At 36.2% G+C, this 122,836-nt stretch overlaps 3 protein-coding genes and 1 non-coding gene across 10 annotated transcripts; 2 read left to right on the top strand and 2 right to left on the bottom strand.

Annotated features, from left to right (window-relative positions):
* The first annotated feature begins 5,191 nt into the window (after positions 1–5,191).
* Positions 5,192–48,586, top strand: KLHDC1 (kelch domain containing 1). Of its 3 annotated transcripts, none has more exons than XM_045567743.1 (13): positions 5,192–5,548; positions 19,839–19,909; positions 20,390–20,507; positions 20,946–21,064; positions 24,835–24,913; positions 26,330–26,413; positions 29,116–29,199; positions 29,675–29,733; positions 32,370–32,482; positions 33,970–34,042; positions 38,767–38,851; positions 40,589–40,641; positions 47,021–48,586. In XM_045567743.1, the coding sequence occupies exons 1-13, from the start codon at positions 5,453–5,455 to the stop codon at positions 47,205–47,207; spliced, it is 1,221 nt and encodes a 406-aa protein (XP_045423699.1). In that variant the 5' UTR covers positions 5,192–5,452; the 3' UTR covers positions 47,208–48,586. The 3 variants fall into 3 exon arrangements, with proteins under 3 accessions (XP_045423699.1, XP_045423698.1, XP_045423700.1); XM_045567742.1 differs by having other exon boundaries at positions 20,390–20,543; XM_045567744.1 differs by lacking the exons at positions 40,589–40,641; positions 47,021–48,586 and adding an exon at positions 39,616–40,023 and having other exon boundaries at positions 20,390–20,543.
* LOC123630934 lies at positions 9,258–9,361 on the bottom strand. The gene has a single exon (XR_006732864.1). It is a non-coding gene; the product is annotated as a small nucleolar RNA U13 (small nucleolar RNA).
* Positions 48,587–55,556: 6,970 nt separating the features above from the next.
* Positions 55,557–67,672, top strand: KLHDC2 (kelch domain containing 2). 3 transcript variants are annotated; one of them, XM_045567741.1, is made up of 14 exons: positions 55,969–56,037; positions 57,920–57,986; positions 58,536–58,615; positions 60,291–60,408; positions 62,330–62,445; positions 63,029–63,110; positions 63,264–63,347; positions 64,129–64,209; positions 64,283–64,341; positions 64,725–64,834; positions 65,240–65,312; positions 66,969–67,056; positions 67,136–67,188; positions 67,372–67,672. In XM_045567741.1, the coding sequence occupies exons 3-14, from the start codon at positions 58,599–58,601 to the stop codon at positions 67,493–67,495; spliced, it is 1,005 nt and encodes a 334-aa protein (XP_045423697.1). In that variant the 5' UTR covers positions 55,969–56,037; positions 57,920–57,986; positions 58,536–58,598; the 3' UTR covers positions 67,496–67,672. The 3 variants fall into 3 exon arrangements, with proteins under 3 accessions (XP_045423688.1, XP_045423697.1, XP_045423696.1); XM_045567732.1 differs by lacking the exon at positions 57,920–57,986 and having other exon boundaries at positions 55,557–56,037; XM_045567740.1 differs by lacking the exon at positions 55,969–56,037 and having other exon boundaries at positions 56,106–57,986.
* An 873-nt stretch (positions 67,673–68,545) lies between these two features.
* Positions 68,546–120,689, bottom strand: NEMF (nuclear export mediator factor). Of its 3 annotated transcripts, XM_045567711.1 has the most exons (33): positions 120,347–120,478; positions 119,425–119,493; positions 119,182–119,284; positions 115,958–116,083; positions 106,080–106,228; positions 104,725–104,792; positions 102,065–102,151; positions 100,799–100,872; positions 100,290–100,360; positions 100,134–100,209; positions 99,494–99,556; positions 97,259–97,336; positions 96,961–97,169; positions 96,508–96,699; positions 96,182–96,245; positions 94,085–94,173; positions 91,054–91,157; positions 90,613–90,675; positions 84,360–84,472; positions 83,446–83,503; positions 82,932–82,990; positions 82,710–82,830; positions 81,316–81,580; positions 80,498–80,540; positions 80,278–80,327; positions 77,087–77,240; positions 72,607–72,684; positions 72,270–72,467; positions 70,669–70,701; positions 69,459–69,559; positions 69,315–69,358; positions 69,158–69,237; positions 68,546–68,928 (listed from the first exon to the last, which is right to left on the bottom strand). In XM_045567711.1, exons 1-33 carry the CDS (start codon positions 120,403–120,405, stop codon positions 68,851–68,853), a joined length of 3,219 nt encoding a protein of 1,072 aa, XP_045423667.1. In that variant the 5' UTR covers positions 120,406–120,478; the 3' UTR covers positions 68,546–68,850. The 3 variants fall into 3 exon arrangements, with proteins under 3 accessions (XP_045423667.1, XP_045423659.1, XP_045423676.1); XM_045567703.1 differs by having other exon boundaries at positions 68,852–69,237; positions 120,347–120,689; XM_045567720.1 differs by lacking the exons at positions 68,546–68,928; positions 69,158–69,237; positions 69,315–69,358; ... (2 more) ...; positions 72,270–72,467; positions 72,607–72,684 and adding an exon at positions 75,845–75,943.
* Positions 120,690–122,836: the final 2,147 nt, after the last annotated feature.

Here is a 122,836-nt window from a genome sequence, read left to right as displayed (position 1 = left end):
GCCCTACGGCACACAGGCTCTGGAAATACTGCGTCACTTGGTATTCCTCCACATTTACTGAAAGCTGTTACAAATCTCCATCACTCCTACCCACCCCGCTTTTTATTTAAGTTGAGGGCTTCCTATGCGCCATGCAGTGTCATCAGCGCTTTAAACGTATGAATTGACGTGTTGCTCACAACAGGCGAATGAGCTGTGACCTATTTTTTCCACAACAGCTTCATTTTACAGATGAGAAAACAGACATAAAGATGGTAAAGGACTCACTCAAAATGAAGCGACTAAACAGTGGGTGGAGCTAGGACTTTGAACTTGGATATTCTGATTCCAGTTAAGTGGACTGTCAGTCTGCTACACTTCAAAATCTTTGCTCCAATATGTTGACTAAACCGTGGAGTGGTGTAGTGAACATGCAGCTTATAAAACAGAAGGATGATTTCTAAGTACTCATAGACAGTTGAAAGGACAGTGGGTCTTTTGAGTGAAATAAATCAGCTCTGCTCCCTCTCCAGCTAGCTAACAGGTGCCCTGTGGAGTTCTGAACATCTCAAAGGAGCCTAACAGACAACAAGAAATGTAGATTTTTTTTTTTTTACAGTACTAGACTTATTGACTAAAACTGCCTTTTAGCATCTGTTTCTACAGCCTGGAGTAGTTCCTAAGAAGTTCCTGGATGACAGCATGGGGGACAATCTCCAGACATGGAACCCAGCCCTAAATCATATCTTAAGGGCAAGGTCACTTTATCCCTAAAGCAAAGGGAACAGATGGATGCAGCAGTTTCACACAGCAGATTCCATTATCTGCTTGTAGTTAAGAAGAAAAGGAGTGGATACGGCAAGTCACAACAATTAACTATTTTTCTCTTCATCCCCATAAAAGTAGCAAGCCGCTTGGCTTAGCTGCTGGCATCTCCCTTCTCGTTCTTTAGGATGCCACACCATCTCCCTGCTCTCTTTACCTCCCCTCCCTTTCTCTCTCTCTCTCTCATTCTCTCTGTCCTTCTAAAGGCTAAAATAAATTTTACTTTTATATCTTAATCTCTGTGTGAGAAATCTTTCTCCACCCATGCCATGAACACCTACCAGGTTTTCCACCCTAACACAGTGACTTCCAGGATATGTGGTTGAGCTTAAAAAAAATTTAAAAAGGAGACAGGAGTGGTGCTCTGCCTGTAGTCCCAGCTACTTGGGAGGCCGAGGCAGGTAGGTCGCTTGAGCCCAGGGCCCAGGAGTTTGCCTGGGTGACAGAGCAAGACCTCATCTCTTAAAAAAAAAAAAAAAGCAAAGTTTAGCAAAGGAGGAAAGAACAAAAATATATGTACATTTTTATTTGTTTTTGCATTGAAAAAGCCTCTAGATGGTTAAACTAGACACTACAAAAATGATTACCTGTAAGAGGATGAAAGCGAAATCTTTCTTTATAGTGAGATTTTGACCCATGTATATGTTTTACATATTCACAAACATAGAAAAGAAAAAGTAAACAAAATTGAAAGCATACTAAAACTATTACACCTAATTATATATTAAATTGGTAACATTATGTCACAGAAAAAAGTGATTTTTGAACACAGTTCTGTTTTGGAGGGGGTTGTTCACTAACCTGGCAAAGGGCCCCACCCACCTTCCACCCAGTGACCCAGCTAGTAAACTAGGGCATCCTCCCCCATAAACCAGTTAGCCACCAATTCCCTGTGGTTCTACCTTTTAGTTTCTCTCAAATCTGTTCACGTCTATCTTCATGGCCAGGCCCCTCACTTAGGACACTAGCATCTCTGGCCAGCAGTGACTGACCTGCTAACTGGTTTCTTTGCCTCCAATCTTGCCATTAGAATAAACCTTCTAAAACATAATTCTTACCATGTCACTTCCCTACTTAAAGTGCTTCAAAATCTCTCCATATTAAAGTTCACAGGTCATCTCTTCCTCTCCAGTTCCTTCTGCCAGGAACACTTCACTCTCTCTTCCATTCCATTTGCCTGAACAATTCCACTCATCTTTCAATTCTTAGCTTAAACTTTACTTTCTCTCAGGAACCTTCCCTGTCTCCCCCAAATCTAGGTTAAAGGCCCTACTCTGTAGCCCTAAGGTGCCCTGAACTTTTGCTACCTTCACACATACTGCACAGTGTTGTAACTGTCTGTTCTCTGGTCTATAGACCCCACTACACTCCAGGAGGACAAGTGCTCCATTTCAAAAATACAATACCAATATTACTAGTAACAATAAAGTGATCAAGTGAGGACTTTAAAAATACGTATATTATTGAGGCATAGTTTACATTAAGTAAAATGCACATACCTCTATGCAGTTTAATGCATTTTGATAAACATATACACCCAAGTAACCACCACCCCAGTCAAGATATAGAACATTTCCATCCCTCCAGAACATTCCCTTGTACTCCTTTCCATCAATCCCCTCTCCCTACCCCACTCTCCTTTTATTTATTTTTTCTTCTCTTTTTTTTTTTTTTTTTTTTTTTGAGACAGAGTCTCATTTTGTCACCCAGGCTGGAGTGCAGTGTAGTGATCATGGCTCACTGCAGCCTCCTGGGCTCAAGCAATCCTCCTGCCTCAGCCTCTTGAGTAGCTGGGACTGTAGGTGTGCACTACCACACCTAGCTAATTTTTTTATTTTTTGTAGAGATGAGGTCTCACTATGTTGCCCAGGCTGGTCTCTAACTCCTGGACTCAAGTGACCCCAAAGCGTTGGGATTACAGGTGTGAGCCACCATGCTCAGCCTGTCATTATGGTTTCATCAATGACCTTTTTAATTGCCACATCCAATGGTAACTTTTCAGCCCTCATCCTTACTTGATTTCTCCAAGGTCTCTGACCCTGTTGACCATTACTAAAACAATTTCTTTTCTTGCTTCCATGGTACTACAGTTTCCTGGTCGTCTCTTGCTCTGGTTGATCCTTCTTATCTTCCTTTCTTTTTTCTTCTACTGAAATGTTCATATTCCCAAGGTCTTCTAGTCTTCTTACTCCACATACTCTCTTTGAGAAATCTTATCCATGCCCAGGCCTCCCACAAACTTGTCTGTATAATGATGACTCCAATATCTTTATCTCTAAACTAAACAGGTAATGAACTCCAGACTACTCTAGCTACTTCCTGGAAATCTCCATATGTATGTTCCACAGACACTTTCTAATCAACAAGTCAAAACTAAAGTCAGTGTTTTATATATGCTGAGAATAGCACTACTATCTTACCAGAGCCCAAGTTAAAAAATTGAAGTCACCTTGACTTCATCTATTCTCTTGCTCCACAAGACAAATCTGATAAAAGCTACAGATCTTCTCCTCTTTGAAAACTAGATAAGAGCTATGTGCCTTTTCTCCTAGGAAAAAAGAAAGAGCACACACACATATTTTATTTACAGGTTCTAAATCCTCCATGGCATTTAGGAATCCATATATCCCAGGGTAAGAGCTGCTGTTCTGTACCTTGTTGATTCTGTCTCTTTAACATTCTTATATGCATCTATCATTTTCATCTCTAGAATTATATAGCCTTTGGTTCAGAATTTCATCTCTCTGGTAAACTGGAATATATTTAGTCTAAGGAACTTAGTAAGTACCTAATAACAAGCAGGAACTGTAATTGATACTACGGATATATCACTGAACAAGAAACACAGTATCTCTGCTCTCAATGGAGCTTATAATACATCAGGGAATATAAAAATTTAACTACAGGTACCAGAAGTGTGTTATGAAGTTTAGGGTGCTATGAGGGCATATAACAAGTAGACCTAATCTAGACAGTGAACTTCTCTAGAGACAATGTGTAAACTGAGAGCTGAAGAATGAATAGGAAGTATCTAGGTGAAGTGAGTATGATATGTATATTACAAATAAAAAAGAGAGAACTTGATAGTTAGACTTCTATAGCAATATGGCAGACTAGATATCCTGAACAATCCTCACTTTAAAAAATACTAAAAATTTTGATCAAATATAAAAGCCAATGTTAAAAATATATCAACAAGCTAGCAAAAAAGTAAAGAATACCCAGAAGGAAAAAAAGAAGCAGGAACAAATATCTTTTTAAAAATGGGAAATCAGAAGGTAAGCAAAGGACAAAATTTGGCTTTCCAGTTGAGGTCATTTACTCAAACACTGAGACTCACTTATTTTCACCACCTCAAAGAGTTCAGGTGATAGGAGATAAAGCATAGAGGTTACCCAAGGTATGAAGTCTAATAGAAAACCCCTTGCATAAAGCTAACATTCCAAAGGACTTCACCGAGACACTATTTCAAACGTTTTGGATTAGCCCCCAAAAGTTTAACAACATATTCTGTTAAGCAGTCACTGTCGTACATTGCTGGTGTTGACAAAACTTCTATTGAGAGAAATTCAGCTACACCTAGCAAAATTACATACGCATTTATCCTCTGATCCAGCAATTCCACTTCTAGAACTCTACCCCCAACCCATACTTGTAGAAATACAAAATAACATATGCATAACGTTATTTATTGTAGCACTATTTGTGATAGCAAAAAACTGGAAATAACCATTATGTCCATCAATAAGGACCTGATTGAATAAACTATAACACATCCACTCAATGGAGTGCTGTGAAGCCATAGAAAGGACTGAGGAAGATCAATATACACTGACATGGAATGACAGATACATTGTTAAGTGAAAAGAGCAAGTAAGTTATAGACAGTGCATATAATATGCTTCTTTTTTCGTAAGGAGGAAACGTGTGTTTACTTACACTGTCAAAAAGAAATAGTTCACTAAAGTGCACCAGACTTAAATGCCTTCTAAGATGGTGTAATATGAAGCATTCTTGAACGAAGCTGAACCAGAATCTAATAAAGCCTTTAGATACAGCTTCTAGTCTAAAATAAATATGGGAGAAGGGTGCACAAGTTAATGAAAAAGCACACTGAGGAAGCAATCAAACAAACCCAGAAGGTGGATGGCCATAGGAAAATAAGGAAACTAACCCATTTAACAAATCAATGGCATAAGAGAGAAAGTATTCTAGATTAACAAAGACATAAAAAAAAGTCTTGCGAGGCATAACAGCCAAATACAATGCAATGCTGGCCAAACCAACTGTAGAAAGTCATTTTGAGAGAACCAAGGAATTTGATAACAGACTACTGAATGAGGTTGTATTGCCAAAACAACACAATTCCGAGCGAGAGGAAGTCTGAGCACAGCAGGCCTCATGGAAGTCAAGGCCCCTTCTTCCTGCCGGGAGCCAAGACACCCCTCCCGGCCACGCCGCCCTTGGCGCGGCTTCCCGAGCGAGGGAGCGAGCGAGCTGCGAGGCGGCGCAGACGCACTGGATCCGCCTTCCCACCAATCTCGACCCTCGCCGCGTTCCGTTCGTGCGTGGACGAGTCGGGACGGGAGGAGAGGCCGCTCGCGGGGCAGGGGCTGCGGCGCGCCGAGAGGGGGCCCGCGCCGCACGGATGGCGGACTCGCAGCTGTTCTGCGTGGCGGAGGAGCGCAGCGGCCACTGCGCCGTGGTGGACGGAAACTTCCTCTACGTGTGGGGGGGCTACGTGGTAAGGGGAAGAGGCGGGACGGGGCGGACGCGCGCCGGGAGCCCGCCGGCCCCTCGGTCCGAGCGGACGCAGAGCGCCCGCCCACTCCCGCTCCCGAGGCGGCGGCCCGGGCCCGGCGCGCCCCTCCGCCGGCGGCGCCCCCCAGCCGCGCCTGGGCTGCCCGCCGTCCCGCCGTCGCTTCGGCCGGGGAACCTTCGCGCCCCCCTCCAGGCCTCTTCCCGCGCCCCGTCTCCCCTCCCCCAGCCGTCCAGCAACCCCCGGTCCGCCCAATACAAAGTCAGTTACCGCGCGATTAATTCTCTCTCCGCACTGGCGCAGGCTTAAAAGGACCCGAGGACGCCGTGCTGTATTATTGTGTTTATATTTCTTTATTCCCACGGCGCGATTTGAAATAAAATATCGAAATCACTGAAGCATTTAAATATTTCTAAGCTATTTTTAGTGGTGTTTCTTTACTAATGAATATGAATTTTTTTCTCTAGTCTCGAAGTAGATTCGTATTAGCAATAATATACTAAAGAGTATTACAGTGAAGGGTTTAATTATGTGTGTTTGTTTTGCTTCCATAATCATAGGGTTATAGCAGCAAGAATCGTAAAGCTGGAAAACAATTCAGGAATACTATATGTCAACTCCTTAGTTTTCAGATTTAAAAAAAAAAGCCATCTGGAAGTCCTAGTGAAAGTAGAACCTTCCTCTTCTGACTGTCTCCATACTGTTAATACTATGTGACAGACCTGTCACCTGACTGAATCACACTGAAATGAAGTACATACAGGCGTACCTCGGAGATATTGCGGGTTTGGTCCCAGACTACCGGAATAAAGCGCGTCTTGGCTTCCTAGTGCATATAAAGTTACGTTTATGCTGTGCGTACGGTTAAGTTCGCATTAGCATTATGTCTGAAAAACAATGTACATACTTGATTCTGAAAACCTCACTGCTTAAAAAATGCTACAATCATCTGAGCCTTCAGTGAGTCCTAATCTTTTTGCTAGTGGAGAGGAGAGTCTTGCCTTCATGTTGACGACTGCTGACTGATCAGGGTGGTGATTGCTGAAGGGTGGGATGGCTGTGGAAATTTCTTAAAATAAGGCTACAGTGCAGCTTGCCACATCAATTGACTCTTCCTTTCCTGAGTTTTCTCTGTAGCATGTGATGATGCTGCTTGATAACATTTTACCCACAGTAAAACTTCCTTCAAAATTAGTGTCAATGCTCTGAAACTGCTGATGCTTTATCAACTAAGTTTATGTAATATTCTAAATCCTTTGTTGTTGTTTCAACAATGTTCATAGCACTTTCACCAAGAGTAGATTCCATCTCAAGAAACCACTTTCTCATCTGTAAGAAAGCAACTCCTCATCCATTCAAGTTTGATAGATTGCAGCAATTCAGTCACATCTTCAGGCTCCACTTCTAAGTCTAGTTCTCTTGCCCTTTCCACCACATCTGCAGTTACTTCATCCACTGAAGTCTTGAACATCTCAAAGTCATCCATGAGGGCTGGAATCAGCTTCTTCCAAACTCCTGCTAATGTTGGTATTTTGACCTCCTCCCATTAATCACCAATGTTCTTAATGCCATGTAGAATGGTAAATCTTTCCCAGAAGGTTTTCAGTTTACTTTGCCTAGATCCATCGGAGGAATCACTATCTCTGGCAGCTATTGTCTTACAAAAATCTATTTCTTAAATAATAAGACTCAAAAGTCAAAAGTACTCCTTGATCCATGAGCTGCAGAATGATGGATGTTGTGTTAGCAGGCATGAAAACAACACTAATCTCAGATTTGTCTTCATCGGAGCTCTTGAGTGACCAGGTGCATTGTCAATGAGCAGTAATATTTTGAAAGGAACCTTTTTGTCTGAGCATTAGGTCTCAACAGTGGGCTTGAATTATTCAATAAACCGTGTTGGGACCAGATGTGTGGTCATCCAGGCTTTGTTGTTCACTCTACTGCACAGGCAGAGTAGATTTAGCATAATTCTTAAGGGCCCTAGGATTTTCAGAATTGCAAGTGAGCATTTGGTTTAAGTCACTTGCTGCAATAGCTCCAAACGAGTCGGCCTGTCCTTTGAAGCTTTGAAGCCAGGCATTGTCTTCTCCTCTCTAGATATGAAAGTCCTAAATGGCATCTTCTTCCAATCTAAGGCTGTTTCATCCACATTGAAAATCTGTTGTTTAGGGTAGCTACCTTCCTCAATAACCTTTGGCTATAGTAGATCTTCTGGATAACTTGCAGTTTCTGCATCAGCCCTTGCTTCACCTTGCACTTTTATGTTATGGAGACAGCTTCTTAAACCTCATAAACCAACATTTGCTAGCTTCAAACTTTTCTTCTCCAGCTTCCTCACCTCTCTCAGCCTTCATAGAACGGAAGAGAGTTAGGGCCTTGTTCTGGCTTTGGCTTTGGCTTAAAGGAATGTTGTGGCTGGTTTGATCCTCTATCTAGACCACTGAAACTTTCTCCATATTAGCAATAAGGCTGTTTTGCTTTCATATTATTCTTATGTTCACTAGAATAGCACTTTTAATTGCCTTCAAGAACTTTTCGTTTGCATTCACCACATGGCTAACTGGCACAAGAGGCCTAGCTTTTGACATGCCTTCCTCAGTAAGCTTAATTACTTCTAGCTTTTAAGGTGAGAGATGTGCAACTTTTCCTTTCATTTGAGCACTAAGGCCATTTTAGGGTCATTAATTGGCCTAATTTCATTATTGTTGTGTCTCAGGGAATAGGGAGGCCTGAGGAGAGGGAGAAAGACAGGGAAACGCTTGGTCAGCAGAGCACACAGAACACATATAACATTTATTGATTAAGTTCGCTGTCTTCTATGAGCATGGTTCAGGGCTTCCCAAAACAATTACAATAGTACATCAAAAGATCACTGATCACAGATCACCATAACAGATACAATAGTAATGATGGAAAAGTTTGAAATATTTTGAAAATTGCCACAATGTGACACACAGACACAACGTGAGCACATGCTATTGGAAAAATGGTGCCAATAGATTTATTCAACACAAGGTTGCCACAAACCTTCAATTTATAAAAAACATAATACCTATGAAGCACAATAAAGCAAAGCGCAATAAACGAGGTATGCCTGTACTCTGTGTGTTAACTAATTCTCAGATCCAAGTTGGTATTTTTTGTTGTTGTTTTGTGTGTTCTTAATTTAGTGCAGTATCAATATGGGAAAATTAGAACTAACCTTTGAGTGCCTACTATATTTGGCATATGCTAGGAACTCTCATATCCCTAATCTTACATATTCTTACTATAACTCTGTAAAGTAGGTAAGATCCCCATTTTATAAATAAGGACAATGAGTCAATGAGAGCAAGTAAATTTAATGGCCATTTGACCTCCAGATCTGGCAAGAGATACCAACCTAGATATATGGGATTTGCAACGGTAATTTTTTAATGATAAACTAAATAAACTAGGTGATTATGCTTTCTTAATGTCTAACATTTCCACCATTTATTCTTGATGAGAAAAATAGTCTGGTTATAATGATGGTTGTATGCATAAGAAATATTTTGATTGTTTTTGAGCTCTGCCCCTTGAAGATATAGAGGTGTCAAACTTCAGATGCTATATTGATTCTTATATTGTAAAAGTCAAGTGAAAAGATTCACTTAAAATAATAATCTGTAATATCTCACATCTATATAGATTAAAACATTTTTTTCTCTCACATCAGACAGATAATGTGCTGACATGGTAACAAGGTTTGAGGGAGGCACATCTCACACATGAGCACAAAAACTCAATCATCATACTTACGAACTACAGAAGGATCTGTATAGATTGCTTCTGGGCCCATAAATGAAATGTCTTCATTTTTTACATATCATTTTGATACTGAAAATTGTACAATTGATAAAATTTCAATTCTTCAGGTGGCTTTTATTGAAATACTTCTCTTACTACTATACATTAATCCAATCAGAGATGCCATAAAGAGCACCCTGAAAAATAGAACACAGCTTTAGATCCTGAATCTACTACTTTTTTAAATTCCACGAATTATCGGCAGTTAAATAATGTCTAAGGCATAAGTGGAAGGAAAGGGAGAGTAGAAGGCAAAAAGAAAGGCACGATATATCATGAGAAAAAGTAGTATCCTTCCAACAATTGTTTGAGTCAGATCTGTCTGAACAGAGGGTACCTAAAAGGCCCTGGAATCCGGAGGTATTCCAGTAGTCAGTAGTTAAGAATAATGATCAGATGATTCCAGGTTATATATTCCAGTCACAATTTTCCTCCTCAGCACAAACAATATGTGTTAAAATTGACAAACATGTATTCTAAATCTCACTGATATCTGTCTAAATTACTTATTGCTCTATTGTCGAACATACTCTAAAGGACATTATATCTGAAGATAGCCCCATCTGTAGAGGTAAGAATGGTAATGTCTAAAAAAAGTGGTTGATTCTAATCAATGCCAGAATATTCTTTTGCTCTTAGTTCTTCTATATCTTTTCCACATTACTGGAATTCATACAGACTTTAGTGCTCCTACTAGGAACATTAAAAATTGTGAGTAGTTTTCCCAAATTTTGGAGGAAAAACTCAATGTCTTGGCATGTTTGCAGATGACATGCTTTTCTCTATGGCCTGAATCATTTGAACAGTTTTATTTCTGTATTACAACTGATACTAATACATTTTGCTCTGAACTTTTTCTTATAGAAAATATCTGTATAAATATGCTTAACTACATATTTCTGTTATGGATATGGACTTAAAGGGAAGGAAGATCAATTTAGAAAATGAAAAGAATGAAGATGGGAGGCTTATGGTGTCAGATGTTAAAACATGTCACAGTACTATAATAATTAAACCAATGGTCCTGATGCAAGTAGAGATAGCATGATGGAATGGGAGAGAACTTAGTAACAGCCAACCATATAAGACTCTTTTGTATTTAAAAGATAGCATTTCAAATCTGGAAAAACAATCACTTATGCAATAAATGGTCCTAGGACAGCTAAAGCAAAATAATATTGGAGACTTGAGATTGAAGAGTTATAAAAAAACTGAGCTATACAATACTGGAAGAAAATATATGACTTGTAAAATCTTGAGTTGGGGAAAAGACTACAAAGGAAAAGATTGGCAGATCAAACTTTTAAAAAATTAAAAACATTTTTAAACATCAGAAAATGAGAAGGCAATGATAAATGGAAAAATATTTGCACCCCATATGAAAAACAAAAGTCCTATAAAAATAAAGGTGTCAGTATCCCCATTGAAAAATGAGGGATAAGCGCAATTTACAAATAAGAAATACAAATATAATATGAATCAAATCCATTAGCCAGGTGTGTTGGTGCATGCCTATAGTCCCAGGTACCTGAGGGGCTGAAGCAGGAGGATTGCTTGAGCCCAGGAGTTTGGGGCTGCACTGTACTCCAGCCGGGGTGACAGAGTGAGATCCTGTCTCTTAAAAAAAACACGAAAACTCAAAACAAACAAACAAACAAAAAAAAAGCCAGCTGAAAATAATTTGCAAAGATTCTCTCCAATTTGGAAAGATTAAAAAGAATTTGGGGGAACAGCATGGGGAAATGATTTACCAATACACTGGTAATGGGAGTACAAATTTGCATAACATTTTTGAGGAGGAATTTAGCAATGTGTACAAAAGCCTTGAGTGTATATTCTCTTTAACCTAATATTTCCACTGTATACATTCATAAATGGTAACATAGGCCATCTATGTCAGATAGAAGACATTTATCATTCTTTTTAGCTGCCCCAAATCTGAACCTCCTTTCTGTATTTGTGGTATTCCCCCAATGAGTGAGTCTTGTCAGGTATTTATTTTAGTTGTCTAACTAACTCCTACCTATCCCCATAAAATGTAAGTTCTATAAAGATAGGTAGTTTGTTCCCTATTGTTTCCCCAGTGTCTAGAACTGGTTATAGCTCATGGTAAATACTCAATAAAAAGAACTTAAAAGCCAGGTACTAACTTTTCCAGCCTCATTTGTAGCTGGGTTGTGAGCAAGTGGCTTGGACTTGGTTAGATGAATCTGTGCTCGATTTGGACTTGGGAATAAAAATGTAAAAAACCAGGACCTGTAGAAGATTCTTACCCTGCAACAGAGTTTAGGAAGATGAAGGTCCCTGGCATAAAAGGCAGTGCCACAAGCTGCAGTGTGGTGCTCAGCAGTGATTTCAGACCTGTTCTACTGGCACACTTTACGTAAATCTGAGGCTGGTTCTCCAGCCTCCCTGATGATTCTGTGATCATAATGTTCATTTCTTAAAATTTTATTTACTTAATTTTTAAATTGAAATATATGCATTTTGTACAAAAGAATGTATGAAATAAGTATTGTTTAAAGGTAAGCATCTGTTTACCCTCCAGATTTAAGAAATAGACTACAACATGTACCTTAGAAGCTTTCTGTTTATCCTTCATTGATTGCATTGCTGCCTTCACCCCCACTCCCATGGGTTACCACTATCTTAAACTTAACTAATCACTCTTTTCTCTATAATTTTCCCATACATGTATCACTAAACAATATATTATTTGGTTTTGGAATCATAGCATATATTTTCTTTCATGACTTAATTCTTTTAGTTTTTAGATTCATACATTGCTTATATTCAGCTAGTGTGCACTTGTGTGGCTGCACCTATTATTATAATACTCAGTGTCCATTATGACTGGTCAGTGCCTGTGGTGCCCGTTGTTAAATCATCCCTAGATTTACTCATTTAATGTGTATCCTGTATAACATTCTATTGTGTGAATTTACTGTGATTTATTTATTTATCCATTTATCCATTCCACTATTGGTGAATATTTGAATGTTTCTAATTTTTTGCTATCATAAGCAATGCTGCAATGAGCCTTCTTATAACATGCCTTCTATTATACATGCATAAGATCACGTACATAGGGCATATACCAAGGAATGAAATGCTGGGTCACTTGGTATGCACATGTCCAAATTTACCTGGAAATGTCAGACTGTTGCCAAAATATTTGTATCAACTAAGACTCCCACCAGCCACTTCCTTGCTCCACATCCTTGACAACATTTGGAACCATCTGGCCTTAAATTATTTGCCAATCCAGTGAGTGTGACATCATATTTCAATGTGGTTTTTGTTTTCATTTCCTTGATTACTGATAAAATTGAGTGTCTTTTCATAACTTATTCATAACTTATTCACGTTTCTATAAAAATGCTGGTTCATGTCTTTTGCTCATTTTTCTATTGGGTTGTCTTTTTTTCCTGATTTGTATGAATTCTTTAAATATATAGTTATATAAGTTGAATGTATCTTTTCAGTTTGTAGCTTGTCTTTGTATTTCTTGATAATTAATTTGTTGAACAGAAGTTATTAATTTTAATGCAATTTCAATCTTTTTGATAATGCTTTGTGTTTTTAAGACATCTTTTCCTACGTGGAGGCCATAAGTCTCCAATATTGTCTTTTAAACATTTTTCAGTTTTGTCTTCCATGTTTAAACCTTTTCGTAACCTAGATTTTTTGTTTAGTTGGTTGGTTGAAGGTAGGGATCCAGTTTCATTATATTTTCCATGTGGATAACCACTTGTCCTAGTGTTATATATCCCCTCCTTTTCCTACTAACCTGCAAACACAATCTGTCATACATTAAATTTTCATGGATGTGTGATCTGTTTCTAGGTTCTTTATGCTGTTCACTTAGTCTATTTGTTTATTCTTGTGACAGAAGCATGCATTCTAAATTATAATACCTTTATTAGAAGTCTAAATGCTGGGTAGTGAAAACCCCATCCCCACTCTATCTTCTTCTTCAGGAGAATTTTGGTTATTTGGGCCTTTTGTTCTTTTGCATAATTTTTAAATATTTATTATAGTAAAATATATAAAACATAAAATTTGCCATTTTAACTATATTTAAGTGTATAATTTGGTGGCATTAATTGCATTCACAATGTTATAAAACCATCATCACTATCTAGTTCCAAAATTTTTCATTACTCGAAACAGGCACTCTGTACCCATCATGTAATACATTCCCATTCTCTCTCCCCTTAGTCCCTGGTAATCTTGGATCTACTTTCTGTGTCTGAATTTGCCTTTTTTCTAGATATTTCATAAGAATGGAATCATATAATATTTGTCTTTTTGTGTCTGGCTTATTTTACTGAGCATGTTTTCAAGGTTTATCCATGTTGTGGTATGTATCAGAACTTCATTCCTTTTTGCAGCTGAATAATATTACATTGTATGTATGTACCACATTGTGTTTAGCCATTCATCTGTTGATGGACGCTTAAGTTGTTTCCACCTTTTGTCTATTGTGGAAAATGCTGTTTTGAACATTGTGTACTAGTAACTGAGTCTCCATTTTCAGTCTTTTGGGTACTTAGGAGTGGAATCTGGATCATATGGTTATTCTACATTTATCTTTTCAAGAAACCACCAAATCGTTTTCCACAGCACTATACCATTTGTATATACTTTTGAACAAGATTGTCAAACTCCACAGAATCCCCAGTTTGGATTTTATTCATTACTGTATTCAATCTTTAGATCATTTGGGGGAGATTGACATGTTATGGAATTGAGTTTTCTAATCCAATTATATAGTATATCTGTCCATTTATTAGAACTTTTTGATGTCTTTCAATAAAGTTTGATAGTTGTTTTTAAAAGGATCTTGTATATCGTAGGTTTATTCTTAGCCTCTATGTTTTTTATTTGTATTATGAATTTTATAAAATTAAATTTCCTGATTGTTGCTGGTGTTTTGAAATATAATGGACTTTTGAATTATTGTTATTCTGGCAAGCTTTCTCAACTTTCATTAATTCTCATAATTCATCTGTTAATTTTCTTTTTAATTCCTGTGTAGATAGTCATAATCTGCAAATGGTGACAGTTTTGGTTCTTCCATTCTAATCTTTATTTTTTTTAATTTCCTTTTCTTCATTGTACTGGTGGACCTAAAGTACAATGTTAAATAGAAGCTATTTTTTTCTTGGTTTTAATCTCAAAAAATTGCTTCAACATTTAACCATTAGGTTTGATGTTTGCTTTAGGGTTTAAACGGCCGAGAAGTATTTGGAAAAATGTTTAACATCATTAATCATCAGGGAAATGCAAATAAATGCAAATCAAAACCACAATGAGGTATCACCTCACCCAAGCTAGAATGACTGTTATCAAAAAGACAAAAAAATAACAAATACTGGTGAGGATGTAGAGAAAAGGGAACTCTTACACACTGTTGGTGGGAATGTAAATTAGTACAGCCATTATGAAAAACCATATGGAGGTTCCTCAAAAAATTAAAAATAGAACTATCATATGATCCAGCAATTCCAGTACTGGATAGATATCCAAAGAAAATTAAATCATTATATAAAAGAGATATCTACACTCATATGTTTATTGCAACACCAGTCATGATAACCAAGATACAGAGTCAATCTAGGTGTCCAACATCAGATGAATGGATTAAAGAAAATGTGGTGTGTGTGTACACACAATAGCATACTATTCAGCCGTAAAAAGAAATGAAATCCTGTTATTTGTGGAAATACAGATGAACCTGTTTGATTTTTTTGTAGACAGTTTTTATCAAATTAAGGAAGTTCCCTTCTATCTGATTTTCAATGAGTGATGTTGAATTTTAGAGAGTTCTGGAGAATTTTAGAGAGTATCTTTTTTATGTATTACTGGATCCTACTTATTAATTATTTTTTAGGATTTTTGTGGCTATGTTTATAACTGAATTGGATAGTGTTCCTTTTATATTCTGGAATAATTTTTGTAAGATTGGATTATTTGTTCTTCGAATGTTTGGTAGAACTCATCTGTAAAGCTATCTGAGCCTAGTACTTACTTTGTGGAGGAGGTTTTAAATCTCTGATTCAATTTATTTAAAGATACAGGATTGTTCAGATTTTCCATTTTTTCTTGAGTCAGTCTTGATACAATTCTTCCCCACTCCATACCCCTTCCAGTCTATCTGTTTCATTTAGATTTTCAAATATATTGGCACAAACGTAAGTTGTTCATAATGCCCTCTATTTAATTTTTGTAGTAACTATAGGTATGTCCCCTTTTTCATTCCTAAAATTGCTTATTGGTGACTTCCTTTTTTTTTTTTACCCCTCCAATAACCCTGTCACAGGTTTATTAGCCTTCTGAAACACCAACTTTTGGTTTACTTGATCCTCTCTTTGTATTTTTTCTATTTTATTAATATCTGCTCTTTGTATTTTCTCCTAATTTCTTTCTGTACGTTTATTATTTTTATTTCTTGAACTTCTGAAGTTAGATGCTTAACTCATTCTTTTTGAGACTTTTTGATTTTTAATGTAAGTATTTAAGAATATACATTTTCTTCTAATTACCTCTTTAACTGCATCCCTCAAGTTTTGATAAATGGCATTTCATCATTTTATAGTTCTAAATATTTTATGCTTTCCATTATGATTTCTTATTTGGCCCATAAGTTGTTTAGGAAAATATTTTAAATTCTAAACAATGGCATTCTTATAGTTAGCTTTCTGTTATTCATTTCTAACCTAATTGTGTTGTACTCAGGAAATGTGGTCTGTATCTATCTGATACCAGTCCTTCCAAATATGTTTAGGTTTCTGTAAGGACTAACATGGGGTCAATTTTCATAAATATACTATTCATTCTTATGAAGAATATATATTCTAATTATTGGATGATGTAGTTTATGTCCATTTTATCAGCTTTACTAATTGTATTGTTCAAGTCTCCTATATACTTATTATTTTATCTCCTGTTTTATTACTTACTGTAACAGGTATTAAAATCTCTAACTCTGTTGACTTGTTAGTTTCTCCCTGTGGCCCTCTCAGTTTTTGCTTTATATGTATTTGTGGGCTACCTTCTTGAGTATATGTGAATTTAGAATTGTTATATCTTTCTGGCCAATACTTTATTACTTTGTAATGACCTTCTTTATCTGTAGTAATATTATTTTCCTTAAAATCTGTTTTGCTAAGATTAATACAGCTATACCAGCTTTCTTTTAGTTAATATTTTGCATGGCATTTCTTTTTCCACCCTCTGATAGGAACTGTGTATCTTTATATTTTATATGCATGTTCTACAAACTGCATAGCTGGATCTTATTTTTATCCAATCTGATATTACTTGTGTTTTATCTGGAGAGTTTTGCCTATTTTCATTTAATATAATTCTAACACACTTTTTCCATCAGATGTGTTTTATATTTGCCTCTCTTTGTCTCTTCTCCTCCTTCTTCCCTTTCTCATCTTGTTTTGAGGATTATGTGACTAGTTTTTGTTCTCTTTCCATTTTTCTCTCTTTGCCTATGTAGAAATGATATGATTTATTTGTAGTCATCTGATACCTAACCTATTTATTTCAACATGAATACTTCACAAAGTTAAAAATTTTCCTTCTTCCCATACAATTCAAGTGCCTTAGAAAGTTTAAAGTCTCCTTTCCTTAGTTAGTACTGTTCCTTTCCTTGCCTGTTCTCTAATTAGGTATCAAAAAAGTTTATCCCTTTGTTTAATGTTTAAATTTACCCACACATTTTCTGATATAATACCATTCCTTCTTGCCTTTAAGATTTCTAAGGCCGGGCGTGGTGGCTCACGCCTGTAATCCTAGCCCTCTGGAAGGCCGAGGCGGGTGGATCGCTCGAGGTCAGGAGTTCGAGACCAGCCTGAGCAAGAGCAAGACCCCTATCTCTACTAAAAATAGAAATAAAAATTATCGGGACAACTAAAAATATATATAGAAAAAATTAGCCGGGCATGGTGGCGCATGCCTGTAGTCCCAGCTACTCGGGAGGCTGAGGCAGTAGGATTGCTTAAGCCCAGGAGTTTGAGGTTGCTGTGAGCTAGGCTGACGCCACGGCACTCACTCTAGCCCGGGCAACACAGTGAGACTCTGTCTCAAAAAAAAAAAAAAAAAAAGATTTCTAATTTGTTATTATTTTCCTTTTTCCTAAAGTAGTACATCCATTAGAATCTCTCTAAATGATGGTCTCTTATTGGCCAACTGTCTCAGTGTTTGTCTGAAAATTTCTTTATTTCACCTATCTTAAAAGATACTTTCACTGGGTATAGAGTTCTAGATCGACAGCTGTTTTTAAGAATATTCCTTTTCTTTAGTGTTCTGCAGTTTTATTATGATGTGCCTAGGTATGGATTTCTATTTATTTATCCTGCTTGGAATTTTTTAAGACCTCCTAGATCTCAGAATTAATGACTTTCAACAATTTTGCAAAACTCAGTTTTTGTCTCTTCAATATTGAGTCATCTCCATTCTTTCCATTATGTCCTAATATAGTTTTGATTAGATTGAGTTCTTCCCTCTCATTCTCCTTGTTGCTGCACTTCTTTAAAAAATGTGTGTGTATGTGTGTGTGTGTGTGTGTATTTTTCATCTCTCTGGACTACATTCCTGGATAAATCAGTTCACTAATTCTCTTTATGGGCTGACCTTGACAAGAGCAGTTTCAGTTGAATGATGTGTTCAGAAGCCAGTCTAGCCTGGGTTGATAAGAGAATGAGAGGTGAAATAATGGAGACAGAAGTTTAGTTGTGAAGGGAACAGAGAAATGGCAAGAGAAAGAGTCAAGGGAGAGTTTTTTTTGTTTTTTTTTTTTAAAGATGAGATGTGGCATGTTTGGATATCGGTAGGTATGATCCGGTAGAGAAGGAAAACTTGATGATGTAGAAAAGAAGGGATAATGTAGGAGTGAAGTCCCTGAGAAAGTGAGAAGGCACTAGGTCCAAACTTTTTAATTCTGTGCATCATTTGTATTGAAAGATTACTGAAAGGGGCTTCAAAAAATATGATGAGGCTGAAGTGAGCATCCAGTCAGCTTAACAGGTATTATTCACTTACCCATTTACTCTTTTAATCAAGAAGAGAGAACAGAATAGATGAATAGCCCTGTTGCCTCAGGGAACTTGGAGAGGTTTAGGAACTGAAAGAAGATGTAATGAGTGAAAGGCAAATTGAGGTTTGGAGGGATAGCAGGTACCATATGGTGCAGAATCACAGGAATTTTAGACTATCTTAAGAGCAGTAGGGAGCCACTGAAGGGACTTAAGCAGAATAATGCCAGAATTCGTTTTCATAATTTTTTTTTTGTAAAGGTGTACTCATGAGGCTATTGGAGCCTGATGCCATTAAACTTAAAATTATACAATTAACTCTCCTTCTTATAATTATTTGTTTACTTAGCCATCCAATATGGTTTCCTCAGTCAGACATGGGTGGAAGTTTCCTTGGAATTAATAGAGTGGTTTTCTGTTTTGTATATGTGTGTGCGTGCGCGCGCGTGTGTGTGTGTGTGTGTGTGTGTGTGTGGATGTGTGTGTATGAGAGAGAGAGACACGCAGACAGACACAGACCAACCTGGTAGTCAAGATACTATTTTTAAAGTTTAAGTAACATAACAATGAGAAACAGCTAAATCTACTTAGTATGTTAATAATTTGTGCATAATACAGTTTTAGAAATTCTTAAACTGCTATATTAAAACTCTAGCTATTTTTGAATTATTTTATGGATTCTAAGAAATCAAGACAGATTTGTATAAGGATTTATTTTAATCCCTAAGTTTTTTAACTTAAATAGGATTGTTATGCTATTCTTATTTCTCTTTTCATCAAAGATATCAGAATGTACTATTCTATTTATGTTATTAGTTTCTTTAGAGATTATTCAAATTCAGAGTTGTCATTTTGACTAGTTAAATTTATCATGATCCTTATATTCTAGATTTAATGAACACCTAACACTATGCCTTAGATATAGTAGGCACTCAAAAAATATGTTCAGTGAATCAAGGTATCCAATACAGTGCTCTTAATTATATCTTTAAAAAATTTCCTTCCTGAATTACTTCCCTTCACCCAAAATGTATTGACCTTTTTTGATATTTCTTTTCTTCCTGGCTTTACAGTCTTTAATATTCCGCTCTAAATCTTACTGTTTTGCTATTTTCTCTTATTCAGAATCCTAAAAAGAGGTTTAATGCCCTGAGTCTTTTTCTTGAGATGCATATACTTGCTATTTTGTATTCTAAACCTTTATTGTTTTTCTACTCTCTTAGAAAATCTTTCTTTCTTTCCCTTTTGATCTATTTTATTTTATATTGAAAAAAATCTTTGAGACCGATTTTGTGTTTTGTAGTATTTTGACTGCAGTTTTTCTCATCCTGAGGAACTATTTAACTGTTACTATGTAATTGATAAACATAATGTTATGTATTCTGTATTTTTAGTCTATTGAAGACAATGAAGTATATTTGCCTAATGATGAAATCTGGACCTATGATATTGATAGTGGGTTATGGTAAGTAATTTTAAATTGCAGAATGTCCGATCTTAATATCTGTTATAAATGTTTTCATAGTCTGCAGGGAATTTGAGACCAGACTTAGAACATACTACAACATTTATAAAGTTTCGCTTCCCTTTTTTTCGTTGCTTTATTCTCTGTGGCTCCTTCTTTCCACTCCTGCCTTCCCTTTTCCATTCTTTGTCCTTTATCATTCATTTCAAGACCACTACTGTCTCTGAAGACTTTATTTTATTCTACTAATTCCCAGTTCTGGTGACATGTGTGAAAATTTTGTGATTGTTTTTTTTTCCCCAGCAGGTTGAAAAGTCTTTACCCTGGATCTTCTTAGAGTTTTTACTGTATTGGCTACCATTACATTGTAATTATAATTGGCAGTAACAATTTTCACTGAAAAAAGTACTCATGGAGTTAAAAGGGAATTTTATTTGCCTTTCTGGAAAGTTATGGGATTCCATGTTATTCTTGCTGCAGGAGAATGCACCTAATGGAAGGAGAACTCCCTACCTCCATGTCAGGAAGCTGTGGTGCTTGCATTAATGGAAAGCTGTACATTTTTGGAGGATATGATGACAAAGGATACAGCAATCGAGTAATACTTTCTTTTGATTCAGGAGTGCAGCAAAATGTAATATTTAATGTATCATTTCATCTCACAAGTTACAAATATTTTAAAAAGAAGATACATGTAGAAAATCTTAAGTCTGTAATTATAAAGTTTTAAAGATGGATTGAAAATACAACAGTCTTCTCTTCTCCCATGTCTTTCTACTTCAGAATTAACTACATATTTAATTGGCATACATAAGGCAAAAGCAGGATGGGAAAAACCCTCTTCAGTATGCTTTGTATTTAATTTTTGCTTCTAAAACACTGCCTCATTTTTATTCTATAATTTTTAATATTTAATAGGTAAAAAACCTTACCTCTTTAAAAAGAAAAAAGTAATAGTGTTCATATTTGGATCACAAATTCCTCTGCTATAGATTTAATTGTCCTGTTTGCTAATAGTGTTCTCATCTTTTAAAAGCTTTATTTTGTTAATTTGCGAACAAGAGATGGAACCTACATTTGGGAAAAAATCACCAACTTTGAAGGATCACCACCCACACCACGTGATAAACTTTCCTGCTGGGTATACAAAGACAGGTAATGTAGCAACTGCACTTAATGCATTAACCGCACTTAAGTAACGATAATAGCTTTTGGCCAAAATAGAGAAAACTTTCAAGTATTCTATTTGCACATACATAAAAAAATTTTTTAGGAGTAATTGATAACTTTGTCGATTCGTTTCTTGATTAGGCCTTAATTTTTTGCCATTTGGGTTTGAAAGAAGCATTATAGGGGCAAGAGGTAAACAAACATAGGACTGAACTCTTATCTCTGAGCTTTGTGTAGTCTTGCATAAAGGGAATATCTCCATGAACACTTACAGCAATGATATCTATTCCTGTAAGCCACTTCGGTTTTCTGCTTTTGTTTTTCCAGGGCTTTATCTACCCTGCAAAGTGTTAATATTTTTGGTCCTTTAAAGTTTTCCTTGTTAGTATGTAAAGGAAACTAGTAACAGTGGTTGCTCCAGGCGGGAGTTGAGTGACTGAGAGTAGGAGGGAGACTCACTTTGTATTATATCTTTTTTAAAGGTTGTGGTAAAATTTATAAAACATAAAATTTTCTATTTAAACCATATTTAAGTATAAAATTCAGTGGATTAATTACATTTACAATGTTTTACAACCATCACCATTATCTAGTTCCAAACTTTTTCATTACTCCAAACAGAAACTATACCCATTGAGCAATATCTCCCTATTCTCCCTTCTTCCCAAACCCTGGTGACCTCTAATCTTCTTTCTGTCTATGTGAATTTGCTTATTATAGGTATTTCATATAAGTTGAATCATAAAATATTTGTTCTTTTGTGTTTGGTTTATTTCACTTAACATAATGTTTTCAAGGATCATTAGGCTATAGCATGTATCATTCCTTTTTATGACTGAGTAATATTCCATTGTATGTATATACTATATTTTGTTTATCCATTTGTCTGTTGATGGACATTTTGGTTGTTTCCACCCTTTGGCTATTGTGGATAATATGACTGTGAACATTGGCATACAAGTATTGTTTGAGTCCCTGTTTTCAATTATTTTGGATATCTACCTAAGAGTAGAACTGCTGGGTCATATAGTAATTCTGTGTTTAAGTTTCTGAGGAAACACCAAACTGTTTTCCACAGTGACTATACCATTTTACATTCCCAACAGCAATGTACAGGCGTTCCAAGTTCTTGACATCCTCGCCTATGTTTCTTATTTTTTATAATTGCCATCCTAGTAGGGATGAAGTGGTACCTCATTGTGGTTTTGATTTGTATTTCTCTAATGACTAATGATGTTGACTGTCTTTTCATGTGCTTATTGGACATTTGTATGTCTTCTTTGGAGAAATGTCTCTTCAAATCCTTTGCCCATTTAAAAAATTGGGTTGTCTGGATTTTGTTGTTGATTTATAGAAGTTCTTTATATATTCTGGATATTAATTCTTTACCAGGTATATGTAGTGTTCTCCTCCTGTAGAATCTTTGTCTGGTTTTCACATTAATGTGATAGTAGCCTTATAGACTAAGTTAGGAAATATTACCTCCTCTTTAATTTTTTTGGAAGAGTTTGAGAAGAATTGGTGTTAATTCTTTTTTAAATGTTTGGTAGAATTTACCAGTGAAGCCATCTAGTCCTGGGCTTTTATTTTTGGGAGGATTTTGACTACTGATTCAATCTCCTTACTTGTTTTTGTTTTTGTTTTTGATTTTTGAGACAGAGTGCCATGGTGTCAGCCTAGTTCACAGCAACCTCAAACTCCTGGGCTCAAGCGATCCTCCTGCCTCAGCCTCCTGAGTAGCTGGGACTACAGGCATTAGCCACTCCGCCCAGCTAATTTTTTGTTTCTATTTTTAGTTGACTGGCTAATTTTTTCTATTTTTGGTAGAGACACGGTCTCACTCTTGCTCAGGCTGGCATCAAACTCCTGACCTCAAGCCATCATCCCACCTCAGCCTCCCAGAGTGCTAGGATTATAGGCGTGAGCCACCGAGCCCAGCCAGATTTTATTACATTGTTTTTTGGCTTCCTTTTTTGTGTGTGACAAATTCCCTGTAATTTGTGTTTTTGTTCCTCTGTATATATATCTTATTTTTTCTTTATCTGTTCTTTATTTTTGCTCTTTTCTTCAATAATTTGATTAAATATACCTAGGTGTAGTTTCCTTTTATGTTTATCTTACTTAGAGTGTGCTGAGCTTCTTGGGTTGGTAGGTTGATATCTTCCATCAGTTTTAGGAAGTTCTTAGTAATTATCGAATATTTCTTCTATACAATTTCTCCTTCTGGGACTCCTATTAAATGCATGTTAGACCTTTTATTATTGTTCCACAGAGCTTGGACTCCCTGTTTTTTCCTCCATTCTTTTTTTTATGTTTTATTTATTTTTTTATCCTAACCACCATACCACCAGGGATTTTCTTTGTGTTTTAATTTGGATGTTTTTTATTGATCTATTGACTTGTCTTCAATTTTACTGATCTTTTCCATTCCTGTATTATTTGCTATTAAGCCTATGTCAGAAATTCTTTATTCTGACATCTTATTTTCCATTTTTAGCATTTCCATTTAGTTCATTTTTATGGTTCCATATCTCTACTAAAATTACCCATTTCTTCTGCATGTTGTCCACATTTTTTTTATTAGGTGTATATGCAGTTTTATCATAGTTACTCTAAAGGCCCTTTCTGGTAATCCCAATATCTGGGCCATCTCTGAGTCTGCTTATATTGACTCTTTCCTTTCTGGATCACAGGCTACTTTTTTTTTCCTTTTCATGTATTTTGTAATTTTTTATTATATGCCAGACCTTCTGTCTGAAGGAACAGTAAAGATTGGAATAAATTGTATTTACCTCCAGAAAGGGACATGTCCTTTCTTCTTTTTTTAGGCTGCTAGAGAGGGAGTTGAGGCAGTCTAATCTGTAGTTGATTTGTATTTGGGCTTTGTTGTAGTGTTAGTTTGATTCAGTTTTACCACTGGTTTCAAATGTTTTGAGACAATACTTTCCTTTGCCAGGACTCCATATTTGAGCACTGGAGATTTTCTAGAGATTTTCAGTTGTGCTTCACAGCTGAGTTCCCACCTCTCAGAACTGTGGGAAATCTCTCCGTGTTTTATAGCCCAATTGATAGGTCCTTGGTCCATAGGGAGTTCTCTTTGCTCTCCAATCCCATTTCATGTTTTCTGCACCTTGGGAGATCTCTTTCAGCCTTGTATTGCCTCCCCTGGCCTTTGAAGGGCTGCTACCCTATAGGGTATAAAGACATAAAGCTTTGGCTTACCTCTGAGGTGTTTCTTTAAGATTTCCTGTCCTGATCCTAAACTCTAGTAGTCGAAAGCTCAGGTTTCTTTGAGGGAGGTTGCTCAGCTCTCCTCTGCTTCCAGCTGTTAGGTACTGAGCCTGAGCCTTCCTTGAAGAGTATGTGAAAGTGTTATGGAGTGGATTCAAGCTCCGTCTATGGTTGGGTTTCTTAAGATTGTAACTTGCCATGACAACATAGATGTGGCTGTTGAAAACTCGAATGGTTTCTCTTTACAAACCCTGTAGGTGCTGGATTCTTCCTCCTTCTGCTGTTACACCAGGGATGAAAGTAGCCCTGGGTCTCTTCTCTCCCAGTTAGAACTTATCACTGTCTGGAATTGATTCATTTAGGTGTCCTTGTTCCCTCAGCTCTTTGATTTTTTTAAATTGTGATTTTTTAGTTTATTTGGATTATTTGGGCTGTTAGGATGAGGAAAAGGATCTTTTTCAATTTTCTGTGAACAAACTGGAAATAGAACTCCTGAAGTATGTCCTTTGTATTTTTTTTTTCAGGTTAATATATTTTGGTGGTTATGGGTGTAGGAGACACAATGAACTCCAAGACTGTTTTGATGTTCATGATGCGTCTTGGGTAAGAGAGTAATCACTGTTTACATTTTCCTCTAATTTAGTATAATGCTAAAGTCTTAGAAATGAGGAGCCCAGTTTTTCTCATTTTAGGAGCTACCAATTTGCCATAATTGACACTATGAAAAAAATGTGTTTTCTTTCTTTTAGATTTGAATCCAGCTGGTGAAGGGTCTCTCATCTCATCTAGTAGTATTAGCCTTCATGGCTATTAGCAGAGTAATTTCTTTTCTTACATTGTTAATCGTGTATACCTGCTTCTGTTGGACAAGTAGAGGCTTTAGCACAACTTGGAAAAATTTTGTTCCTATTTTCATATTTAACCATAGTGGCTGTTGTTGCCATATACCTATTTTTCGACACATCCGCCAGAATTATTCATAAGAGCAAGTTGGTAGTAATTTTAATTTTCCTACTTATTCTTACTGATTAGAGAATAAATCATTATTAATGAAGTCATGAATTATAAAAATGAAATCTTTTAGAAGATAATTTTTAAAACCATTAATCCTACCACCACGATGCACAATCTTTTCAGCTTTACTTTCTACTAGCAGATATTAGTATTGTACATTATTAATGTAAATGTATATATACATTCGTGTATATCGCTTTGTATATGGGTGTTTATTATTTTTACTCATCAGTGAAATCACTTGTTTTCTTTCTCCCCTACTATAGTTAAGCTAATGAACATGTCCTGAAGTTTCTGGACAAGTAGAGTTTTTTTCATTTAGATTCGAAACTAACTAAATCATTTAGTTTATTTGACTTGCTCAACAAGTCCTGACAAAAATAAATGATGTATTTCTGACATAGAATGTAAAACTGGCACAGAAGGTAAGCTGGAGTAGTGATAGAGGATTTAACAGCTTGGAAGATGCTAAATATAGTAGAACTGCTAAATCTTTGCCTTGCTGACAAAGAATTTTGTCTCTTAGAAGATAAAGAAGAGAGTGGGCACAAGCTTGACCTATAAGAACCTAATTGCTTGGTGAAGTAGAAGCAATCGGAAATTTTTGGAAAAAGGAACCATGGCCCTCTAAAGTTTATTATAGCAAAGATTAGGAGTTGTGATCATTTGCTTTAGGAAAACAGATTTCAAAATATAAACATCATTCTGTCCTCTGCAATTTTAAAAGAGATAATCCTTTGAGAGAATTGAAAGATTGTTAATAAGTAAAATTATGATTCGCTGCAAGCAATACTAGGAGAAGAAAAGTTGCCAGGTGGTGCTGCTACTGGTCTGGGGACCACGCTTTGTGAGGCACTGTGCATGCGTCAGCTTTATGGCTAGGGTAGCACTTAATTCTGTTTTCGTAAAGGTGTCTATTATTTTACCAGTAAATATGTGACCAAACTGTAACAATGATGTAAACATTATAGAAGCTTTTGGATATTTTAAAAATTTCTGTTTTAGGAAGAGCAGATATTCTGGGGATGGCATAATGATGTCCATGTATTTGACACAAAGACACAGACTTGGTTTCAACCAGAAATTAAAGTAAGTGTTGTAAATCATTATCTTTATATTCATACATTTATTGATACTTTTAAAACCAGCTTTTTACTAAGTTATTTTGATTTTAGTAATTGGGGTTTATAATCCCATACAAAGTAGTTCTCTTGAGCACTGTCATAAATACCATTAAAAATAAATCAGAGCCAAGTGCAGTGGTGCATGCCTATAGTCCCAGCTACTCTGCAGGCTGAGGCTGGAGGATCGCTTAAGCTCAGGAGTTCTGGGCTGTAGTGCACTATGATCAGAGTCTATGACTAGTCACTGTTCTCTACTGCACTCCAGCCTGGGCAACATAGCAAGACCCCATCTCTAAAAAAAAAAAAGAAAAGAAAAGAAAAAGTCACACATTTTTCTCCAGATCAGCTAAGGTTTTCTAGAAAAAAAAAATCTTTTAAAGAGGTACCATCATCATTTTTTGCTCACAAGTGCCATGCCCTGATTTAATGAAGTTTTTTTAAAAAAGCCCTTTTATAACAAAGTCAATTTTAAAAAGCCCATGTTCTATAAACCCTTGAATTCAGAGCTATGTACAGTTTTGTCATGAGAAAAATACAGTATCAATACTCTTTCATTTGCTAGTGATCAAACACAAATCCCAATTGGTTTAAGCAATAATGAATTCTCTCAGAGCTGGAAAGCAAATTGGAATGGCTCACACAGTGGCAAGAAGAGCTGCAGGGACCAGAGCCTCAGGAACTGAAGCAAGTTACTCAACACCATTACGACACTTTCTATCTCTTTGTCTGCTTTCCCTGCTTCTCATTGTGCGCTTACTTCTTTCTGCTAAGGCAGGCTGGCTGACTCATTTAGGAGGGAATATGGCCCTGGCTACACAAGCAGTTCTTTCTCTTGTATTCTCTCAATGTCTATATGTTAGTCTTAGAAAAATCCTAGATCTCTTTCAGGCTTCTTAACCCTCTACTTCCTTAGAGAATAAGCAAAGATCTGCAGCAACTAAAGGCATATTTTTAGAATGTGCTCCTGCCAAGAAGGAGCTGAGGTAGTTGATAATCAGTTCTCTGACTTCACGTCTTTCCCTGACTCCTTACCTTAATCCACATTCCACCCTGCCTTCTGCTCCAGTCATCTCACATGCATATGAGGATATTTTAGTGAGTACTTAATAACATATTCACTGTTATTTCCCTGATAGTGTCTTCAAATAAATTCTTACATTGCTTATATAATATCTGAAAGTTTTTCTGACATCATTGTAGCTGGAATCTATTCTTTTTATTTTTTAGAGATATTCTTAAATTACTTCGTTATTCCCAAAGATCTGCAACAAAAGGCAAGGCAGTATGGTAGAGTATCGGTGTTGAAGTTGAAAACTGGGTTTGCATTCTAATTGTCATAAAAGAGCTGTGTACTTCAGATAAGCCATTCAGTGTTTCATCTGTAAAATGGGAGGGCTGGCAGTGTTTTTGTACATGGGATTTTTGTCCCTAAAAGAGTAATATAGTAGTAATAGAAATCTTTGAGTTATTTTCAGTATTTCAAACAACCAAATAAGCATTGTACATTACTTATACAGTAAAGCACACAGACTAATACAGATGCCATGTCTTTGTTTTTGCTTGAATTATATAAATTCAGTTTCCTCAGAAGCTGTGGTTGACTATTAATTGTATTTGATAAATAAGAAAAGAAAAGCTAGCTATTTAATAATAAATGTATATATAGTAGAATAATTCTTCCAAAATTTCAGATGAGGCATAGAGTAATAAAAATTTTATTTTGCTAGAAGGTCTAGGAAGCAAAATTCTTAAATGGTTCTGATTTATTTAAGGGTTATGTAGGTAATATCTGAATTATTTCTTACCATGTTGACCTCAACAAAGTTATTCAGGCAAGCCTGAAAAGTTTAGGAAGTTATGATACTGGATGTAGAACTTAAATCTCCTATGCCCACATTCAGTAACCAATGAGCTGAAATATGGGGGTTCTTTCAGAACTTGAAATGAAATGTATAAATAAAGGCACCAACCATTAAAACATGGAAATTATGCAGAAGATTCTTCCTTCAGATCTTATTCATTCATCTACCCTTGTATGATCTCTTTTCCCACCAATTAAAAACTTCTCTAAAGAAAAAATCTGCTTTATTTATTCAAAATAAAGTATAGAGAAGTGTTATCAGTTAATGTTAACCATTTAATAAGAGATAAAGCACTTTTTGGCTTAAGCCAAAAGTGAAGTTATTATTGTGAATTTGAGGTACCAATAGTTTTGGGACCATATTTAATTTTATAGAGTTTCTGAGATCATTACATTGTGCACTGCTTACTCCTAATATTGAGTGTGTGTGTGTGTGTGTGTGTGTGTGTGCGTGTGAGTGTGAGAGAGAAAGAGAATGAGAGTATATTTTTTAAATTAAATTTTTAAAATTCTTGTACAGTATTTCAAGCAGAAATTTATATGAAATTTTGTCTTGCTAAGTAGTGTCAGATATTTAAGAAAAACATTTACAAAAGTAAAGATCAGAGAGAATAAATTTTATTCTGAAGAGTAGTATTTGTCTATAATTATTACTATTTAGAATGAACTTTTACGTTAGGGTTTTTAATTGAATTGCATAGGTAATGGTAACTTAATGGTTAAGTATTTCTCATATTGAGCATAGGAATGCGACTCTATTACAGATGTTTCAAGTCTTTGCAATCTGTTCTGATCTCTGCTTGCAGGGTGGAGTTCCACCACAGCCACGAGCCGCGCATACGTGTGCAGTTCTTGGAAATAAAGGTTATGTCTTTGGCGGACGTGTTTTGGTTAGTGTTTTTAATGGAAATGGCATTTTTATGTGTAATGCTTCTTATAAAAATTTATCCTTTGATTTTGTGGAATAATTAAATATTCAAAGAATCTAGAGATTAAAATGACATTCAATAATAACTTTTATTATCCTCTATTTCCAAAACGAACCATACACGAGCAATCACAGATGATTATAAGCCATATTTTAATGTGGAGAATTGTTCACTTCAATGCAGTATCAGAAAAGTTTAATTTCTCACAATCTAAATCCTGTTAGTTTAAACCCATTTCTTCCTTTCCCCTTTGACATATTGATTTGGGAGCTTTATATTAATTTTATTAATGCTTAGCATTATTTTCCAATATTTAAACTTCAGATGTTAAATAAAATAAAGATAGTCTACTTTTAATCTGAATGTATTTTAAAACCAAAATTTTAGCCCATAAAAGATATAAAACACTGACCAATTTAACACATTTTTGTTTTAGCAAACTAGGATGAATGATTTGCACTATCTAAACTTAGATACCTGGACTTGGTCTGGAAGGTAAGTTTCAAGTCTAAGTATGTTTTACTCTATAGGGGTGTATATGTGTGTGTGTGTGTGTGTGTGTGTGTGTGTGTGTGTGTATTCATAATCCAAATTTTGGTCCATGAAACTGAACTGGTATTTTTTTTCCCCTCAGATTGTATGTCTAAGCAAGGAATATACAAATTTAAATAGAGTTTTTTCTTTAACCAAGCTATATAAAATATAAAAATACTAATGGTTGTAAATTGATTATGTAAAAGTACTGGTTTTATACCAAGTATTCTTGGAGGACTGATCAGTAGAAGAAATGAGGGAGTGGTTGAATGGGATCATCTTAAGTGAACAAATAATGGAGTACATAAAAGTCAGATTTTACTTATGACTAATAATATATATTTAATAATAGAATAAATATATTTAGCTATCAACTCAGCCATTCATGTAATGAGATGGAATCAGAGCTATATATTATTCTAAAGTATAAATGCCAGTAAAAATAAAACCATGAAAGTACCAGAAGAAAACATAGCAGATGATTTTTAAAATCTTGACATGGTAAAAGCCTTTATAAAGATGATATAAACCCAAAATTCATAAATGAAAAGACTGATTGATAAGACCACTTAAAAATTAAATATTTCTCTGTAAAAAAGCGTACCACAAAAAGTTAAAAGGTAAATTGTAAAGTACAAAAAAAAAACAAACTAGAAGTAATATTTGCAATATTTTTTAACAGAGAGAGGTCAGGGCAAAGATCTACAAGAACTCAGAAAACCAGTAAGAAAAAGACAGTAACACAATAGAAAAGTAGACAAAGAACATGAAAGAGCAACTCACGGAAGAAATAAAAAATTATTTTAGTATTAATATTTAACTTGATTAGTATGAATGTATACATATATTAATATATACTATAAATAATTAGTATTAATATTTAATTTAATTTAATATTTAATTAAAATTATTTTTAAAAGCTATCCAAACTCATAGATTATCAAAGAAATAGGAACAAAAGTAAGTTTTCACTTATCAGATAAAAACAATTATAATGACCAATGTGTGCTAGGATGTAACAACATAATGGGTAGGAGTATAAATTGCTACAATTTTTCTGGAAGGCAATCTGACAATATGCTTAAAATAGAAAATGGAATTTCTACTTTGATTCAGAATTTCTCTGAAGATAATAATTGAACAAGTATATGTTTATTGAAACATTATTTATAAAAGCCAAAACTTGAGATTAATTCTGATTTCCACCAGTAGGGATTGTTTAAATCATGGTACATTTGCCCAGTGGGCTGCCATGCGTCCATTATCACAGGAAACCAGACTTCATGGAAACACTCTCCGACATATTGGTTGAGTGAAAAAAAGTTGTAGAGCAGAATATATGATCCCATTTATATATTTTTAGCAAATACATTTATATATGTATTAAAGTCTGAAAAGATATATGCCAAATTATTATTATTTCTTATTGCTGGGGGACAAGATTATAAAAGAGCTTCCCTTTTTTAAAAAAATTTTTGGGGGCTCAGTGCAGGGTCTCACGCCTGTAGTCCTAGCACTCTGGGAGGCAGAGGCGGAAGGATGACTCGAGGTCAGGAGTTCGAAACCAGCCTGAGCAAGAGCAAGACCCCATCTCTACTAAAAATAGAAAGAAATTAGCTGGACAAATAAAAATATATAGAGAAAAAATTAGCCGGTCATGGTGGCGCATGCCTGTAGTCCCAGCTACTTGGGAGGCTGAGGCAGGAGGATCGCTTGAGCCCAGGAGTTTGAGGTTGCTGTGAGCTAGGCTGATGCCACAGTACTCTAGCCTGGGCAACAGAGGGAGACTCTGTCTCCAAAAAAAATCAATCAATTAATTAATTTTTTGAGGTTTTTGAATGTTTTGTAACCAAAGTGTTTCTTATGATCAATAAAAACCATAAAAATATTTACATTATCAAAAAAATAAGTTATATCTCCCAAAAATATTCCATGTTATTCTGGAGCATTCCAGACTGCTGAAGAATGGTGTCTTCTCAGCTCCTGAATTAAACTTTTTTGCTTCTAACATGTGCTTATGTTTTTATTTTTTAAGAACAGGATAGTATTTGTTTAAAATCTTTAGAGGTTTATCCTGGATCTGACATGGCTTGTTTGCTTTTATTGTGAAGTTAGAATAGCTAGCATTTTCAGGGGAAGATAATGCTTTGGGAAATTGTATAACAAGTAGACCAAAGTAAAAACAACAATAACAGAACCCATAATATCCTTGGGGAAATTGGCTAAAAACACAAAATTAACCATGAAGCAACACTAAAAAGTTATAGACATGAAAATAATTGTGTTGAAAAACTGAGGAAGGATGTTGAATAACCAGCAGGAATGATGCAGAGTATGCATTGTGAATTAGATGGGAAATGAATTTTATTTTCACTCTGTGGCCAGGTGGAGTGGACATTAAGCAGAAAGAAATTGTTTAAATTCATCTATGAATTTAAGAATTTTTTTTAAACATTCATGTAGGTGGAACTAGTAAAATCAACTATTTCTTTTGGAATAGGGAGGGCAGTTTTTTCTTTTAAGATCCGAGATGATTAAAAACCTTTTATTTTGACTAACACAGTACCTAGATTTTAATTTTTTCCCCCTTGCCACAGGATTCCTATTAATGGAGAAAGCCCAAAGCATCGGTCATGGCATACTTTAACACCAATAGCTGATGATAAGCTTTTCCTATTTGGTGGACTAAGTGCAGATAATATTCCATTAAGTAAGTTGATAAAAATTTAGCCTACAATTATTATCTCAGTCTTTTTTCCTAATTGTATTTCGTACTCATGGTGAAGTAAATCTTCCTTTTTTTCTGTTTTATTGTTTTACCTTTATTCCTAACTATATGTTTGCATTAAGAATTAGAAAAAAAACCTCTTTGCTTTTGTACCCTTGGCTCTCCATGTTCTGTTTCCTAGGAATAGCGAAGAGGAAAGGTGGTTGAACCTAGATTAAATAAAGCCCCTTTCCACTACTCTATTCTGTGATTCTGTGTCCTCACTTTTGATCCAGATGCTTATACTGTAGGCGAAGACGGTGATTAGAAGAGCAGCCTTTCCTAGAAGGCTCTGGAAATATAAGGTGGGAAGCCCATTTGCTTCTCTTTTTGTTCCAGAACTATACAGGGAAGTTCTTGGCTAGATTTTGTAAACTCCTGTCACTGCTGGTCCCAACAGCTCTGGGTTTTAGAATGCAGCTTTTCTTTCAGCCGTAAAATTGTGGTATCAGGATAGACAAATGACCAAGAATATCCTCGTCTTAGTTTATCATTAGTTTAGTCTTAGTTTGTCTTCTTAATTGTTTTATATTTTTTTTAACTAATAAGTTTTCTATGGCTAGACATGTTTTCATTAAGAAACCTTATACACCATTAAAACCATTTATATAATTGTGTATAGGATCTGGAAGCAACTGTTTATTTTTCAACAAAAGTGTATTGAGTATCAACTGTGTATTTGACAGTCTGCTGGCCACCCAACAAAAAAACTCCAGAGGCTGGTTGGAGAAACAGCAGTTCCTAGTAGGGGGATGTTAGTTATTCTTGCAGATTATTGTTATACTTCTTCAATTTGTGAGAGTTTTAATTAAAAGAGGTTCAGAATATAATAAAAAACTAACATCTGTACATTTCACTAGGAATTGTTTAATATCATATCTTCATAAATCTCATGTTTTTAATCCCTATTTGCTGTTTTTGGTCATTGACTTATGGGAAATTAAATGTGGTAACTCTTAGTTAAGTTAGTTTTCTCTCCTTATAGATTCAGTTGAAGATTTGGTCATATGGGTATTAGATGATCCCAAGAAATTATTTTTAGTTTTGTTGACTATGATAATGGCATTGTGGTTGTATGATAATGGCATTGTGGTTATGTGGAAAATGTCCATTTTTTTTAGTAATGCATACTGAAGTATGTATGGGGAAAATGATAGGAGATCTAGGATTTGATTTTTAAAAGCTTCAGAAATAAGAATAACAAAAAGATAAATGGAGCACATATGGCAAAATCATGATAGTTGAATCTGGGAAATGTGGAGGTTCATTGTCATGGTCACTCTACTTTCGTACATGATTGAAATATTGTAATAAAATGTTCACCCACAGAAAAAATAGTCATTTAAATGTAGCATGATAAATTTGGGAAAAAACGTAAAATTATATCCCAAAGACCTAATCTTAATTTCTGAACTGTCATAATATTGCAGGTGATGGTTGGATTCACAATGTCATGACAAATTGTTGGAAACAGCTTACACATTTGCCTAAAACAAGACCTAGGTAAGTCTAAAAGCTGACAAATAGTAAAACAGTTAAGAATTTTTAAAGTACTAAAATATAATACTGAATTTGTAATGTTTGACATTGAAGCCATAAACCCTCAGGAAGGCTACCATTTAAATGACCTTGATGTTACCTAAATAATTTAATTATCATTTTAATTATATCTGTTAGAAATTATCTATGCAGTTTTCACTCACATTTGCATATTTGAAAATGTTACTCTTTTAGCTAAATGCATAAGCTTGCCTGATAACTATGAAGACTAAGATAATTTAAAGCATCATATAATGTTAATTTTTTAAAGGTGTTAATATTTTTATTAAGTAGATGAGAATAAGGTTGTCTTCAATAGTAGTTATTTGTTTTTGGAAGAGGTTTAAAGTTATTTAATGAGAAAATTTGCTTTCATGTTGATCCAGTAGATGGGAACTTATTATTTTTCTTTATTAATTATATGATGTGACCAGGCACAGTGGCTCACGCCTGTAATCCTAGCACTTTGGGGGGCTGAGGTTGAAGGATTGCTTGAGGCCTGGAGTTCGAGACCAGCCTGAGCAACAGTGAGCCCCTGTCTGTACAAAAAATACAAAAATTAGCTGGGCATGGTAACACATGCCTGTTGTCCCAGCTACTTGGGAGGCTGAGGCAGGAGGATTGCTTAAGACCAGGAGTTTGAGTTTGCGGTGAGCTATGACGCCACTACACTCTAGCCAAGGCAACAGAGGAAGACTCTGTTTAAAAAAAAAAATTGTATGATGTATTCATTAATGTGAATTTTTAAAAAACGAAAATGTGTTAGTTTTTATGGTATAATATAGCATAAAAATTGTAGAAATAATATACTATTATTAGACTACAAAGAAAACCATATTAGTACTACAATTCTTATTTTTTCTAATTTGATTGAATAGTATGATAAAAATATCTTCATAGGAAATTCATATTCTTCACATTATAATCATTATAGTCAGTAATAGATTTCATTCTTTTTTATGCCATGTATTTTGGGTTTTTTTACTGTAGATTATTTATGCTATAGTATAAATATGATATGTATTTTTGTTACTTAATAAATGACAAGTAACTTGAGAAAAAGGCCTAAATATATATATATATTAATATTCAAATATAGAGTTTGTTATAAGTACATGTGTGATTCTTATATCTTCATGTATAAAAATTCATTGGAATTTATTATTTTAACAATTCTGGCTCTTTTGAAATTTTTTCTTTAATTTAAAGAATTTTATATTAAGATATGGGAGCCCAAAGTTCTAGTTCTTGCTCAGCTACTACTTAGCTTTTTGGCTTTGAAAAGTCACTTAAAGAAACTGAGCATTAATTTCTTCATCTGTGAAATGAGAGAGTTGGACTAGAGAATCTCTTAATTTCTTCCAATTGTTTGATTGTATAAATGCATTAATTATAGACCAAGTGGTAGTAAAAATATGTTTGATTTTTAAATTGCTTGTATTTTGTATTCCAACCCTTAATGAGTAATTAGAACAATACAACTATTATCAATAAGATACTAGTTAGAACTAGAGCTATGTAAAGAGATTTCTTTTAACTCAGCTAATGTGTCATGTAAATACTATGCTTTATTAGAATGTTTAGGTGATAAGTTTAGAGCAGCTGTGAAAGGACATAAACTATCAGTCTGTAGAAAAAACATCAGGTTGCAAGCTAGATGTCACCAAAATCAAGGCAGGAAAGGCTTTCCAGTGTTCTTCGATGATGAAATCCAGGCCAGAGTTTCCCTAAGGCAGATAAGACAGAGGCAGATCTATCTTCAGGTATGAGGTGAGGAGGAGAACAGGTGGGATACAGTTGAGTGTAAGGAGAACATATATATGTGTATATGTATACTAATTTTTATGAAAGTGACAGTTTAACACCTATAATTATTTTGTGTAAACTTTTCCAAATTATATTTTGAAATGTAAGCTGCCCAATTCTCCTCTTAAAACCCTACAGCACAGTTTCTCAACCTCGACACTGTTAACATTTTGGACCAAATAATTCTTTGTCATTAGAGTGTCCTGTGCGTTGTAGACTGCATCGTAGCATCCCTGGCCTTTACTTGACAGATGCCAGTAGTACTACCTTCTCTTTCCCCAAGCTGTGACAACCAAAAATATCTCCATATACTGTCAAATGTCTCCTTGGGGGACAGATTTCCCCTGGTTGAGAACCATTGTTCTACAGTATATCACTCTCCTTCTCCAGGTATCACCTTAGATAAAACTATGCTTGGTTGAAAAGCCATCTATCTACCCATAGCTGATAACCTGTATAGGTGGCTATCAGCAAAGACTCTTTATTATGTGTCTGTAAAAGATACTGGATACAATGTTGACACGTAGAGCCTTTAGTACTACTGGAGCCCATGAATATTGCCAAGGTTACACATAGTCCTCTCTTCAGGAAATTATTCCTTCCCATAGATGAGGGCATTCATTGTATTCTATCTCCTTTACCTAGAACCTCTTCCAGTCCCCATTCCCAACCCCACAACATAATCTGGGTTCTTGCTAAAGATTTATATCAACTTATGTCTTAACATATGAGTTGGAGAATTGGGCAGAGTATTTCCCAAATAACATCTCTGAATGACTCAGTTCTACCCTGGGTCACAAGTGCATTTGTTGTTGAATGTGTGCATGATTGGGGGAAAGTATTTGGTTTAAAAAATTGTGCATAATCCCACTGCTTGTGCTTGTGGAACTTAAGTAAAAGGGATAAATGTACTAAAAATAAGATATGTGGTAATAATATAAGTGAAAATGTGTGATTGTTTAGACATCTATTGCTTTACCAATTTGGTGTATTAAGAAAAGTAATCAGCCGGGCGCGGTGGCTCACACCTGTAATCCTAGCCCTCTGGGAGGCTGAGGCGGGTGGATCGCTCGAGGTCAGGAGTTCAAGACCAGCCTGAGCAAGACCCCGTCACTACTAAAAATAGAAATAAAAATTATCTGGACAATTAAAAATATATATAGAAAAAATTAGCCGGGCATGGTGGCACGTGCCTGTAGTCCCAGCTACTTGGGAGGCTGAAGCAGTAGGATCGCTTAAGCCCAGGAGTTTGAGGTTGCTGTGAGCTAGGCTGATGCCACGGCACTCACTGTAGCCCGGGCAACAAAGTGAGACTCTGTCTCAAAAAAAAAAAAAAAAAAGAAAAGTAATCAAAGTACTCTCAGAGTCAAAGCAATGACTTTGTAAAATTCTTAATTTATCCTCTAAAATTGAGAAATTTACATGAACTTTTTTTGAGAGTTAGAACCTCTGGAAATATTGAACTTAATAAAACCATAAAATTATTCTTTGTAAATAATGTGAAATTAGAGGTAGAGATGAGCTATCAGACCATTTCCAAAAGAACATTAGATGTTCTATTCCTTTATAAAATAATTTGTATATTTAATCACTGAATAAATTACGTTGGTATTTTGTGTTTGCTTTTGTTAATCAAAAGTTTTTGAGCATCTGCTGGGTGTAGAACACCATATTAGACATTTTTAAGAAGAAGCATAAAATTAGATCCCCCAAGGTCTGGTGGTGTGCTGGTAAACGGTTAGCAGTCACTCTCGAAAGGGAAAAAGAAAGTTTTAATTTGTAGCATATGATGATCTCCAAGTTGTAAATACTCCCATCATGGCCAATTTCAAGCTACCAACATGATGTCACTGAACACGAAGTTGGATGGAAATACGTATAATCAGCTTCAAGTAGGCAGTGAGCCGGTTCCAGCACACCGCTGTGGCAACTTCTGACCTCAAGGACCTCATCGTCTTCTTAGGTAGCTAGAAGACACATCAAACAGTTACAGTACTATACAGAACAGTTTATCTTCAAATGTAAGTTAGGAGAGTATAAAATAAGCACATAAATATTGAAAGGTGCTGAACAGAGATAGTAACAGAACCAGTTTGGGTGGATATTTGGGGGGTTTGAGCCTGTTTTTAAGGCCCTAAGAGAAAGACTTACTGTTCTAAGCATAAGAGGGAAACTAAAGCCTAGAGGTAGATACAAGCCTTTCTCTTGGGGGAAACAAGGAAATGAACTTGGGTTTACTAGAGGGCTTATTTTAAAGACAGCTATTGGTAGCACAGAGGCCAATCAGGAAGTTTCCATGATTGTTTTTAATAATATTTGGAACATATTAGTTGTTAGCTATATGTAGTTGGGGGAGATTAGCGACAGAAAGACTAAGAACATATTTATGGTATTCTCTACCCAAACTGATGAGTAATGTGACAATGGAAATGTGAAGGGAGTGCCAAATTGGATTTGTCAGGTGACAGAGAACAGAGAGCAGGAAAGACAGGCAAAAATGATGGGAACAGTAACATGGCAGATATTAATAGTAATAAGAAAACTGGGAAAGGTACCTGTTTCAGCAACAAGGTGATCAGTTGCTTTTTAATTTATTTTATTTCAGAGATAATATGTATGAGATAAAGGGGTTAAAAAAGTTTGGGGGACAGTAATAGAAGGAATTAGTAATAGTCATCTCCTTAGTTGAAATGGTATGATGTAATTAATTCTAGAGGGATCTTTAAAATCTAACCCCTTTAAGGATATGCCAAAGGTTCAAGTTCAATCATGCCTCTTTAGAAATAGATTAAATTTTAATGGGCAATTTAGGATTGATTTATATGTAATATAAAGTTTCTTCCTTGACAGTATTTCACTCTGTTTATAATTTTCAATTATAGGTTATGGCATACAGCCTGTTTGGGAAAAGAAAATGAAATAATGGTATTTGGTGGGAGCAAAGATGATTTACTTTCCTTGGATACAGTAAGAAAACCTTATATCTAAACCTTTCCTCTGACTAATTCTGTTATTCAAACTAAATGGCTGTTCAACAAGTATGTTGATATTCTAACATTGCAAAATATGGAAGGGCATGAAATGTTACTCTGTGGTATGATTAATCTTCATAATGAGTGGCTTTTATGAAGCATATCAGGATACTATGGATTTACAAATTAATATAGGTCTATTAATTTCATTAGCCCAATTAATAAGAAGAGCTTTTAAAGGATAACTCTTACTTTTCTTTTCTTTTTGAGCTATACCATAATGTGGGTGTCTATAATTTTACTGAATGAAAATATTTATATATAACATTTGATACATAAAAGAATATTTATAATATAGATGCCAAGCATAATAAATGCTCATGAAATTTGCTAGCTAATTTAAGAACTAGAACATCATCAATACTATTGAAGCTACCCATTTATTCCTTCTGAATCTGACCTGCTAGCTTCTTTCCTCAAGAGGAAACTTCTTTGTTGAAATGTTTAAAGTGTATTTTCTTTCTATTTTTTGCATCTTTTGCCACTGCTTCACCCAACTGTTTTACATTTGAGTTTAAAGCATTTCAGTTTTTAAAAACTGATTAAGGTCAAAGGAATAAATGAGTAGCATTAGGAGAGTATTGTTCTTTCACTCCTAGCACCCTGGGAGATTCAGAGTAGGGTAGCCACATTCAAACACTGTACATGATGGGCTAGGAGCTCAGGAATGATTGCCCTGTTTTATATACGACCCTCAAGAATGGCAGGACACTGAGCCATCAGGGATGGGGTGCGGTGAGCCAGAGGCCCACCAAGAAGACCAGCTTCCTTTCATCTCTTCAGGAACAGTTGTCTCCAGAGCTGTTCTTCTAGAGCAGCCGCCCTATCTCCAGGGAGTCTGGAGAGGCCTCCAACTTAAATCTTATGGATATTGAACATTTTAGAGCTTTCTCTGGCTGAGAATTCAGTGCTTCATTAAAAGATTAAAACTACAACTTTGCATTTATTTAAAAATTTTGTGATTTGTCTTTTCTTACTTGGTACTGAAAACCTTTATTTAGGATACAAAGTTTATCATTAAAATAAGAATTTTGATTAAAATTATGATCAGAATTTATGAAATTCTAAAGACCTATTTGAGAGGATTAGAGAAATCTTCTGTGACTCTTCTACCACATTAACTTTTAGATGAGATGCATTATTCAAAAAAACTTCCAGATCTTGATTTTCAAATTAAGAATTCACAGGGAATTCTGGGACCACTTGGAAAAGGGATACAGAATAGAGAGGAAATTTTCAAATAAAAATTATTTGAAAGAAAAAGTTATGCTTCAAAAACCAAAAAATTTGAAAGCCACTAGTGTTATAATTTTTTTTTAAGCCAAGACTTTTAAAGGCATACTGTTATCATTTTTAAATCATAGTTCTCAGAGAAGAACATGTTTCTGATTTTTAAATTTGGAATTATGTAGGCTATTGATTGAGTAAAAATTTGGTCACTGAAAATTGGTAACTACATACCCAATGTTTGTGGATAGCAGATATATGTATGTATGTGTATGTTTGTGTGTGCGCATAATGTGCATGTGTGTGTGCATTTATGTGTGTGTCAACAGCTAGAGAGATTTATTTGTTGCTTTATACAATTTCTTTTACATTTATAAAATAAAACATTAGATTATTAATATTATTTGTATTAAAAATTCTGATAAGACCTTTTTATGTTGATTAGGGTCACTGTAATGATTTATTGATCTTTCAAACACAGCCTTATTCACTACTCAGGTAAGCAAATTTGGTATATTTACATATATATGCTATGAATGAATAATCATTTCTTTCTCCTTTTTGGGAATAATTATAATATTTTCAGGAAGTTTATGACATGAATTTGAGAAAATGTTTGCATCTTCCTAAGAGTATAATCAAATTTATAATGGTGAACCATTCACCAATGTGATTTTTAAAATTAAAATAGGCAGTACCTTCACATTTTTGTTTTGTTCATAAAATTGCACTTAGTTCATATGGTAATATTAAACCTACTATATTTCCTTAACTCTAAGCCTGACTTTTTTTACATTTTTAACTTTTTGGAAATCAGAATGTGTCTGGTAATGTATAATATATATAATATATATGTTGAATACAGTCATCCCTCAGTATTTGTGGGGTATTGGTTTCAGGATTCACCTTCCCCCCACAGATAACAAAATCTGTGGATGCTCAAGTCCTTGATATGAAATGGCGTGGCATTTGCATATAACCTGTGCACATCATCCTGTATGCACACCCTCCTGTATACTATAAATCATCCCTAGATTACTCATAATAACTAATACAATTTAAATGCTATGTAAATAGTTGTTATAGTGTATCATTTAGGGAATAATTATAAGGAAAAAAGTCTGTACATGCTCACTACAGATGCTACCATCATAGGCCTGACTACATTTTCAATCTGCGGTTGGTGGAATCCATAGAGGAGGAGCCCACAGTTATGGAGGACGGACCACATGTACACACTTAACATGCACACACACCTAACATGCACATATACACACTTAACATGCACACACACCTAACATGCACATACACATGCTTAACATGCACACACACCTAACATGCACATACACACACTTAACATGCACACACACCTAACATGCACATACACATGCTTAACATGCACACACACCTAACACACATGCTTAACATGCACATACCTAACATGCACATATATGCTTAACATGCACATACATACCTAACATGCACATACCCACCTAACATGTACTACACACACTTAACATGCATAAATACACACTTAACATGCACATACACACCTACTATGTACATACATATACCTAACATGCACATACACACATTTAATATAGAAGAATTTCTTTTTTAACCCCAAAGCTGTTATTAAATTGGTGGTGTGACTTATCATGTCTTAGCTCATACACTCTTGCTCTAAAAGGAATCTATACAAAGTTTAGTGGGAAGATTATGGAAAAAGCCCCCGCTATTTCTCCCTGTGAGAGTTGGCAGGAAGGATTTGAGAGATGTACAAGTTGCCAGTGAACAAGTGTGAATTTTATGCAGTGGGAATAACATGGGTAAAGGCAGATGAGAGACAGAGAGAGAGAGAGAGGCCGCGTTGTATTTCAAGGAGTATACCATAACTTCCAGATGTTCTACACGTTGAACCATTTGAAAACCACTGGACTAGCTCAAACTGGACCTTCCTGAAGTCTTTCTTATCTGCTCCTTTACTTAGCACGGTAGTTCCCAAACTTGTCTGCATGTTAGATTCTCATGGGAAGCTTCAAAAAATATTAATGCCTGTGTTCTGCTCCCATAGATTACATTTTAATTAGTCTGGAGTGTGGCCTGAATATTGGAATTTTTTAAAGATGCCTAGGTAACCCTTATGTACAGACAAGTTGGGAAACTTCTGCTGTAATGACTTATAATGCCTTGTATTGTTACTTAACTTTTCTTGTGAACATAAATTACTCTTCCTAACTAGATGCAAATTCCTCATATGCAGGAATCAAGAAATATTTGAGTGCCTGCAGGGGAAGGCACTGTGCTATGAAATGAAAAGGCATGACCTTTCGTTTAAATTACTAGTAATATAGAAGGTGGACTTTCAAACTTTCAGACCTTTTCTGTAATAGAAAAAGAAAACTTCGGGCCGGGCGCGGTGGCTCACGCCTGTAATCCTAGCACTCTGGGAGGCCGAGGCGGGCGGATCGCTTGAGGTCAGGAGTTCGAGACCAGCCTGAGCAAGAGCGAGACCTCGTCTCTACTAAAAATACAAAGAAATTATCCGGCCAACTAAAATATATATAGAAAAAATTAGCCGGGCATGGTGGCGCATGCCTGTAGTCCCAGCTACTCGGGAGGCTGAAGCAGTAGGATCACTTAAGCCCAGGAGTTTGAGGTTGCTGTGAGCTAGGCTGATGCCACGGCACTCACTCTAGCCCAGGCAACAAAGTGAGACTCTGTCTCAAAAAAAAAAAAAAAAAAAGAAAACTTCTTTAAGAGAAACATACATAAATTTCGTGAGAATACTGGAGAAGAAGGCCCTCTGTCCACATGGTCAAGATGGCAAAGGTTAGGGAAGTCTTTGCAGAAAAAGGGTTGGAGCTAAGAATTTGCCATGTATAAGCAGTGCAATTGTGTAAGTATAAAGATACATATAAGAGCACAACATGTTCTGGAAACCGAATTCTTGAGTATTCCTGTAACATATGTGCGAGGTGGAGAGTTGTAAGAAATGAGGCTAGACAAGAAATCAGAAACCATGTATCGTCCAGGGCCTCTGTTTCTCTTGCAGAGGAGTTTACAGTATCTTGCAGAGATCAGGAACCATGGCCACACCTGCAGGTGAAATTATAGCAGCCTGGGAGCAGTGGTGAGGAGCGAGGAGACTATTAGCATTGGCTCCTGGACTGTGAAAATGGAGATGAGGGGAAATGTATGCTCTTTCTCAAGAAGGCTGCACACAAAGCAAAATTTTCTTAGATTTCAGAAAGTCAGAGGAAGCAGGGATGTTTGTAGAACATTCAACAGGGGTTCCAAAATGCACAAAAGGAAGGTTTGGGAGGAAAGATAAGCAATGATGGGGAATTCCTCAGAGTGAATGGGACTGAAAAAAAAAACAAGAAAAAAAATAATAAAATATAAAAAATTTTTTGAAAAATAAAAACTAAAGCAGTCCTGGGGAAGATAAACCAGTATAGAAATGAGACAAAGTAAAATGACAGACAGTTGGACAGGCTTTTGTTTGAGGTTGGGACTCAGGGTGGCCACCAGTCTTAGGCTTCTTTGTATCACCCCTGGTGCTGAGTACTCTGCTCTCTGGGAATCGGTACATGCCCTTTTGATGCTGAGTATATTTTGATACGTCAAAACTTGAATATAGCAAGACTTTAGTAGTATTTATTGTGTGAGGCCTGTTCACCACAACCAGTTGTCCACAGTACAGTCAGCACTTAGCACTTACTCTGCTGAGACACTGGGAGAAAACAAAAGTGAATAGTTCCTTTTCTCACCTGGCGTGGCTCACGCCTGTAATCCTGGCACTCTGGGAGGCCGAGGTGGGAGGATCACTTGAGCTCAGGAGACCAGCTAGAGCAAGAGCCAAACCCCATCTCTACTAAAAATAGAAAAAGTCACACCGTAATACTTTGAAATTAAAAAAATTTTTTTTTTAATTTTTTAAAAAAGAAAAAATTAGCCAGGTGTGGTGATGCACACCTGTAGTCCCAGCTACTCAGGAGGCCGAGGCAGGAGGATCGCTTGAGCTCAGGAGTTTGAAGTTGAATTATGATGATGCCACTGTTCTCTAGCAGGAGCAATAGAGAGAGACTGTGTCCCCCCCCCTTCCGCCCCCCGCCAAAAAAAAAAAGAAAAGAAAAGAAAATTCCTCTTCTCAGGGAGCTTATATGATCTAATAGACTTGTGGGATCATGCCCACCATACCTTTGGATACATTTTTTTTTAAAAGAAATAGCTCTATTATTTATTTTAATTTAAAAATAAGATGTATTTATTAAGAGAATTCATACAACATGAAAAGTATATGGTAAAAAAATAATTACCTATGAACCATCACCCACAATAATCATCATTAAGGGTTTGGTATGTATTCTCCCAGACTTTAAAATGATTTTATTAAATGGTTAGAGTGGATTTAACCTCTCTAAGAGGTGTTAGAAACCTCAGTGAGAGCAGTACACATGTCCATATATGTGTGTGTATAAAGGATCAACTTGTGCTTGCTGTTTTATAATATCTTTCATGTAAATATATAATCATTCAGTGTAATAGATCTATATTTGTGTTAGTAAGGGCCATATAGTGTTCTAGCTCATGGAAGTACAATTTATTTACTAGTCTATTGATAGATATTTAGGATACCTGCAATTTTGGTCTATTATAAAAATTAAGCATGAAATATTCTCATATATTCCTTTGGAAAACATGTATGTCTTCTCAGGTGAAATTCCTAGAGGGGATATTGATGGATCGAAGCATATGATTCTGTGGGACCCTAGACTAACTGCAGATACCTTAACGTAGTACTCAGGGCCTCCATTTCTCTCTCTATCCCACTTCTTGCCATGCCCACTCTTACACTCTGCCCTCCAGCTGTATTTAAACCACTGAATTGCAGTCTCTACAATCTTATTTCTCAGGTCTAGGGCTTTGCAGCTGTGGTTCCTCTATCTGGGATACCCCTGTTTAATTTGTTGAGGCCCTGAAGGGTCTCAGCCTCAACATCTGGAAGGTTTCCCCTGACTTGTTAAGGTGTCTTCATTATTCTTACCTGATTCCCACAGAACCCTGTACCTGTCATGGGAATTTCATTTTATCCCAGTCACAGCATTTATAACACTTCATTGTTATTTATGTTCTTTACTAGATCATAATTTCCTTGAAAGTTCAAATAAAGATGTAAAGGTCATAGGAAATCCAGAGGGGGGTAAGGTGGGAGGGAGGAGGGAAGGGGTAAAAACCTACCTATTGGATACAACAAACACTATTCCGGTGATTGGCACACTAAAAGCCCCAACTTAAGCATTATAAAAAATATATTCATGTAGCAAAAACATTTATGCCCCTTAATATTTTGAAAAGTTTTTAAAAAGTTCAAATAGGGTCTTTCTGTGTTGGATTTCCTACTCTTAAGACAGTACTTAGTATATAGTGCACACTAATAATTACTTGTTAAATCAGTGACTGAATGGTAATGACAGAGGCCATCTCCTCATGTGACTCTTCCTTTCCCTCATCATGGAAAGGGCACAGGAGCTGTTGTGTCACCATAGGAGCAGAGTTAAATTTGCCTCAGGTGTAAGATTCATATCATTTTCTTGTACTTCTGCATCTATGTGGAACATTTTAACTCTTCTATTTAGAGTTGTCACAGAGTGGAGAGAAAAGTCTTCATAAAAGTGTAGAAGAACATATAAATACCTAGAGTGTAAATGCTTGTAAAAACGACATCAAAGTTAATCACAGCAGAATCAAATGAGTCTACTTAAAAAACTTTTAAAACATATTTATTTTTTTGAATTAAAGTTTGTCAATTGAAATAGATACTTTTTTTTTTTTTTTTTGAGACAGAGTTTCACTCTGTTGCCTGGTCTAGAGTGAGTGCCGGGGCATCAGCCTAGCTCACAGCAACCTCAGACTCCTGGGCTTAAGCGATCCTTCTGCCTCAGCCTCCCAAGTAGCTGGGACTACAGGCATGCGCCACCATGCCCAGCTAATTTTTTCTGTATATATTTTAGTTGGCCAGCTAATTTCTTTGTATTTTCAGTAGAGATGGGGTCTTGCTCTTGCTGAGGCTGGTCTCGAACTCCTGACCTTGAGCGATCCACCCGCCTCAGCCTCCCAGAGTGCTAGGATTACAGGCATGAGCCACCACGTCTGGCCAATAGATACTTTTTTGATAGTTTTTATCTTTAGTTTCTTTTGGTTTGAAATACAAAACCGTCTTCAATGTAGCCTAAGACAAAAAGGATTGTATTTGGGAGGATACTGCCCTCTAGTGGAATGGAATCAAAGGGGGGAAAAGTGAACACCCAGGCCCCAGAAGAGTAGAAACCCAACTGGTCTCTTGGTGCTTTTTGTCTTGTGGCTCCATTCCTCTCTTCCAGCCTGTTCTCTCTGGGTCAACTTAAGTCACATGTACAACCCCAGTGCAGTCATTTATAGGGGGAATATGGGGCAGACTGGTCACATAAAAATGGATGTCAGATGGTTCATCTTAAGGTGATAGAAGCAGAAGACAGTTCTCAGAGTAGGGTAAATGGTTATCGAGCTAACTGGAAAACGTGAAAAACGAACTGCTATCAATTAATCTGGTTTAAATTTAAGTCTGAATCTTTTTTACTTAAAGAACTTTATGCATGGTAAGTTTTTTTTTATGTTTTCGTTGAATTTTGGTTAGAAATAGTCTCTATACTATAAAGATATACAATTACTATGGTGCTCTAGAAAAAAATCCTATCATGTTCCAAACAATACAAAGGAAGTACACTGTCATGTAAAAATTTTTAAATGATTTTTATTTTTAGGAATTCTTAACTATAAGTATCTTTATAATTTTGGATTCAAAACTAATAATTCTGTTATGCTTTATTTACAGGTCATGTCTTGACTGCATCGGTAAAAATGCTATTATTTTAGAAAGTCAGATATCTTTATTACCTCCTAAACTTCTGCAACAAGTACTCAAAAAAATAACATTTTGGACTGCAGCTAATCACCGAGGAGAACAAAGAGTCCAAAAAGAAGAAACAGAAAATAAATATCAGTGGATCAGTAGCAATTAAATTGTTATATGCTCTATATATTTAATGTTTAACATTTCAATCAGACTATACATTTACACTCCCAAATTGCAGATTTGAAAGGATAAAATTTGAAACCAAAATGCTCTGTTTAAGTGATTATATGCTATGGGATATATGGAAAAAAGATGTTAATGCAGATTAATTTATATTTATATTGGTAAACAAATTTCCTTATAAGCTGCAGAACAAATATTCTTTCTGAAAGTAAGTACAGTTATAACAGATTTTAACTCAATGTGTACTCTTTACTGGAAAGGTTATACAAATTTGAGAATAAGAAATTACCCCTAAGGACTCAGAAATCTCCAATCCAAACACTGCATATCAACTTTCAGAAAGAATAAATTTTCTCAAGTCATTTTAAAATTACCTAAGCTTCTCCTTAAATAACTCAGTTATTAAATAACTTCTTCTTAAATAACTAATGTATCTGGCCAAAAATTATAAAATAGGCAAATACTTATATGGTATTAAATATTGAACTCCTCCCCTTTTAGCACTTACTTAGTAAAGTATTCTTAGGCATCATTGTAACTTTTCCTCACTTTTATTTGAGTAGGGAATAAATGTCTTCAGTTGTCTCTCCATTATCTCTAAGTTATTAGTTTGTCCAGTTTATATATATAGAGAGAGACCATGTTTTAAAATATATACAGTGGAGGTTTATTTATCATACAGGCTTTAAATATTGAGAAGCACTATATTTATTAACTTTTGAGACATGTTAAAATACATCTTGCCTTGGAAGAGTGCTTCTAAAGGAATTTTTGTAAGTAATGAAATGGGATGGTAATCTAGTAATTTGACTTTATAGAAATGCTTCATTTTGGCCCACGTCATTCTACAGAGTTGATGCTTAAGACACAAAGATGTTGAAAATCTGGTATCTTCCCTTTTATTTTTAGCATTACTGTCTACACAGAAATGGAACACTGTATCTGTGTATTCCTCAAAATGGTACTTTTGCCATAATCAAGACATTTGTCTTCATATTATCACAATCATGTCCTTTCATTTAATTATTAATTATAATTAATTACTAAAAAACTTGGTATATTAAATTATTCTCCATAATATCACCATGCAAGTAATCTCTGAAATTTAAAATGTTGGAAAAAGTATATTTCTATATTGAAATATATATATATAATTTGTAATGAAAATTTAGTAGTTCATAGTATTTCATTAAATTTTAGAGATATATTTCATATATATGTACTGTATTTTGGATGTGTAAAGCTTCTATTTATGTATTGAAATATTTTTTATATTTTATTTATTGTACAAAGTATATAGAATTACTGTTTTCGTTTTTGTCAATGTGAACCAGTCATTAGAGTTCATTGTGTACAAAATATTTCAGTGTAAGTTTTCATTTTTTCTTACTGTTTGTAGGCTGCATAAGAGATTTTAAAAATGAATCTCACAAGTAATATACATCTTAAAAGTAATTATTTTATTAGAATGAACTTCAATATGAGCCTTTTACATTTAAGGCAAAAATACACCAAAACCTAATTATATAGTGATAGATGATATTGAGTGGAATGAAAATGTTTTAAAGTGGCTTCTGGATTATGTGAATGCCTTCTCCAGACTCTCAGAGGAGCACCTGTTTTTAAATGGTTTCTTTGGAACATTAGACGTTAGATTAGCCCCCGCAAAATACTCTCATTTGGGCTTTAAGAGAATGAAAATCTATATATTAAGTATAGCAAACAAAATGGGTACTATTCTTATTTGACTTAATATGCTGTGCTACTTCAATAGGTTCTGTATCTTGAGGTAGCCCTGTAGTAGGAATGCCAGGGAATTCCAATCTTTTCCTTCAATTTCCAAAATTCAGCTTAAAGCAGGGCTTCCCTGCTATTAGGAAATATAGAAATTTTAGAAGCTAGCAAATCCAGTTTTGAAATTCCATAGGCTAAGTGGTATTCATTCCTCCCTTCTAACCAGCTAGTGGTTTATCATCAACTTTTGTGCTGTTGACTTCTGCAGTGTATGGGAGCCTAGACAAAGACAGGCCTGTAACTTTACCCCTAAACTCTCCCTTACTTACTCTGTGTTTAGAAGATGATTCTAGAATGGTTGATGGTTTTGTTCCTGTAGTTCACAAAATGGGTGTGCAGTCTGCTTCTCAAGGAAAAAGAATTTCAGGATATACTTACAGTTGTCAGGAAGGAATCTTTTAAGATATTATCATTTTTAATAGGATATAATAGCACATGAAAATTAGTGTATGTTTTTTCCAAATAGTATCTTCACAAAAACATCTTTTTAAAAACATTATTAGGCTCTTGCATCTAGAAGCTTAAAAATATTCTTTTGAATATTTAGAACTTTGTACATACTGTCAGCTCATACTCACAGTGATGTTTTCACCAATGTATTATATATATAGGTATATGAGAGAAATAATATAAAATAAACTCAATAAGATAGAATAATTTTCAGAGTAGGGCATGATGTTGACAAAATTTAGATTTCAGAACATTTGGAGGATAAGAAGCAATTTTTAAGTAACAGATAACCCCCCTGCCTACCGTTTTTGATGCATATTTTTCCACTGTATTAATGTAATTCTATTGGAATTTACAGTTTGATAAAGTTGCCATACAGTCCAGCATGTGGGAACAGCAAGAACTTTTTTTTAAAGTCACTCATATCCATAGTTTAGAGTTCATTCATGGTGTTATACATTCAATAGGTTTTTCACATGTATAATGGCATGTGTCCACCATTGTAGTATCAGTCAAGATAGTTTCACTGCCCTGAAAAACCTCTGTGCTCTGCTTCTTCATTCCTCCCTGCACTGTAACTCCTAGCAACCACTGATCTTTTTACTGTTTCCATAGTCTTGCCTTCTCCAGAATGTCATATAGTTGCAGTCATACACGTTCTTGCATGTGGATATTCAGTTGTTCCAGCACCTTTTCAGATTGGCTTCTTTGCTTAGTGGTATGCATTTAAGTTTCCTCCATGTCTCTTCATGGCTTGACAGCTCATTTGTTTTTAGCTCTACATAATATTCCATCGTCTGGATATGCCACAGTTTATTTATCCATTCACCTACTGAAGAACATCTTGGTTGCTTTCAAGTCTTTGCAATTATGAATAAAGCTGCTATAAATACCCATGTGCAGGTTTTTGTATGGACATAAGTTTTCAGTTCATTTGGATGAATACCAAGGAGCAAAATTGTTGGATCATATGGTAAGAGTACATTTAGTTTTGTAAGAAACCACCAGACTGTTTTCCAAAGTGGCTGTAAGTTTTTCCATCCCCATGAGCAATGAATGAGAGTTCCTATTGCTTCACATCCTTGCCAGAATTTGGTGTCATTAGTGTTTTGGATTTTGGCCATTCTACTAGATGTATAGTGATATCTCGTTGTTTTAATTGGTGATGCCCTCATGACATATGATGTCGAACATCTTTTCATATGCTCACTTGCTATCTGTATATCTTCTTTGGTGGGCTGTCTATTCAGGTCTTTCGCTTATTTTTCAATCAGGTTGTTCATTTTCTTATTGTTGAATTTTAGGAATTCTTTGTATATTGTAGATAACAGTTTTTTATATGATGTGACTTTTGCAAATATATTCTCCCAGTTTGTGGCTTGTCTTCTTATTCTCTTGACATTGTCTTTCAAGAGCAGAAGTTTTAAATTTTAATGAAGTTCATCTTATCTATTATTTATTTAATGGGCTGTGCTTTGGTGTTGTATCTAAAAAGTCATCACCAACCCAAGGTTATTCAGGTTTTCTCCTCTGTTATCTTCTAAAAATATTATAGTTTTGTGTTTTACATTTAGGTCTATGATCCATTTTGAGTTAATTTTTGGGAAGGATGTAAGGTCTTTGTCTAGATTCATGTTCTCGCATGTGGATGTTCAGTTGTTCCAGCACCATTTGTTAAAAAGACTGTCTTTGCTTAATTAATATTGCCTTTGTTCCTCTGTCAAAGATCAGTTAACTATATGCATGTGGGTCTATTTCTGGGCTCTCTATTCTGCTCCATTTGTCTGCTTTTTTGCCAATAGCGCATTGTCTTGATTACTGTCACTTTATAGCAAGTCTTGAAGTTGGGTAGTAGCAGTCCTCTGACTTTGTTCTCATATTGAGTTAGCTATTCTGGGTCTTTTGCCTTTCCGTGTAAGTTTGTTGATATGTACAAAATGAATTGCTGGACTTTTGAGTGGGATTGCATTGAATCTGTAGGATAAGGAAGAACTCATATCTTGACAATAATGAGTCTTCCTATGAATGAACATGGAATATCTATTTAGTTGCTCTTTGAAATCTTTCATTGGAATTTTGTAGCTTTCCTCATCTAGATCTTATACATATTTTGTCAGACTTATACCTAAGTATTTCATTTTACATGGTGTTAATGTAAATAGTAATGTGTTTTTACTTTCAAATTCCACTTGTTCAGTGCTGGTATATAGGAAAGTGATTAACTTTTATATGTTAACTTTGTATCCTCTAAACTTGCTGTAATTGCTTATTAATTCTAGGATGTTCCCCCCCCCCGCCTTTGGAGATTTTTTTTTTTTAAATGTAGATAAATTTTTCAGCAAGATATCTTTGTGCAGACACTCTGTGGTAGAAAACTTTGTAGCATTATCAGCCATTGAATTTCAAATGACTCAGTGAATTTAAAAAATTTTTTATCTTCATGAAGAGAATCTTATTCTTTTCAGAATCTTATTCTTAAACTAACTCTAATTGTCTTCTCTATTTTTATTTGATAAGGTAAATAACTTATAAGCAGCAATTGAAAGTTTGGGGTCTTTTTGTTAAGCTAATTGAGGGATATTGAGTGAGGGAAGTATAAATGTATGAGTATCAATATTGATATACATTCAAAGTAGGATAAATAATATACTCCAAGAATAAAAAATGCATTGAAATTTTTGGATTCTATACTATTTAAGTCAAAACTAGAAGATTTTTCTCAAAAGAAAGTAATCAATCTCAAAACAATGTAGTTTTGGTTTTGTTTTTAAATTAAGTTGCTGATTATATCCCAGCCATTGTCAGAGATGACTTTTAGTTTGAGAACTATTTAGTCTCAGGACCCCTTTATACTCTTAAGAATTTTTGAGTCTCTCTGTTGCCTTACCTCTGCACCTGTTTCCCCTTCCTCCTGGTCCCTACCTAACACCTCTAAGAGCTTTTGTTTATGTGGATTTTATCTATTGATATCTGCCATATTCTAAATTAACACTAATTTTAATTTAGTTTTAAATTAACCTAGTTTAATTTTTAAAATTTTTATTTATTAAAAAATGACAATAAGCCCATTATGTTAACAAAACATTTTCAATGAAAAATAACTATTTTTTAAACCAAAGAAATTTCAAAAAGAGTGACATTGTTAGGCCGGGCGCGGTGGCTCACGCCTGTAATCCTAGCACTCTGGGAGGCCGAGGCGGGTGGATCGCTTGAGGTCAGGAGTTCGAGACCAGCCTGAGCAAGAGTGAGACCCCGTCTCTACTAAAAAAATAGAAGGAAATTATCTGGCCAACTAAAAAAATATATATACAAAAAAAAATTAGCCGGGCATGGTGGCACATGCCTGTAGTCCCAGCTACTGGGGAGGCTGAGGCAGTAGGATCGCTTAAGCCCAGGAGTGTGAGGTTGCTGTGAGCTAGGCTGACGCCACGGCACTCACTCTAGCCCGGTCAACAGAGCGAGACTCTGTCTCAAAAAAAAAAGAGTGACATTGTTTTGCATTTTTACAAATACGTTTAAGAGAAGACAACTAGATTCTCATACTTGCTTCTGCATTCAATTTGTTGCCATATGTTGTTTTGATTGACTTCTGTGAAGAAAATCTGGCCTCACACAGATACATAGTTACAAAGAGAGTTCTTGAGAAACCCCTGAAAAGCTCTCTGAGTATCCATGGGGCCTGGGATCACACTTTCATATTTTGAGAAACTCTGCTTATTTATACTTAATGTGTTTCACAGAATCTTTTTGTTATTGTTCTCATAAGTAGGATAAAAGTATGGTTTGATATATGAATAATAAGTAACTAAAAGTGACTACTATAGTATTTTATTAAATAGCATGTATATATGAAATACATATATATATTCAGTATATGTATGTGACCCTAGGTAAATATGTATTCATGCATTCAGAAATGTTTATGGTACCAGATTCAGTGCCCTAGAAGCTGATGGCCCCTTAGGGTTCTAAGACTAGAATGTGGTGAGCAGAAACTTAGGAAATCTTAGTGATCATTATTAATAATGTCACAGGAGTCAAGCAATGGCCTGGTTCAAAGTGGGACTCTTTCATAAGGATTTTATAAGTACAATATTAGAAGCCATTCCTCAGTCTGTTCCTGACTCTCATGGTAATCTTTGTCATTACCATAGCAACCCAATCATACCTCTGACAAATATATTCTGAGTGTCACTATTGGGGAAATAGAACTGAATACAAAATCTTCTCCCAATCCAGAAAACCTCTCCACAAATGCAGTAGAGAAAGAAGTTTTGTTTGTTAAGTAATCATTAAACCAGAATGTGATGTTGTCCATCACAGGCAGTCTGTTAAAGAGATTGCAAAGAAATCTCCCCTTTTTGTATAGCCAAGCAGACACAGCCCATTACATACATGTTCTCAAAAGATAAACAATAACTGGTCCTCAAGTAAGAGGACTTGACAGCACCATTCGTCATACATAGTTATCTGAGAATCACCTCATAACTGACGCAACTGTGTTAGCTAATTGGCTTTATCCAGAGGAAAAATAATATCTTTGACAGGAGGTAGTCTTGCAACTTGGGTCAAGCCACCACTGAAGTTAGGCTCCTACATCAAATTTACCATCTAGCAGGGAAACTAACAATAGATAAGTAATTACATTACGGTTTTAATAAAGTGCAATGGAGAAGTACTGAGGATGCTAACAGTGTCTGCGAACCTAAAAGTGGCCTGGGGGGTCTGGAAAGGTTTCCCTGAGGAAGTGCCAGACTTCTAGGCAGTCTAACAGCAAGTGTGAAGGCCGTGGTGCTAAAAAGTGCTAGATGTGTTTGAAGAACGGAGAGAATGCTAACATAGCTGGAAGGCGCAAGAGAACGCCAAGAATTGAAGCTGGAAGGGTAAGCTGGGGCCGGGCCATGCTGGGTCTTGTACAGCACTATAAGAATTTTGGACTCTTCCAAGATTTTTAAGTAGAGTGACCCGATCAGATTTACATAGCTGGTTCACAATGAACTTGGGTAACTCCAAGTTCTACTGAGCATAAATCCATTACACCAGGAGGGCACAGTGCTGCAACAAATCCCGGTGAGTCAGACAGGCTCGGGGTGCCAAGCAGGGTGGATAGCAAATAAAGTCTCAACAGCTACCAGGTGACTTGTTTCCTTGTTAGAGGCATAAATTAGTCCTCTTAAGTAACTCTTTTCTCTGAGTTCAAGTAAACACACCGGAAGCAGCTAGGGAAGGAGTTTCAAGCTATGAAACTTTTGGTGAAAAAAGACTTTGTTGTTCGAAGTATTCCTCTTCTATGTAGTGGTCCCAGCATGCAGATGAGGAAAGGAGAGAATGATGAACACCCCTCCCACCAGACACAGCAAATTGTAGAGGCACCATGAGAGCAGGCGTTTAAGGTGTACGGTAGTCCAATCCTATTTTATAGGTGAGGAGTCAAGTTTAGATTACAGTAATTCGTAATTTTCTTTTGGCCTAATTGAAATGCATCGTATAAAAGATAAGAGGAAGAGTGTGAGGAGGGGCTTCGCCTTCCTCTCTGGAGGGCTGGGCAGTCACTAACGGTTTCTGACGCGCTTAACCCAATGCTCCAAACCGGCGGGCTGCGGCAGTAAGGCAGACCTCGGCCAGCGGAGTGGCAGGAGGGGCTCGGTGGGACGGGGTCCTCTCCAGGGGAAGCCGCGGTGGCCCGGCTGGACCTCGCGGGAGACCCGAGGCGCCATCCCTCGTGCCCAGGGGACAGCAGGGCATTTACTCCGTCTCTGAGAAGTCGAGGCTAGAAACTTACTAGTTGAGCAATTTCGGTGCCCCCCTGTCCAGGCTGGGGACCCCGTTGAGAACATGCCTGTAACAAGGAGAAATTTTCGGGAGGAAAAAAAGTCTTGCGAGCATCTGGCTAAAATTCGGCAGTCTCCAGGGAGCGATTCAGGGCACCGGCCCTGCAGCTGCCGCAGTGAAAGGCGGCCGGGCCGTGCCTGCAGCTCGCGCGGCGCACGGAGCTCCGGGGCGGGGGCCGGGGCCGCGGGGGGCAGCGGCGGGAGGACCGGGCGCTGGGGGCGCTGAGCCGCGGCCGCGCTTCCGGAGCCGGCGGGCAGCGTCAGCGGAGCGGGCGGCTTCCGGCCGCGGCGTAAACATCGGCCGAGAGCGGCTGGAGGCGGGGCGCGCGGGCTGCGAGAGGGGCCGGCCTGAGGCGGTCTCCGTCCCCGGCGTGCTCCGGTCCTGGCCCCGCTGCCCGCAGGCGCGTCCCCGGCCGAGGAGGGCCGAGAAGCGCGAGCGCGGGCGGCAGGGAGGCCTCGGCGCCGTCCCTCTCGCCGCTGCCGCCTGCTCCTTGCCGCGCGCCGCCGTGCATTTCTTTCCTTCTTTGTCTCCTTCTCCCCTCGCGGGTGTGGGCATTCTTGGTGAACCAAAGTGCAGCCTCAAAGATGGCTGATGGCAACGAGGATCTGCGGGCAGACGACGTGCCGGGGCCGGCCTTCGAGAGCTATGAGTCCATGGAGCTCGCCTGCCCCGCCGAGCGCAGCGGCCACGTAGCCGTCGGCGACGGGCGCCACATGTTCGTCTGGGGCGGCTACAAGGTCAGTGGCCGGCCGGGCCGCGGCGGTCGCCACGCGGCTGTACCCGGGGCCGGGGCGCGGGCAGGCGGAGAGGTCAGAGGGGCCCCTGAGGGCGCTCGGACTCTGCCCGTTGGTTCGTTTGCTCTCGGGTGGAAGTCTCGAGCCCCCCCCCCCCGGGTCCAGGCTGCGGGGCTGTTGCCACATCGACCTTGTGCTTCAAAGCTCACCCCCGCGACCCCGTTGCTGCCTCTGGAGCGCTGTTCTGGGGAAGGCCCTGGTGAGGTTGGTGGGGCGGTGCAGGACGACGAACCCGGTGTTATTTGAAACGGTTGGGACTAAGAGAGGTGACGGTGTGTGGTATCGCTCAGACCATTTATCGGAACTACCTAGGAGGACTTTGCTATCTGGAGCGGGGTCCGACTGGCCCACGAGACTGTTCCCCGCTTATGGGGTGGCCGAGGTGTAGGAGAAACCCCTGGAATTCCGGGAGGCCTCAGGAATCACCTTATTCACCATTACCGCCTGTGCAGACGTTCATCACACTATTGTTTGAACATTTCAGGGCTATTTTCCTTATGGTTTCAGCTGAGAAAGAGTTGGAAGTTTTTCAGAAGAAACGCCTATGTAAAAAATAACAGAAAAGTTCCACTAGTAACCAAAAATCCCCAGCAACAAATGTAACTACAGAGTACAACTCTTCCCCGCCACACCACCAGTCGTAAACAAAGTGATTAGTTACCAGTTCACAGCCAGTTACATTTCTTCTCTGTAATCCTAGCTGGAGATCCACCCCAGGTGTCTTATTTAAAACCTTGCTCATTAGTGCTCCTACCCTTTTGCTTTCAGAACTTCCCAATAACACTCTACATTCTAGAATTGTCTTTTTCCATTTGATGGGGTGGCTCCGATCCATTCCTACCACAAAATGCTTGCTTTATTCCCCTTTGGTCTTAAAAATGTTCTCCCCCTTCCTTGCTTGAAATTTAGTTCACTATCCCGGTGCCTTGGATGACTTGCTTCGTGACTCTGATAACCGGTTTTAGCTTATGGTACAGTTGACCTGATCGTAGTTGACCGTGTTTGAGATCGCTCTCAAAGACAGCTGTCCTGATTCCTTCTATCTGCAGTGTCTTCCCCAGCCTCCAATGAATAGGTGTTTGGAGAGTACTTGGTAGGGATATGGAACTGCAAGGAGGGAGCGGACAGGTATGTAGGGACCCGTATTAAAATGTGAATAATTGCCCTAGGGAAAAGCAACCCTGTTGGTCATACTTCAGTCTAAACTACTTTATTCATAATTCTATTTGTAAAAATCAGCAACATTTGGGGAATGGGACTTTTCTTTCGGGGTGGGGAGAGTTGCCAGGGTGACGATTTCCGATGGTGGGTTTATAAGGCCCTGCGGCCGCGTGGCAGGTAGGAGCAGCAGATCACTGAATTGGGTGGCTCCCAAACAGGCTATTCTCCCCATTTATGTCTGGAAGCCTGAGAGTGGGCACAGAAGCCGCTGGAGATTGTTTCAAAGGCAATAAACCTTGGCTTCCTACGTAGTAGTCAGTTTTCTCCCACCCAGGCTTGGCTGGTCGCCGTGTCAGCTCACCGTCTCGCTTCCAACTTTCCCTTTATCAGTGGTGGAGAGGAAAGAGAAATGTTTACATGGCCGACTGCTTTATTTCTGTATGTTTAATGCTCAAGCTTATTGGACTCTTGACACCCATTTTCAGTGAACTGCAGTTGTTTACTACGTGTTGAAATTGTTCAGAAAGTGGCCAGGGAGGATCCAAGACTGGAAATGCCTGGCACTTGGCAAAGTTCAGGGAAAGGATGGAATCCTGGCTCTACATTACTTGCTAAGTAACTGTGGCAAATAACTTAACCTAAGAAACCCATTTTCTCGTGATAGCAACGACTTTTTATGGTGGTTGTGAGGATTAAACAAAGCAATCCATGGACAGCAGCACTCAGCTCTGGTAAGCTCAGTCTATTTGTTAGGAATTAATACCTGAAGGGAAATGGAGCAGAACATGGAACTTAAAATTTTGCATAAGGACTTAATACTTGCAAATTTGCAGTTCTGCCCTCTCTCCAGCTTCTTAGAGAAGGAGAATGAGTGAAAGGAAAGCTTGGTTAGAAAGCCATACATCATATGTTAGTGTGGGTCAGACACTTTCAGTAGTCTGCTGACCACAGCACGGGCAATCTCTCCTGAAGTCATGCAACTAAAATTTGGTACATGGTCTGTTCCGGACAAAGTAGAGATTTCCTGGAGACCTCATAACTTATTGCACTATTGCAACTACTGTATCAAAAATTTTAATTCAGAGCTATGTTAAGCTTTACGTTGAGCATGTGGCATGGGTCAGGGAGGATCATGCGTTTAATATAATTGTAAGACCTATTTAACTTTTCATAACTAGCAATTTCCTAATTAATATCTCAAATAAGACAGGAAAAATACAATAGCGCCTCTTTAAAATATCAATTATTTTTAATGTTTATAATTTTATTCTTCTTCTTAGAGTAATCAAGTCAGAGGATTATATGACTTTTATCTGCCTAGAGAAGAACTATGGATCTACAACATGGAGACTGGAAGATGGTAACTGGATATTATCACGGGGACTAAAAAATTCAAATAAGGTTGCAAAAAAAATGTTGTAAAACCCATTCTGATGAATAAAAATATTTTAAGGATGCTAAGCTACTTATATATTATAAAAATATTCTAGTTTATCTCAGCTGTTATACTTAGATATTTTAGTATCTCTTTAGAAGTAGTTCTGTAATTACTACTTTTATGACCTTGGAATAAATTTCTATTCAGGGCTGTATAACTAAATTATCATAGTAATATTAAAAGGTGCTAGTTTGAGATCCTGGAAAGATAATAAAAGTTACATATATAGTTTTAAGACATTATAAGTCTTGTCATATGGTATCTTGAATAAGAAAAGGATTTTAGGACATTAGACTTGTTGGATTTTAGGTTTAGAAATTTTAGCTGCTAAAAATAAAGGTGGTATTCTATTTTAATAAGCTCTATAATTAAATCCCTTTAAAATAGTATGTTCTGTTTAAAAACCAATACGAACTTAAATGTGCCCTCTATATAAATTGGGGATAATTTGAAAGGATCTTTTGCTGGTCTCATAGCAGTGGTAGTCAAGAATACGTGCTTGGTAGAATTAATGTGTTTCTCTAAATGCTGGTTATAGCCATGTTTGGGGATTTACAAAGTAGTTTTCCCCAACGTTTGCTCTGTGAGAACTTTATGATTTAAATATTTTACTTATTGTAGATCTCAGAACTAGAATAATAGTCCCACTTGATTTAAGAGTTAAACTAAGTCAGGATTATTTCTGTATATAGCAAATCAGTTTTTAACATGAGCTATTAATCTTTTTCTGGAAAATTGGAAATTTATAATTGTATCCCCTTAAAAGGGGAATCTACGTATGTATTTTATTTAAAAAAAAAAAAAAATAACGCCAGACGTGGTGACTCATGCCTGTAATCCTAGCACTTTGGGAGGCCAAGGCAGGAGGATCACTTCAGGTCAGGAGTTTAAGACCAGCCTGAGCAACACAGAACCCTGTCTCTAAAGAAAAATTAAAAAATAAAAAAATTTTTAAATAAGCCTTCCAAAACTTCAAGCTTAACAAAAATAAAGTAATATTGTATCTGATAGTGTGAGCAGAAGACCTTAAGTGTACTATTAATATTCTGAATCTTAGAATTTCTTAGATTAAAATTTTTAGGTTCAGAATGAATACATACACTCAAAGGAATGCCTGGCACGTAGTTAGCACTACCTGTTTGTAGTGTTACACAAAGGACTGTATCAGATTCATTTGAATGGCTAAAAGGTAACTGATTTAATCTGTCTGAACTAGCAATGTTGAGGTTCCTGGCCCCGCTCAAAAAAGAAAACAAACAAAAATGAAAACGACAAACCACTTATGGCCATGTACATAAAAAGCAAACAATTTAGTTTGAGAAAAATAAAATGGCATGTTCCTAGAATAAAAAAAATGTGAAACTTAGGCTTTCAGACCTTTCATTATGCCTATATACGTAGGACCAGCTGGCATTGCCTGTGGAATGGGTAAAGAGGGAAAAATGTATTCCTTGAATTAAATTTTACAGCTAGACACTATCTAGTCAGCCCTCTCATTTTTTCCTTTATTGTGGGGATAAGCATAAGAAAAATTAATAGATTTTTGCATTTCTTCCTTTTGGTAAACTTACTTATATTCAGTTTTTAACCCCCTCAGGAAAAAAATTAACACTGAAGGGGATGTTCCTCCTTCTATGTCAGGAAGCTGTGCTGTGTGTGTAGATAGAGTGCTGTACTTGTTTGGAGGACACCATTCAAGAGGCAATACAAATAAGGTTAGTATTTCCAAGGATTATGGTTCAAGTAAATTTTATTCTTTTTCAAACCTCAGATTTCTAAGGTTAGCCCTATACTTATTTCTGTCCCAGTTAATATATTATTGTATGAATGTTGATGTTACTATTGTGTCTACCAGTCTGTATTTACCTAGGCCTTTTGTAAAATCAAGTTGGGTGGGAAAGTTGTGTAATTTCCTAGGTTGTTCTTATTTGTGCTCTTTATAGCTTGTTGTTGTCTTAGAACCCCTAAGTGTTAGATAAATTAACACCGACAGACAAAATTTTACAGATTGACATTCCAATAATATGGTGCCCTAAGACACTGCTGTTTGGACTTGGTCCATATTTGTTTCCAAATAGGAAAAGTTGTCACTTATTCTCTTTCAGGTCAGTAAGAGACAGATGCAGTCAGTCAGAAAGGTGCATATGATATATAGGTAGATGCTTATCAATTCATTTATTTGGCAACTTAGTAAGCACCTTATATGCTAAGCACTTGGTCAGATACTGGAGACACAGAGATGAGCAAACTGTAATAGTCTCTGCCTCTAGGAGCTCACGTTCTGGAAGGGACATATATAATAAGTAAACCATGCAATAGCATCTGAGACACAGCCTGGCACATAGGACTTAACTCAGTTAATATCACTGAATTTGCAAGAGTCCTTGGGACATTGTGTTTGGTAGGATCACTAAGAGGTGATGTTTGAATGTGGAAGGGGTAGCCAAGATGCAGAGGTATTAGCAAAATATGTCTTGTTTATAATGCCAAGTGATTTATAGGTTTTATACATATGGCTAAGATGGTTTCAACTTATGCTCCTAGAAACTCTAAGGATTTGAGATGCCTTGGGGCACTTGTGGGAAGAGCAGATGGTATTAGGTGGGCTCCGGGCTGCCCTTCCCTCCTCCATTTTAACATTTGTAGCTCCAGTTTTGTTTTTACATATTGGGCTTTTGATTAATATTTTGCTTGAAGAAAGGGTTCTTTGCCTAAAATATTCTGTTAGGCACATCTCATCTACAGGCTGTAGCTGAGCTATATATTTTTCAAAGCCAAGGGGGGAAAAATAACTTTGCAACTTGAGGAAGGTTGGGAAGGAGAGAAGCTGAGGTTTTAGGGAGTAGTCACAGAAATCATAGTAGGTTAGTATACTGGTCAAATGGGGTTAAGTGTTTTAAATTTGACAGAAAGGAAAGTAGAGAAATAAAAACTATTTATATATATATAAAATGGCAGATATATTCATCCTTTGAAGGATAAACCAGTTTTTAATCTTTCAAGTATTGATCCTTAGCTCCTAGAATTAAATAGGCACTGAAGATTATCTGTTAAATTGAATTTGAAGGTAAAATTGCTAACCTTGACATTTTTGGTAAAACCATCTTAATTAACCATAAATTAGACCAGTACAACTCAGAGTGCCTACCTAAGGCAAGATAAAAAGCTTGTACAATGTAAATGAATGCACTGTGATTCCTTCATCAAACAGGTGTGGCTAGGTTTGCCATACTTACTTTAGCTATTCCCAATCCCTATTTTTTGCCATATCATGAAAAATTTCAAACATATAGTGTTATGACTAATATTCTAAGTATACTTTTGTGTATATTTGAATATTTTCATAATTAATTGCTCTATAGACATGCAATAAATGATCTAGATTAAAAAGTGTGGCTGTGGAGAAAAGAAACTAGCTGAACCAACAGTGTGCTTAGTGACTTAGGAAATTTATATTCTGTCACAGGTTCCTCATCTAGACACAGACCAGTCTGGCAGCCACTCTGCAGTAACAATTTCAGTAGCATTAGATGAATTAGACAGCCTTCTTATTCTTACGTATCACAGTAAAATTAAATGCTAAAGTTGAATTTCTTTCACATTACCAAATCTAACTGAAATCATTGCTTCTGACAGTTCTACATGCTGGATTCAAGGTCTACAGACAGAGTGTTACAGTGGGAAAGAATCGATTGCCAAGGAATTCCTCCATCGTCAAAGGACAAACTTGGTGTCTGGGTATATAAAAACAAGTAAGTTGGTAGAACTATAGGTTTGGGTTATTTATGTGGAAAGTGTTTACCATTCAGGTGTCCTCCAGCCAATAAGCATAGAACATACCTCATAGGCCCATATGAAGATTAAGTGAATTAATACATGAAAGCATTTAACATAGTACCTAAGACATAGTTAAGTGTTAGCCATTTTTATTTGAATAAGTATTTTCATATACTCAAGTGTACCTTCCTAATTCATACATAACACATTGATTGCCACACTTAGGAAAAAAAAGTTTTCCCTTGGGGCCATGGTGTTTTATTATGAAAACAGAATAAAAACTTCAAAAACAAAACGATCCTTTCTTAATTGAATGAAAATTTTTATTTTTTATTGTTTTCTGGGCATGAGTTATATGCAACTTGAAAAATAGTTCACACGGCTCCCAAAGTAAACAGATGTGTGAGTTACATACACTTTACTAGGCCCCGGGCTCAAAACTAGCATGAGTTAAATATAACTCACATGGCAGTTAATGTGATAAGACAAAAAGAAAAATCCCTGGTATCCTATCCTTTGGATGTTTGAATTTTTAGTGTCTTGTTTTTTATCAAACAGGTTAATATTTTTTGGAGGATATGGATATTTACCTGAAGATAAAGTATTGGGAACTTTTGAATTTGATGAAACATCTTTTTGGGTAAGTAAAGTTTTCATATTTGCATATGGCCTATGTTGAAATACACTTTACATTTGCAAGTAGTTTTGTTCATTTGTCCTTGTTAATAAATCAGGGGCTATATAATTTTACAAACATCACTTGTAAAATAATTCAGATTCTTATTTTCTGTAGAATTCAAGTCATCCAAGAGGATGGAATGACCATGTACATATTTTAGACACTGAAACATTCATCTGGAGCCAGCCTATAACTACTGTGAGTTACTGAAGAACAATGAATTATTAAAGCAAGACCACTTAGAGGAGGAGGGGGATACACGAGAGTTGGGAGGTGTTATACATTTGACAGCTTATTCTTGTTTTCTGGAAAGGGAAGATCCATAGCTTTCATTGTTCTCCAAAGAATCTGGAAATCAGAAAAGTTTAAGGAATATATGAAGGGACTAACCCATCATCTATTATCTAATAGATGTTAAGTGGTAGCTGCTATTGTTCATACGGGTTATGAGTATCCCTTATCCGAAATGCTTGGGATTAGAAGTGTTTCGGATTTTGGAATATTTGCATTATGTACTTACCAGCTGACCATCCTTAATCCAAAGATCTGAAATACAAAATGCTCCAACAAGCATTTCCTTTGAGTGTCATGTTGGTGCTCAAAAAGTTTCAGACTGAAAAGTGGGGATACTCAACCGGTAATTAACCTAGTGCTACACTGGAATATATATTACTTAAATATTAGATTTTTTTTTCCCAGATACTATAAAATGTCCTGGTCTTTATTTTAAAAGATTAAAAAATAAAGCAATCTTCGTTATATTAATGAGGCTATTTAGTAACACATCTCAAAAATATAAAATTACATCCCCAGTCTGGTAGTCAGCTTTCAGTACTGCTGACTTAAAGTCTGCACTTCAGCTTTTAGAAGCTCAAGTATCTTGCATATTCTTAACCCATATCCAGAGAAGACTGATATCTTCCCTCCATTTATAAAAAGCTTACTCCTTTACTAAGTTGCTTGTGTAACTTTTTAATAGGGTAAAGCACCTTCACCTCGTGCTGCCCATGCCTGTGCAACTGTTGGAAACAAAGGTTTTGTGTTTGGAGGCAGATATCGAGTGAGTACATAAACAGTTTCAATGACTTGCTTTTGAATTCTTCAAAATAATGATTCAATTATCCCTTTTTTAGGATGCTAGAATGAATGATCTTCACTATCTTAATCTGGATACATGGGAGTGGAATGAATTGTAGGTATCACTTTAGGTTATTTAGAAAAGTTTTCCCAATTTTTACCCTTTTCCCTATTATCAGTATATAATATACTTGGCTTAACATTTCTGTAACTATGAATATAAATAAGCATGATTACTAGGTCCTTAAGGAATTTTGTTTTCAGTTCCCTTAACTGTGTCCCTGGCACATGGCATATGCTCAATGTTTGTTGCAAAAAGGTCTAAAGTTGACTGTGCTTTCAAAGAAAACAGTTCTGTATAAAGAACACAGTTAAAGTTTTTAAAGTCTTTTTTCGCAATAATTCCATATAAATTTTAAAAGAAAACTTCAATTTTTCTGTATTACATACAGTAGCTGAATTTAATCACAGATATTGTAACTTAGCTATTATTTTCAGAATTCCACAAGGCATATGCCCAGTTGGCCGATCTTGGCACTCACTAACACCAGTTTCTTCAGATCATCTTTTTCTCTTTGGAGGATTTACCACTGATAAACAGCCTCTAAGTAAGTCCCTTAAAAATACAATAATGAAATCATTATATATTATCCATATAGAACAAATAGCTGAAAATCAGTCTATTATAGATATATGAGAGGGCTTATGGGGTTGGTTGGAAGGTTTGATATTAATCTTGATCGTATAACATACTTATAATTATACATACTATGCCATACTTCCATTATGCTCAGTAAAGAAATGACCTGCAGTCCTTAAAAAAAACTAAAGGGCTGTAACATGCAAAGGCCTTACTTGTTTAACTGCAGAGGAAAAAAAAAAAAGGAAATATACTTTTTGTATGTACTCATGATCTGATGTATTATTTTACTTGTTAAGGCTGTTCCCTTTAAGTGTCAGTGTCATATTAACAGAATAACGTACTTCATAGCTTTTTTCTTTGTTTCAATCAGGTGATGCCTGGACTTACTGCATCAGTAAAAATGAATGGATACAGTTTAATCATCCCTATTCTGAAAAACCAAGGTATGAACTATTTAAAACGTAATTCTAATACTGAATATGTATAAGACTGGTGAGAACTGAAGTTCTGGCTGCATTATATCCACCATTCTTATTTATAAAAATCCCAGCATTTGCTAAGGTTTGACATCATAATTCTCAAGGAAAAGAAAATCAATGTTATCCTAGTACCAAATGCTTTCTTTTTTTTTTTTTTTTTTGAGACAGAGTCTCACTTTGTTGCCCAGGCTAGAGTGAGTGCCGTGGCGTCAGCCTAGCTCACAGCAACCTCACACTCCTGGGCTCAAGCGATCCTACTGCCTCAGCCTCCCGAGTAGCTGGGACTACAGGCATGTGCCACCATGCCCGGCTGATTTTTTTTTGCTATATATATTTTTAGTTGGCCAGATAATTTCTTTCTATTTTTAGTAGAGACGGGGTCTCACTCAGGCTGGTCTCGAACTCCTGACCTCGAGCGATCCACCCGCCTCGGCCTCCCAGAGTGCTAGGATTACAGGCGTGAGCCACCGCGCCCGGCCTATCCTAGTACCAAATGCTTTCTTTTCCATCATCTGTGTATGAAGAATAGGGCTGGATTTTTGTTTTTGCTTCTTCCTTCCATTATCATAAAATTATTGATACAGTTAAAAATTTATAATCAATCTTTTTACCTGAGTAAGATGAACCGCATCTATGTTTGCCATTAAAAAGGGTAGGGTTGGAGAGAAAGACTGGAAAGGAATTTTAAAAGCTAAAAGAATATACATGAAAAAAACAGCTCAAGAACTGTTGATCAGGCGGGAGGATCATTTGAGCTCAGGAGTTCGAGACTAGCCTGAGCAAGAGCGAGACGCCATCTCTACTAAAAATAGAGAGAAATTATATGGACAACTAAAATATATAGAAAAAATTAGTCGGGCATGGTGGCGCATGCCTGTAGTCCCAGCTACTCGGGAGACTGAGGCAGAAGGATTGCTTAAGCCCACGGGTTTGAAGTTGCTGTGATCTAGGCTGACGCCACGGCACTCTAGCCAGGGCAACAGAGCAAGACTCTGTCTCAAAAAAAAAAAAAAAACTGTTGATCAGATTTGTCTAACAAAAATTAAGAAGTAGAATCACTCAAAAGAGCTTAAACGTTGACAGTTATTTCTCTTGTTAATCTGAAAAAGAATTGCTAAAGGAAATAATATAGTAAAAATTGGTGTTCAGAGAACATAGGCCTATTTTTTTCCTCAAGCCTCTAACCCAAGTAGTCATGCCACTTAAGGTTTCATTTGCACAAATATCTTTCCATAGAATTACCAGGCTTTCGGCATCAGCATCCCTCACATGTTCTGTATAAGCCCAATGTGTCTATGGAAAAAGGAGAGGGCATATACTACTCAGCTCCCATAAGATTTTTATTGCTAACAAAGACCTAGAGAGCAGATCATTCAGTTCAATCTCCTCATTGCATAAATGAGGACCAGACCAGAGAGAAAAAAATATCCACATAAAATAGACAATTTTTTTTTTTTTTTAAAGCTTTTGCTACTTTCCCTTAAGATTTTACTTACCCACCATGATGTTTTGGTCTGAACTACCTTAAGATCTCGTCTTTAATTAGCTCTATTCTGTAGTGTACATGATCAGTTTGGTTGTTTGGGTGACTTCAAACTCAAGTTTTTGTTTTAAATGCAGGTTATGGCATACAGCTTGTGCCAGTGATGAAGGAGAAGTAATTGTTTTTGGTGGGTGTGCCAACAATTTGCTTGTCCATCACAGAGCTGTAAGTATACCACTTCGTATTATTACTGAAACTGGTTTGTGAAACACTTTTTAATGTACTCTTCATAACTATTTTTCAGGCACACAGTAATGAAATACTTATATTTTCAGTTCAACCAAAATCTCTTGTACGGTGAGTAACTATTTACTTGGCACTTAAATTATTTTACACTGTGTTTCTTGACACTTAAGGGCAATAATGAGTCTTCACTGATATAACTAACTCTTTAAAGAAAAAGTTTTTTTTTTGTAGTTCAAGTGAATACTTCTAAATAGTAAAGTGAAATTATTTTTCTCTTTCCTTGTCTACTTTCAGGCTAAGCTTAGAAGCAGTCATTTGCTTTAAAGAAATGTTAGCCAACTCATGGAACTGCCTTCCAAAACACTTACTTCACAGTGTTAATCAGAGGTTTGGTAGTAACAACACTTCTGGATCTTAAGGCTTCATGGATAATGCCTCTGATAACCTTGCATGGACAGCAGACCTGTAAACGTCAGAGTGGCATCATTTGTATAATTACATGCATTGTTGTAGTTTGCAGCTTTTTGGTTTTAATGTGCATGTGAATGGCCTAGAGAACCTATTTTTGTGTCTACAATAAATGTACTTAACACCAGTAACAGTCCCCTGGTAAAAGTAAAAAAAAATTAATGCTTGGGCTTTTTACCCCCAAAGAATGGTTATTACATTTCCTTTTTGGTAACTTCAGGATATACATCTGTAGAAACATTGTACGAAACAGTCTTACCATTATGAAATGGTGAGGTTATTTTTTAAAAACATTAAAATTTTAGATTTTTTTTTAATGGCAAGAGTAGTCAGTCTATTATATAGCCTAGCATCATAAATACAACATAATAAAGAGCTTTTTTTTTTTTTACATTAATTTCAAATGGGAAAATACGCTAATAGGACTAAGCTGGTCAAAGAAATCGTGGAGGGGCCTACAGCTATTTGTAAATGCTTCCTTCAGTGTAGAAGCTGGGGCACACGGTCATGTTGACTATAGGTGGTACTGAAGTGCACTTTTGATATTGTAGGTTAAGATACTCTATCATGCAGGATAATTACTAGAGGTAGAAATTAAAATGGTACAGAAATGAATGAGATTATAAGAAAGAAATTAATATGAAGACTGAAGGTATTATAAATGCATGGAAATAACACCAATTTCTTCCAGGAATTATTTCTTAAGCTGAATCATGAGAATTGTTTGTATTTTGCATTTGGTCTAATACTTTTTTTGACAAGTATAGGTGAAGGCAGAAGAAAATCCACTCTACTCCAATACTTAGGATTTTCAAGACACAATCCTTAAATGTTTAACCACCCTCAGCCCCAACAAGAAAAAAACCCTTGTGACTGGCCTGTTTTTATATATATATATATATATATATATATATATATATATATATATATATATATAAATGATGTTATATACAGTAGATTAAGTCAACAGTTTAAGCAATAGAGCCACTTCACTGTTCAATTTCTTTACATCGTGAAATGAGTACTAAGTATTAACCTCCCAAATTTCAAGAAAATGTAGAATAACTATAGATGTATTAATTAGCATTTAACTGTCCACAAATATTTCACGAAATCCTATCATAGACAGTGTTTCGTCTATATAAAACTGGAAAAAACAAGAATTAAGTCCTTTTGGCGAATATAGCAAGGCAATGTTTAGTTCATTTTTAAATGCGGAAGTCCTGTTACATGGCGTTTTCATCTTTGAACTTCCAAAAGGCTATAAAATGGGCTCTTCTTAAATATTTTAGGATTTCATTTCAGCTATTTCCTTTTTACATTCAGAAGATTGGGTGCAGACACTTTCACTTTGCCAGGAATGTTTCTTGATAAATCTGTGTCCTAAAAAAAGAAAATTGCTGAATATCTTCACATTCTATATGGTCAATCATGTTTATGACAATTATGTATCCTCTGCTGTCAAAAGAAAGGCATTTCCAAGATTTTTAGCTGAAATACTTTTACTGCTTTCAGTAAGACAGCATTTTTTACCAAAACAATAGAAAATAACTGCTAACATTTTTAATTGTACAACTAATCTCCACTTTCCTTTTCTGAAGGAAAACGTTACCTTTACGCTGCGGAATAAGTCTTTTTCTCTTGCTGTTGCTTCTTTGAAATGCATGAAACTATTCAAGGCCGTTTTTGCAGCTGTAAATAGAAAACAAAGAATCTACTTCTGTTCAATCAATGAACTGTTTAAAATAATTCAAAAAAAATGTAAATACCTTTTCCCTTTTTCTGAACTCCAGGAGTAAGTTTCACTTTGTATCTTTAAAAAGGAGAATTGCATGTGTTACTAAATAGAGATTACAAAACAACTCATAAAAGTCTTTGTGTCAACTGTTTGAAGTAAATTAATGGTGACTTACTTATAGTTTGTCATGGTGGTGTAAGGAGCACATATTGGAATAGCAAACAGTAGTATATCTTCAGCATGTGGCTGTCCTGTCAAAGAATCAAACAGATTTTCCTAAAAGGGGAAGATAAAAACAATTGTATAATTTATATGAGTCTTAAAGGAAAGTGCCAAAACACTGTTTAATTAACATCTCAATGTATTTTTATCCTTTTCTGATAGGCATATAGTCTAAGTAGGAATAGCAGCAGCGCTTAAACTCTGCTTTAAAGTTCCAAAGAGTTAAAGACTAATGCTTGAATATATTATTCTTTACTACTAAATTTTTGCCTAGCGTAATAAGTAATGAAAACAATGATGTTCAAAATACCACCTATAAACACATTTAAAAGGGGGAAAACTTGCTGGATATTACTTAAGTTGCAGAAAACTACTGTGCATTAAAATGATGCACAGCAATGACCACAAATACATTTAAGGCCCACTGCATGAAAACGGGACAGACACTTTGGCTAGTCCAATGGTTCTCTACCACTGCCCCTGAGAAGACACTGGGCAATGTCTAGAAATAGTTCTGGCTGTCACAATGAGGGGTAGGGTGGCTGGGAGGGGTAGTGGGTGCTACTTGGCATCTAGTAGGTAAAGGCCAGGGATATTGCTAACCATTTTATAATGCATGGGACAGCCTCCCCCAACAAAAAAATCAACCATCTCATGTTAATAGTGCCAAAGTTGAGAATCCCTGAGCTAGAATAGTCTTTTATCTTCCTGTTCTGGAAGAGAAATCCCAGGGCCTCTTAAGAGCTCTCATTTGACAGGCTGCAGACAAGACTGCCCCTCTTTGTTTAACAATATGAGTAAACTTAGGATTTAGGACAAAATGCTTGCTGTAATTGATAGTTGAGTGTTTGCTATGTGCCATAAACTTTTCTAAATGCCCTTAACGTACATTATCTTCTCAAAACAACTCCTTTCTGGTAGAGACAGTTATTATCCCTATTTTTCATGTGAGTTAATAACAGGCACAAAAAATAACGTTTCCAAGTTTGTACAGTTACATATAGCAGAGCTGGGATTAAAACCCAGAAAGTTTGACTCTAGAGCTTGCAGTCTTGTCTTAGCTTTTTACATTTTAATTAATTGTGTATCAAATATTCTTAGAACTAGATTACAATGAGAAGCAATGAGAATGTTGTAATAGGAACCCCAATACAAAATCATACCTCATTTCCCTGTTGATCCAGATCTTGTTCTTCCTGTTCCAACATATAAAAATAAAAGTCAGCTATAACTTAAAATGAAATTCCACACCATTAAACCATGAAGAGAAAGAAACAGTGATATAACAAGACTGTCATATCTAACCCACAAGATAGGGGCCCCAGGATGTATTCTTTGGTGTCCCAAGACTCTGACATGAATTTGTGTGTGTGTGTGTATTTAATACTTACTAAGCAATGGCATTCAAAGAGAAAAAGGGATGGTTCTCTGAAGTGGGGGGAAAAAAACCCCAAACTTTCACATAAAGTATATGCTAAAACAGTGAAAGTTATAGGGACAATTTGAAATGACAACTAAGGTTGATATGTTTGCCAGGAAAAAAGAAGATGGAGAATTCTGGTAAACAGAACTTTTGTTTTCAAATCTCTGTTCAGCAGTTTTAGGATTAATTTTTCACATACGAAGATATGCTTAATTGTATTTGCTTACCTACATAAGAAAAATATCTGGAGATAACTTACTGTCCAGGTTGAATACCTGAAACTGAATAATTTATAAACAACAGAAATTTACTTCTCACAGTTCTGGAGGCTGGAAGTTCGGGGTGAAAGCACCAACAGATTCAGTGTCTGGTGAGCCTGAAAGATGCCGCCTTGTTGCTGTGTCCTCACATGGCAAAAGAGCAACTCCCCTCAACCTCTTTGGTAATGGCCCTCGTGACTCAATCACTTACTAAAGGCCCACCTCTTAATACTATCACATTGTGTACGTAGCTTCCAGGATATGAATTTGGGGGGGATATCAACAGAACATTCATAATTACCACCTCTAATGAATATTTACAAGTATGGGGTTTATAAAATAAATTACAGAATATGGGAATAATGTAAATATTTGAGAGCTAAAATGAGTTTAAGTATTACTAAACAACACTGTTTGGCAGAGAAAAAAAAGAAAACAGCAATACACAATCTCTAAGCATTAGCTGTAATAAACTAATTATGAGCTTTAACTAAAAACAATGCTGGTGATGAAAATAAAAATTTTTGATTCAGCCCGATTTGATTTTAATCAAAGTTATTAAAATAGCTCAGAATTTCAAGAAGATGTATATATTCATGGTAAGGTATACTTGGTTCATAAAACAATTAGGCAATCATAGCTGGAAAAACACAAACTTCTTACTGGTTTTGCAACAAAAGTATTTGGCACTTTAACTGTATACCCATTTTCAACATTAAGAATACAACAGATTCCTACAGAAAAGTTTAGAGAAGTGAAAATTTATTTTCCACTCATCTTCAGGACAATCTCAATTCTTTGTCTTATTTTCACTAAGTCAGTTCCCATCAGAATCAAAGCCTCTCCATAAAATTATTTTCTAAAGGCTTGTGATAAATTTTTTATCAGCAGTCAACACTACTATTATTATGGTTAGATAATGCAATTTTAGTCTTTGAGGTTCTACTTCTGAGATGATGTTCCATTAAGAGTAGAATTACTGCTCGTCCTGGTTTTAGCACTTTAAGTCCCATGTCTTGGGAACCCTGAGATGATTAGTCACCCTAAAAGCAGCAAAAGCCCACATGTGTAGTAGCCTTACCTTGTCATCATGTGTATCATCTACAGCTAAATCTTGTAATTCATGGGTTATAACCTCAAGAGATGGAGTTTCTTTCTTAATGCTGTCAGAAACCCTTTGCCCACCTCTGGGTTTCTGGGGCTGTTTCTTCACAGGTTCATCCTTTGTTTTTCCTTTCTTCCCCTTCTTTCCTTTTTCTTCTTTGTTTGAACCTGCAGACTTTAATTAATTGAAAGATCAATTAATGTTAGTATTTTCAATATTTTAACAAAAATGTATTAAATGCCTATCATGCTAGGCAGTGGGCTGGATGCCCACTGAAAAGCAAAAAGAAGAAATGTTTTTACATGTTACATACCCCCAGCAATTTCATGATAAGTTCACGCTCTTCTTCATCCTGGTCTTTGTATTTTTCCTTCATTTTTTTCATTTTACTCTATAAAATCAGAAGATTTTGGTTAGAAAAATTCAGCAGTAAAAATTATCAACAAATACTTATAAAGAAAAGGTACTTCTTTAATCGTCTGTCAAAAATGCTTATTGAACAGGTACCATTATAAGGCTGGAGGCTACAAAGATAGCTAAACCATAGTCCTCATTCTCAAGGAATTTACCATCTGGTGGAGAGAAGATACATAAAGAAGTAAAGATAAATTAATGTAACATTTTAAATACTACAAGAAAAGTGCAAAAAAATTAAGAAAATTTCAATAAATTTTCGGTTTGAGCAAGAAATGTGGCAAAGAAATAAAAGTAAAACTTGAAAGCAAGAATCAAGTAGTATTAGCAAGTCATCACATTTGGTTGGAGTAAGGGTACACACAGGAAGAACAGGAAATGGAAGTGGCAAAGCTAGGGTGGACACTTAATGTAGAAACTTAAGACTGAATATTATCAACAAAACCAGTGATTCCTTTACCTTGATTACACACCCAAATCACCCTAGGGGTTTTGAACTATAGACACCTAGGCTCCACCTCTACAGATTTTTGTCTTGATTTAGTCGGATTAACTAGGGCCCAAACAACAAATTTACAAAATTTTAAAGATTTCTTTAAACAGGACACAAATAAATACTTATCCACAAAAGAAGGGACTGATAAATCAGACTTCATTAAAATTAACAAATGCTACTCATCAAAAAACACCTTTACAAAAGTGAAAAAAAGTAGACCCCAAAGTGTGAAAAGTGAAAAGTACTTGAATACATATATCCAAGAAAAGACTTGTATTCAAGATTACAAAGAACTTCTATACATCAATTAGAAAGATGAGACAACCCAACTTTTAAAATAGGCACTTCAAAAAGAGGATATTCAAAGGTCTAATAAACATGAAAAATAAAGCCAAAGTGAGTCATCAGTATTGTGTATCACTTAAATGACTAAAAAAACCAAAACCCTGACAATACCACGTGTTAGTGAGGATGTGAAGCAACTGAAACTCACATACACCGCTTGGTGGGAAACTGATACAATTACTCTGGAAAACTGGTTGGCAGTATCTAATAAAGCTGAACACAAAGTGTAAGCTGTTATCCACCAAATTCCACTCCTTAGGCACACTGAACAGAAATGCATACTCGTGGACCCAAAGACATGTGGGGACATATTTAGAGAGGGCAAGAGTGAGCCTTCTTGATCTGGGTAGTGGTTTCACAGATATATGTGCACATAAAAATTCACTAAGTTAAAAACTTATGATTTGTGGCTGGGCACAGTGGCTCACGCCTGTAATCCTAGCACTCTGGGAGGCCGAGGCGGGAGGATGGCTCAAGGTCAGGAGTTCGAGACCAGACTGAGCAAGAGCGAGACCCCCATCTCTACTAAAAGTAGAAAGAAATTATCTGGACAACTAAAAATATATATAGAAAAAGTTAGCCGGGCATGGTGGTGCATGCCTGTAGTCCCAGCTACTTGGGAGGCTGAGGCAGTAGGATCACTTGAGCCCAGGAGTTTGAGGTTGCTGTGAGCTAGGCTGACACCATGGCACTCTAGCCTGGGCAACAAAGTGAGACTCTGTCTCAAAAAAAAAAAAAAAAAAAGAAAAAGAAAAGAAACAATCTGCATTTTATACAAAGTTCTAGAGAGCAGAGAAAGAGAGGAAGGTCCTAAACTTCTTTTATGAAGCTGGTATAAACTAGATACCCAAACCAGGCAAGGGCAGTATGAAAAATTAAAAGGTCAACTAACAGATTTTCTCAAGTAATATACCATATCAACTGATTAATAGAGAAAAATAATGCAATAGATACAGAAAAAGCATTCAATAAAATTTAACTTGTCATTACTAAAAATAACGAAAAAAGATATCTTCCAACAACCCACAGGAAACATCCCACAATGATAAAATCTCAGAAATAGTCCCCTGAATGAAATTAATAAAAATATACACTATTACTACTTCTCTGAAGCACTATGCTGATGTTGAGTCAGTACAAAAAACATGGGAAAAATAAGATACTAGGATTAGAAGAAATGCCATCATTTGTAGACAAAACAACTACCTACATATGAAGTATTAAGACTGCCCATTGCTAGATCAATATATGAAAACTGTCTTCCCACTTACCAGCAACTAATAACTAGGAAATGATTTAAAAATATACTATTTACAAAAAGTAAAAATTGTAAGAAAAAATATGAAGGACCTAGGATTCCATAAGATGGGTAAGACTTCTGTGGGAAAATGTATCTTTACTGAAGAATATAAAATATTCTTAGTTGTAGTGCACATTCTACATAATTATAGTCCACAAGTAGAGTCTTCCACAAGAGGACTCAATGTGGTAATGACAGACAATTCTCCACAAAAAAATCTAAAATTTTAATGTATTTTAATAATTCTAACAGGATTTACCTTGGAACTTAACCTGTCTGTATTTCATTATATAAATGCACCATTTACTGTCATGTTATTTCATATTACTGGACAGTTAAGATTATTTTCAGGTTATTTTTGCTATTATAAATATCAACCTGATGAACAGCCTTAGTGTTCATACCCATAATTTTTTTTTTTAAGGATAAATTCCTAAAAGTGGAATCACTGAGTCAAAGGGTAGATGCATTTCTGATGAGCATTCCCATGCTATACACTTATTTACTGAATGACTGAACACATAATATCTGTTAATTTGATGAATGTAAACAAATTCCCCATGGTTTACACAGCATCTTTTTCATCATTTTTTTCTTTTTTTTAGATTCTTTCAATTTTATTTATGGTTCTTTCTTCCACCTGGATTTTATTTTGTTTTCACAGGTTAACTATGTGAAAATCAGTATCAATTTTAAATATTTCAAATCTTCCCAAATGTTCTATATTATTATTTTATCAGACACTAAAATATACACATTTAATAGTCCTAGGTCTAGATTTTATTGTGTATCCCTTTTCTGTCTGGCTATGCCCCCATGTAAATACCATACTCTTAACAATTCTAGCATTAAATGTTTTACTACTTAGTAACGAAATACCTCCTCATTAATCTTTTCAAGATTTCCTTGGCTATCCTCTAGCATTTACTCTTTAAAATGAACTCTAGAATTATTTTATCAAGTTTATTAAAATCTCAAGTCTGATCAAAGTCATGTTGAATTTTCATATTAATATGAAGAAAATTTATATTTTTATTATATCTTGAGGCTTCCATTCCATATGCATAATATGTCGCTTCATTTATTTGTGGTTCACTGGAAAAAAGAAAAGGAAATTCTGACCACTATGGATAAAGGAAAGAACATAAAACATCTTTATAAAGATTGCTGCTGGGTGCAAGTGGCTTGCACCTGTAATCCAGCTACTCAGCAGGCTAGGGTGGGAGGATCACTTAAGCCCAGGAGTTCAAGCCTATAGTGTGCTATGATCACACCTATGAATAGCACTGCACACCAGCCAGGGCAACTCACAGTGAAACCCTATCTTACAAGAAAAAAAAGGATTGCAAAGGAACCTTTTTAAAATTAAAATTAGGCCAGGCGCGGTGGCTCACGCCTATAATCCTAGCACTCTGGGAGGCCGAGGCGGGTGAGGATCGCTCGAGGTCAGGAGTTCGAGACCAGCCTGAGCAAGAGTGAGACCCCCGTCTCTACTAAAAATAGAAAGAAATTATCTGGACAACTAAAAAAAATATACATATAGAAAAAATTAGCCGGGCATGGTAGCACATGCCTGTAGTCCCAGCTACTCGGGAGCCTAAGGCAGTAGGATCGCTTAAGCCCAGGAGTTTGAGGTTGCTGTGAGCTAGGCTGACGCCACGGCGCTCACTCTAGCCTGGGCAACAGAGCGAGACTCTGTCTCAAAAAAAAAAAAGAAAGATTAAAATTAAAGGAATTTAATTTTTAAAAAGGTACACTGATAAATTATCCCATAATCCCCCTTTTTATACTGCTACAGCATTTTAAAAAGTATGTTCTATATCCAGTACTACGTCCTTCATCACCAACCTTTAATAAAATATGTAAGAACTCTAATCAAAATCACACTGATAACTGAAAAAGAAACTACTAACTTAAATTATCAATAAATATCAGCTCTGCCACTTACTATCTTGGGTGACTCTGGCAAATCACAATCTCCTATTTCTCTTCTATATAAAATGAGAGCTTCTGTGCAGATAATCTTAAAGGTCTAAAGAATTTATAACTGATCTCTTTTAGGTTCCCTAAATGTGGTACTTTTTCAACTAATTTTCAGTCAAAGGAAGTCACACGGGATTTTTTTTTTGGCCTACATCTTCTATTTTACTTCAACTTTAAAGAATTAAGAGGAACCTCACAAATTCATTTGTGAACCATATTGTACTAACTTTGACAGATCATCCTGAAGTTTATTACCTTTTGTCCTCGCTTCATTGGCTGCACAGCTGGAACATTTTTGCTTGTGTTCTGATGGGTTTCAATGTGTACAGTACTTTCTTTGTCTTTGTCTTTTCCCTCTATCACTTCTAAATCCCCTGAGTCACTTGGAAGTTTTTTCTTCTTCATTTCCCTATATACAAATGAAATGAAAACATCTAATTCTTAGAATTTCATATTCTTAGTACCCTAAAAAAATTCCATGAGAAGGGGGGAACATGTACAGTATTCTGCTTAACTTGATAATCACGAAGCTACAGTAAACAAAGACACTCAAATCATCACAAAGGAAAATGGTGAAAATTTTTCATCTCTCATAGATTTATCATTCTTTCTTTCATCCAGCCTCAACACACTGTCACCCTTGACTTATCCTTCTTCATTAGTCACATTCACTCCCTGAACACCTTGAAGGCCAGGTCCTGGGATTAGTACTCTTTGTATCAGCATGGCCTTGGCAAATCTTAGGCACTCAATAAAACATGTGTTCACAGAATGGTTGAATAAATAAATGGATCTATAAAAATATGCAGATTCAGGAGGAAGGGGAAATTCTATTCCTGTGATTTTTCTTTCTATTCCCAATGCCAGTACCTAGTCCACTTCCCACTGACTTCTTCCAACATGTCCCCCATAATCTGTTCTACCTGAACTTCTATATTAATCTTCCTTAACTGTTTACCTATGTCACATTCCCACTCAAAATCTTCCAAAGGTTCTCTTCATATCACTTTCAGGATAAAGTTCAAAAAGTACAAATTCCAAGTACTCCACTTTTTGTCCAAATTCACTTCTCCAATCCTACGATTTACCAATTCACAAACATGAATTTTCTCCTCCTTAGTCTGCTTACCATTTCCCCAAAGCACCATGCAAATTATTTCCAAACCATCTCCCCTTTGTTAATGCTAATTTTCCTTGGAGTCTCCCTCCTCCTTCATATACCTTCATTTACTTAAATGCTAACACATCTTCAAGGCATATGTCTGATGGTATTTCTCAAAACATCTGAACTCACAGCAATCTCGTTTCCTGAACTAGTGTATCACTTTCAGACAACACTATTTATATATTTATGAATATTTCCTGAATCCAGAACTCAAAAGCTTCTTGAAGGCATGAACTTTATATTTTTCCTTTATGTATACTTGATCTCTGGCATAGTGCCACGTACTCAAGAGTTCTCTGTAACTGTTTAATGATGATATTTCTCAAACAAAAAGACTTTATTTTCCATTCTAACTAGAGTCTCTTCCTGGAGTGCGTTAGTAGTATTAGTCTTTCCCACCCTACAGTAGTTGTCCCCTCCCTTCTGTCCTTGCCTTTCTACTTCCTCTTGAGATCTGCTATTAAAAAAAAAAAAAAATCAAGTCTCCTGCCCTTACATAAAACTTTCTTAGTTAATTTCAGGTATTCCTATTTATTCCTGTCAATATTATCCTAGAACCAGCCTGTCTAATACACTGCAATCATTATTGTATACGTTTATGTAATAACAATATTTCATTCAATGCCATTTTGTTATAATGTTGACAAGGAAAAAACTGATTCTGGGCTGGGGCACTGCCTGTGTGGAGTTTGCATGTTCTCCCTATGTCTTTGTGAGTTTTCTCCAGGTACTCCAGTTTCCTCTCACATCCTAAAGATGTGCACATTAAGTTAACTGGTATGTCTAAATTGTGCCAGCATGAATGAGTGTGGATGTGAGTGCACCCTGTGATGGAACGGCATCCTGTCCTAGGCTGGTTCCCGCCTGCTGCCCTGAGCTGCCATGACAGGTTCCAGCCACCAGAGACCCTTAACTGGAATAAGCAGGTTAGAAAATAAATGAATGAATAAATATAAATGATTGTGAAATAAATATTCATAAAGTACAGAATAATTACGTCAGGTGTGGTCACTCATGTCTGTAATACTAGCACTTTAGGAGGCTGAATGAGGTGGGAGGATTGCTTGAGGCCAGGAGTTCAAGACTAGCCTCAGCATATAGCAAGACCCGTATCTCTACAAAAAACAGAAAAATTAGCTGGGCATAGTGGTGTGTGCCTATAGTCCCACCTACAGGGGAGGCTAAGGCAGGAGAATCACTTGAACCCAGGAGTTTGAGCTCGCAGTGAGCTATGATGATGCCATGGCACCCAGCCCTGGCGATAGAGTGAGGTTGTATCTCAAAACAAAAAAAAGTATATAATAATCATACATATGCATGATAATAAATGTATTACGCAGTGCAAAAGCAGTCAGCAGGCTCATCATCTTTGTTACTGGTTTAATTTTTTTTTTTTTTTTGGGGAGAAGGTCTTGCTCTGTCACCCAGGCTGGAGTGCAGTGGCGTCACCATAGCTCACTACCACTTCCAACTCCTGGGCTCAAGCGATCCTCCCGCCTCAGCCTCCCAAGTAGCTGGGACTACTGGCACACAACACCATGCCTGGCTAATTTTTTTATTTTCATTTTTGTAGAGACATGGTCTACTACCTATGTTGCCCAGGCTGGTCTTGAACCCCTGGCCTCAAACTATTCTGCCTTAGCCTCCCAAAGTGCTAGGATTATTTGGGTGAGCCATTGTGCTCAGCCATGTTATTGTTTGTCTTGGAACTGTGTGGTGATAAGAAATGCTCTTAATAATTTTCACTTGGCAAATATTTAACTACCACTACAAGGCCCACCAATAACTGATTCACCAAAGACTGAGTAAATAATTACCTTGACTTTATTAATCATTCCTAAATGTATATATACCTTACATTTATTTCAATGTTTAATATTAGCAATGTTTTATCTCCTTATTTAGAAGTTTGGTGATGTTTTCGTGACCGGAAATATGTTGTAAAAACTTAACCCTTGTTTATATCAATTAGCCTAGGGTAAAACTGGTTTCATTATATGTAATTTGGCATAGTTAAAGTTTCCAAGAACCTATCGATGACTTTAAGTGAGGACTTAAAATACTTTATCTATTTCACTCATTACAGTGACAGATTAGGGCCCTAAAACAGAAAATCCTATGAGAACTAAATATCAAAAACTAAAGACTTATGCTAAATCTTGGTAATTTTAATAAAGGAAGTCTTTGGAACAGCCAAGTGATCTATGGTAGATGAGCTGTCAATTAAAAAAAAAAAAAGAAAGAAAAATGCTTTTTACTTAGATAACACAAGTATGTTTACCTTCTTTCCTTGGCTGACAAATGTCTCCGACTCTGTGATTTACTGTCACTCTGTTAAAACAAACAAACAAGCAAATGCAAACAGTAAAATCACTGTCATTAACTTTTCAAAAAGCAAAAAAAAAAAAAAAAACCAAAAAACAAAAAAACAAAAAAAAAAACAGAGAAGAATTCATTGAGAATAATATGGTATTTTTCATAAAACTTTAAAAACAGCTTACTGAATTAGAAGATTCCTCTTTTGAAGCCAATTTCTGGAGGGACCTATGAAAACAAACAGAAAGAGGAGTCTACTAGCCTGTACAAGACAGTCCTTTACAAAGTCCCAAAACATTCACAAATCATCATCTTAATTATTGGCAATCCTACAAATTTTCAAATTTGGTAAAATTAGCAAAACATACAATTAAAATTGTTGATCTCTACACACTTTCATGTATACTCTTAAACAGGTAGCATGTATTGAAAAATTACTATGTGCAGGCACTGCTAGATACTTTACATGCACAAAATCTTATCAAAACATTATGAAAGAGATTATCACTCCATTTTCATCAAGAAGGAAACTAAAGCTAAAACACACAGTAACTTGCCCAAGGATACACTCTAAGACTCAATACTGGTCTGACTTCTAAGCTGTTCTTAATAACCCCCCAAAATAATGCTTTCATAACATGAATTGTTCACCTGGTGATCAGTAAGACCTTAAAGACTGAAACACTTTATATATTTTTTAATGTAATTGCCTTTGTTTTGTTGTCAGCATTTATAATCACTTACTTGTTTCTATTTTGACCTAGTTTGGCCACTTTTATATTTAGCATATTTTTCTACCCTGGTCCTGGGAGCTTCTTTAAAGAGAGACACAATCGAATGGTGAAAAAATAGTAAGACAATAGAGGGTAACAATACTGAATCTTGGTATTATCTTTTTTTCCTTATTTTTTTTCTATGACCATTCCAGCTGGACTTCGTAAAGATTACCTTATCATTATTCTCAGCTTACAAAATAACACTTAGAATTACGTTTTTTAATTACCTTTGGGATTGAAGGTGGGACAAATCAATGGTAGTATCAGGATAATTTAATGTCTCTTCCCCTTCATCCTTCATTTCACCAACAGGATCCTGATCTTTCATAACCTCTTCAGATACTCCTTCATCTTCAGAGCTTTCTTCCTGAATTAGTTCCTCGCCACCACTCTGAACAGTAATATCCTCTTGGACCTGGGTCACGAGTTCCACTTCTACAGGAGTTTCATGTAATTCCTCTTTATCTTCGTCACTGCTAGTGTCACCTCCGTCTGTAGAATTATCATAAGGAAAGTCAGTCAGTATGGGACTACCAACAAAGTTAGGTGATTTTCTTGAAAACCTTATAAAATTACTCCATTGACTCCCTGTTTCTCTGAAAGATCACCAGAAAAAGGCTTGATCATCCCCAAAGGGTACTCTTAGACAAAAGGATACTCTGTATCATGAACAGGCTGAACTAAATGATCTCTAAGATCCTTTACCACAATAAATTTCTTGGACATTGTTACCATTTCTACAACGAGAACCATAACTTTGCTTTCACTGGGTATTTTGAAAAAGCAAGACAATAAAATTAGACGCATAAATTCTGCTGCTTTTATTACAATTTGCACATGAAAACTGAAATAATACGTTATGTATAATAACTGGCACATAGGATGTGCTCATACTTTTGCAAAAGAAACACTGTCTAATAGTAGTAACAGGGTCTAGTTGCCTCACCTGCAAATCAAGATGCCACCACCCATCTGACAAGGATGGTTGTGAGAATTAAGTAAAAATAATATAAATAAAACACTTTATACAGTACTAGGACATGGTGAACCTCAATCAATAGAATCTTGTACCACAAGTGGAGTTGTAAATGAAACAATGCAATATTACTCCTAAAAACGAATGAAACTAAGAGAGAGAATAACTACAAAAGTAGTTTAGAGGGCATATTTTCCTTAGTTCCCTTAGGTACATAGGTAAATTTATTCTAGGAACCACAGTTGGTCTCTGCTTGAAGCAAGTATATTATTAAACCAAGCAAAATTCTCATATAAGAAGCTGCACTTGTTATAAATTCATCTGTCATTTCTAATTCCTAAACCCAAAAGTAAATGCTAATTCATATATACCTGAGTCTATCTCTGCTAAACACATTTATCCATTATCCATTAAATATTGAAGTTTTATTACATAAAGTATACTTGCATGGATCTAACTACTTTTTAATTCACTAGACTACTAACAATAGCTAACAGTTCCAAAAACAAAATTCAGTAAAATTGACAAGTATTTTCTGAAATTTAGAGTACACCAAAAGAGACAAGATCTTCTACCTAAAGATTTAGAAGCAAAATCAGACAATAAAAAACATCACAAACTAATTTCTTAAAATCTATAAACTACCTAGTTGTTCCATTTCTTCTGATATGAGTTCACTTGTGCAACTTGCCAGTGTCTCCATGTCTTCATCCTGCACTCTGACTTTTCGTTCACCCCGATGTCTCCAAACACAAGACTCATCTACCTATAGAAACAGTTCTTTTTCATTGATGGAGCTTTAGATAAGACTAATGGAAATCAGAAAAAAATAATAATAATAATGATAACCAAGAAGCTGAACAGTACCTTAAAGAGGAAGCTAAACCCCATCATTAGATATGAGGGAGGAAGAAAATTCTTTTTTCCTACAAAAGATAATATATATTAATGGTTTAAACTTTTGTTTGCAAAGTATCTGACATCAACAGTCATATCCATTTTGTCTTTTACTCTATCATGAAGAACATTTACAGAATTTGGCATTATATATAGGAACAGTTTTTATTAAGAAGAAAAAATATGCATGCTTGCTCTTATCTTTTGGGTTAGTCAGACCCTGACTATTCTGTTTTCAAAAGAACAATCAGGCTGTATTTTCTTACCTTTATAACTAAACTATGGGAAAGCACATTCTCATCAATAAAAATATATATGAAGATAACATGATAAATGCTAAATATGCCACATTAAGGCAAAAATTTCCTTATTTCATAACAAATTTCCTATGTGAAATCTGAGTAGTTTCCCTTCTGAAAATACTTGTAGATAGTCCTTCAATCAACTAACAAGCCCAGAGATATTTTTAATGTCAAGCCATTACCTCTTATCATGAAGCTTCCTGTTGTCAAATATTCTCCAGTTGGTGCTGTTTTAGACACCTGAGGAACACAAATAATATGTTATATTCTTGTTTTTACAATACTCAGGTTTTTCTTTTCCCCACTCAAGGAGGAAGTAAAGTCAGACTCAAGTAAGCAGTACTATGTTCTGAAAAGTTTACAATTTGGCAAAAATTCTCAACACTGAAGGGATAAATATCCCTTCAATGATAGTTACACCTTTGGCAGTCAGTAACAAAGAAATAACAAGGTATCTATTACATTAGTAATTTTCAAATGCCATGGACTAGAGTCAGAACAGGTCCACTTCTAGTGTGAGAAATAATGAAAAAAGTAAGGATAGTTTAATAAGCTTATCATAAAGTTACATTTACTAAAGTAAAGCTCTCAGTGGCTCACACCTATAATCCTAGCACTCTAGGAGGCCAAGGTGGGCAGATTGTTTGAGCTCAGGAGTTACAGACCAGCCTGAGCAAGAGCGAGACACCGTCTCTACTAAAAAAAAAATTGAAAGCAATTAGCTGGACAACTGAAAATATACGTAGAAAAAATTAGCCGGGCATGGTGGCACATGCCTGTAGTCCCAGCTACTTGGGAGGCTGAGGCAGGAGAATTACTTGAGCCCAGGAGTTTGAGGTTGCTGTGAGCTAGGTTGACGCCACAGCAGTCACTCTAGCCCAGGTAACAGAGTTGAGACTCTGGTCTCAAAAAAAAAAAAAAAAAAAAAAAAAAGAAAAGAAAAGAAAAGAAAATTGAAAATAAAATAAAATAAAATAAAGCTCTATTTATAAAATAAAAGGTAGGTACTTTGTCTGCCTTATTCACTTCTATACTTCAAAACGGGGCAAACAGTAGCTCTTAGTAAATTAAGAGAAAAGATCACAGCCCTTATTACCTGATGATGGTACACCCACCAAGCACTAGTGATTACTCGTGCATCCCAAGCAGCACTGTAACAAAGTGCCATTGTGCCAGCTTCAGTCAAGGTCCGGGGAGGGATGGGTTCACCTGTAATAAGCAAAGTACAGACTATAGAGAGATATATGAAAATCACATGCAGCATCATAGGTTCAATTGTCTTATATCTTAAATACTTTTTACTTTACCATTATAAAAAGTTACCATTTTTATTAAAAATGTATTTATGTGGCAGGCTTTTAAAGGACCTATGTAAATAAAACAAGTCAGAGAAGAAATATCCTCTAATTTATATCAATAATTCTAATTTCACTCCAGAAAAGATAATTTAGAAAAATCTAAAGTTTGAAGACTTCCAGAACTAATTTAGATTACCTGAAGCATCAAAATGAAGAGCATATTAATAATAAATCCCTTACTGTTAGATTTCAAACATTTTAGAATTGGGATATAATTAACATACAATAAAATTCACCTTTTAAAAGTGTACATGTCAATGGCTTTTAGTATATTCATAACATTGTATGATCATCAACACTAATTCTAGAACATTTTTACCACCGCAGAAAAGAAACCCTGTATTCATTAGTAGACACTCCCAATTTTGTCCTCCATACCCAACCCCTGGTCAATCACTAATTTACTTTCTATTAATTTACCCATTTTGGAAATTTCATATAAACAGAATCATTATGTAGCCTCTTATGTTTGGCTTCTTTCACTTGGAATAATGTTTGCAAAGTTCACCCATGTTGAGGGCATGTATAAGTACTTCATTTCTTTTTAAGTCTCAATAATATTCCATTATGGATATACCACATTTTGTTTACTCATCAATTGATGGACAAATGGGATGCATTCATTTCTTGGTTATTATAAATAATGCTATGAATATCTGCAAACAAGTTGCGTGTGAACACATCTTCACTTATCTTGGGTAAATACCTACGAGTGGAATTGCTGGATCACAGTTATGTTTAACTTTTTGAGGAACTGCCAAACTGTTTTCCACAGCAACTATATCATTTTCCATTCTCACCAGTGGTATATGAGGGTTCTAATTTCTCCACATCCTAACACTTGTTATTATCAATTTTTTCATTATAACCACCTTAGTGGGCGTGAAGTAGTATCTCCTTGTGGCTTTGATTTGCATTTCCCGAATGACTAATGATGCTGAGTATCTTTTCAAGTGCTTCTTGGTCATCCATGGTATCTTTGGAGAAATGTCTACTGGAATCTTTTGCTCATTTTTTAATTGGGTTATTTGCCTTTCTACTATAGAGTCTTAAGTGTTCTTCGGATACTGGTCCCTTATCAGATATTTGATTTGGAAGTATTTTCTCCTATTCTGTGGGTTGTCTTTTGACTGTCTTAGTAATGTCCTTTGAATTAAGGATTTTAATTTTGATTATGTCCAATTTACCTGTTTTGTTTGGTTACTTATGATTTTGGTATTATGTCTAATGAATGACTACATGATATAAGATCATGAAGGTTTATACTTTTTCTTCTAACAGTTTTATACTTTCAGCTCTTAATTTAGATCCTCAGTGAATTTTTATAAACAGTGTGAAGAAGAGGTCAAACCTCATACATGTGGATACCTACTTGTCCCAGCACCACTGTTAAGATGAAAACATAAGCGACAGACTGGCAGAAAATATTTGGAAAAGACATAGCAGATGTCTTTTCTGATAGCAGATAAAGGACTATTATCCAAAATATACAAAGAACTCTTAGAACTTAACATTAAGAACACAAATAACTTGATTAAAAAATGGTCCAAAGACCTTAACAAATACCTCATCAAATAAGATATATAGATGATGAGCACTTAAAAAGATGCTCCACATCATATGTCATCAAGGAAATGCAAATCAAAACAACAATAACATATACTACACATCAATTAGAATGGCCAAAATCCAAAACACTGATGACACCAAATTCTGGCAAGGGTGTGAAGCAACAGGAACTCTCATTCATTGCTAGTGGGGATGCAAAAGGGTATGCACTTTGGAAAACAGTCTGGTAGTTTCTTACAAAACTAAATATACTCTTACCATATGATCCAACAATCTTGCTCCTTGGTATTTGTCCAAATGAACTAAAAACTTATGTCCATACAAAAACCTGCACATGGGTGTTTACAGCAGCTTTATTCGTAATTACCAAAACTTGGAAGAAACCACAATGTCCTTCAGGAGGCGAACGGATAAACTGTGGCATATCCAGAAAATGGAATATTACCCACCACTAAAAAGAAATGAGCTATCAAGCATGGAGGAAACTTAAATGCATACTACTAAGTGAAGAAGCCAACCTGAAAAGGCTACTTGATGTATGACTGCAACTATGAGATATTCTGGAGAAGACAGAAACAGTAAAATAATTAGTTGCCATGGTTTAGGGGGCAGGGAGGAATGAACAGGCAGACCACAGAGGATTTTGAGTGCAGTGAAACTACTCTGTATGATAATGGCAGATAAATGTCATTAAGCATTTGTCCAAACCCACAGACTGTACAACAAGAGTGAACCCTAATGTAAACTATGGACTCTGGGTAATAATGATGTGTCAATGTAGGGTCATCAATTTTAACAAATGTACCACTGTGGTGGGGGATACTGATAACAGGGGAGGCTATGCATGTCAGGGGCAGGGTGTATATGGGAAATCTCTCTACCTTCTGCTCAATTTTGCTGTGAACCTCAAACTTCTCTGAAAAATACAGTCTATTAAAGAAAAAGAAAAAGGACATTCTATCCTCACTGAATGGTCTTGGCACTCTTGTTGAAAATCAACTGACCATAAACTAGAGGGTTTACTTCTGGAATCTCAATTCTATTCGCTGATCTATTTGTCCATCCTGAGGCCAATACCACGCTGTCCTGATCACTGTTGCTTTATAGGACACTTTGAAATCAGGAAGTATGAGTCCTCCAAATTTGTTCCTCATTTTCAAGACTTTGGCTAATGCAGATCCCTTCCTTGCATTACCATATAAATTTTGGATCAGCTTGTCCATCTCTGCAGAAAAAAAGGCAGCTGCAATTTGAGGGATTGCAATGAATCTGTAGATTACTGGGGGTAATACTGCCTGTTTGGATTCTTCATTGCTAGTGCATAGAAATACAACTAAGTTTTTGTATATTGATCTCATATCTTGGACATTGCTGAACTTGTTTATTAACTCTGATAATTTTTGGTAGATTCCTTAGGTTTTTTCAATATATAAGATCATATCTGTAAACAGAGATAGTTGTACTTCTTCCTTACCAATTTCAATATTTTTTTCTTTCTTTTTATTGCCTAATGGCCTACACAGAACCACCAGCATAACATTGAATAGAAGTGGCAAGAACAAACACACTTGTCTTGTTCCTCATGGTAGAAGGAAAGCATCCAGTCTTTCACCATTAAGTATGACTGTTAGCTGTGAGTTTTTCTTAAATGCTTTTTACCAAGTTGAGGAATCTCCCTTCTATTCTAGTTTGCCGAGGGTTTTTTGGTTTTTTTTTTTGAGACAGAGTCTCATTCTGTTGGCCAGGCTAGAGTGCCATGGAGTCAGCCTCACTCACAGCAACCTCAAACTCCTGGGTTCAAGCCATCCTCCTGCCTCAGCCTCCCGAGTAGCTAGGACTACAGGCATGTGCCACCATGCCCAGCTAATTTTTCTATATATATTTTTAGCTGTCCATATAATTTCTTTCTATTTTTAGTAGAGACAGGGTCTCACTCTTGCTCAGGCTGGTCTCGAACTCCTGAACTCAAACAATCCTCCCGCCTCGGCCTCCCAGAATGCTAGGATTATAGGCATGAGCCACCGCGCCCAGCCTGCTGAGTGTTTTTATCACAAATGAGTGTTGCATTTTGCCAAATGGTTTTTCTGCATCAACTGAGTTAATCATGTCATTTTGGTCTTTTATTCTAATAATATTACATTCATTTTCTTATGTCGAACCAACTTTGCATTCCTGGAATAAAATAAATAGCACTTTGTCATGGTATATAATCCTTTTATGCTGCGAGATTTGGTTTGCTAATATTTTGTTGAAGATTTTTGTGTCAGTATTCATAAGCAATATTGGTCTACAGTTTTCTTGTGATGTCTTTGTCTGGTTTTGTTATCAAGGTAATTCTGGCTTCACAGAATGAAATAGGAAGTGTTCCCATCTCTTCAGTTTTTTGAAAGACTTTGTGAGGAACTAGTATTCAACTTTCTTTAAAGTTTGATATAGGCTAGGTGCAGTAGCTCACACCTGTCTGTAATCCCAGTACTTTGGGAGGCCAAGGTGGGAGGATCATTTGAGACCAGGAATTCAAGACCTAAGCAATATAGTGAAACGCCATCTCTATGAAAAAAAATAAAAAATAAGCTGGATGTGGTGGCATGTGCCTAAAATCCCAGCTACTTGGGAGGCTGAGGCAGGAGAATTGCTTGAGCCCAGGAGTCTAAGATTACAGTGAGCTATGATGACACCACTACACTCTAGCGTAGGGAACAGAGAGAGACCCTGTTTGAAATAAAAAACAAAAGTTTGGTATAATTCACCAGTGAAGTCATCTGGGCCCAGGATTTTCTTTGTGAGTAGTTTTTTTCCCCGCTTATTACTAATTCAATCTCGTTACTTATTATAGGTTTGTTTCAATTCACTATTTCTTCTTGAGTCAGTTTTGGTATTTATAACTTTCTAGGAATTTGTCCATTTCATCTAGGTTATCTAATCTATTGGCATATAATTGTTTATACTATTCATTTGTATTCCTTGATTTCTGTAAAGTCAGTAGTAATGTCCCCTCTTTCATTCCTGACTTGAGGAATTTGAGTCTTCTCTCTTATTTTCTTGGTCAGTCTACCTATAATGAATATTGTTTATCCCTTCAAAGAGCCAACTTTGGTTTTGTTGACTATTTTTCTATTTTGTTTCATTTATTTCTATGCTAATCTTTATTATTTTCTTCCTTCTCCTTGCTTTTTTTCCGCACAAGAACCAGGGAAATAGGACTTTTTCCAGTTCTTACATTACAAAGTTACTATTTGACCTTTTTTAAAATATAGGCATTTACAGCTACAAGATTCCCTCTAACTGCTGCTTTACCTGCACCTCATATAAGTTTTGTTATAGTGTGTTTTCATTTTATTCATCTCAAAGTATTTTCTGACATCCTTGTGATTTCCTCTTTGACTCATTGGTTACTTATGAGCAATGTGCTTATTTCCACACACTTGTGAATTTTATAAATTTTCCTCTACTATTGGTTTCTAATTTCACACTATTACGGTCAGAAAATTTACTTGTTTCATAGACTATCATATGGTCTTTCCTAGAGAATACTCCATGTGTACTAAAGAACAAATACATGTTGAGCATCCCAAATCCAAAATGCTCTAAAATCCAAACCTTTTTGAACACCAACATGACTGCTGAAGGGAAATGCTCAATGGAACATTTTAGTTTTCAGATTTTCAGGTTTGGGATGCTCAACCAGTGTATAAGGCCAACACTCCAAAATCCAAAATCCAAAACACTTCTGGTCCCAAGCATTTCAGATAAGGGATATTTAACCTGTACTCTGCTGCTGTTTGGCAGAATATTCTAGAGATGTCTGTTAGATCTACTTAATTTATAGTGTTGTTCAAGTCTTCTATTTCCTTGTTGATCCTGCGTCTAGTTATGCTATCCATTACTGAAAGTTGGATAATGACGCCCCCAACTGTTATTGCAGAATTGTCTATTTGTCCCTTCAATTCTGTCAGGTTTTGCTTCATGTATTTTAGGGCTGTTATTAGATGAATATATGTTTAAAAAAATTATATCTTCTTAATGGATTGACCCTTTTATCATTATTTTTTTATTTTTTTGAGACAAAGTCTTACTCTGTCGCCTTGGGTAGAGTGCAGTGGCATCATCGTAGCTCACTACAACCTCAAACTCCTGGGCTCAAGTGATTCTCCTCCCTCAGCTTCCCAAGTAGCTGGGACTATATGCCCACACAACCACGCCTGGCTAATTTTTTCTATTTTTCGTAGGGACAGGGTCTCACTCTTGCTCTTGACCTCAAGTGATCCTCCCACCTCGGCCTCCCAGAGTGCTAGGATTACAGGCGTGAACCACCATGCCCGGCCCATTATATTCTTTATCTCTATTAATTTTGTCTTATATTTACACTAGAAATATTTTAAGGAAAGGAACTAAAATTCTGAATAGAAAGAAATACACTACCTGTTGGATTCTTAATTACACAGCTAGTAGCTCCATGAAGATCAGCATGTACATAGATATCTCCTTAAATAAAAACAAATAAGAAATGACACTTTAAGTCCTATTTCTAAATGTGAAAAATAGTTACAAACTTTAGCACTAAAAAAAATCAAGCTTTTAAAAATTTAACCTACAATGACTTTGGAGGATTGAAAGCCATTTTGCATCAAAAGTCCCAACACTGCAGATCAGCTCAGCAATACTACTTTAGGAATATTCACTTAAAACGAAAATGAAGTATCAAAGCACATATTTAACAAACCATAAACCATCAAGCATTAAATCTTTCTACTAATTAAATCTGTCAAACAAAAGAGTATATGATGAAAATCAATGCCTAATCTTGAGATAACTTATTCAATCATTTAAAAGAAAATTCTTCAGAATTTTAATCTTACATACCTGGTGTCAAATATCTCTTCACAATTATTTCATTCTGTTGCTGATCTCGTCCACCTATAATTAGATAGTTCTCTGAACTAATGAACCACAGAAATTTCTCAAACCTACCAAATTGAAAGAAAAAAAGTTAACTTTTCTTTATAGCTGCCTGAATTCACAGTTTTTACAAACAAAACAGGAAAATATCCTGCTTGTATAGTTTAAGACAACTTGATGTTTTAATTTTTTTAAGGTATCAAGCTGAATTTTACTAAAAACCTGCAACACACCTTATCCCAAGATATTCTCAAGATGGTCTTACAAAAAAGAAGTAAAAGCCTATGTTTAAAAAAATTATCTCCTTACTCCATATAGATAGCCTTCTTAAACTCAAAGATAATATACAACAATGAATTACACAAAGCAAAAGTATAAAATGTCACATGGTGCCTAGGTTTAGCTTTCTTTCAGTGAGGCACTGGAAGGCTTTTGACCACTGGTAAGAAAGAAAAGTTGTTTTCCCTCTTTTCTCAATTATCTTCCTGATGGATTGACCCTTTTATCATTATATTCTTTATCTCTAACAATTTTATCTTATATTCACACTAAAAATATTTTAAGCAAAGAAACTAAAATTCTGAATATAAAGAAATAAACTGGTGGATTCTTAATTACACAGCTAGTAGCTCCACAAAGCTGTCTGAATTCACATATGCAATTAATCTTTACATATATGATAGTCTTTATACTTTAATACAAAAGACCAAAACGTGCCTTCAGAATGGTAAAATAAACTTTTCTAAAAAGACAAACTTGAGTTTTAATGATTAATGCTATCAGGATAGAAAATATAGAGTGTATATTTGTATGACATTTAGAAAATGGCATGCAATATAAACATAATTATCTGCTATATTATATATTACAGAGATAATCTTCTGTGTGATTTAATCTATAATTTTAAAAACTTCTGGTTTAAGATGGTAGATAGAGCATAGGAATTAAACTAAACTCCCTTAACGTCCCCAAAAATATAATAGCAAAAGGATTTTATTACTATTTTCTAATTTGAATTTTAACTGGGTAACACTCATGGTTGAAAAAAATTTTTTAATTATATAAAAAGGAATCATGAGAGATCCTGTATCATTTCAGTTCTGCCCACTGCTACCAAACAGGGAGCCATTGTGATTATCTTCCTGTGTATCCCTGTTGAGTTGCTTTATGTATACAAAAGCTAACACAAAATATTTACTCTGATCTCCTCTTTTTTAGACACAGCACACACACTGTTCTGCATATTGCTTTCTTTGTTCTATTAAAAATATTTTTTCCTCACTATTGAATGCATATACTATACTTATTTAGCCACTCCCCTAATGACAGTAAAGAGGTTTATAAAAAAAACACACAAGGACAAAGAGAATGGGAAAGAAAAATCAAGGATGTATTTTGTTATCATCCTAATAAAGGAATGTATAACCGGCAAGACAATAAAAAGTAGCCGATGAAAAGAAGGCAAAAGGAAGACAAAAGAGAACACAGGACAAATGGGACAAACAGAAAGCAAATAGTAAGATGGTTAGATTTAAACCCAAATAAACCAGAGATTACATTAAGTCTAATTGTATTATGTGCCCCAGGTAAAAGGCAAAGACCGTCAGACTGGAAAACAACAATGACAATGATATATATGCTCCTTTCCTACATGGAAAGGTTGTAATATAACAATTAAAAAATATATACTATGCAAACACTAACCAAAAGAAAAGGTGATTTAGTTATACCTGACAAAGAAGGAAAACACAGTTACAAGTTAGGACATTTCATTAAAGTTGACAAAAGGCTCAATTCATTAGGAAGATATAACAGTTCTATATTTGTATCACCTAATTACATAGCCTCATATATAAAGCAAAAACTGGCAGAAGTAAAAGGAGAAATGGACAAACTCACAATTATGCTAAAGTTCTTAAAAGAAATATTATGAACTGTTTGCTAGTAATTTCAAACTTTAGACAAAATCTCATAAAAACACTGCTTACCAAAACTAGAAAATTTAACAGTCCTTATATTTACTAATGAATTTGAATCTGTAATGAAAAGCTTTCTATACAGAAAATTCCAGGGCTATTCAGCTTCACAAATGTATTCCATCAAATATTTAAGGACATCAAATATTTAAGGAAAGAAAAAGAAAACAGAATACTTACTATGTGGCTCAGAATACGATGTGACTACAATTTAATATTCATAATAATGCTAACGCTGAATATGAATCTTGACAAAACTATACTGTAATTGTGTGTGTATTTAATGGAACACAAGAGGAAAGAGAGGAAAATCCTCATCTTCCACAGTGGGAAGTCAGTAGAAGAGTGGAAGAGAGAAAAATTAAAAAGCAGCAATATAAGCATATTACTAAAGAAATGAAGGTAAGTATCAAAAGAATTATCTAAAACAGAGGTTCCTCAACCCTTTTAGGCACCAGGGACTGGTTTTAGGATGACTCAAGTACATTGCATTTATTGTGTAGTCAAACTTCTCTGCTAATGATAATCTGTACCTGCAACTGCTCTCCAGCGCTAGTGTCACTGCCTCAGCTCCACCTCTGATCAGGCATTAGATTCTCATAAGGAGCACGCAACCTAGATCCCTCGCATGCGCAGTTTATAGTTGGGTTCATGCTCCTGAGAATCTAACATTGCCACTAATCTGACAGGAGGTGGAGCTTATGCAGTGATGTGAGCAATGGGGAGCAGGTGTAAATACAGATGAAGCTTTGTTGGCCTACCTCCCCACCCCTATTCCCTCCCTCACCTCCTGCTGTGCCACCCAGTTCCTAACAGGCCATGGACCTGGAGGTGTTAGGGAGGGTTGGAGGCTGCAGATATACAAGAACTACAAGAAGTTTTCTTGGGAGTGCAGACAATAGGGGTAGGGGTCAAGAACTGCAGGGGTACTAGTATTTGTAACAAGATTTGGAGAACTGTTTGATTTTCTAAACAATGTGTATGTGTAATTCTGATAAAAACAAAAAAAGAACACTTACCAATATACTTTTCTTGCTTTTTGAATAGAGGTAACAGTTTGAACTTCTTTTAATGTTTGCTTTGTTTTCTTTTCTGCTGATTTAAATGCCTATTTAAAAGAAGAGTTTTAAAAATAAATGATTAAGAATTTATTTAAGTAATACCAAAGTAAGTGATGGGGCAAGAAACAGTTTTTAGAAGTCACAAAATGGCACTATCTATACATACAAACATCCATACTTGAAAGTAATGAAGAAATAAAAATATTTTGCCTTAAATATTAAAATAATTTAAGTCAAAGATTTACCGTATGCAAATACTTATTCAAGACCTACAAAAGAAATGCCTTGTTCATTGACTAGATACTGAGTGCCTATCATGTACCAGATTCTAGGCTAGATGCTGGAGATTACAACAGTGAACAAGATGGATCAAGTGCCCCCTCACTATCCCACTGGGGTGTAGTAGCAGAGACAACTATTAAACATATAACCATTCAAATAAACATATGGTAAGTGCTTCTAAAGATGCTACAAGAGTATTAACAAAGGAACTCAATTTATGCTGCATTATGGTCAAAAAAGGTATCTCTGAAGAGATGGCATTTAAGCTAAAGCCTAAAGACTAATGGAGTTATCATGCAAAGAATAGGAAGAAGGATATTAAAAGCAGAAAGAAAAGACCAGAAAGTAGTAATCACAGGGCAAAATGTCAAGAAGTGAGGTTGGAGGCCAGGTGAAGAGGCTCACACTTGTAATCCTGCCACTCTGGCAGGCCAAGGCAGAAGGACTGCTTGAGGCTAGGAGTTCAAGACCAGCTTGAGCAAAAGTGACACCTCTCTCTACAAAAAAATAGAAAAAAATCAGCCAGGTGTAGTGGCATGTGCCTGTAGTCCCAGCTACTCAGGGAGGCTGAGGCAGAAGAATTGCTTGAGCCTAGGAATTTAAGTTTGCAGTGAGCTATGATCACACCACTGCCCTCTAGCTGGGGTGACAGGGTGAGATTCTCTCTCTCAAAAAAAAAGAAAGACATGGGGTTGGAACAGTATATAAAGGGCAAAGTAATGAAGGCCACTCATTTAACAGATGTTAAAGTGCCTACTTTGTTCCAGGCAAAATTCCAGGGACTGGCATACAGTGATGAAGAAAATAGACTAAGATCCTTCTTTCACGCAATCTACATTTTAGAGAGGAGAGACAAATAAATATTCAAATTAACATGTCAGTTGGTTGGGTGCAGGTTTAAGAAGAAAAACAAACCAAAATAGAGAGACTGACTGAGGGTGGTACTATTTTTAATAAAAGTGGTCAAGGAAGGATTCTCTGATAAAGTCTCCTTTAAGTAGACATGTGAATTAAGGAAGGGTTCAAACCATGAAAATTTTGAGGGAAGAACATTCCAGGTAGAGAGCTGCAAGTGCAAAGGCCCTGAGAGGGTAAAATGTGTCATTATTTTATGAACATCTAAGATCCTAGTGTAGTCAGAAAGTGTGTGTGAGAAGAGGGATACCAGGTGATGAGTTCAGAGGGGAGCAGACCATGAGCAGGTCCTTGTATGCCAGGAGAAGGGTTCTGAATTGCATTAAGATGGGAAGTAACTGGAAGATTTTGAGCAGAGGAGAAAGGACTTCACTTCTGACTTAAAAGGATCATAAAGGGTGCTATGTGGAGAACAGACAGCAGTGGGTAAAGGGTAGAAGGAGAGAGATCCAGTAAGAGGCTACTGTTATAATCCATGTGAATACAGAGAAAATGGAGGCCTAACCAGTCGATATAAGGAGAAACAGCCAGGTTCTGGTTATAGTTTAAAAGAAAGAACCAAAAGGATTTGCTGTTGGATTGGAGATGACTAATGAGAGAAGAGACCAGGATATTGCAAACGTTTTTAACCTGAGCAAAGAGAAAAATGAAGGTGCTATGTACTGAGATGGGAAACAATGGGAGAGGGGCAGGTTTGGGGATGAAAGTAAAAACTGGAAATGCACAAATTTAAAGCAAAATTAAGTTTGAAAGATATTTCTGAATTAGAAAACCTCGTTTAAACAGAAGACATAATTAAGGCCATTAAATTAAAGCAGGCAAAAACAATTAACATTCACGCTAAAAAATATCAAGTACCTTCTCAGCAGCTTCAACAGTCTTTTGTGTTTTCTTGGCAGCATATCTCTTGTGATCATAATACCTAGAAAAACATATTCCTCCTAAATTTTAAGCAAAATCTTTATTTTTTAGTTTTCTACTTATTTCTAATTTTATAGATTCTAAAATCATACAGAACAAATCGTAACAAATTGCATAATGCATAAAAACTAAATTAAAGAAAATACTTTTATCCAAAAGAAGTCACCATATAATACAGGTGAAATAATGTTTTCTTAAAATCCTCAGTAACCTCATTTATCACAGATAATATTTTACCTAAAATTTAAACTTAAATGACTTACTTTTTAGCATTGGCATATGCTGACAAGCTGAGATCAACATCAACAAGTAACGGTTTATTTTTCTGAGGCTTCTGCAGCTGTTTATTCTTTTGCTTTTTCTTTTTCCCTTTTGATGGTTCGGTTTCGTTTTTCTCAACATTGACGCCACCATCAACATCGTCATCTTCCTCCTCTGATAACAAGTATGGATTTCTATTAAAAATATTCAATAGTATTTCACTAACGTCAATGACATCAATTTTTTACTTTCAATTTCTTTTCCTCAACAAAATTATAAATGGTTTACGGTATTTAAACAGTTCCATTATTTATATTTTAATCTAAATTAATTTTCTTCTATTCCTTTGAGAATAAATTTCCAAATAAAGATAAAATTTTTTTAATGAATACAGTGAACAGTTAAGTAACAAAATAAAGACAAGCATTAACTGCTTAACTAAGAATCAGACTTACCTTAGCATCATCGTAACATGATTCGTTTGTAGTTTTAATTCTTTGATTGCGCTTGCAACAGGGTCTCCTTGGGCTTGGGCTTCTTTCACAATTAACCCAATTTCTGTCCAGTCTATCTGGTTGGCTAAAGCACTTCGAACTACCTGAATGGCTCTGTCAACTATTTGTAGGTTCATTTCTATGAGTTCTCCTTTCAATTTGTCTATTTCCTTAAGAAACAAACCAAACACATTTACTATAATGCCACTTAAAGGTTAACATTTTTGAAAAAGCATCTGAAAAATCTAAACATTAATACCTGAGCCTGTTGAAGAGCTTCTAATCTGTTTTCATGATCCTTTCGGACATTATCTAATTTCTTCAATGCTTGTTTTTCCTTTTATTGACAAAACAGATTTTGTGAAAATTAGATTTCTCCTACCTCGTGGCACTTCTCTTCTACCTCCTGAAACTCACTATGCTGACCCCAACTCTGTCCCCTCAGTGTTGTTACCTAGCTAGCTAAAGCTCCCCATAGTTCACTCTCCGAGGCCTATCCTGCTCCAAAGTGTTTCATGCTCCAAAATTACCTCTCCTGCACACCTAACTCCCATTTCCTATATAGAAAGGTTTCTTGATCATAGGTTACACTGTATGTAAGATATGCCCCTAATGTGCTTGGCATTGTTCATGCAGGCAGATCAAGACATCTTTCCTATGGCATGAAAGTAAAGTTTGGGGCCGGATGCAGTGGCTCATGCCTGTAATCCCAGCACTTTGGGAGGCTAAGGCAGGAGAATTGCTTGAGACCAGCCTGACCAACATAGCAAGATCCTATCTCTACAAAAAATAAAAAATTAGCCAGATGGGAAGGTGCATGCCTGTAGTCATGGCTACTCAGAAGGCTGAGGTGGGAGGATCGCTTGAGCCTAGGAGTTTGAGGTTACAGTGAGCTGTGGTAATGACACTCACTGCACTCTAACCTGGGCAACAGAGCAAGATCCTGTCTCCATAAAAAGTAATGTTTGGGGGAATGAATTCTTAAAGAGCATAAACTACCAAACAGCTTTTTATTTTATTGCTGAGAAAATTCTACTATTTTACAGAGCATTTTTCTCCTAAATTAATAATACAAAAGCTCATAGTAGTTATTTAAGTTTCTCTCTTTTATCATATATAATTTACATTTCAAGGTTATCAGTTTGGGGGTAAATTTTCTAACACTAGTAACAGCATCACCAATTAATGAGCATTTAAATGCTGGATGAAACACTTAGAAGATTTAAATTACAGGAATGGTGACTATCAAAAGAACGAACAATTACCAAAATTAATCACTGGTTTTTTTTTTGAGACAGAGTCTCACTTTGTTGCCCAGGCTAGAGTGAGTGCTGTGGCGTCAGCCTAGTCACAGCAACCTCAAACTCCTGGGCTCAAGCCATCCTCCTGCCTCAGCCTCCCGAGTAGCTGGGACTACAGGCATGTGCCACCATGCTCGGCCAATTTTTTCTATATATATTTTTAGCTGTCCATATAATTTCTTTCTATTTTTAGTAGAGACAGGGGTCTCGCTCTTGCTCAGGATGGTCTCGAACACCTGAGCTCAAACAATCCGCCCGCCTCAGCCTCCCAGAGTGCTAGGATTACAGGCATGAGCCACTGTGCCCGGCCAATCACTGGTATTTTGATACCCATAAAAACATGGGGTTCAGCACTACTGCTAAGTTATCTGTTTACTAGCCAAAGTGCTGCCACCATGTGGTAATCATATTATATAATTCTTGGACCTACCTGCTTTCAAATTGTACTATGATTAACTAATTTTTTAAAACTGAAGGGGAGAGGATACAGGAATTAACATAATTAGACATTTTTGCACACACATTTTAAGACTTTATTAATATTTTTGAAAAATAAAATCCCCTTCAAATTAAACTGTTCTACTGCAAATGCTCTAAAAACAGTCAAATGTGCTAGAAAAATACTGCATATTAAATTTGGAGTCATGATCAACAGAAAACATATTAAAGACCTAGTTTTAAAGTCCAGTTTTAAAAAAACAGTTCAATGATAAACAATTGCCCCTCCTCTGGCCTATTTAAAATCACCCTAGAATAGTGTTCCCCTAACAGCAAAGTTTGAGAAGCTCTGTATTGTTTTAACAAAGCAAATCATACTGGGTACCAGCCTCACCTTCTCACTTTATTTCCCTTTTTAGAGAATATCTGACATACTGATGAAACAAACAAGGATATACTTTCAACAATGACACCTCCCCTGCATCTTTATTATAACTCGAGAGAAGAGAGGCTGGGCACAGTGGCTCACACCTGTAATCCCAGCACTTTGGGAGGCCCAGGAGTTCGAGACCAGCCTGAGCAAGAAAGTGAGACTTCATCTCAAAAAAAATAAAAATGATCAGAGAGTTCCCACACTTTCTATACTACATTATTTCTCAAAAGGCTGCCCATTCCTATACAAAAGCATCATCTACTCATAAAACCACTGTAAGACTAGTTGGTTTAATATAAGTGTGTTTTTAATAATACTGTACCTGTTGTAAAGCTTTTAAATCAATTTTCTGTCCTTCTATCTTGGAATAAAATTCATCCACGGCCTTATTAAAGAAAGACAAACAACTAGCTGAAAAAAAAGGGCATAGTCTCTACTTCAACTTGCATACACAGAATTTTAGAGGCTATTTTGTTTCATAACACCACTGAAAGGACTTGAACGGATTCCAGTAAGTTTATTATACAGCTAAACAATACCAAGAATCAAACTGCCTTCAAATCTTTGGTCCTTTACTTTGAAATAAAGTGGCAACAATTGTTTCCAACAGCTGTAGTTGTATCTGCATTGATTTTCCCTGCCCCCACCAAGAAAAAGGAAGGGAGGAGGGGGAGAAAGGAATGGGGGTGGGGGTCAGAAAGACAGACATAAATGGACTAAAGACCAAGTGGTAGGGAGGGGGAAAGGAGAGCAGAAAAAGAGATAGAGAGGAAAGCGGAGAGAGGGAGAGGAAGGGAAGAAAATGTACACGCGTAGGTGTGCCCTGTTTATCTTTAATGCCCGGATTCACAGTGATTGTAAAGCAAGAATATTTTTAATTTCTCAATCAAAGCAATTGATACTAACTTAACAACGCATATCATGTTAACTAACTGGTCAAAGAACAGAACTGGAAAACCTACCTTGTCAAATGATTCAAACTCTATATATGGACATTGTGAATGTTGAGAAAACAAGAAAGGATGAAATTCCTCATACCTGTAAAATACATTTATTATATCACACTCAAGAGCATTAATAAACATCCAAAGCAAACTGATCCATGCCTACATGCTTACGTGAGTATGTCTTCAACTGGTTTATCTATTTCCAGGCTTGGTTTTACTTCTCTTTTCTGAATGATGTATCCCTACAAAAATCCAACATGAAAATCATTTCTAGTCATAATTTATAAAGATTTACTTTCCACGACTGATATTAATTTTAAGTTTTTGTAAGTAAAGTTACACTTTGAACAGGGAAGAAAAACATTCACAAGGTATGAGATAATTCAATAACTATTAGGGTGCAGTAAATCACAAAACTCTGGGAAAGTGCTGGCAAATGAAATTGTGCTTGTCTATCCAAAATCAACTCAAGAAGAAATATTTTCAAATTCCTTAACTTTTCTGGAGTGCCTATACCAACAGCAATTTTTAAAAAACTACTCTAGAATAAACATATTTCAAACAACAATTTTCCAAATTAGAATCACAAAATTTACATATACTGAGCCTTTAGTGAACATTTAATTTCTGAAAATTCAAATAAAACCCCAACGATATATAATAAGTATACATAGTGATACCTTCCCACTGAAGTTGGATGTTGTTTTCATATAGTCTTCTGCTTTCTGCAGACAAACAAGTACTTTTTCAATATCTAATGGGGGAATTAAAAAAAAAAGGAGTGTCAATCAAGTGTCAATTAACCATGGTTAAACACCTATACAGAAAACAGAAAAGTGCTTATGAAATAATAATATAAAGTGTTCAAGAAAATTAGATATAGTTATTTCATGTTTGTAATCGATATATGTAAATAAGGTTATGTTTCAACCAGCTTGTGGTCCCAGTAGCTTTTAGTGAATCACCCATCTTTCCCTCCATGATGTGAAAGGCACTTTGTTTGTAACTAAATTCCCATATATATTTAGGCCTGTTCCTGGATTCTTCATGCTATTTATTCCTTTTCCAAAAACTTACAGTTTCAATTACTATAGCTTCATAATATATTTTAATCTATGGAAAGATTACACAGACAGTAATAAATAGTAATAAGTCAGAACTATTACTTTCTAGAATTTTCTATTATTTTCTAGAGTTTTCCTGAACATTTTCACATGCTTTCATTCCAGATGAACATCAAATTCATTTAAAAAAAAAAAAACAGCATCACTACCACCTGTTTTCATTTTTATTAGGATTGTACTAATTAACATATTTCAGAAACTAAATCACTAAAACATTCAATTTCTTTTTTAAACACACACAAAAAAATTACAGCATGAAAGTTATCCCTAAATATTAAGAAATGTTATATAATCCCAAAATATAAACATTAAGAATGATTTTTTTTAAGTTGTACAAGATACTTTGCAGATCAAAATCTGTCAAAGACCAAATCTTACATTTTCCTTGTCTTTCCCTCTACTTTTTTATTATCCTAATCTGGCAGTTAAATAGTTACAAAAGCCTAGTCCATCATACAACCGCACATTACTATAGAAATTAAAATGCATGAATAATGCTATTTCCAGAAGCACTCCAGGTTCTGAGGCAGAAGGGTAATAATTCAACTTCTTGCAACCCCAACTATCCCAAGTTCAGTTCCCAATCATTCCAAAAGTTTAGTGAGTGGGAAAGGAGAATATTCCTCAAAGGTAACAAGGTAGGTCTAGTAATTAGAGTAGGAAGCCAGGAAGGAATACCCACGTGCATAGGACACTGAGAGAGCAAATGTTTTTTAAGTCTAGAACTACCTGTTCACTTATTACTTTTCCAGAAATAATTTTGAGAGTTTTTTAAAAAGGAAATAAATGAAAATCAACAAAACTTGTACCATACAGACATACCTTTACTTTCAAGTTTTTCATCCACTTTGACATTACCAGAGAATCCATTTTCTATAAGGCAGTGTTCAATGAGAGCTGGTCCATAGGCTACAAAAGCAGAGGGTATTATTTTTAGTATTTTCCTATAAAATTTAACATTCAAATTATAGTACAAATTTATATCCCAACATAAAAATAAGAGCAATCAGTGAAAATAATAAGTATACTTATTTTGAAATATTGTTAGAAATGACAATTTCAATACTTACAGAAATTGGAAATTACAATCAACTTACAGAAATCAGTGCAAGTTATAAGAATTCAATGGAAGTCAGCCACATATAAAAGGGACTACAAAACCATGACCAGGGAGAATTTATCCCTGGAATGCAAGGTAAATTTGGCATCCAAAAAATTGGTTACTGTAATATACCATGTTAATCAAATAAAGGACAAAAACAACATATAATTTCAATAGATGCAGAAAAAGTATTTGACAAAATTCCTAAAAAAACTAGGAATAAAATTAGGAATAAACCAGGAATAAAAGGGAGCACCCTCAACCTGATAAAAGGCACCTGTGAAAAACCTATAGTAACATCATACTTAACACATTGACTGCCACACTAGAAAAAAAATTTTTTCCTTGGGACCACAATGTTTTATTAAGAAAACAGAACAAAAACTTCAAAAACAAAATGATCCTTTCTAATTTAATGAAAAATTTGTTATTTTTTATTGTTTTCTGTATGTGAGTTATATGCAACTTGAAAAATAGTTCTTTCGGCTCCCAAGGTGAAGAGACATGTGAGTTACATATGCTTCACGAAGCCCTGGGCTGAAAACTAGCACAAGTTAAATACAACACACATGGCAGTTAATGTGTTAATGGTGAAAGACTGAACGTTTTCCCCCTAAGATCAGGACAAGGAAAGAATATTTACTCTCTCCATTGCTATTCACCATTGTACTGGAGATTATAACTAGCACAATAGGCAAAATTAATTAAATGCATTCAGATTCTAAAGGAAGAAGTAAAGCATCATTATTCACAGAAGACATGACCCTGTACATTAAAAAATCCTAAGGAATCCACAAAACAAACAAAAAATCCCACAAAACCAACTAGAATTAATAAATGAGTTTATCAGGTTTGCAGGACACAAAATCAATACATAAAAGACAATTGTATTTCTACCCAAAAATGAAATTAAGAAAACAATTCTACTCCCAATAGCATTAAAAATAATAGAATGTTTAGGAATAAATCTAAAAAAGGAAGTACAGATTTATACACTGAAAATTTCAAAATATTGCTGTGAGAAATTAAAATATCTAAATAAATGGTAAGACATTCTCTGTTCATAGAAGACTCAATTTAGGTAAAATGGCAGTTCTCCCCAAATTAATCTACAGAGTCAATATAATTCTTACCAAAATCCCAACAAGCTTTTTTTTGTAGAAAATAACAAGTCAATCCTAAATTTTATAAGGAAATGCAAAAGACCTAGAATAGCCAAAACCTTTTTGGAAAAAAAGAACAAAGTTAGAGGACATATACAAGTTGAGTATCCCTTATCTGAAATGCTTGGGACCACTGTGTTTTGGACTTCAGATTCTGGAATACCGGCATATACATAACGAGGTATCTCAGGAAGAGAATCCAAGTAACACAAAATTCTATTATGTTGCATATATACCTTATACACGTAGCTTGAATGTAATTTTACACAATCTTTTTAATAATTTTGTGTATCCATCACATGAGGTTAGTGTGGAAGTTTCCACTTGTGGCATTATGTCTGCATTCAAAAAGTTTCAGATTTTGGAGCATTTTGGATTTCAGATTAGGAATACTCAACCTGTACTATCTGATTTCAAAAAGTATAGAAATTTGTGAGACTTTGGCTTAATCTAAACTTGCAAATTTTACACACGCTATACTAACAATTGGAAAGTTTTAAAGATAACTTTTTAATGAATTCTAATTTCATAAGAGAAGAAAAATAACTCCCCAATGCTCAGTAATCCATACCTGCCTGCCTTTGTGTCTTTTCTAGATTTCTTAATATAGAGCTAAGCGATGATCTTCTCTAGTATAAAATTTTATTAAGATCAAAAAAGTTGGCCAGGCACAGTGGCTCATGCCTATAATCCTAGCACTCTGGGAGGCTGAGGCAGGAGGATTGCTTAAGCCCAGGAGTTTGAGGTTGCTGTGAGCTAGACTGACGCCACAGCACTTTAGCCTGGGCACAGAGTGAGACTGTCTCCAAAAAAAAAAAAAAAAAAAAGGGGCGGGGGATCAAAAAAGTTTACTGGGAACAAAAGGATGTCATAGATGCTGGGATGCCCTGAGACTCGCCAATTTTTAAAAAACTAAGCTAAGTGGTTATTAAGCCAAAGAATCACACTGAAAAAAACTAATTCCTTAGAATACTACAGCTAGCAACTGAAGTGCTAGATAACACACTCAGCATTGCTTTTAAATAAAATCTAACAGATAAAGTTCAAACTTCATGTGGTATAATAACTTCTAGTTCTTTGACAATAAGCTCCTACTTATTCAAAGGGTCATTTTAAACTCCTTGATAATTTTTTTACCAGAACCATAAAAGATTTAAAGATTCCTGAACATCACATTATCTTGCAAACATTTCATTGCTATACATAGGATTACTCACGAAGTAATGGGTTAAGAACTCTCTTCAGCAGTTCGCCCTTAGATGCATTGGCTATTATTTCAGTCAATCTGTAAAACAAAATTGACATACCTCTTAACTATCTTAATATTGAATAAACCTTAAAGCAATTTTCATATTCACACTAATTTCATCTGCATCAATTTACCTGATCTTTATAATAATCTGAAATATAATAGGAATTAGTTCTTTTTGTAGGTAAGAAAATGGATCATAAAAATAATTTATCCAAGATTAGTAAGTTCTTGAATAGCAGACTGGGACCTGAATCTAGGGTTTCTAAGAGAAATCAGTGTTTTTTTAACTAAGTCACATCGCTTATCATCAATGTGCCCATGTATAAATGACTTGAAAATATTTTTATATAAAAGTTAAAATGGGCTAGATGAGGTGGTGGCTCACGTCTAATTCTAGCACTATGGGAGGCCAAGGCGAGATGATTGCTTGAGCCCAGGAGTTTGAGATCAGCCTGAGCAAGACCCCATCTCTACAAAAAATAGAAAAGTTAGCCAAGGTGTGCCTATAGTCCCACCTACGATGGAGGCTAAGGCAGGAGGATTGCTTGAGCCCAGGAGTTTGAAGTTGCAGTGAGCTATGGTGACACCACTGCACTCTAGCCCAGGTGACAGAGTGAGACCCTGTCTCAAAAAAAAAGAAAAAAGTTAAAATGTTGTTTGTGAATTTTCATGCCGTATCTCAACAACTGAAATGGCTTTATCTAATTAAGCATTTAACAAGAACTCTTAAGGATGCTGTAGCTTGATGGAGTCCTCACAGCAAAAGCAGCATTACCCGAGAACTTGTTAGAAATGACAATTCCTGGGCCCTACACTAGATCTACTGAATTAGCACTGAGCGGGGTAATCCATGGTTTAATAAGCTCTCCAGGTGATTCTGATCCATGTTAATCTTTAAGGACCACTGCTGCCCATTATTAGTCAGCAGGAGCCTCCCAGGCCAAAGAGTATAGCTACATACAATCATCACTTTATCCCACCCTACGTCCCTTTATCTTAGGTAAACAAGAATTTCTATCCCCCTTTGTGCTCTGCCCAAGATATCCATCTGTTCTCTCATACAATAGCTAATAAGTCCCTTCAATTTACCAAGAATCCCTAACCATCTGAAGTAACCCAAAACTTAGCTTAAAAAGACATACATCTGCCACTTTCAAGTGAGGTTTAATTCTTACACACACACTGATGTAGTTCAAGCAGTCTAAATTTACTTATGTTATCCAAGCAAACAAAATATTTTCTTATCTGACAGTTTTCATATTCTGACTTATTTTACCTTGTAATACAATATGAAGTGAGTTCATAAACAAAACACATTACCTTTCCAAAGTAAGCAGAGGTTCAGCTGTTCTAGCATGATCAATTGGATAGTGTTCACGAACAGCAAATTTAACATCATCTGCCTCATCAGTTCGAAACCTTAGGATATTTAAAATTAGGTACTCATAATCTGTAAGAACAATGTTCCCCTGCAATAGAATAAAATACAATTTAATGCTTTTCCAAATATTCGCGAAACAACTTAAAAATTGAGAAAGAAAATGTAGTCTCTTAACCTAATCAGGGTTATGGAAATGAAGTTACAAAACCAAAAGCACCAGAGTCATATCTAAACAACATTCCTTGCACTTACCCAGCACAGACTACAAAGTAAGATAAACAAATTCTAAACACTCCAAGTTTGAAATATAGTGAAAGAATCCAGAGCAACTTTAAATCCATTGTCTGATGGTTTAGCAGAAGTTACTAATAGAAACACAGTAATCTATTAACACCTTAATGATATCAGCTGAGCTTACTGTTACACTTGCAGGAGGCAGGTCTATAAACATTGGCTTATCAAGAGAAATAGAACAGATACATTTCAGAAGCCAAGCAAAAAGCTATTACTTTCACTTGAAATTTGTCTTTTAATAACAATAGTTATGTGACAAGAATAGTAATGATAGTTACAACCTTTGCCCAAGTAATTCCACATTTGGTAATGTGGCCTCATGAAATAACTCAATAAAACCAAAGGCTACATGCTTAAAGATATTCACTACAGTTTATTTATAATATTAAAAAAATGGAGGCTGGGCATGGTGGCTCATGCCATAATCCTAGCACTCTGGGAGGCCAGAGGCAAGAGGATTACTTGAGGCCAGGAGTTTGAGACTAGCCTGGGCAACACAGTGAGACCCCATCTTTATAAAAAAATAATAAAATTTCGCTAGGTTGTCATGGCACATGCCTATAGACCCAGTTACTCAGCAGGCTGAGGCACTGAGCCCAGGAATTCAAGGTTACAGTGAGCTATGATCATGCCACTGCACTCCAGCCTGGGCAACAGAGTGAGACTCTGTCTCAAAAAGAAAAAAAAAAAAGCTTAAATGTAAAAATCAGAGAAATTGTTTAATTATAATACATTACCATAACAAAATAGTAAAAGCTATTACCTTATGAAGACTATGTAAAAAAATTAGGAAAATGTTTATAATGTAAAGTAAAAAACATTAAGCCAAAAAATTTCTGTCCTAGGAAGTAGAAGGCATATGTTGGCAAAAATGAAATTACGAATTAAAGACTTTGAAAATCTAACATTGTTAGATAATCTTTTCCAACTGCCCAAAGAATACAACCTTCCTTTACAAACAATGAAGATAGTGCATTATACAAACATAATTAAAAAATACAAACAAGCATCCATGAAAACAGTCACAAATGCCTTTGCAACTGCTTAGAAGATGGTCACAGAACATGGTGGGAGTAACTCCAATCTCATGGGGAATGACAGGTTGCAATTTAAGTGGCTTCAGTCAATGCAGCCACCATTTACCTTGATTAGAGATATAGATAACCCAAAACTACTAATTGTTGAAAGACTAGTAAAAGGTTCTGACTTCAAAGCAACAATATATTTAAAATTTTAAACATTTATTTAATTCAAAGACCAGAAAGATAATTGGAGAAGAAAAGTAAGGAGCTTACAAAGAAGTCCAGATAAATGTCTTGTTCAGGAACATGTGACTTGAAGAATGGACCTGGTCATAGATCCTGGTATATACAAGATGCTCAAACTTGTTGAATCAAATTCTACAGTTATTAGGAACACCTAGAAGATTCCAGTAAGGAAGACATTTCCCAGAAAGGGCTTTCCTTAAACCAAAGTTTCCCAAAAGTATTCCACAGGATGGCTCCCCTTACCTTCCCCACAAAAAAGGATTCTGTGACCAAGTTTTGGAAATTCTATGTCACATTTCCTTCTCTAGGAGCTGTATGTATCATATTACCATATTAAAGGCACTGATAAGTCCTAGAGGCTAAAAAAAACTATCTTACTTTACTCTCAAGGTTCTTCAAACTTTTATGACTATGGAACCCATTTTTCTAGGCATATCATCTCTTTGTTTACGTGCCAGTCTCCCCGTACTTGTGGAGCAATAGGCCTGTCTTAAATACATTTGTATTTCCATCACCAACAGAAGCTCCATTCAATAAATGTTTTATTAATATCTTATGGAATTAGTATCCAAGGAACATATTTTGGGAAATACTTCATTTGATTCTGATGTATCCAATAAGCCACTTTCTGATCTTAGCTTACTTTCCCCAAGTCCTTCCTACTGGAACCTTCTTATTACAAATCAGTAAACCTACTTTCCTAAATGAGTTTGAGTAGCAATAAGCCTCTTTCACCAAGGTCTGATCAACTCAAGATAGACCAAAAATCAAAATTCCAGACATGAAGGCTAGAAGATCAAACCCTGGTAAATAGAAAAGAAAAAGCAATCAAGATCTATCCTAAGTATCAACCAACCTACTCTTCACAGATACCACAATGATTACTGGAAACTCCCAAGCACACTCTCTTATATATAAATCCTTAATACTTTCTCCAAACTCATCATAGACTGGACCTCTATAGAACCTAGACAGCATGCTTGCTGCTCAGAGGCTTCATATGGAAAGGCCCTAAATACAGTGCGGTATCTTTTAAGAGAAAAAGGATGTGAATGGAAACACTTGTGAAATCTGAATGAAGTCTGTATTTCAATTAATAGTAATGTACCAATGTTAATTTCTTAGTTTTGACAAATGTACCATGGTGATGTAAGACATTAACATTAAGGGTAACCAGGTGAAGGGCTTTTGTAACTTTTCTATAGATATAAAATTATTTCTAAATAAAAAGTTTGCTTAGATTTTTAAAATAGACTTGGCACGGTGGCTCACACCTGTAATTCTAGCACTTTGGGAGGCCAAGGCACAAAGATCGCTTGAGGCCAGGAGTTTGAGACCAGCCTGAGCAACATAGCAAAACCCCATCTCTACAAAATATTATTAAAAAAAAAAAATCAGCCAGGCATGGTGGTGTGCATCTACAGTCCCAGCTACTCGAGAGGATCGCCTGAGCCCAGGGGTTTGAGGTTGCAGTGAGCTATGATGACACCACTGCACTGTAGACTGGGCAACAGATGAGACCCTGTCTCAAAAAAAAAAAAAAAAAAAGTAAAGATTACACAAATTTATGCTATGAAAAGAATTTTTATATACCATGAAGAGCAAAGTTTAAATTGAAGCCAAAAAAAAAAAAAAAGGGAAAAGCCCATGCCTAATATTTTTAAACATATAAGCTTAAATTTAACAATGCAAACATACTGACCTAAACTTAAGGCATGCCTGCAGTGAGTTAAATTCTGGAGATTTTCCTGCCCAAACAGAAATCCTTTTTTTTTCCTGAACAGAGAGAGGCAGGGGGAGAGACAGACACTTACAAGGATACCAAACATAATAGTGGTTACCCCAAGAAGAGGAATGAGTCTGGTCTAAGAGTGGTAAGACCTTCAATTTTAATTCTATAATTCTCTACTCTATATATCATGAGAATGTATTCATGTACTACTGGTATAAACATGTTTAATTTAAATGATGTCTAGGTAATTCAGATGGCTCTCCTGCTGAGAAGTGCAAAAGCTGGACAAAATACACAAAACAAGTCTTTTAAGAAAAAATGCAAACAAGGCAATAAACATAAGGCCAAACATAGGAGAAGAAAACTCAGAAAAGTGAGATCCACCTGGGGGCTTTTTCCTGAGGATCATTTGTCTAATAGGAAAAAAGCAGCTGACAGGCAGAGAAGTTGCGCATAAATTTTGACAGACTCACAGGACAACTAAGGGGAATAAAAATTGAAGTTCAGTGTCCAAGTGAAAGAGGGGTGGAGGGATAACCCTGATAAATCCAGCTATGAACAGTGACCCCAAAAGCCTGCATCCCAGGGGAAGGTGTAAACTGGAAATATACCAGCTTTCCCAGCCCAGCTTCTGATCAATTCAATTCTTGATTGGAATAAAGTAATCTGGGATTACTTGTGCCCTTAGCTAACTGTCAGAAGCAAATAAATACCCTTCTAAAGGAAAATAACATCATCCCAAGCCTCACAAATATATCATAATTTTTCTTTTTTACCTTCACAGGGAGCTTTGAAATATCATCATTTTTCATAAATGCCTGGCGCACAATAATATAATCAAGCCATGTGAGGAAATAAGACAATGTAGTTAAAATCAAGAAAAACAATAGACAATCAAAACAGAACCTCAAAGGAGTCAGGTAACAGACCAGTTCCAAATGATTCCACATGACTCTTGTCTGGTAGCAATAAAACTAACGAACTAAAAGTCAAAAGAAAATATGGCCGAATTTCCCAAAACTAATGAAAAGCACCAAGCCACAAAGTCTAGATGACACTATAGCCCCAAGAAGATAAATACAAGGAAAAACTCACCTAGGCAAGCCATAGCAAAATTATTGAACTGCCCCCTATATCCAAATACAAGCATACTCAAGTCCTACAGCTGGCCCTCCATATATGTGGGTTTTGCATCCCACTAATACTGTATTTTTGATCCACATCTGGTTGAAAGCAATTGTGTGTATAAGTGGACTCACACAATTCAATCCCGTGTCATTCAGGGGTCAACTGTGTATTATTTTTATAACTGTCAAAGATTTACTTAACTTATGAGGAAACCAGCTAGATGGCAAAACAAGTTCTATTAGAAATGGTGAAGTACTCAGAGTGGCTAAGAATGATTGTGTAAGATTGCCAATTTAGATAAAAACTGTTTAATGTCTCATAGGGCAATAAAACTGGAACCCGTGCGGTACCTTTTCTCTAAACAGAAATAATTTGAATCTCTAATGGGTGAAATTAATTTTCACTGCTATCAGGTGAGAATTATTTGCATTGCTATCAATTTTCTATAGTTAAAGGCTACTCTTACAGAGTTATAAAAAAGCCTAATCAACAGGAAATAGCCAATCAATCAAAGATACATACTCCCTTGAGAAAAAGATAATCCCCAGGAGGGCCTGTTAGACAACATCTAGCAGGATACTAAAATGACATTTTGTTCCTTTCTTCTCTTTGCAAATTTGGAGGAATTTTTTATAGTCTCCCCTTATAATCATAATGTCTAAAATTATTCTTGATTACACACGTATAAGCTACTCTCCTTTTTTTGGCTTGATTTATTTGTATAGACACAAAAAGAAATGTTAATTAACATATATAAGCCTCCAGCCATATGGTAGCAAGCAATTACTAAGGCCATAATAACTACTGCTGCCTGGAGAATTCACACGAAATTTGGGGTTTTATTTTCAATAGTCTCTATTATTCCAGAGATTCAAAAATTACTCTTATTTGCTCCTAATTCCAAGACTACGAAACCAAATCAAAAACAAATTATCACTCCCAATTTTGTCTATGTTACACCTATAAATGTAGGTCAAGTCCCTCAAATCTGCATGAAGTGACCTTCCTAACAACCTGTAGGCTAGGCTCCTACATGCCGCAGAGTATAGACTAGCCCAGGTTGCCAAGAAGGCTGTGTGGACACTGGTTCTACATATGAAGTACAACCTTTGTTCCTTAATGATGGGCTTCTGATACCTAATTAAATGGGATTGATTCACAAATATGACACTCTAGGTATGACCTTGGTCACACACTTTGCCTAATTACATAATAAAAAAAAGGAATGACAAATACTTATTGAACTTATGTAAATATACACATTACCATTAGCAATAAAGGGCCTCAGTAAAAAGCATTTGCTCTTAAATTCTGAAGGATAAATGACAGCAAACTACCATTTAATGAATATATGACTATAGTTTGCAAAAGTAAAGTCTACTAAATTAAAGGTCAGAGGAGAAAGGTAAATGGCCTTATCATAGAACCACCACAAAACACCCATCATAAAAATAATACCAATAATATCCCAAAACAAATAACCACAATTAGATTCTCCCCATCAGTTCACTCAGTCCTACAGAACTGATTCTTACTGTCCCGACCTAGATCATAGGTTAGCAATCTATTTTCACGAAAATATATACTCCTGGGCTAAAAGGAATCTTACAAATCCTAAGACTGGGTCCCCTGATACAGTCTGGCATCTGCCTAAGCCTATTGCTCACGCAATAGGGCCCTATTACTCGAAGTTTCAATATTTAAGAGTAGGGGTCAGCCCTTTTTCACTAAAGGGCCAGACAGTAAAATATTGTAGGCTTCGTGGGCCACATATGATTTGTCACATATTCTTTTACTTCTTCTTCTTTTTAAAGCCCTTTTAAATGTAAAAACCATTCTTAGCTCACAGGCCTTACAAAAAGGGGCTGCAGGGTAGTTTATCAACTCCTGTTTAAGAGCATCTGGGCAGGGCATGGTGGCTCACGCCTGTAATCCTAGCACTCTGGGAGGCCGAGGCGGGTGGATTGTTTGAGCTCAGGAGTTCAAGACCAGCCTGAGCAAGGGTGAGACCCCTGCCTCTACTAAAAATAGAAAGAAATTATATGGACGGCTAAAAATATATTTAGAAAAATTAGCCAGGCATGGTGGCGCATGCCTGTAGTCCCAGCTACTCAGGAGGCTGAGGCAGTTGGATTGCTTGAGCCCAGGAGTTTGAGGTTGCTGTGAGCTAGGCTGACTCCATGGCACTCTAGCCCAGGCAACAGAGTGAGACTCTGTCTCAAAAAAAAAAAAGAGCGTCTGGTACAGTCTTTTCCAGCAAGGTTCTGAGATTGCCCTTTTTTTTTTTTTTTTTGAAGATCCAATTTCTAATGATAAAATTAGAGATGGAATAGACTCATAGTTGCCAGGGGCTAGGAATGGAGGGAGGATGAGAGTGGGTGTTATTACAATATAAAAGAGTATCACAAGGAAGATCTTGTGGTAATAAAAATTCCTATCTTGACTGCAGTAGTGATTACCATGTAGATAATCATGGTAAAATGCACAGAACTATATGCATACATTGTACCAATGTCAATTTTCTAATTTTGTATTGTACTATAATTACGTAAGATATAACAACTAGGACAAATGGAGTGAAGGGTATATCAGACTTCTCTATACTATCTTTTCAACTTCCTGTGAATATATAATTATATCAAAAATTAAAAAATTTAAAAAAATTTTTTAAAAGGCACCATACATTTAGAAAAGAAAACTGACCACTACCTAAGACCACACACAAATATCAATTCCAGCTTGGCAGCAGCTGCATCTACTGTTGCCTGTAGGGGAGGAGGCAGAAGGACGGTAAAAGGCATCATTGGCAAAGAGAAGTGCAGGGATCAGCAGCTGGTCTCATTGTCCCTGTCCCACATCCAGGTCATCCCATCACAAAAATCCCCCCTAGAGGATCAGTATCAACAATAAAGTGCTTATGCTTAAGGCTTCAGAAGTCTTTGTCTAATAACTAGCCATCTGGTCCTACAAACACCATAGCAGAAAAGTAAAGAAAGCACTAATTGACGATTCATTAAATACTCCAAAAGAAACAGAAACTTCAGTCTCTTGTATGTACGATACCAAATAATTTTTTGATAGTTAATGCCTATGGTTTATAGAAGAGATGGAGGGAAAAAGAGAGAAGGAAAATAATGATTAGAATAATGAGAAGAATAATGAAGAAGCTAAATCCCTAGTCAAAATTAACTTAATTATGACCCTTCTGAATCACTTCCATTGCTCCTATATAAGCACAATGCTGTGGGATTTTAACTCTTTAACTTTTCCGAAATTCCAAGTAGATCCTATTCTTTCCTGACTACGGTATGGCATTCAGCGCACCTACACTATAAATAAATAAAACATGGAGTAAGTGTTGGAAGACAATTCTCCATGGATTTCTCATGTTCCTGCATGGACCGAACAAAGGATGTGTTTGAACAGCAATCATGCCTTAGAAGCTAGAGACAGAGTTGCCCTCTGCAAAGAATAAGAGATATGTATCTCCCCAGAGACATTCTGAGTTAATAAAGGTAAAGCTCTCTCCTTCTCTTCCCTGTACTCATTTGCTTACATGCCAGGGTAATGAGTAATCTCTTTCTGGAGGGCAGAATCACTACCAGCCTTGTTAAAAGATCATATTCTCCTTACAATCACATTGAGAATTTTAAAAAAAATCATATTCTCCTAATTTCAGGATTCCTCTCCTTTCCTCTCCTGTGGTGCATCACACTGTACACACCAAGTAACATTTGGCCCTCATCGTATCACCCTGTGAGGATTGAGTAATTGGGAACTGACACAAGGTACTACTCTGGCTGCTGTTTTGCTATAATAAATGGTCTATTTCTCTGACCCAGAGGTCTTGTGTTCTTCTGTCAATATGTGTGTGTATAAATACAGTAGTGTGTAAATAAATAAATATAAAACTATACCAGGCAAACTTGTAAGTAGTGTAAATTCTCAGCCCCTTCACAATTTCAGACTTAAAAAGTAACTCACACAGGAACCTCAACTGCTCACCCTACGTTAACAGTTAAAGATTATCATGTAGTTAGAGCATTATAAAGGGATCTTCTTAACCAGCAAAGGGCTCATAATCAGACTACATAAAGAGCTCTACTGAACTGAAAGACAGATAATACCACATGTTGACAAGAATGTGGAGCTAAAGGAACGCTAAACATCAATGAACCTCACAAATATAATACTAATGAAGGTAAACCCCCTGTATGACTACAGTCATACATGGCTTACCAACGGGGATATATTCTAAGAAATGTGGTGATTTGTCATCATGCAAACATCACAGAGTGTACTTACATAAACCTACATGGCGTAGAATACTACACACCCAGGTTCTATGATATAGCCTATTATTCCCAAGCTACAAACCTGTACAGCATGTTACTGTACTGAATACTGTAGGCAACTGTAGCACAATGGTAAATATTTGTATACCTGAACATATCTAAACATAGAAAACGCACAGTAAAAATATAGTATAAAAGATTTAAAAAAAAAAAAAAGGTACACCTGTATAGGGCACTTACCATGAATGGAGCTTACAGGACTGGAAGTTGCTCTGGGTGAGTTGGTGAGTGAGAGGTGAGTGAACATGAAGGCCTAAGACATTACTGTACACTACTGTAGACTTTATAAACTATATACACTTAGGCTACACTAAGTACATAGCACATTTTTTTTCTTCAACAGTAAATTAACCTTAGCTTACTATAAAACTTTTTTACTTTATAAACTTTAAAATTTTTTAAAACTTTTTAACACTTTTGTAATAACACTTGGCTTAAAATGCAAACACACTGTATAGCTGTACAAAAATATTTTCTTTATATCCTTATTCCATAAGCATTTTTCTACTTTTAAAATTTTTTAAATTTTTTATTTTTGTACTTCTTAACATTTTCGTTAAAAACTAAGACACAAACACACACATCAGCCTATGCCAACCCTGGGTCAGGATCATCAAGATGTCTCCAGGTGACAGGAATTTTTCGGCTGTATTATAATCTTACAGGACCAATGCTATATATGTGGTTCATCACTGATCAAAACATCATCATGCAGCATGTGACTGTATTGGACTATTTTCTGGTTGCACTATATTAGCCCTGAAATACAAAGTACCAAATAATTTCTTCAATTCTCAGATCTTCATCTCCTATATTCATAATGCTATCCCAAAGGGCTATGGTTTGCCTAAATTCATACCTCCAGAAAAAATGAAGGTTTCTACCGGAAAATTATATTTTACTTGTGTGGCACTTATTTTCCTATTATATCAACAGTCTTTGACACAGAAAAAGATGTTCCCAAACCATGTTATATAGCATCATGACATAAATGATTAATAATGAATTCTCCTTCACCCCATCCCCCAAATTTAACTTACCCTATCATAGAGCTCAATGATTAAATGATAAGCGGCTTCATCACTTCCAAATTGAAAATCTACAATTCTATCCACACCAAGCTGTTTTGCACTGACTAATCTCCGACTCTTCAAATGTTTTCGGCACTAGCAAGAAATAGAAGAAAAAGGCATTCATACAGAGAAAAATGAATTCCTAACCATTTAGTATTGGTTTACAAGTAAGCTTCTTTCATTATCATCAGGAATAATATTTTAAAAAGGTAGTAAATAACAGTACAGCCATAAAAGCTTACAGATAATAATCAGAGGATAAACATTTTGGTCAACTGACTGCTAACTCTGAGGCAGCATTTTACATTCAATTTTTAAGTAGACAATAATAGACCTATAGCAAAATTTGCTTTGTTGCTTTATATCCCCATTAAATTACTTGTTCTTGCCCTGGTAATCTCACTTAAAGCCACAACCTTTATTTTTCTAAAAGTTTCTTTCTATGCCAATCTTTCAAGTATACAAATTTCCTTTTATGGCTTTACTTACATTCAAGATTAGTGATTTCCACCATCTTCCACTTCAAATATATACCAATTATGGACCATGAACTCATGGTATCCTATAAATTAGTCCTCCAAGTCAGTCACATCCAATTACTCTCTATTCCTACAAACTTTTTCTATTTTTTAGAGATGGAGTCTCGCTATGTTGCCCAGGCTGGACTTGAATTCCTGGACTCATGTGATCCTCCCGCCCTGGCCTCCCAAATAGCTAGGACTACAGGTACACACCACCATGCCCAGTTTATTCCCATAAAATTTATTAATATATCCAAAATAGAATTTTCATGGTATTGTCTCTAAGCTTCTGATTAATCTATTTCATATTCAAATGTAATAACTCCCATTCTTTATCAAATCCCATTCCTCCTACCCTGACCATAAGGCTCTTTTTCTTATAAACAACTAAAACAAAATTAGCATGCCACACCCAAATACAAAATTAGTCAATACTTATTATTTTAGATCACATGTACCAGCCTGTAGTACAAATATTTAAGTATGGCATGAACTGGTAACAAGCCAATTCTGTAGCCCCTAAAAAATCTTACAACTGTTTCTAATTTTGAAATTTGAAAGAACTCCTAGTCAAGATCAGTAAGCAAGAATGCTTTCTTCGAGACTCCAATACAGGACAAATTTTACAGAGAAGTTAATCTAAAACCACTTTAAAAAAAACAAAAACCAAGAAATACAAAAATTCATTCTTAAAATTAGTGGCAACCTTTTCACATAACTAGAATACTTCTCTAGATCTTACAGTTCAAATCTACTAAAATTCTCATTTTATGTACTTATATATTTAAACAGATATAAGATTTTTTCAAACTTCTTAGAACAATCTCTCCCTCCTTAATTCAGTAGTTTTAAGAGTGGCTTATTTTGATATACAAAGTGACCTACATGTAGGGCTATCTTTAAATCCCTAGGTGAAAATCACAGGCAGTTCTTCCAAAGTCCCCCACTAATAATTTTATTCAAAAAAAACAAAGTTAAAATAAAGACAAAGGGCATCCTTGAAAAGACAGAGGTCCACACCATAGAATGGTAAAAAAAAAAAGAGTTATTTATCATGGTGAGAACAGATGGACGTATAGTATATACGTAAAGGTTGTTTTATTTCCCTGTCAGCAACTTGGTGAAAATAACCTGTTCATCGCCACAAAGCTATAATTGACATCCCCAAACATGAATACTAGGATCAATGACTGTGATTTACCACATACTGGACATGACTTTGCCTATGCTATACAGTAGTAACAGTTCTTTACTTACAAAGTTCTTAATACTGTTTGCTCCAATGGAGGGAATCTTTCTACACATTTAGATTGACATGCTCACCTAACTCAGAGAATTCTAACATTTTATTTTCAGTGATTGGCCACCTATTGATATAGCCTGATTTGGAGATGTTCACACAATCCCAGTGTCATATCTCTCATTGGCCTGTTACTTCATCTGTAAAATTGAAACAACAGTATTTGCTCTTCGCATTCCACTGAGTTGTTAAACAACTTAAGTGAAACATATACTGTTCATCTGCTTTATATAAAGTGTCATTATTATTAAGGATAAGCCCCACGAAAACCATTTTGGGTTACTATTAAGTAAATTTAACTTTAATAATCTGATAATTGTGTAACAGTCCTTTTCACATGGGAAACACTTACCTAACTTGTAATCCAAACCAGATTCTAAGTTGCTGGGGGTAAAGCTCTTCTCTGTAAAGCCTCTAATGAAATAACACAATGCCATAACAAATAAATTTCTGAAGGAAAGTGAGGAAGAGAGGAAGAAGGAAATGAACATATATGGAACTCTTAATATGTGTCAGGCATTGTGTTAGATGCTTTACATGTCACTTCAATTAATCCTCACCAATAACTCCACAAGGGAGGTACTATTCACATTTTACATTTAAATAAACTAAGTTCCAAGATGTTAAATAGCTTTTCCAAGTTATAAAGTTATTCACCGGCAAAACCATTAAATTTAGGTTTCTCTAACTCTAAAGTTTTTCTTCTGTATCACATGAACTTTCAAAATATATGTTATGCCAATAAAATAATGGGTAACATGTCCACAAATGTAAAATCTCAGTTTTAATAGTAAAAACAAAAGCAAAGAGAGAAGTGAAAAGTAAAAAGATATGGCTTTGTAATACATTAATGTCATTGAGTATTCCAACAAAATACAGATTGGGTAGAGGAAAACAATTTACAAAAGTGGGTTCTGGAAGATAAGGCTAAGAAAATAAAGGGGAGGACATAGAGAGCCAATGTACCAGGATATAGAATACAGATTCAGAAATTAGGAAACCATAAAAGGTGCGATAACTAATGAAAACAATGCTTCAGAAAAATTACTGCTGGTTTAATTTAGAATTGCTTTGGTGGGGAGAAGTGGACTATAGTTACGAGACTATAAGGCTGAACATGATCAAAGTGTGAACTAGAACGGTATGACTGGGAACAGAAAGAAGATCTGGAGCAGAATAGGGTGTGAAAGGCAATAGGGAAAAGTCAATTAATAAATATCTACTTTATTCATTCCATTATCTAAGAACTACTCCCTCTATCTTCATTTATCTGTATTTTATTCATAACAGTGAAAGAAGACCAGTTTAAAAACTCAATTGTTAGTGAGCAATTTCTTAAAATTTAGCTTCAAGTATAACTTAAAATTTACCTTCATGGCAAAACTAGATGGCATCATATTCTTAGGCCACTCAAATTCTGTAGTATGAATTCGTATGCCAGATTCAAGTAAAAGGGTAGCTTTAAAATCTGGTCTGTAGGAGAAAAAAGTCAAAATTTTTTTAGGGCATTTGCCAAAGCTAACTCTGTGAAACAGACTTAAAATGCAAATAAAAAATTCAGTAATCTCATACTTAATTACCAAAAGTAAAACAAGCCTTTAAAATGTTCTTACTTTTGAAGACGAATAAGATACGTCTTATTATCCACATCATAAACATTGTTTACTCTCATTCCTAGCAAGCTGCAAAGACAAAGGAAACAAGTAATAAATGGTACTATTGTTTGAAACATAAAACTGCACACAATTTAATTAAAGCTGGGAAAGAGGGGATCTTAGGATCTGGGGTCAACCAGGAAGCAGAGCCTGAAGGCAAACAGGTTTTCAGCCCAAAACTTAAGTGTACCATTTAAAAACAAAAGTAGTCTATCAGCCTTAGGAACACCTACAATGTCTTGCTTCTTTGAAATGCCCCAATTTGGGGGGAAAGCAGAATATGGTAAAATAGAATCCAATCAATGTATTACGGGGGGGGGAGTAAACGAGGCCCCCCTGAAATATGCTCACATGCCTTAATAACACACACACACACACACACACACACACACACACACTAAATAACACAAACAAGTCTAGAATCCCGGTCTCAGTCCAAATCTGTTAAATCCAGCTAAAGTAGCAACGCTCTCTCTCTTTGGGGGGATGGGCATTAAGAAAAGCAGGCCTCGGGTCTGGAAACCTCCGCAGCAAATGACCACTCTGGCGTTTCCTGTTCTACCAAACGTTGCTGCCGGATACGGGTGACCCACGCCAATAAGGCAAGAGCGTCGCGCTAGCGGGACAAGTGACCTAGCAAGACAAGGCAGAAGCCGAGAGGGCGCGGGGTGGGACACGCGGTACCCGGGGGCCCCAAGGCATCCTGAGGACCACGAGAAAGACGCCACGCGCTCGCCCACCCGGGGCCTAGCGAGGTCAACACAAGAAAAGCACTTAAGAAATAAGGGGAAACATCAGACTAGTCTTGTTTTCACCCGTGGGGCCCCAGCCTCTGCCTCCTGCACTTCACGTACGAGCCTGGTCACTTGGGAGACCGTACCTAGCATTCAGCTCTGCGAGCACGGCGCGCAGATCGATGGTGCTAAAGCGGGTCTTCATGGCGCGGTTTGAGGGTCGCTACCGCAGTTTCCTCCACTGCCTGCCTGACCCGACGCCGCTACTCTTCCGCGCAGGCGCACTTGGCGGAGATCTACGGCAGCACCGAGGACCCAATATTCCTTGAAGCGAACGTAACTTGCGTTCCTTCCCTAAAGAATTAAGTTGTCAAATTGCCGTGGACTCACTTTTCATTGTACCAAAACAATTTGAAATCGATCCAAACTATTCTCCTGAAACTGAACTCCTTCCTTAAAACTTGTGGACTAGTCTGGACACCTTGCACCCCTATGTTTTGGGACTCGAGCCTGCCTCCACAGTGACCCCTGCTGGTCGTAACAATTTTCGAGGCGATTACAAGGAGGATTTCCCCAGGTGGGCTGCAGGACGCAGCGCAGAAGAGCAAACCGCTAGGCTACTTGGACGTGTAAAATTTTGACATGTAACAAAGCAGAACTGTTTCATTCCTCCTAAGATAACCCACAGCGATCAAGGAGAACCCTCAAACTGTAGTTTCTGTTTTGTGGGTCCTGCTGTCCGAAGGAGCGTTCTGCGCCGTATTGTAGGATGCTCATCCGACCGCGGTCTTGGTGTCCCCGAGACTCAGCGTAATACCTGGTATACAATTGGTGCTTTAGAAACGCTGGGCAACCTGAATATTCAAGTGTTTCGCTAGATAATGGTGAAGGTGAAAATAAAAATAAGCCAAGATTCCCCACGGGGGGGGATTCACGGTGTAGTGAGGAAAACAGGCGTGCTAGAATGTAAATGCAGCACTTTCTGTTTTTAAAGTTGATGCGTGGGAAGAAAACATACTTTCAGGTGAGAACTCAAAAGGAGGCAGGGTCTCGCTATGTTGCCCAGGCTGGAGTGCGGTGGCTATTCACAGGCGCGATCCCACTACTGATCAGCACGGGAGTTTTGACCTGCTCCGTTTCCGACCTGGGCCGGTTCACCCCTCCTTAGGCAACCTGGTGGTCCCCCGCTCCCGGGAGGTCACCATATTGATGCCGAACTTAGTGCGGACACCCGATCGGCATAGCGCACTACAGCCCAGAACTCCTGGGCTCAAGGGATCCTCCTGCCTCAGCCTCCCCAGTAGCTGGGACTACAGGCGCGCGCCACCGCGTCCGGCGCTTGCAATCGCTGCAGGGAGACCCTAGAGTCTGCGGGCTACAGCTGGTGGCAATCGGATTTCCGACCAGCAGAGGACGACTCTGAGCAGAAAGGGTACCGTTGCCAATTCAGAAAACCCAGGAATTGTAGTTGCAAAAATGGCTGCAGCACAAACAGCATACAGAATAGCCCAAAATAAGAAAGAAACCATTTGGAGGGTTTAGGAAAGACTGGGAGCCAAGCTGACTCTAGTCTAAAGTGTAAAAGTGAGAGGTTTAATTGGTTGGCTTCGAAGGTATTCCCAGAACATCTAAATATTTTGCGTAAATGCAGCCCATGTAAAGACTCCACATTGAAAGGCACAATCCTCAAGTGTTTCTTTAAAAAACAGAAACCGAATTACTTTATAGCAAAACTCTCATCTTAGGGCCCCAGATGGATAAGATAAGAGCAGGATAACAATTTCAGTTTTACATGGGACAATCAACCCATAGACTAATTCACGCTTGCTTCTACCTTGTCTGTCAAAGGAAATGGGCATCACAAGGTATGTGCAAGAACATACGGAAGGGGAGAAGTAGGTCAAAATAAGTGTAAAGATTGCAAGGGAACTTCACTTACTAAATTCCATCATTTGTGGGTTTGTTTCTTTTTTATAAATTTAGAGGGTACAAGTGCAGTTTTGCTGCGTGGATACATTGTATAATGGTGAAAACTGGGCTTTTTGTGTACCCATCACCCTAACAGTGTATATTGTACACAGTAGGTAATTTTTCATCCCTCGCCCCCCTTGTACACCCCTATCTTTTGAAGTCTCAAATATCTACCCTTCCACACTGTATGTCCATGCATACCCATTGTTTAGCTCCCACTTATGAGTGAGAACATGGGTATTTGGCTTTCTGTTTCTGAGTTATTTCATTTAGGATAATGGCCTGTAATGCCATCCCTGTGCTGCAAAAGACATGATTTCATTCTTTTTTATGGCTGGGTAGCCTTCCATGGTGTATATATACCACATTTTCTTTATCCAATCATCTGTTGACGGACAGTTAGGTTGACTCCATGACTTAGCTATTGTAAATAGTGCCGCAATAAGCATACAGGTGCAGGTGTCTATTTTATATAATGATTTGCATTCATTTGGGTAGGTACCCAGTAGTAGGATTGCTGGATTGAATGATAGTTGTTTTTAGTTCTTTGAGAAGTCTCCAGCAGGGAGCAGTGGCTCCTGCTTGTAATCCTAGCACTCTGGGAGGCTGAGGTGGAAGGATCGCTTGAGGTCAGGAGTTTCCAGACCAGCCTGAGCAAGAGCGAG

This window comes from Lemur catta, chromosome 1 (genome assembly GCF_020740605.2).
Source record: "Lemur catta isolate mLemCat1 chromosome 1, mLemCat1.pri, whole genome shotgun sequence".
NCBI classification, from domain to species: Eukaryota; Metazoa; Chordata; class Mammalia; order Primates; family Lemuridae; genus Lemur; species Lemur catta.
The sequence above is the reverse complement of the archived record's forward strand: the minus strand, read 5'-3'. Positions and strand labels throughout refer to the sequence as shown.

Excerpts from the sequence above, each read along its gene's own strand:
- KLHDC1 (XM_045567742.1), top strand. The coding sequence starts at position 5,453 with ATGGCGGACTCGCAGCTGTTCTGCGTGGCGGAGGAGCGCAGCGGCCAC. Across the intron at positions 5,549-19,838 it reads ACGTGTGGGGGGGCTACGTG|TCTATTGAAGACAATGAAGT; the intron begins GTAAGGGGAAGA and ends CTGTATTTTTAG. Across the intron at positions 34,043-38,766 it reads TTGCCTAAAACAAGACCTAG|GTTATGGCATACAGCCTGTT; the intron begins GTAAGTCTAAAA and ends TTTCAATTATAG.
- KLHDC2 (XM_045567732.1), top strand. The coding sequence starts at position 55,885 with ATGGCTGATGGCAACGAGGATCTGCGGGCAGACGACGTGCCGGGGCCG. Across the intron at positions 56,038-58,535 it reads TCGTCTGGGGCGGCTACAAG|AGTAATCAAGTCAGAGGATT; the intron begins GTCAGTGGCCGG and ends TCTTCTTCTTAG. Across the intron at positions 63,111-63,263 it reads TTGATGAAACATCTTTTTGG|AATTCAAGTCATCCAAGAGG; the intron begins GTAAGTAAAGTT and ends TATTTTCTGTAG.
- NEMF (XM_045567703.1), bottom strand. The coding sequence starts at position 120,405 with ATGAAGACCCGCTTTAGCACCATCGATCTGCGCGCCGTGCTCGCAGAG. Across the intron at positions 100,210-100,289 it reads CCAGTTGAAGACATACTCAC|GTATGAGGAATTTCATCCTT; the intron begins GTAAGCATGTAG and ends TGTATTTTACAG. Across the intron at positions 91,158-94,084 it reads AAAGCAAGAAAAGTATATTG|GTTTGAGAAATTTCTGTGGT; the intron begins GTAAGTGTTCTT and ends TCAATTTGGTAG.